Below are 125,409 nucleotides of genomic sequence, written 5' to 3' on the forward strand. Positions count from 1 at the left end.
AACCTCATTGTGATAGCCTTATGCAAAGGAAAAATGTTATTTATATCTCCAGGATGGCAATATATCCACCCTAATATTAGCCCCTGAGCATCTGGCTAAACATGTGAAATAGGTGTAGGGTAAGGGACGGCTTCACCCATAATGTCTGATATAAAAGGTTCTTGTTGCAAATGGTCCCCGGAACCACAACGTGGTTTTGTTCCAGAGGGAATTTGCTCCAGCGGAGGACCTGCAAGGGAATTTACACACGGGCAATGTGGACATCAGGGAGCCAAGAACTGGAAGTGCAGATGGGAGGATAACTTCTTTGACAGTGTAAGTATAGCTTAAGGTTATAGCTATACAATTGAATGAAAACTGTCTTGGACCTGGGGAAAAAACCCCGGAGCAGAGGTTAACTAGCAGGGACTAGGCTGCATCCACTGGCCTCCTCTACAACAGCTCTGGAGTGGTCCGGATCAGAGGCAGTGCCCTGGTGAGGTGGCAACTGGGCCTCAGAGCTCAAGCTCAGTCCTAGCCCTCCTTATTTAGCAGAGCAGACATGCCCTACAAAGCCAGACAGCTAAGTTTCAGATGGCTAACGTCAGAAGAGATGAATGACACTCCCCAGTGAGTAGCTTGGTGTCTGTGAAAATACACAAACACTGAAAACCTTCAAATCAGAAACACTGGATTGAGCACAAACTGGACACTAAAGGGAAAGGAAAAAAAGGCTCACAGGTAGCTAAAGCATTGATAACCTGCCTGGCTTTTGCAGTTCCTTTTTTATCTTTTCTAAACCTTATTCAAACAAATACAAAGTTCTAGTAAATGACACAAGCCATTCCCAGTAAGGGAAGTGGGCAGTGCTTTGATACAATGGTTGATTTTTAAACCAGAGGTTCATATGTTCTTCTTTCACGTAGGCAAAAATATCCTGCTAATAGATAATAAAATACAGGAAAAAAACTTGGTCATCCAGTTACACTTTCATTTGGAAATGTTTGATGCACAGATACAAATTTAAAGAAAAACTGGATCTAATGAATTAGGTATTGCAGAACAAATTGAAAAGCGTGTGGCGTGGGGTTGCTGCTAACAAAGGAAAGAAAAAGGTCGTCTACATCTAGATCTTCCCTACCTACCTAAGAAGAAATTTTTGGACGAATGGCAGGTGTGAGACGTTTTAATAATTTGATTGCTTTTCCTGTGGGTTCTTTGCCTCCTCTGCAAAGAGAAGGTTCACACCCTGTGTAAAAGGTGCTGTTTTCCTACTTGCTTTTTGGTTTCTGATACGCACTGGAAATATTTCACAAAAAAAGACCCAACGGATGTTTGAGGAAACTGAAGGCACTAAATGAAATGCTGAGAGAAGGACAAACCAGAGCCTGCGTAGAATGGCCTTGTGGTAGTTAAAGCATCACACAGGTTAAACCACAGTAAACCTAAGGGAAAACGTAGGATGAAAGACCAGAAAATAACCGGTGGAAGATGTGACTGACCAGGAGGTGGAGATACATCCCTGCTTGCTTGAAAGCATCACAGATCTCAGGGCTTGACACAGGACACAGAAGCCGGTTGCCTTTCAAGTGTGGCCTGAAGGTTGCTTATCTGGATGATCTCTCTTTCTGCCTTTTTCCCTCCTGCAGAATTTAAACAACAGAGATAGATAGGCAATACCCTTCTCCACGTATGCAGCCTGTCTCAGCAACAAGGTCAGGCACAGCATTCAAAAACAGGATCACTGATCGCTGTCCTTGGGTTATTACATGGCAGCTCCACATCTGCTACACCCCTTTTCTCCATCCTCCGCTATACCTCTCCAAATAGCAGCAGCCAAACTATTCAGATCTGGGTGCCTGAATTGAGGTTCCTGGGCAATAAGCATCTCTGCAGTGCGCTGATTTTTGAAAGTATGGAGGCTCCTTTCCCAAGGATATGTATGCCATGTGACATACATTTTACACATAAAGACAATTTCTGTGACAGTGCAGTCTCAGAGTGGATCAGATTTCCTTGCCTGATATGATCTATTTATGCTGTGTTGCTGAGGTTTGCTATAAGAGGCAACCAATTATACATTCGTTACTGCTAAAATCTTAGGTGTTGCTGAGAAGCACCATAGCTGTGCATAGACAGGACATAAGTAAAAAAAAAAAAAACCAAAAAACTACTGACATAATAGAGAGGGATGGGAGTATATTTAGACACCAAACTTAAGCATTAACTCCTCTGCTTTCCCCAAGCTGTTAGGGGTTATCATTTGTCCTGTGACTTATGTTGACATTCCCACCATCAGCTCATCTCATTCACTTAGGAAGAAAGATTCATTTCCTTTGATGTTAGCCGTTTCCAATGCAGACTGCTATACCTGAGTGAGTCATCCAGCTCTGCCTTTATTGTCGCTGGAGAGAAGAAATAGGCACTTTTAGGGAGCAATTTGTCTGACCTCCTGTAGACATCTCAATTAGAGGGAAATGAAATGCCTGGTCCTATTCACTCACGGGAACCAGAGCTGGAGTAACTCACTTGGAGGTAGAAGGCTGCACTTGTTCCAGTGAATCCCATCGATTTTGCCTATCTTCTATCTTCCTACTTCAGCCTGGACACTTTGAGATGCTCTTTAGGGTCAGAAGCTCTTTGCTGTGTTCTGGGCTACAAAAGTCATAAATTAAGATACGTTTGCACTAGCTGCAACTGTAAATTCTTTCAAAAAGAATTCAAAAATTTAATGGCCCTTCAAAAATTTCTGAGAACGTGGAAAGTTTTTCTAAGTTAAGCTAGGAATAAAAATGCAATTTTAAAAAATTCTGTGAGGGGCAACAATAAAAATTGGGTTAATCAAAATATTTGATTTTGATAATTTCGACTGTTGTTTGATTTTGATTTGATTTCAAACTTGTTTCATAATTTTATTGAAAAATGAATCACATTTCTAGGCAATTTCCCTTTTTTTAAGAAATGGAGAAAATAAGATGTTATTGTGTATTTGAGAAGTGTTACAAGGGGAGCTTTTAGCAGTTTAAAAGCTTCCTTTTTTGAACATATATATATATTTTTTCTCTAGTTGGGAAATTCATCAAAGCTAATCCTCTCCAGTGATCCTTTTTGTTTCTGATGAATCAGCATTCCGTGACAGAGAACTGTTTGGTCAAAGAATTCCTGCTCAGTTCAAAGGTTTTGCTGCACCTGGATTAATTATTATTTCTGCACTGAGTAGACCATGTGCTGTGCTGAACTGGTGCCTGCAAGTGTTACTCACATAACAAGTGTGGCCAGATCCTGTGCAGTAATAGGTGATAGCTTGATCTGCACTCATTTCTGTTAACTTGCAGAGTAGCTTTGGGGCCTGCACTGGCTTTTATTTCAAAGGGGATGCTCAGATCCTGTTTTTTAAGAAAATAATCTCTTGCTTTCTTTGCTGAGAACTACTGATGTGGGAACTATGGATTGGCAGTATATCTAAAGCTTCCTGATGCCTACTGTAGTAGTGCCTACTATATTGATCCTCAGCTCTGAGTTGTGTACTTCAGCACGTGCCAGGGCCCATGTAAAGTTTGTGCTGTCTGTTGATAATAATAAACCTGTTAACAAGCATCCAAGACAGGGCAGGAGGGGGGAAAGGTCAGCTCTTATTGCAGCCGCATCCCTCAGATCCTTCTCCCTGTTGGGGATTAGCACATTCTCCTCTTGTTTTGATCCTCCTATTGTTTCCAGTCAATCAGCCATGAGTCCCTCCGGGGACTGTCAGTCACACCAATGGATCCATCTGATTGAAACAGCATACAGAGGCCAAATGAATCTGTGTTGTTGCTCTTGGCTCTTTAAATTCAGATTCAAATGCAAAATGAATCCCCTGAGTAATATTGACAGATTTTTGCCTTTTTTGGTGCATTTTTGCTACTGATGAGGACAAAAGTAACCTGCTAGCATCCTTCTTAAATGATGCAAAGGACTACCGAAATCCAGCTGAACTCTGATCTCCGTTGCTTGCTATGCAATGCAGCTCAGTGCCATCGCTCGTGAACCACACAAGGATGCAATTAGTTTAACAGCTCTTTATTATGAATGCAGCAGAACAGAATTAGAACTCAATTTAGAAGTCTCCCTTTCAAACCCATTCAGCTGTTACGGCTGCATCATCTTTCAGTTTTCCAAGGCATATAATTGATAAATGATTTCTCCTTCCACACCTCGGCTCCTCATCTTTATTCATGAACCAATTAATCTCTGTAGGACACTGTGATCATTTATATACGTGGCCAATGTCATCAACCTCTGTCATTTCATTGTGGAAGCAGTTTTGCAGCCTATGAAATCACTGCAATAGGAAATTCTAGACTATCTCTAAATTTCTTTGGTTCTGGCATTTCTCTCTTGCATCAGTCCCCAAGATGAACATCTAAAGGGTTAACATGGAGAAAATGAACCTCTCATCATGGGGTGAGTGCTGTGCAAGCAGTATGCTTAAATCTTGCCTGATGGGTATGAGCCGTGGCAGAATACACATGATCACTTTGTGTTCTTGAGTACTCAGTTACCCAAAATCTAATTTATTTGTTTTTTAATCTGTTTTCTTTACTATTTGGCTTTTTCAATAGTGAACTGCCTCAACAGAGAGAAGATGCTATAATGTTTCAAGACCAAATTATATTTGTTTGATCTGGGAGGTGAGGAGGTGTCTATACTGGCTGAACGCTTTCCCCTTAGCTCTGTTTCCTGTAGGCCTGTTATCAACTTTCACTGAACAGTATGTTCTCCAAGTGACTCATGTTTTCTCATTGTCTGGGGATATTGATTTATTTGCCAATATCTGAACAACCAGCACTTGTATGGCAAAACAAAGTTTATTAAACAAAGAGGTATATTAAAAGGGAGCCACGGGAGCGCTCCAGGCAGAGCTTCTGAACTCTTCAGAGAGGTGCTCCCTGTACCACATACAAGGAGCACACTTCAGCTAATGTGCAAGAGAGGGGATGCACGCACCTCTCCCTCTCTCTGTATGCATATACATATAGATATACATCAATACAAGGAGTCCTGGGGTAGTCGCACTTGCTGCCTGTGACAGCACATCAGCAGGGTTTGCTGCTCTTTTCTGCACTGTCTATACACACCCACCTTTCTCGGACCGGCATCCAGCAGAGGTTGGAAGAGCGGGCCCTTCTCTTCGGGCTTTTGGAAGATCCTGGGACCTGTTTGGAGCTGTAGTGAGGAGATGTTCCACGGAGCAAAGCTCCTGCCCCCTTTCATTCACTCCTCTGGGCTGGAGACGCACATCTCCTGTTTGGCACATGCCAAGCAACTGTCAGCAGAAGCAGATTCACACTGCAGAGAGACTCCCAGTGGAGCAGCTCTTGTACAAATGCATCCACATGGGCACTCACCTTTTTCCCTACTCATCCAAAGATGGGAAAGGGAAGAGGAGAGCTTCCCTGCAGTGCACTCTCGGTGTTGCAGTTGTGGCCCTACAGCAAGTGATGCCTTTGTATGGCTGCTCCACCCCAGTATGGTGGGCTTGGTCTCCTGGTAGGTGGGGAGAGCCATACCGAAAGCTTCTGCAATCTGCATCCAAGGACGATCCTCTGAAAACCCCGAGATTCCTGTTTGGGGTATTGTTTCCAAACATTTATGAGGTCATTATAGCCTAAACATGAATTTCTGTCACAGTGCTGGGTGCCTCCCTGCCCAGAGCTTGTCCAAGAAGTGCAGAGGGACATGACCTTACAATAATTTGTTTATCGACTGCCATCTGAAACTCACAGTCTCTGGGTGTTCCTGGGCAGATGCCACGAGGTCAGCAAGGACAGGTGAAAGCTGGAGCAACAGAGGCCTAACCTATGTTTAGTAGGTTGTTCCCACAGGTTGTTAAGGCCTGGCAAGCCACAGGAGGTTTCTGACAGCACAAGGTCCTGTTAGCAGTGTTAACAGCTTCTAAAATTAGCAGAACCTGTATTTCCAATATGTGGCCCCAGCAGCAAATTTGGGGAATTCTTCGGTAGGAAGAGGCATTTTCTGTGTTCTGCAAGGTCTTCTCACCACGTCAGCAGCACTGCCTCATGTTGGCCTGGGAAGGGTCAATTTCTCTAACGCGAAATGTGATTTTACAGTGCAACAAGCTGTGGAGCCATGGCTGCTGGGGAGGGCCCACATCTCTCCACAGAAATGTGGGTTACATTTTACTAATGTGGGTAGTCAAGCCTTTCACTGGACATGTACTTAAACACAGGACTGTTTCACTAGCACCCAAGCAGACACAGGTCTTGAGGACAAGGCACGGAAAGCTTGATGCTGGTAACGTTTATCCACCACCTCCCACATGTTTGGGGTGTGCTGCTCCACAGCTGCAAAAGCAAGGGAAAGCATCCTACTTAGGGGCAAAAACACTCACAGGACTGGTCAGAAGATGTTTACCTCCATCAGTGACAAACTGGCACACGGGCTAGGATGTCTGGTTTGCTTAACCGGGGTGAAGAGTTGGGAAGAGTGATGATGGCAATGGGCTATTGCTTTTCTGCCTGTGCATATCACAGCAGAATTGTGCATGTCAATCGTCTGCTTCGAGATTTCTTGGGTGGATCGACGTGGGGTTTCTCTCCATGTTTTCAGTGTCTACAGATTATTCATTGCTGTACTCCTTTGGATCGTTAACAGATGCACTAAATGAATGCCTGGACCTGAGGAAGTCCATATATGCATGATCAGTTATGCAGCTTTATGCCCTTTTCACAAATTTCAGACATATCTCTACTGATGAGCATGTGACCTATGGGAATTCTGGACCTTTGGACAATTTACTGTGGATCTGCAGTACGCTTTCCAAAACAACAGTAGCTTAGACTTTGGGAGCAAATAAACTTTTGTTTAAGACTTTGCTATCTTTAAAAAGTGATCAGCACATGGATAGTGAATAAAGTGCAATTAAAAACACTTTAAAAATTGTTATTTTACTTAATGAGAACTTAAAGCTATGCATTACTTACTGAGCAGGAAAGAAACAATCAATAGAATGACAATGATTGTCCCAATGATAGACCAGAACTGCCACTGAGCACTGATCTATGTAAAAAATAGGGAAAAAAAAGAGAACATTGTCTAATAATTGATAAAAATAATACCAAATGAACAAATAATTGGTCCTAATTCAGATTTAAATTCACCTGCACTAAATTATATAAATGCAGTCAGCAAACATCACCTTGCCAATACACAGAGCTCACCTCTTTACTGGCTCGTTTAATGAACAGCTACTTACAACTGTGGATAAATTTTAACTCTGACTTTGCAGCTGCAGGCAATAAGGCTCATGCATTCAGGGATCCTACTCTGCCTGCTAGCCTTGTCTGCTTGGCTGAAAAGTACTTGACTTAAAGAGACTGAGCAGCTTGGAGGAAGAGCCTCCCAAATTCTTGAAGAGTCCATTTTCCAGATGGCTGAGGAGGCTACCAGAAGCAGCAGAAGACAGGGAGCCTAGAAAGCCACAGTAATGACCTAGCACATGGGTTTGAGAGATCGAAGGCACCAGGATGCCGGATGGACCTGTTTGCTTCACCAAGCCGGAAGCAGCTGTAGCTGTTGCTCTGGTGGGTTTTGCAGTGATCTGCCAGAGCTAAGATCCCATTTTTTAAGCAGGGCCCAGACCTGAGATACTACTCAGCTAGGCAGCATTAGAAACCAGGACCTGAACCTTTGATCTGGCTCACAGCAGAAATAAGCTGCAGCTGGGAGGAGGAGTGATATAGGGCTGGGGCTCTCATTCAACTCCATCTCTAGAGGAAGTCATAACACGGCTGTATCTGCACCACAGCACAGCAGTCAGCTGTACCATTTGCTGTCCTTTCTCTAAAAGTAGCCAGGATAGATGATTTACAGCAAGGTGTAAAATCCTCATCATGCACCTAATTATACTTTACTACACCATGGGGGATACTTCCTTCTGACTCCATCTGGCAATCAGATTGTAACCTGAAGCATGTGGATTGATTGCCCTCGTGGCTTTTCTCCTAGCTAGTCTAACCAATGATGCTTTATTCTTGCTCGTACAAATATCTAAGCCTTTTTGAAGCTTTGAAAATTATGAGTAATTGTGCAATGAAAATCAGTAATGAAAGTGTTTACAAAGCTGGTGTGTTTTGGGAGTGATCCAAAAGACAGCTGCCCCCTCTAAGGGTGATGGGAAAAGTTGGAGAAAAGTGACAACAAAAAGTTCCAGATCCCTGTTTTTTGTGATCAATTTGCCATGCATCCTGCAGCAGCCTCTAGGATCTTTATTATAGACCACTCTTACCAGTCCATGAAAGCATAACCTCAAGCCCATAGAAAAAATGTCTATATTCCTCTACCAGAATGCAGCTATTCCTACATCTTCAGGGCCACGACAGCTTACTATTTCAGAGGAGAGACAGAGGTGAAGATCTGGTAAAATGTTTACTATATTATCCCTGCCAACAAAGTTTATTCCCTTTCGCATACTGACAGGTGCTAGCATTTTGCTCAGGGTTAAATATCCCATTTTTTCACTGTTTCCCAGAGGAAAGCGTTTTCAGAGCTGTGAGGCTATGTTCACCCATGCCAGCCTCTAAAACTCAAGATAGACTCACTGCCATCTTGTGGTTAGCTCTCCCTGTTGCATTGGTGCTAGGGTTGGTGAGAGGATAGTCACAGCTGGTACAGATCTTCAGGCTGGCATTCAGGGATAGTGCCCCAGAACACAGCCTAGGGACACAGCAGAAGCAACCAGGGGGGCTGTGTGGCAGGGTGCCTGGCTCCAGGGCTGTAATAGTGAGGAGGAGGAGAAAGCAGTCCCTTCCACAAAACACATTTTGAATACATCATATAACCCCTCCCCAAAGCCAGATTTTGCTTTTCAGGACCCCTAAAGTCCTACATCTTGCCTACGTGAAATGCATGGTGTGTGAAAGCCTGCTTTCCCAACGTCCTCTAAAATCCCCCCTGCAAAACGCAATAGGGAGAGAAGAGTTGCTAAAGGCCTGTGAATGGAAAATGCTGTGCCTGAAGCCACCGCTTCCCTCTGGGGATAGCAAGCATCAATATTCAGTTGGGATCAAGGGAACCCCCTCCCCCCTTGTACTGATACCATCTCCTGTTTGTTGCCTACTTCATCCCTCACGTCTACTCAAGAGGTCTCGATCAAGGTCTTCTCCCTGTGACGGGGTACCTGGAAAAGGGCTATCTTCCGGCAGAACTTTTCACATACATCTCTGCCTAAACATAGTGCTTTTCCAAGAGGGTGTGCAAATCTCTAACTACTGGATTTCACTGGAAGAGAGCGAGTCTTACAAGTGATTTTCAGTGGAGTCCAATGAACAGCCAAGACTAAGATGATTACTTCACCAGTACTCACAAGCACACATCAAAGTGAAAAGAGCAGGAAAGAATAGCCAGATCCAATCCCACTGCTGATTACTTTGCCCACTTTGGATCCATATTATCTGTTCAGCCTACAATGTCGCCTTGCTGTGTGCAAACATGCACACACACACACACACACACACACACACACACACACACACACACACACACACACACACACACACACACAAAATACATGGGCAATTCCAAGGGAGATGCTGAGGTCACAGCTTTTGCCTGCAGATTCCTGTTTACCACCAGCGGGACTCCCAAGTCAGACAACATAAGGAAACATGTATACCTCATTTTCAGTGCCAGCCTTTTTGTATGGCAATAGAGGGTCCTACACGCAGAAAGAGGAGGAACAGCGTAGGGGCTAGCCCTCTGATATTTTCCCCTTAATGAGTAAAAGATTGGAGTTATGTCTGCTTCTTGTAACACCCTTTACAAACGTTCTCCTCCTCTGCCAGCTATGGAAGTATTGTGACCACATGGGGTGGATCTTAGGTCCCTATTCCTTTCCCAGTTTGTATTAAATATATAGGTCCATAAGAGAAACAGTGTAGCCTGCTCTGATCAGGAATAGGATCTGACCATTATTACAGAAACCTGGTGGCACATTTTCATTACACAGTACATAAAGAGGAAAAGTTTGCAGGTAGAGGAGCAGCAGAAGAGGATGATGGGTAATGTGCCAGATGAGGAAAATGGTACCGGGTCAGCCCAGGCTGGTGACCTGTCTTCGGCAGCGACTCAGAGTGGCACGTACAGAAAAGACCTCAGAAATATTCTTCCCACTTCCTGTAGTCTATGGTTTCAGTAACAACACGTAAGACAGGTCCTCAGCAAGCCCAGTGTGTTTGTTCTGAAATCCATCCCTGTCGCAGCTATACGATACGTACCTTCCCCATTAGAATGTCCATTTCTGAAAGCAAAGTCTGCACGTTTGGCTTCATAGAACATTTTATTTGGATAAGCTTTTCACATCATTGGACATTGGTTCTTCATTAAGGCAATTCCGAAGGGGCTGGAGGGGAGGGAGGGAGCAGGGACATGGACACAGTGGCAACGGGATTGCATTAAGGCAAAATGTCCTCCTTCTGCACTTCACCACAGCAGATTCCACATAAACAGTAAATGACTCATGCCAAAGAAAGAGATTCAGTGCAAATATGTCCCACTGACTATCCACAAATGGGGCTAGATTCCCCACTGAGGTAAACTGACAGAGCCTTATTACTTGTAAAGCTATGTTGGTTCATCTCAATTCAGCATCCCAGCCCAAGTTCAGTGAAACATTCAAGTATGTGTCTCATTACGCGAAGCACATGTTTAAATGCTTTGCTGAATCACGGCCATGGCCCTTTGAATGCAAGTCTGCAAAGTTAAGAGTTCAATTTTTATTCAGCACGTAAGTATGTAACTTTGTGTCCCTTTGGTTCACTTCTTACCTCTGTTTTATTATTGCTGCTGAGCATATCCCCTTAGTTTCTTTAACACGGTTTTCACTTCAAACGTGCTTTGCAGTCTGCATAAGTGTATCATAACATAAAAATGCATTATCCTTTGGAGACAACTTCTTACAAAGGTTCTAGAGTTAGGGTGTTCTTTGGAGGACCAGGTTACAATATGTTTTTTCAGTGAGCAGTACTGTACTCTGTGAGTAATGCCAGTGACAGCAGAGGCACAACTTGCAGGGAAAGGTACTGCCCAGGTCACATATCAGCAACGCAAAGCAGGCCCCAAACACTTTTCTATTTCCACAAGAGTTTCCTAAGAGGATTCTACCATTCCAAAAATATAGTCACTAATACTTGCATTGGCATGGGGAAACCCCTTTTGTAATCCCAGGTGCAAACTGAAGGAAAGTACGGCAGAAATACTACCAGAAGCATGAACACACTTTCAGGCAGAAGCAGTATATAACATTTCATAATCCTAAAAGCTGCCTGTACCTTCCAAGATGAAGATCTCCAGGTAACCTTTGACAGATAACCTTGGTGTCCATTAATAACAGGATATGTATAGGTCTCGTTGAAAACTTATTCAGGTATACGAAATGGTTAGCAAAGGGGAAAATATGGCAAAGAAATCAAGCATATATTACTGTTCAAAACAAAACATTTCCTGGACACACATGTCAACTTTTGTATGGCCTAGAACCTTGTATAACATGCTAAAAAGCATGAGTAACCTGCATATTTCCTTGATACAGAGAAGAGCATCCAGTTTGAGGGAATCAGAAGGGTGAATTCCAGCCGCTGGTACAAGTCTTTTGTGCTTTAGACTTTCTTCATGCCTTTTCCCATAAGGCAAGCAAACACAGTCATGACCATTTTGGGTTTTACTTCAACCAGGTCTTCTGGAAGGGCATAGACTCTTGCTCCAATTTTTCTCGCCATAGAGATGGCATATCTGCATTGCAGGGTAGGGGAAACAAAGAAATAAATTAGTGGAATAGCACTCTGTTAAGTAGTTTTCACCTCTGTAAAGAAGTTGTCATGATCACTATGAGATCAGGTTGAGAACTCTTCTACCAATTCATCAGAATTAAGCTTGTCTATGGGAATATATGAACCCGGCTCATCAAGAGCTACGCTTCTAGTAAACGATACAGCATGTTGCCTGATGGTTACAGCACTGATTTCCTGGGGCATGGGAGACTGCAAGTCAAAGTCTGGTATGAAACACATTCAGTCTTCCATGCCCTGAAAGATTATCCTAACAACCAGGCATTCTGGTCTAGCTCCCTCCCAATCTCTGCTGCTCAAGCTTTGTAAACAAACAAATTCGCAAGGATGAAAAGAAGACAGATCTAATTGCATTACTGCCATCCTTCTCCCTTTTGTAGTTGCCACACAGCAAAGGCAACGTTAAACTAGTGATTAGACAGGGAGGTGATCTGTATAACTGTGAAAGGAAAGGGAGATGCCCCCAGGATTGGCTCCCTGATATGGAATGGTTTGCACTCAGAAAAAATTAATACCTTCATCCATCAAAACAGTTTTTCAGGCCTCAGTCCTGCCCTCCCCCTTCGTCCTTAAATACTTGTTTCACCTGTATGTGACCAAAGAGGTGCGCCCATGACCTCTAATCACTGGTTTCTGCGGCTTTATATTGTTGGCATTGTTCTCTGGTCTCTAAATCCTCTAAAAAAGGATTTTAAATTAAATAAGCAAAAATAGGAGCTTGTGAAGCCAGGTGGTTTTGAGCCCATCAAAGAATTATGAAGCAGGAAATATAACATTATAAACTTCATTTCCACTGATAGCCTTTTATACTGCCTAACTCCTAGCCTGTATGCGCATGTCTGACTCCAGAGATACTTCTCAGTTGAGGTTGTGCCAGATAAGAACGATAACAGAGCAGTTTTCAAAGACAGAGTTAGGCAAGCCTGAGCAAGTAGCCCGTGTTAATTGCCACTTGATGTGAACATACTTAGCATTATTAAGTTTCTCCTCATCATTCAGGTCCTCTGTTTTCAAGAGGTCATATTTGATTGATCCTGGTTGAATGGCATCAATGAGATCCAGGACAGGCATGCTGGTGCTGATTTTGCCATCCTATAAAGGTGAAAAATACAATTAGATGCAAGAACAGGAAAACAGGTCTCCCAGAAAGCCAAAGGCTAGGCTCAAGAGCAGCAGGCAGCTCAGATGAATACCATTTAGATCTTTACGGAGATCTTTTCACAATAAACACCTTTCAACAAAATCTGTATATCTGATGTGCTTTTAAAAGGGAAGGAAACATAATCTAGCTATGTTGTTAATTATATAATAATACAGTGTGTGAGTATGAATATATATACACATATACACACTGTATATAACATACATATGAAAATATGGAATAAGAGATTCCTAAGCAGAGACTCCTAATAAAAAAAAAAAAAAAATGTACCTTGAAGCTGGAGATGGTTGAATTCTTCCCAGCTGCAGTCAGTGTCTCATTTACCCAGCTGACAATGATTTCATCATTGACCTTCTCTCCACCACCGATGTCTTCAAGGATATTCAGTGTGTACCTTAACAGGGAAGCCCGAACAAACGTTTCTCTGCTCAAATTTGTCTGCTCAAATTCTATCACAACATCAGAACCACTGTGTACATGCGCAGCTTAACTTGGACAAACCCAACAGTCCTCTGCTACCTGATATCCCCCCCATACATACGCACTATATATAAATTATAATGTAACATGCTATTTCACCTAATAGGCCTAATTCATTCCCAATTCTCTAATCATTGTTTTCGTAGTGTCAAAAGGTTTTGACACTCAAAATCCCTAAAAGGTCCCAGCTAGTGGATCTTAGTGTAAATGACTCATTCTCACAGTGTTTAAAAAAATAATCACTAACTTGAAGGGCAGAAGGGAATTGTTATGTTCATCTAAGATGGACTTTCTGCATAAACACAAGCCTAGAATACTTTGTTTATATGACAGCAAACATATTGGAAAGACATCTCCTATACTGATGGCAACTAATCACCATGTCCCAAGGTTATTTATCTCCCTGATAAACCTATATCTTGCTTTTAGATTGAATGCAGTCTGTACTCACCTCCTAATCACTGGGTCTCTTTGCACTTCATTATGAAGCTCTTAAAAACACGTGCGCACACATATACACGCACAGAAAATTATATTAAAGTGGGAAGAGCTACTCAGTTGCATCCACTCCAGGGAGCACATTACAGAACCTCTCACTTCTGCATCAGTTCCTTTTTTTCCAGTACATTCTCCCCATTTCCTGATGCAGAGACCTTTCATCTTATTTTTATCTGTTCCACACGATGAACATTTATTCATGCTATACTGATAGCAACAATAATAATCTTCTGCATGAGCTGAATATAATGGCCTTGCCCTCAAGATAATGTACTTCATGATCACTTCTCTAACTAGGAGTGAGCAGAAGGTTATGCTGTCTTTGCATACGTATGCAAATAGATGAATGTAAGAGCCGTAGCCTGTAGAACCTTCTCTGTACTAGCATCAGAAAACTATTACTATGCAAACTGAGTATACCAAAACAATCATAGGCTTGTGATTGATTGCCATACCTTCTCATCAGCTGCCAGATCAAGGCCAGTGTGAGTGTACGGTTTCCCTCGTTCAAATCTTGCCCAGCAATTCCAACAAGGGAGAATTTGGCTTCATTCTTTCCCAGTTCCACTGCATAGTTGCAGTTTTCCAGCTGTTAATGACAGGGTCAGTTAGTACAGTTCAAAACTATAGGGAAAAAAGTGCCTTTCAAGACATCTACTGTGACTTTAAATTCTTTGGGGCACTTAGCACACATCCCCTAAACAGACTTGGGTAAACAGAGCTATCCTTTTGGGCTCTATGATAATACAGCTGTTTGACTGCCAGCAGCCAGATACAGGTTCCATCCCAAAGATACCATGATAAGAGTCAACTAACAAAGAAATGTAATAATTATCATCTGATAAACAGAATACCCTGGAAAACATGAATCTACAGCTCATAGGTACCTCCAGCAACATGGCATTGCACTGAGACAAAGGACATTAGTATCTCAGTCAATATTTTAGGTCAGTCACTCACCCTACCCTAACTGGACAGTATTATTCATCCAGATAACTGTGAGAAATCGTGCATTTAGCAGCCAATCTGTGACCAGTTAATGAGGCACCTAGACACGAATGTTTAATATCACCATCTTCATTCAATGTGGAGACGGTGATCCAGACAGCTGCAATTAATCTGAGGCCAAGGACTGATGATGAAGATGCATTATAATTGGTGAATAAAACAGTAGCAAAAGTGGTCTGCAAATAATTTTTTTGAAATATTGATATGAAAGGTGTCAAGTCTTTTTACATTACAAATATTGTTCACCTGTCAACAGAGCTAGTCAGTCAGATGTATTTTTCTTTTTCCGGGTGAAAAATTATTCACTGAATAGACAAAAAAAATCATTTGACCTGCTCTACTGGGGACTCGAGAGTAACACATGAATGCCCAAATTGCTATTTGAAATGATATAGACATCTTTTTAGGTAAGATGTTATTGGAGCTATTCCAGCTTATTGTACCTTCTTCATGTTGCCACCAAGTTTAGGATATGGTGGTTTGTTCACTCTGTTCCAGTCTACTGGCACTTTGATCTTTTCGTAGAGCTGGAAGATAACCAAGGCATCTGACAGGTCACTGAAAACAATAAAAGATGTATCATTGTCCAAAGAACTGAAGAAAGGAATCTAAGCCATTTGTAGAAGTAAACTTAGTTTCCTAAAAAAAAAAAAAAAAAGAAAATATAGTATCTATTCTGATAGGGAACAGAAATTCTTCTGTGTTTTCTGTGAACAACGTGCTGGCTGTATTTATCATTTTAAGGAAGTGTAATACCTCCTCTTACCTATATAAGTGATTTACACGTGGATTAACACCCAGGGAGTTCATCCAGTTTCTAAACGTTCTTTCTTCTCTTGTTTCACCTAAAACAACAGACATATCAATCAACAGGCCTGCAAAACACAACAGTACAGTAAAATAAGTGTCTTGTGATGAAACTATAACTCACAATTTACAGTGCACTGAACCATAAGCAGAATGAGACAGTGGATGACAGGTGAAATAAGAGAGCACAGTGCAGCACATAGTATTTCTTCATGCCCTATATATTACAGTAGTTAGGTAGATTGGCCTTGAAACGTCTCCAAGAACTCGAAACTAGTCTTTGCCCTAGCGTGAACAGTTTCATTCTGAGGCTTCTGAGAAACTTAAAAATAATTGAAAAGCTAGATTTATTCCAAGTCTCTCTTCGTAAGCACAGACTATGCTGAATAAATACTAGACAGAGCAGGGCGCTTTCATTCAGGTCAGCATTTAAGTACTTGCTCAACTTTACTCTCATAAGCAGTCCCACTCATCTCATGGACACCACGCATTTTCTTATTTTTAAATACATAATTAAATACTCTGCCGATTCAAACTATAAGAGCTCAGCCCCTTAGAAGATTAGCAGTCTTCAAATGCCACTTTTACTGTTTCAAATAGTTCTTCGTTTGCAGTAGTCAATAGCATAACCACTTTATTAGAAATACCACATGCAAAAACTAAGAATGGGCTGACTGTAATGAAGATATCTCCTAAAATCATGCCACAGCTATTGCTCAGTGAGAGCCAGACTCAGAAACGAGTTAAATGTTTTCAGTTCAGATGTCTGTGGGTTAGCTCTGCACCAAAAAAAAAAAAAAATGTAAATGTTAGCAAAAAAAAGAAAAGTACGTTTCTCTTCATGTTCCCCTTTTTAACAGCATCAACTCTACAGAACTGTGTCTCTGAAAATTACTAGTATAGAATGTTTTCATCCAAGAGGACATTTAAGAAAGTTTAGAACCAGAGAAAGAAGAGAAGCATTTTCCAGTGGTCATTGTACAAGTGAGAATGAATGCCAGTTATCTGGAATTAGCACCTGCATAAGAACTGAAGTACTGCCTGAGTCTAGGCTGCAGTGACTCCAAATCCAGTGCTCAAGTCAGAACAAAGGACCTGACGCTCAGCAAATGATTCATACAGCAGTGGTCCTGACCCCAACCCAGAGCCAGCAGACAGAAGTTTATGTAAAATCAGATTTTTTAATTATATTTTAAATTAGTGGAATGTCCAAAAAAACTGTAATTATTACTAATAAGCACGGTCAATAGTGAATACGAGTTCAGAAACCCCACAGAAGTGTGACCAAGGTCCCAAAACATTTGGATCTTTGAACATGTGCTATCTACAGAATAGATAACCCAAAACACCTGAAGCCGCATGCAAGTAAAGAGCAACCTCTCTTTCTCAAAAATGTCTGTGCTAACAGTACAGTTGATATATATCTAAAGGAAGTAAGGTTAAGTTCTGAACTTAGAGCAAGGGATAGCTGTGAGACAGACGGCCAGAAATATCCTTTACTTGTATTTTCCTTACCTTCAATAGAGCTCCAGTCAATGTCCTGGTTCTCTGGTTTGTGCAGGGCAGGGTATTTGTTAAATAAGTTGGCGACGAAGGCCAAGTTCAGCTTCGGGTTCCCGCGGACTACATCTGTGGCTGTGACAAACTGCCGGCAGCCCAGCCTCTCCGCCTGCTGCAGCATGCACTCCGCTCTCTGGACGTCGTCCTTCTCCTGGGTGGGCAGAAGAGAGGGCAAAAGCTGCCTCAGCCCAAGCACGGACATGTGCTGGCCTCACCCCACAGTGGCACAGCACTGACCGCACCAGGTCTCTGCGCGCTAGAGGTGGGGCTGCTAACGCAGACCCTGCTAAATTTATAACATTGGCCTGTTGTTTGTAAAAGTGGGACAATGTTTTCAAAGGAGTTTGCCTACAACCAAGCCATTTCACCACAACTATTTTTAAGTTAAATCTCGTGTATTAGGGGACAAGTTGAAGAAACTCACAATGAATGTATTTAGGTGTACTTGCTACACGGCAGTAGTTTATCTGTGAGGTTCACTGGCTGCTGAAGTTTCAGCGATAATAACTAATCTAACTTAAGGAAAAATGCATCACTTTTAATTCTTTTAAACTTTCTGAAATACAAGATCAAGTTGCAATGCTAAACAGGGTTTGTTTGTACTGGTATCACAGTGCATCCCAGTGTTGGCCAGCAATGCAAATAACAGACACAAAATATCGACGTTTACTCTAAACTTATCTCATCTTACCCTTAATCCTGACATGTCAATAGTAATAGCCGGAATGCCTTCTTCATCTCCCTTGGGGGCAACTTGGTTCAGCAAATGGTAATAAGCTCTTGAGTCCTGTGACAGACAGACAGATTAAAGGGAGAAATATTACATTTAAAGCTCAGGTTTTGCATCCCAGTGCTCCCCCTGAACAATGTGCATGCATGCTTCGTTTTTATTAAATCAACCGTTCGACAGTATAATTAAATTAATAAAACTGGAGCACTTAGCAATTTCCACTTTATGCTGCATTTGCCAGATCCATTTCTTCCCTAAGCCAATAGATTTATGCTACAGGATGCTCGAAGCACAAGACACAATACTGTGTTGCATTTACACGAATGACAATAACAACAAAGAGAGAGTAGAACTGATTTAATACAAATATTAAATTAGAGATAAGAAAACTTATACCTTTATAATGCTGTAGAAGTCAGGCTGCCGAGTGTTTAATAAAAGAAAATGCAGAAGGAGAAAGCAGAAGGAGAAAGCAGATTTAAAAGAAGTTCTGGAATAGTTATGGAAGAGAAAGTAAAGCTTTCAAGGACAAAAGTTAAAACTGACAACAGTATCAGCATTTTTCAGGGAAAAGGGCAGGAACAAGACAAGTATTTAACATGTTGTGTCTTTAAACTTTCGTGAAAGTAAGGTTGCTTCCATGTGTGAAAAGTACTAATCTCACTTTAGAAATAGCTCAAAGAAGAACTGGAAACTAAGCTCCAGGTTGGTCTCCAGGAACCTGACCAAGTAACTGGGGTAATACTCTGCAAAACAGTAACAGCCTGAAGACCTATATTTCTTAATTTTATCCTTTCTTCTAAAGGAATACTGTCTATTCACTGTATTTCTACACAGATGATTCGTTATGTATCTGCATGCGTTCTAGAAGATGGGTATTTCTAACAGGAGTGAGGTGGAGAGACACACCTAATTAGATAATGACTGTAAAAGCTGAAGTCTTGGTCTCTGTGAAAGAAATATGTACCTTATTTTCCAGCTTTAAAAACAGTAAGTGCCATTTATGTCTTGGCTGCAGTTAGCGTTTGATCAGTTGCATTATAGCCCTCTCAGCCAGCCCGGATACGGATACCAAAGGTGAGGAAGACTCCACTGCCTTCCCTTTCCATGTATAGTCTGTAGTCATCTCCATACAGCGAACTGCATAGATTTTATTTAGTTCTATAAAAATTGTATTGCTGAATGTAACTCTCAGACTATCCTGCTGTCTTCCCCTGGCAGTTTTTTCCTCCGTGTCAGTTAAGTCATGGTAAATGACACTCTGTGCATCAGTCCTTTATGAAGCCTGCATCCAGGCATCTCAGCAGCAAGATCTTTTTCCCATCCCGTGCTAGACAGCTGCCAAGTTGGGCCCTGACCATTGAGGTCAGCATGCCAGCCAGCCCAGGGCCTGCCTCGCAGCCCACGCGGGGACGCTCTCCGCAGATGCACCCTTTACAGCCCTGAGATGCTGTTTGACCCTCACTTTTGCCTCATCCCCCCTGGTAAAACAGCCAGGACAGGCTGTCGCCTACACATCTTTGCTAGGAGGCATGAAAGGACTCTGCGGTGGCCAGTGCCTCTTATGGAGCCTCTCACATCCCAGATCACATCTAACTTACATTAACAGAGTCTAATACAAAGCTCACTGAATTCAGGAGGAAGATAACCTGTCAAGTTCAAAGTCTCAGACTGCAGCTTTAGTGTCTGAAACTCATTCGTGTGTACCACTGAGGTTCAGATATTTCTATATGAGAAGGATGAAGGTCTTAAAGAGAAACCTGCGCTGAAATCTTCATACGCAAGCCCACGAATTCCAAGTACATGAAGTGAAATGCATGGACCATACAGCCCTGCAAGCACCTGCCCTTCTAGGCATATTGTGATGAATAGTCCCACTGATTTAAAGCTTCTAGTTAAGTGCAAGCAGGGTTATAGCAAAGGTGGGGCCAGAGGAACACATACCCCTGGTGCTGCCCTGAAGTAAACACCAAACAGAGGAATTAGAAGAACCCCATCTTCTTGCCCTGCCCCTAGGTTACATGTTTGACTAGAGCCCAACCTTTTCCAAATCAAACCTGGGTCTAGAGGCAATAGGAAGAAACTGGATAAGTCCACAGAGGTGGGACATTTAGGAGAAGAGACAGCAACAGGGGTAGGGCATGCTGGGGCTGGCAGTGAAGTCGAGGAGGTCTGGAGGAGGAGGAAGAGTACTGAGTGGAAATGTAAAGCCCACCAAAATGCCTTTGAGTACCCAGCTGCTGTTTTCAGGATGATTGCTCAGATTGTTTCAGTGCACATTCCTTTTTGGATGACAGGGATTTGGGTGTGGAGCTACTGTTTTGCTGCTGCTAGACAGTGGATCTCATACCTTGATGTCTGAGCTGAAGTTGTTGACCTTGTTGCATCCTGCATTCTCCAGATGATAGTTTGCCCACCTCAGCAGCAGTTCCTCTGGGGACAACTTCATCAGATCCTCCAGGCTCTCTCCTTCTCTCAGAAGAGCAATCAAAGCTATGAAAGGACAAAAGAAATAAATTAATAAATTAATTAATAAATAAATGTCATGCACTGCAGTACTTCCTTTTTCACTGTATTCTTCCTCAAGAAATGACAGGACAAGAAGCAACAGGCACAAGTTGCAACGTGGGAAATTCTGATTATATATTAGGAAAAAGAGTTTACTCTGAGGTTGGCCAACACTGGAAAAAGTGCCACAGCCATGAGCAACATTATCTGGGCTAGCCCTACTTTGAGCAGGGCTTGGGCTAAACGACCACCAGAGGCCCCTTCCAACCTAAATTATTCTACAGTTCTAACTCAAGAGCTTGACCTTGCAGAAGCCAAGGGGTCATAGCAATGCTCTCATGTGCCAGAGAGGCTGAGGCAGAATTAAAGCTATCATCTGATCCGATGCTTATGTTACTGATGTTATGGAGATTTGTAGAAGAGGCTTTACAACTATTTTCTCTCTTATACATTTTGTTACGCTAATTTCTAAAAGTGAATAGCAAAAGTATTGTTAAAATTCAAGGGGAGTTAGCCTGGTAGAAAACAAACATCAAAAGGTTCTCATCAATAAAAGAGGACAACGATTTTAGTGGTGGATCTAATAGTGGATCACATACATAGAAATGAAAGAGACCGTCAGTGTGGTCTAAACACTAGCTGATTTCCTTGCCTCAGATTTTAATGAAAAAATGATGATGTTGAACACAGGAGCAAAGACGGGAAAGATGGAACGAACAAGGAGTTTCTGCAACTCAGGGGAAAGAAATCTCCATGGCCTTCACACTGAAACTGGATCCATACTGGAATTCTGAAGAACTTGCACAATTTTGTGTTGATCAAGATGCCAAAACACTAATATACCTGGGTGTCGACCATCATTCCTGACCTACTGAGCATGAAATTGGCCCTGCACATATAACCCTACAGATAGCCTTCGATTTGGAGTGCTAGAACTTGTGGAGAGTAAGTGAAGTGAGAGCAGTAAAGAAGATAGGCAAGGGAGACTTGAATAAAAAATTGAATTAAGAATAATTAAAAAAAAAAAAACTTTATAAAGACAGTGCAGTGATAACAGCACAGTCCTGAAAAAAAGCGTCATACGTACCTTCATTCCTGCTAATTTCTATGTCAGCAAAGAGTCCAATTTTGATGACTTGCCATAAAAGACCCAAAACCAGGTAAGGTTTCCCTTCTTTCAAGTCTTCAGCACCAATGTTAACAACATGGCACCCAATGGCTGAAGCAGAGTTCAGGGCCAGGTTCAGATTTTCCTAGGAAAAAAGAGAACTTCCTAATGACGCAAGAACTAGAGAGCTAAGAGGATGCAGGAAGGGAACGCAGGCAAAGCTAGTGAAACACCTAACACCTAGCATCTTCACTGTGAACGTCATGGCAAACAGGCCTTCCCGGTGCTGAGCGTTCGCAGCAGGGGAGCCCAGAATCTTCTGGGACTACAGGTAACTTCTGGGTCCCAGTGCAAAGAGGGAAGCAACCTCCCTAGGTGAGCTGAAAGGCTTGGGTGCCTGGCCTCACCGTCTCACAGGCACTGATGCTCAGAGCGTACATCTACATCCACAGCGATGCTCTAGCGCAATTACGCTCTCAAAGCCAGGCTTTCCCCATAACCGCATTGCCAACATAGAAGCACACACTGAAATGCAGCCTCAGTTTCAGCATGGAGCAAGTTCTCCTCCGCTCAGGCTTGCACACAAGCAGGGATGAAGACGCTACAACCCAGCAGCTATCCCAAGCTCAGCTCTCCCTAAGCACTATGCAAAAAAGCCCTAACACCTAATGTACAGATAGGTTACTAGCTGACAATGTATACGAAAAGCTCACAGTCATAGGACTCGGTATGAATTAACCCACTGAATTTTTAACCTTGCAGTTTAGCCAAGGTGAGAACTGGACAAGCCTGGATATTTTCTGTTTTGAACTTTGGAGCTTGGAGTCGGGTTGGTAGTGTTGGGTGGAAGTAAAGGGATTCTGTAATTCATAGTAAGGGACACAAAGAAAGTGATGCTTCAGGAATGCTATCTTCCTTCACCACTTCCTTCCCTTTTAAAACAAAGGGTATAAAGAAATCTAGCCCAAACGTTTGGAATATTCAAGAAGGCGTCTTAGTAAGCAGAGGACAAGAGCCTGGTAAATGCCATTTATCACACACATCTGCAATTTTTCACATGAATTTCACCACCACTGGCATGACAGAAAGAGTTGATTAGATACAAATTGCAAAGAGAGACAAGTGTAAATTCTCATAAGCTGGAAAAACGGGAGCGTTTCAAATTAATTACCTTTTCTCCACTAGACAGCTGTAAAAGGGTTAAGTTAAAGTGGAAGCTATATTGATCAAATCATGTCTATATCTGACAGGGATTGATCTGGGCTGCATCACTAAGCTATGCTGCTGACCAAAAGGATTAGAACTGAAAAATGTGGTATACAGCATAAAAATCCAATTTAATGGCTTCTGAGCTTACTTGAGCCTGGCTAATGTTCCATCTAATCAGAGTAGCTGAGGGCTAAACTGGGTTAGGTTTATATCCATGCTATATATCTATTTATGTTTTATACCCAGATACACAGACGCTTCTCATATGAAAATACCCCTCTACATACTACTGTGTGAGAAACAGAATAAACTTTGAATAAGTGAAAACTTGCTTTTTGGTCCCATTTTTAAATCATATACATGAGCACATAAAAGAAATGAAGAAGGCATTCAGTATTCAAAGTGAAAAAGCACAAACTGTAAGAGATAGGCAAAAGCTGTAGTTCTGTTCAGACAAGTTGCACATCACAGCATTTACTGGCCCACAGCTAATACTTCAGTGAGGGCATCGGACTGCAGCACAGAAGGTGTGAATTCAAGTCTGTGGCCATGCTACTGATTACCTGCATGATCCTGGGGTATTTTTCAGTCTTCTCAGAGCTATTCCAACTAGAATTTGTCACCGTATCCTCTAGCTGCTCTTGCATTCATATGGCATCTATCACAAACGTATCTGAAGCTTTGAACTGGCAAACTTTTATACGTTGCTTTAAGCACACACACACAAACACACTTTGTTCCGGCAGATTACTCTTATGTTTAAAAAGAAACACAAATATAAATCTTTGCAACAGACAGTTTTGCCTTGTTGCGGAGGGGAGGACCATGATACCTCTTGCCCTTGCTCTAGTTATTTCAAAGCATGCTAAGGTGAAAAGCAAACAATCTCGTTACATTTTGGTACCTGTATTGTGAATGGGGTGAGTTTCTTTTTGTTGATTGTTCTCTCATCAATGGTATCTGGCACTGAAAAGTTGATCATCTTACTGGAAATAAAAGAAAACGCAACAGGAAATGCACTCTTTGCTATACTTGCACAAATACACTTACAGCTTTTGTCACCATGCTGTAGGACAACTTAATTAAAGAGCTGGAGAGTTTCTGCAGCGGATAGAAAGTCAAGGAATAACTACATATAGTCAGTCTCTTCTGTTTTACACAAACACACACATACATGCAACACTAGCAATTATTTTGGGTTATATACTGAACGTACTATAAGCACGAGGCCAAGAATACAGTAAGGTGAAGTTACACGAGAAGTTTATTTTGCAGAAATCTCATGCTGCTTTGTGTGAGCCCCAAGAAGGCCTTGAGCAAAAATAAAAACAAGTTTCAGAGCAAATCTCATTGGCTCCATCTCACTGCAAGAGCCCGCAAGCAAAGAAAAACACTCATTTGAAATAAAAGAAGATTTATATTTTTCAAGAGAAAAGGAGCAACAAACTGTAAAGCAGCAGTTTCGCTTTAGGCAGAGGTGTGAGTTTCTGCAGACTCATGGTCTCCACTTATAAGAACTATGGGCATTATTTACCAAAGTACGATGCCATCACCAACTGCCTGGAAGAGATCATCTGTTTCTGGATTCATTGGGACCACATGTTTACAGTCAGGGTCCTTCTCAAGGGCTTTATTAATCCAGTTGACAAAGGCATACTTTTCTTCCTCTGTGGACACAACATCAAATCCATCAGTTTGCTGAGTAACACCCCTATCGTTATTTAAGTTATAAAGGCAGAACTCATGGGGGAGAAAACTCTCCTAAATAGGAATGTGACCAACCAATGAACTCCTACAGTGGAAGAAGGCTCTGAGGAGACAGGCAAAGGCCATGTGCTCAGGAAGCCCTAGGAAGACTGTATGGAGTGATTGACCTCAGCTGTTGCAAAGGCAGCCAAACTTCATCTCAACACAAGAGGAACCAGAGGGTAGCCTTTGTTCTAGATAAACGGCTACATCAGCTGAGTGAAATCAACCAGCTGTGAAACTGTTTGTCCTCAAGTTAATCAAAAGAATGCAAATATGTCTTCTTGACTAAGCTAGACCAGCATGGGGGGGTGTATATGTGGCTTAGCCCAACGTACACCATAAAAACTGAACAACAAACAAAAAGAACGTTAAAGAGAATAACAGACTGGAGCTGGTTTCAGCCCACATATTCCTTCCCAGTGACTGAGGACACCTGGCATCGTGGCCGTGAACATATTATAAAGACAAGTAATGAAATTCATGTTTCTATTGTGATTCAACTGTACCTTGCAATTGCTACATACTGCTAAGTGTAATTCGTACTTGCAGTGTTATTTAAATGCATCACTATCATTTTGCTAAATCAAAATCCTGCGTAAATTCAAATAAGAACCCTCCACATGCGGAATATCTAAAAGAACCTGGCCAGAGTGTCCTGGACTCTGACAAGGAGCATTCAGAGGGCAAAAGGCAGATGTTCCCTTTAGTCCAACATGGCTGTGATGTAGCTATCCTGTGCCAGCAGCAGCCAGCACCACCCCCAGTAACTCAGAGAAGATGTCCTTTAAGCTTCTAGTAGGTGAGGATGCTGGCAGTGCCCTCCGCTCTGTCCTTTCCAGGAGAGAGGCAATTCTCTACCTCCACTGCTGGAGAAGACAGTAGAGGGTGGGAGCTCCTCGCTGCAGAGCTGCTTTGGTGAGGCTAAAGAACCAAGAGAACCGTGGTTGCTCCAAACCTTTGGCTCAGAGACACAACCTGGGAGAAAAGTTCTGGGGTGTCGTGTACTCTTTAGCGAAAAGGTCAGGAACCATTTGGTTACAGGTGAGTTTACAGGAAAACTGTCAAAGAACTGGTGAAATGTACTAGGAAATGGGTCAGCAGCAGGGGGGGGATCCTTGCCTTGCCACTCAGCAGGGAGAGTTGAGGGCCAGAGGTTGCCTCTGCGCTGATGAGCCTTTGCTCTGCGGCCATGCCAGGAGGATTTTTCTCCAGCAGGGTTACAGTGCTCCTCTGGTGAGGGCAGCTAAGCCGGCTAAAGGTTTCTTCCGCAGACACGGCTCTATCTACCCCAATAAACCGGCGCATGCTATTTTTGGCAAAGATCTTGCTCTGAAGTTTTGTCATCTTCACAGCTCTTTGACTTCAATCAGCCTCACCTGGGTAATTTCTACTGCTACTGAAGCTCATAAAGGCCAGCTTTGCACCAAAATAAGGTATAAGTGATATGTAAGAGAATACGCGTTCCTAGTTATGCCGGTATTAGACAGCTGTACCCACCTGAATAAGAGTGTTGTGTGCCAGCACTGGACTGCTCTGAAGTCCCACCAATAGCACAGATCCCCTCCTTTTTATTGATTTGTTTTCGGAATGATTTAGCAACATCATCGCTCTTCAAGCTCTGGAAAATCTTTCAAACACACGAGACATTTAAAATTTTAGAGAAATAAACCAAACTAAAACTGTGAGCTCTTGGGCCATTAGATATGCCCTCCTCTCTGCTTTATATATAGATTTTTCTGCATAAAATCAAGGACCAACACATCTATCTGCCTTAGTAGAACAGGATCATACACAGTTTTTATATTTTCAAAGCATTGAAAAATGATCAGCTAAGTAACAGAAACATATATGGTGTGAAACCACAAAGCCATTGCATGAGGGAGGAGGGGCTTTGAAAGTTTCGGTTTGTAAAAAAGGCTTGTAAAAATCTGTTTCTCCATCTTAAGGGAAATTCCACTATTTTATCAGTTGCTTCTGTCCCACTTCTGAGCAAAAAAAGATGCTTTTTAGTACAAGAAATGCCCCATAAGTTTTCAGTTTCAATCTGCTGAAATATTTATGTCACCGTCTATCCAAAGCATTATATTTTGTCAATTTATAATTGAAAAATTTCATCCCTTTGTGTTAACCAAACCGAAACATATTATGTCTGTTCGCCATACAGCTGCATTCCTGTAACTTCTTCCATTTAACTGTGGGATTTCTAGTTTGGTTAACTCATGCTCTCATTTTTTCCACTGAGTGGAGCTGCTTGGCTGAGCTACGTGCCCGTAAGACATTGTAATTATGCCACTCCTAAGACGCGGCGACCACACTGAATATCCCACGATGTGCCACGTGGCCAGCGAGCCTGGCCTAAAGGAAGGAATGGTCACATGAAGTGCTTGAACTCCTGCAAAACTGTACTCAGAAGTACTTTTAGAACGATGCTGCTTAATGCTGAACTGACTCAAAATAAGATAATGACTCAGTTCATCAAACTACGGTCTTTTGATTTAGCCAAAAATAGAATTAAAATGAAATCTCTGATTTCAATTTTCTGAATGGATAATGAAAAGCAGTTTGGGAAAACTAAATGTTTACCCACAAGAAAAGTCAGTTTTATGGAAATGATATTCTCAGTCAAAGCAATGTTTTGAACTGGAAATTCCCAACTCACTCTATTTTTACAAGTTAGGCTTTTTTTCCTTCTGTACTTCTTTTTAGAAGTTATTCTCTGAGATAACATTTTACTTACTGAAATAAATTCATCAAAACTGATCCTGCCATCTCCTGTGGTTGTCAAATTCTGAATAAGTTCTCTGGCTTTATATCCTGGCAGAGGGAGATTGGCTGCTTTCAACACATCTGTTAAATCATTAGTGTGGATGAAGCCATTCCCACCAATATCTGTAAAGATTAAAACAAACATTTAGATTCTACATCTGCCTCATGAAATTTTCTGCACACAAAAGCTGCTGTCTTTATTTTACCTTAGGAATTGTACATTCTGCACAAAAATTTGCTATCCTGTGATAAGCTATGATAAAAGGTCCAGTATTTTCAACCATTGCAGTGACATTTACATCAAGAATTATAATCACTATTAAACAAACAAAAAATTCACAGTGATGAATTTACATATTTTTAGATATAAAGTATTACTTTAACAAAGCCATGTTTAGATGCATACAATTGAAATTTCAGGGTTTACATATACACAAACATTTAAGTGATTTATAGAGAGATTATATCGTCTATAGAAGAGCTAAAGAATATTGAGTTGATATGATATTGAGTTACACCTTACACCTGCATATATTCATAGATATAACTTGTGATTTTGGCCTGTTACCTGCATCTAATATCATCAGAAAGCACGTGCTTGGGTTTTGGATATGCATATGGTTGTCCTTTAAGTCAAAAGCTGTATGTTTCTCTCGGATGGTGCTAATATGGCTAGTCCTGCTAAGCTTACTGCAGGATCCATTAGTGCCAGGATAGGATTTTAATTTGAAGTGAAGATCACCACTGCGGTTTAAATAGTTCCTTCTTCTGTATTAGTTTGTGAAAATCCCCACAAATAAAAAAAAGGAAATTGACTGTCTATAAGAAAATCCCTGGAACCTTGCATACACTAAACGCTAACAAATGTTCAAAGTATGCAAATACTTTGCAAAATGAAAAACTGACAGTGGTTAGAGTAGAATACTCATATTTTCTCTGATTTCTTACAATGGTAGCAATCCTTCACGGCATTTGAACAAATGGTAGCAAATATACCCTGGGGCATGATTTTTCCAAAAGGTGATTTTTCCAAAAGGTGCCTCGTATTTTATTGTCTTTCATTTCTCCATGACTCTGGGGAGAGAGACTATGCCTGCAGGTCTTTAGCATCGGTATTTTTGTTCCAGCAAACTGTAGAACTCTACTGACATTTTAAAAATAAATGTTCAGTGTATCTAGGTTTGTTTTGAATTTCTTAAAGAATACCTTTATGTTTTAACAGTAGAGTATTTGAATTGTGTGGATAGTTTCTATTGATCTTTACGAATATATAAATATTTTATATTAATGTGTTTCTTGTCCTGCCTCTAGTTCTGCAGTTTCTTTTTCCGCAGCTCAGAGGCAGAAGGTTGCTCAAAGACCAAAGACCTGTGTGCTGACTTCCTGTGTGGTAAGTTGCAGATTGAGTCACTCATTTGCTGAATGGTGCAAAAAGGCCTAAATACTAATTTGTCAACATCAGTAGCACAGATGAATACGTTGCAAATAGCATCCTAACCATTGCTGAAATCACATAGCAGTAGGATCTGGACTTGGAGAAACAAAGGTCTGGGAGATAAATGAGGGCTTCCTTCCAAAATTTGACCTGTCAGTACATTGGGTATAGTGGGCATGCACAATGACCAGATGTTTCAGATTGCCAGCTGGGACTGTTGTGCGCTGAAAAATCAAAAGATCATCACCTGAAGCCGTACAGACAGCTGAATGACACATAAGCCAGCGTGGCTGGCACATTGGTTAATAAAAGTAAGTGAGCTATGAGAAACAAGAGGATTTTTTCTTAGAATTGGGAAGACAGTGATGGATCAGCATGACTCTAAGGGAAACAAATTAGATGAGACCTTTATAGGCCCTGAAAGAAAACATACATACATTTTAAAAATATATGGGGATTAAAGGGTCATAGTAAAGAGATTACAAATTTTGTAGTCATTTGCACCTTTGTCCACTCCTGACTCTTCTTCTGCAGAAGGAGTAGGCAATGTTTGCATTAAAATAAAAACTTTTTGCCTTCTAAATCACTTGCCAGGAATAAACCGTACTAGGAAAATACTTTGATCTATTTCTGACATGGTTTTCTGTGTAGGTTTCCAAATTATTTCATAAAATCTGCTACTCATCGCTCCACCATCTCTATGCAGCAGCAACAGGCCATTGCTCTACAGCATGCTAATGTGGTTTCATTTAGAAGGTCTGCAGCTGTAGGAAAATGCCCTTCAGTGGCTTCCACAACACAGCAGGTTGGTGATGAAGTAATCTTCATTTCATCCCAGCTGGTCAGTATAGAAGAAAATGGTCTAGTACAACTTCACATTTTGCTTTATTGTACTCACCAACTTTGCTGAAAGCCTCTCTTAGCTCTGCCATCTCTTCCTCTGTGAAGTGTGCTGCTGATGCCATTTTTACTTCTCCAAGTGACAGCTCTGCAAGAAGAAAGCACACATTTTCATTTAATGCCTTTTGCTTTTTGCAGTCATAATGAAAAAGAGACGACGCCACTGCCTCATTCATTTCAAGAGTCATTTGGAATTAACAGCAAGACTCAAAATCTTGGGATGGTTCTTCAGAGCTGACAACCCAGATCTTGCCTGCATCCAGAGATCTAGTGAAGGGGTCAAGGAGTACACGAGATATAAAATCTATGTCAGTCCTCCTATTTTGCCAGGCCTTACTCAAAATGCTGGCAGGCTTTTATACTAACTTAATTTGAATTAAATCCTGCACCTGCTAAGTTTTGTTCTGCATGGAGAAAGCAGACAAAATTGTGCTACTCATTGTAATTCCCACCTTGCAAACACAGTCTAACATAGCTAAAAGTGTTCTTCAGGGAACACGGTGAAGGTACAACTTGCTGCCATGGCGAGAGGCTTACATGCCCCGTTAGCAACATGCAGCATACACTCTCAGAACCAATTTCTACTTTGCTGTCACAAAACACGTTTCTTTAATTTTGGATAAACTGGCAGAAAAGTGGCAGAGCTTTCTTCTGTCTGCTTCCTGAGTTCTGGTTTGGAATTAAACCTCTGAGGGGTGTTTGCCTTTCTTTAGGTACCTCCGTAGGAGCTGATCACCTAAGTCCCTTCGATAGTTGATGGACAGAGAGAGGTTCCTTCCAAAAGCATTCCAGAGCACCAAGTTAGTGTCTCCAGGGGCCAACTTCTCTTTCCCGAACAGAGGAAAAAGAGTCTAGGGAGGAGCCCGCAAGGTACCAAAGTTAGGGCCTAAAGTTAGGTAGCTCTTTAGCAATGGATTGGAAAGAATTTTCCAGCCTTTTCTCTCTTCAAAGCCATAAGACAGGAGGAAGGATTCAATTGCACTTACGCACATTTTGATTATTAAGAAAATTGCCTAGAAAGGGAAGGTTTACTTCCATCACGTCATACAGTACCAGAAGATGCATATTATATCACTCTGCTTTTTACTTCACCTTGTGTCCCTCACATCTATTTATGCAGAAAACTCTTTAAGATTATCTATTACTGTGTATCTGTGAGAACAACTCTGGTGTCTTGTGTCTCTTCATGTATTAATTTACCATGAAACTATCTAAATGGAATAGAACAGAAACCTGAATTAGTCCTGGAAAGTGGTTGCTGTAGTTGCAACATTTAAATTTAACAAAAAAGAAGCAATCCAGAAATGCCCTAGTCCCAGATTAAAAACACCATTGCATCATGGAGGCTTAGATTCCAAACTTTCTATGAAGATACACTGTAAGGATTTTAAAAATGATAGATTTATTATAGCCCTTTACAAATACACAGAGTTGTGCACAGCTTATCTGGGCTTCAGGTTTAATGCTCTCCTGAACTTACGCATTGATTCCTTCTATCAGTGGGCTGTGGTATAGAAAGAGAACCATTACCAAAATGGATATGAAATAGCCCAAAGGCAATCTCATGTGGTTGGTGCTTTCATCTGCTGTTTCCCTGCACTATCATGCCTTATCTCCTCATCACTGCAATTTTGGGGTAAGGACTAAAAACAGCTTCCAGAGAAAAATCTCTTCACTCACTTCCACTTTCATAAGTAGAGAAAAACAGCATAGTACATAATGCATTTGCCCGAGAGCCCCTGTGCAGTCTTCAGCATGAGGGAGCTTGTGACTGCTTCTGAAATCCTAATCAAATATTGAAAGTGGTTCTAACCACTATACTTTAAAGGCTTATCTGTAAAAATCGCTGTGATCCACTAGCAATGTGGGCTATATATATTTGGGTAAAATGAGAGGGAGTTTACCCCATAGTTAGTTTTCTTCAGTAACTGCTGATATCCATAGTCTTCCTCCTTCAACCTGATATGTTTCCTGCCTCTGATTCCTCAATGCTTATCTTTTAATGTTGCATGGGTGCATGTTTTTGGAGCATGTGGATTACGTAAAAAGCACCTGGATGATACATGAACACATTGTAGTGCTATCATCAAGAAGATCCATATTCCATTGCAAGATCATTTCTTCCAATTGAGCCATTTTATCAAGCAATGTAATTTGCAACCCAGCCTTTAATACTATTAAGACTGTTCTAGAGCATAACAGATAAGAAACACATAAGATAAGAGCACAACAGATAAGAAACAGATAAGATATTGTTGCTATAACACATACTACTTTTGTGAAGAGTTTTATAATTTCTAGAAAAATTTATCATCAACATAAGTTGGACATTTTTAATTGCGTAAGAGGTTGTGGCCTTCTATTCCAGTAATTTACTGATCTCTTAAATACAGAGAATCTTATTCATATTATATATTTAAATATGTGTATAGGTGTTTGTGTGTATGTGGGTATATATGTAAAGCATATATGGCTAGGCCTAAGGTTTTGCTGTAACACACTCTTCTGACATCTCCTGGGGGGTCAATATTAATTACTCTTTTGTAAAGACAGACACACTCAACAGGGAGATTAAATGATACCTTGAAACTATGACCTCAGTGCAAGAACTGGACCTAGATCACCCAAGGAGTAGTTGTACTCAGACCATGAAGCCATTGTTACTGTCTGCTCCACCGCCTAAGTGAGTTAGAATTTTTTCTGTATTTTCAGTTTCTTGGTATCTTTTGATTTCAGCCAGTCAGTGCCAGCACCTAATATCATGTGGTATTGCGGACAAACAAACTTGCTCTTTACTTAGGCAGTGAAGAGATTCAGACGGGCATGCTCTACCAGTAAGCCCCAAACTGCCATCTGCACAACTCAATCGCAGCTCTTTCAGCAGCCCAAGTGGCCCCTCATCTCCCTGAGGGTTTGACACTGCTGCCCATTAAAGTACATCCGCCACGTAAAATTTGTATCAGCTGCAAAATCCCCTTACAGTCATGACCCCTGCATGATTTCAGGAATATGTCTAATCCCAGTTTTGGCAATGGACTGAGGAAAGAATCAAAGGAAAGAACCAAAGGTCTTCCCTGCAGGTCTTCTGGGCTCGCCTGCAACCAGAATCCCTTCTGCTAAGTATACATGAGAGCCCTCAAATTTACGCTGGGCTTATCAAAACCAGAATTTTAAGAGTTAAGATTTCAGAGTAATTCACAATTAAAAATCACTATCATTTCTGAAATTGTTTAAGCAATAAAACAAAGACAGGGAAATCAAGAGAGAGAAGGAGCTGTAAAAGTCTGAGGCTTTAGCAACACACAGCAAAAAGGAGCACTTTTTAAAAAGCTGCTTTTCTGTATATAAACTGCCTATTTTGCTCAGACCATTAAAAGTAAGCGATATCTAGGCAAACAGTAACATCAAATGCTAGTGTAGGACATCAGGCACAATACTTTCCTTCTGATTTTATCAGCCAAGCATGGAGTCATCTGCTTCTAGGGATCAAACACTTCCAGCACCTCATTGTCCTCAATGCAAACTGCAAATACCTTGGACGTCCCATCAAGCATCTAACAACCCTAGCTGCATAATCCAGCTACCGATAATCCACAAGCCATTGTAAACACACACTACCAATTTCTTCTCGAAAGTATTTGCAAAATCAGATAGACAACACAAATACAGAGAAGAAAATGCAGAGAACAGTATAACAGCGGAGGACAACATGTGGAAATCACAGGGGCTATCAGCAGAAGGAAAAATAGCTGATGAAGGTCAGGCAATGGCTTTCAGCATAGATATGCAGGACAAGAAGCAGCTTTACTGCTGTCATACCCAAAATAATACATTACATGTATTAAGCATTAAGTAATATTACAGCAAACCCTCTAAGGTGTCAGAGAGTAATCAGATAAAGGACTGCGTGCGTGTTTCCTGTCACATAAATGTCCCTGCTTCTGCCATCTTCTCTTCCAACTTGTTTATTCCTTCTGAAAGTGATGAAACACCAGCACTTTGCTCTTGCAAAACAGAGCAGTTAGAATCGCATAGGGAAACGCAAGACTTTGTGTCCGCCTCTACATACAAAACTCTGCCTTTTACCTTATCAGAGTTCATGGCTCCAGTTCATTTTCGTTTCTCTTTCTCGTCTCACCCCCAAATCCAGTTTCCAAATGCCTGGCTTTCCATTAAGGTTATGGAATACTTCCCCAACTCTTTTCTGAATTAGTATTTCTTTTCCAGCTAATTTCCAAAAGAAACCACCAGAAATCCTGCCCTGGCACACAGCCCACCCTACCAGTGAGCAGAAATAAGAGAAGTGCCACCACAACTGAGCAGAAACCCTCGTGATAGAGCTGAAGAGTCTTGTAGATCAGAAAATATATGGGAGTAGGCAGCATCTTCAGCATACTCTTTCTTCTGTTTTCATTTGATAAATTCTCCTTGCACCCTTGGGACCCTGCTCATTCCTGCTCACTCATCAGAATGTCCCTGACAGGACAGTCCCCTCCAGAAATATTTTCCTCTATCTCTCTCTTGTAAGTGTCCCCACAGAAAAGTCCATATATCCCCTGAAGCTGCCACCACCCTTTCCGCATACATTTTCAGTTCCAATTGTGCATCTCTAATAGCGTATTTTGTACCTTATGGAAGTGTTAATGAGGAGATAAGAACGGAGAGAATTTATGGGTTCGACCCTTATAAATATTTTCCTTGTGGAGACAAGCGTTGGTTTTGTTCTCACTAACGACAGCGAAAAAGAGAAACTATTCAGTGGATCTCGTATTGAAAGAAGAAAATGTTATAACCACAACAGTGCAGGCTAAAAGTTCCTCAATTTTAAAGTTTCATCTTGTGCTCATTGGCAAAAACAACTTTAACTTCTTTAAACTTCATATTCTAAAAAGAGGTAAATGACAGAGGCAAAGGCATCTTTCAGACAATCAGCAAAATGTATTTTTTCACAAAATCCAAAATAGATTGCCTCCTAACTACACTTCGTGTTCTTAGTATACTTGCTATTGCTATGTTTCTCTCTCATATATTTATGTGAAAGGTTTCTTTCTCTCATATTTAGATGTACCTCTCTCATATATATATATATCCGTTGTTATTGTTAAATTCTAATCAAAGTAATATGCTTGTGTCCCTGCACTACTAGCAGAATAATCCATACTGGGCTCACAGTGAAGCAGGAGAGTAGCGTTAACGCTGTAAAATTCCCCAGAATTTCTGCTGATTTGGGAGTAGTGACAATTTGTAGCGATGGCTTCAGGGAATTCAGCTATCTTAGACAAACATTTTCCCTCAATGTCCTTTATTTAAATTTAGTGTCAGAGCTTCCAGTCAGATTGCATGGACATTTAGTTGTGTGGCGTTGTAGGGCTTTTTCCACTAATGATGGAAGATTAAAACCTGAATCTGTATGTCTCAAGGTAACTCCACCTCCTTCCTTACTGGTTAGTTACACGACTAGCCAGCTGCTCACCCTGACTGATGGCATTAGCAAGCACCATTAAGTTTTGAACCACATGTCCATTTAGATGCATTTCTTACGCAACAACTTTGAAAATCTCTGAATAAGCACAAATAATTACCTTGAACAGGTGAGATGATACATGATACATAAAAAAATGTTAATTTTTCAAGTTGTGCACTGAGTGGCATTAATATTTGCCTATTTAAACAGCTAGACACATACATTGATAATATTTTTTTCTGATTTCCTCAAAGATGGTGAACTAAATTTTACATCCTAAGGTAGACAAAAACATACTTGGCTTTACTAGCAATGTATAACTTGGATATTACAATGGCTTCAGTATGATTAGGATTTTGTTGTTTAAATCAGCACACCAAGAAAAAAGAGAGGAATCTTTCTGAAGTTATGGCAAATACTTCCTCCCGGGTATGTATTAGGAATTCACAATTTAGCCCACAATAAATGACAATCTTGTCACAAAGACATTTTAAAAGACTATTGCCTGCAACAGCAAAATCCACCTTTGTCTATAGGCACTGGAATTGTTAAGCTGCTGCGCTTCACATGCTATATTTCATATGGAATTGTAAGAAACACAGAAGAAGGACATATTTCACTGTTCAGAACGCAACGTGGTGATGCTCCATGAGTTATTTTCTTAATGCTCCCTTTTATGAAGGACCTTATTCTTCAAGAGCGTTCCCGAGTTCTAAATCAAATATGAGTCAATAGGGCCTTAAGAAGGGAAAATGCAAAGAATTTGTAGAGGAATGGAGATCTCTTTCCAACACACTCAGCAGTAGGGAGTGCCAATCCTTCCAGAAAACTAAGCCACTGAGGATGCAGAGCTGTGAACCCTTAAATACTGTTCTTACGTGTCTTTGATCTGTCAGATATATCATACCAGGAAGACAGCTTACAAAATGCTTCCTGTAGTAATATGTGCATATTGTTTTTCACGTCAGTCTGCTGATTTTTTTTTTTTTAAGAAAAAGCATTTTTGTTGATCTAGTATATTTTAAATTTTTTTTTGTTGGGTCACTCACCTTTTGTCTCCCTTTTCAAACACCAGGTAGCTTTTAAATGAAAATGCTTTGGAATGAAAACTGAAATTGAACATTTGGATTCTCCAGTGCTTTCCAGTGATATTTTTTCTTCCTTTTTTTTTGGCCAAAGCTGGTTTTCAAATGGAGCCAATTTTCCAAATAGTTTCAGTCCTTCAGCAAATTTCCTATTCGGTATGAAAAGGCCACCCCCACCCAATCCCACCTCCATTAGCTAAGGCGGGCGAGGAGGAGGACGCTCGGCAGAGGCACGCTGGATACCAGTATAAGGAGCAACTCCACAGCTGCCACATGATCACCAGGGACAGAAAACTGAGCAGAAACTTAATTAAATTGAGCACAGCGTTCTTATGCCTGTTTTGGCTTTGTGACGGGGCATTTGGTCATCCCAGAGATACCTTCCACAGCAGCGTTCCACAGCAGTATTCCAGAGCACAGCGTTATTTCAAAGGCTTCAACCTGTGCTCCTTGGCCTAGACCATGCCATTACAGCCCAGATCTTGCTGAGAAAACAGCAGAAAATGCAGCAGCCCCTCCCATCTGCGCCCACGTGGGGATGCAAGTGGGAGAGGTGGTGGTCTTGCTTCCCCTGGGCATTGTCCCCCCGTGGGGCCCACCACGCGTGCCCACTTGTGCCCAAAGCCCTTGTCTTGGGGCGCACGGTACACCCTCTTCCTTTTCTCACTGTTTAGGCTCCTGCGTGGCCATTTGTCATTGTCTCCACGCCGGCGGCCCACGGCCCTGAGCAGGGCTGCTAGCGCATGCCACAGGAAATGGCGTTCCCCCACTTCAGAGGCGGTCGGCTCTGCCAACCACTGTAAGAAATATGTCGCTGCCAGGAATACGTTGCAGCTAGCAACTTAAAAATGGTCTCAATTTAACACAGAGCAAACCCCTGGCAGCCTCTCTTCTCTTTGAACAATTTATTTCCCAGTCTACAGCCCTCCTCTTCGATAAATAAAAAAAAAAGTCTGTTTAGTACAACATGGCCAATGTAGAGCCGCATAGTCCGTCTTAGAGCACAACTGGATTTAGCATGCTAAATGTAGTTTGCTTTTTTTGATGAATATGTTTCATTTGGATAGAAATTCTACATTTGGTATCAGCATTTCCCTGGATTCTACTGTTTTGCTTGAAAGAGATGACAGTATGAAAATCAGCTAAATTTCTGAATGCACTGTACTTTCTTAATTCATCTCCCCTTCCTTCCCCTGTCCTTGGCTTCTTTCTAAAGTTCTTTCATACTTTAAAGACTATATAGTGATAACTTTTACTGTAGGATTTCCATCAAAATGTCTCCTAACTATGCTTCATGCTACACAGCTGAATTTTAGGCTGCTCGTGACTGAAATCAGTAGGAAACAGTATTTAAAAAAAAAAAAAAGATCGCATAATGTAACACTGTGGAGTGCATGGTAGATTTCGTGAGCAGGGAGAGAGAAGAAACACCACTGGACTTGCTGAAATACAATGGTTTTTATACAATATCTCAAACTTGTTATAACCATAACAGTATTCAGTCAAAATGTTTAACCGATTTCAAGTGAGGAAGCATATTCCAAAACATTAACAGTACTAGCCCTGCTGCTTTTTTGACCTATTGTGGAAGCACTTTCTTCAGTGTCTAAGCTAAGTCAGTCTGGACATCATGGGCAGAACTGATGCAGAAATCCCCACTCCTGCTATTAGCATGCAAACAGGTACTTCCCAGTCCCCCTTAGCTCTAGCAACCCTGTTCAGCTGAGTTTCCCAGCAAGGAGGGGAGTTTCCGCCTGTCCTGTGGGCTCAGATCCATCCCTGATCCCCTCTCCAGGCCCTCTGGTCCTAGCTCTGAGGGCAAACCACTCTTGCATGAGAAGCAAGAGACAGGGAACATGTTTACATGCTGGAATCTCCACGTCAGATGTAAGGGTGTGCGCTGCTTTTATTAAGGTATTCAAACGGCCATCTCATGAGCACCCATCCACCTCTCTAATGACACAATCTCATTTCAATTTGTTTGAGATTGTCTTCACTTGATATTTGCAACAGCGGAAAGCTAATGCTTTCTGTGGCTTTGGCTAGACTAACAAAGATCTGAGGTCCCATTTGTTTGAAAAGCAAAGTTGCTCACAGACTTAAGTGTTTAACTTGAATGTGCTTACTGAAGAAACCATTATCTGAAAAAACAGCAAAGTCTATTGGTCTCAGAGAGCGAAGAGATAAGCCCTAAGGTCCATGCTCATATGCTACCTCCTAGATCTCTGTAGAACATAATGTCTCCTGGAGTATCATGACATTTGCAAGTCACAGTTCATCTACAGCCTAAATTAAAATCCCAAGGAAATCAAGGGACATCTCTGACCAGCTTCAACAGTCAAGATCTTAAAAATCAAATATAGTGTTAGGACCACCTCATATCACCGTTTTTTAAGCAGAACTCCCTACTGCAATCAGTGTAGCCTAAAATTAAAATCAGTAATGTTTGGCTCCAAATCCATGGATCAATTTGATTGTCTAGAGAGTGATATTACATTTATAAAAGCCTAATATGAATATCCTAACAAGCAGCACAGTATATCGTAAATAATATAGGCAGAAATACGTCAGCTTTAAAAATTAGTCTTTTTCATCACTGGAATTAGAATTATCCTTTTACAAGGAGCCACTCTGCAATCCAAATACCTGCTCAATACTTTTTTACACCCTGCCAAGCTAACTAAATGCCAGCAAATGGAAATTTAAAGGCTACCACTCCACTCAGTCAAATACCACTTTAACCAGTTAAATCTGTCAAATACTTTCCTGAAGGTCTGTAGAAATACTGTGCACAGAACAATTGCAAAATATTTCATGCTAATACAGAACCTGCACTTCTTTGTCATGGTGACCACAATTTCCTTTGCAGTTAAACTACTGGTAGGCTCAGTAAGGGTGGTTTGCTGAAAAACAGCAGGTGCTCTCATCTTACCTCCTGGTCTCACACTGTGGGCCCAAACGGCTGAAGCAACTGTGTATCAGCTGCAACTCCAAGGGAAAGGAGGGAGCTTTAAAAAATAAAACAAAACTTACTGTAGGTTGGGAAACTGCAAAAGCAGTGTGTTGAAACAGGTTGCTGCGTGCGTAGGAGAATGTTCCTTTTCTGAAGAGCAGCTAGTCAAGCCTAGGACTGCCAGCCCAAGACTGAGCCCAGTGAGGGAAGTGACTGGTGACAAAACGTCATAGTAAAATAGATTTTGTCTTTATAAGGAAATCTAGCATTCTCTGGTCTCCTTCCCTCATCACTTTGTTACTCATAGAACAGGTCCACTGACATATACCACTTCCTCTTTCTTTCTTTTACTTCTCTGGTTCCTTTCTCACTAAATATGTATGCACACACTCACAAACTTTTATGCTGTATCTCTTTCAAGATAGAACCAATTACACTTTAAAATCACAGAATAATCAAGGTTTTAGTCAAGCCCCCTGTTTAAAGCAGGGCCAGCTGCAAAGTTAGGTCAGGTTGCTCACAGTGGTGTTCTCCAGGGATGGAGATTGCTCAAGACCTCTGGGCAACCTGTGCCAGTGTTTGACTGTTCTCGCTGTGAAAACCTTTTTCCTTTATCTAATTCGAATTACTCTTGCTGCAACTTGTGACCACTCATTCTCATCCTTCCAATGTGCACCTCTGCAGAAAGTCTGGCTCCATCTTTTCTACAAGTTCCCATTAGGCAGTTTTAGAGAACAAGATCCCCATCAGCCCTCTTTTCTCCAAGCTGAACAAGCTCAGGTCTCTGCACCTCTCCTCGCAGATCGTGCGCTCCAGCCCTCTGACCGTCCCGCTGCCTCTCTACCATATGCCAATGTCTTCCTTCTACTGGGCAGCCTCCAACAGGACACAACTCCTCTTGCAGCTTCACATGTGCCAAAAATGTCAAGCACATGCTTCCCAGGTATATTGAGGCTCAAGTGTAAAGTGATTAAAACGGCTGCATATTAGCTGTCTTTCAACGCTCAGGAAGCAGCGTTTCAGAAGACTTAACAGAACTGAAAACACAACAGCAATTTATGAAAGTGATTTATCATCTCTGTGGGGTTTTTAAGTAATGTCCTGCCTTAAGAGCAAAATTTTCAGCAATTTCCACGGGGAGAGGAATCATCCTTTAGCTTTTTAAATAACTTCCCTTATGACTCTTACCTCTGAAAATATACAGTTGAAAAAAAAAAAAAAAAACAGGCTGGGTAGCCTTCATGAAAAACCTGTCATAGAGCATTCACCAAATCAGCTGTATACATGCTGATGTAGAGAACTTCAAGGATAATCCTTCCATAAGTAAGACCCTACAGTCAAGATCCTATGAATGTAACCACTCTGAGCCCCATGTTCCCGGGAAAATGGGGCAAAGATTTTGCGATTAACTGAAAAGCATAAAATGCTAACGGGGCTGGAACACCCTTCCTGATACCCATACCCAAGCACAAGATGTACAAAAACACAGGAAGTGAAGGAACCTCTTGGATCAGAATAACTCCCCTAGTATCCTGTGTACCCAAAAAGTAGCTGAGTGTCTTGCTCCTGGCATTCCTTATTGAAGACTCCTCCTAAACTTTGCTGGTCTAACAGTTAAAAAAATCTTGATTTCCAGCCTGCACTTACCTAAGGTAAGGATTGAGCTTAGCAATAGCTACAGCATCCCCACACTAAATGGGAAATGTATATGCCATATGAGTTATTGAATGAACAATACCCAAGTAAGTTTTTATTCTAGTTTTTCTTATCTAGGGATTGGTTGGAGCCCTCAGGCATAATACTGAAATCTTTTAAACATTTTTGTTATAATCAATCAGAATTACAATTTGTATGACAAAGTACAATTTGTATGCCATGAACCCTGTTTTTTTTATCCAGCCGATTTCTTAACACTATGGGAAGAACTTCAAAGATCTAATTATGTAGAGCAGATAAGTGTTTTAAACTGGTCTTGAATTTAATATAAAGTCTCCTTGTTTTTTGTTATTAGACAAAGAGACTACACGGTCCTACTCTGCCTTTTCTATGGTATTTCATTATTTTATCAACTACGCCCAAGCTCTTCTCTTTTGCTTCCTAGGAGGTAAGGAAGCATTCTTGCTCATATTAAAGTCAATAGCACTTCCTGCAGCCACTAATGATTTAGGCACTGAAATGCCTGCCTCACTTCTGGAAACGCAACCTAAGAACTTAAGTGTTGCTGAAAGGTAAAAGAGACTTTGTGAAGCAGGAGTCATTACTCTGATGGCATGCACTCAGGTGGGAGGTAATCTGACCCGCAACATTTGTCTGAGCAGGCTACTCTGCCACCGGGGCTGTGTACGTTAGCAACACGTCCTAAAGTGCCATGTGTGATGTCTGCAAGAGGGATTATACTAGAGACTGTGGGCTTTGCAGAATGCCTGTGAAAAACAACACCTTTTAATGTTGTATTCACCCTGCCATTGGATATGCTAAAAAAAGTGGGGAGGGGGATATCATGATACCACCAAATATCTGTAGGTGCAACAAGAGAGTCTCACTCTTCGTCTCAATCCATTCATGCAGCAAGGGACGGGGGCTGATCTACCACTGAAGGACTTCACCTCAAGCTGGGGTCTGCCACCACACTCTCTCCCTTCCTCACTCTGTGGGATGGCTATCCTCATGCAACCAGCTCCATCCATGCCAGAATCCACCAATCACCGTGGACCTCTTCTACTGGCAGCAGTGTCCCAAGGGTCTGCAAGGGAGGAGAAGTACTGCAGTGGGGAAAGAGAGGTCAAGAGGGTGCAGAGAGACACAGTGACGCCGTATCACACGGAGCAAGGCTGCTGTGCACACGCAGAGCTAGGGGAGGAGGGAGAGATCAGCCTAGAGGGCAATGGCTCCCAGCTACACCAGTGCAAGAAGAAGAAGAGAAACACCTGGCACAGAGCTGAGTTGGCAACTCCAACTGTGAAGCAGCAAAGAGATATTTTCACTTTGGCAGAGAGGAAAATCTAGGCTTTTATATTGGCCCACGTGGAAACAGAGGTATGTAAAAGAAAGTTATCTCGTAGTGAAAACAGTATTTTTGGTGGGGTCATTCCACGAAGCAGCAGTTTGCCAAATCTCACCCTTTGCTCTGGAGCTGGGCCCAGGAAGAGGGTAATGTGCTGTTATATCAAGACTGGAAGACTGTTTTATGGTTCTATATGCTTGTGGAACTTTTGGTTTCTAAACTTGAGTCTTCTAGGGAAATCTTTATCTCTGAAGGCTGCCTGAAGGTTGGCACTGAAAAGCTGACTTATTTGGGAACCCAGATGAACCATGAAGATCAAATAATCAAAGCTCCACAAGGCAAAAAGCCACTCCTAAATGGGGGCTGGGAGGTAGGGGGGTAGATAAATGTCTTTATGGAACAAAAATCAGATAGCTCCGAGGCCATGGATGAACTTTCGGCTGTCACACTTGGTACCAAAGTGCCAAAGTCATTTGCTTCAAAGAGATCTTCTATACTGATGTTGCTGGGTGTTTCTGAAATTTTTTAGTGGCAAAGTCCCAGGGAATCGTGGTAAGAGCTTACTTAAATAGCACAAGGAAGAAGATTAATTTCCTGCAAACAGTCTGAACTTTGAGGAAGCATTTACGCAACTGAAAAATGAAATAGCAAAAAAAACCCCTGTAAAATGAAAGCAATGATAAATAAATAATATGAAAGTGTACACCCCAATACAAATTTAATAGTCTATGCCCAGCCATGAATTATTAAGCAGAACTCTCCATTTGTTGCAATGGGGAATACTAGTGAAATATTAATAACAGTGCATAAGCTAATCTTAGGCCTTGGGGTGGGGGAGAGGAAAAGAACAGGTTAGAAAAGTCTCTGGCCATTATTAACTGAAACAGCAGCCATGACATGCAGCTTGCCAACAGATCTGAATTAAGTGGAAGAAAGAAATGTTCCTCTGGCTCTCATGAAAAAACACTGGATTCTCACATCTCAAATAGAGACTTAGAGTGACTCTACAAGCCAATAAACCCATTTCCAGAAAGGTGTGAGCAAGAGGAATGGTTCTCAAACACTTAGAATAATACTGACTCTCATGATCTTATTTTCATTTTTAATGAAAAATGAAGTTTCAGTTAGACCCTGACTCAACTGACTATCTTGTTTTCTAGCTTTTCTTTCTTCCTTTCAGTAAGCATTTCGTTCTGTGATTGGAGGAAAAGTGTAAACATGGCTTCGGTGACTCAGCTGATTAGAGGCTTACAGGAGTAAAAAGAGTGGAGTAGTAGAGGGAAAAATGCTTATTTTTAATTAAAATTCATATGATGGTTGCTTCGGGCAAAGCTGAGAGGGAGTAAAGTCATGATTTTTCAGAATGTGGATCTGGCAAAAGCTGTCTCATAGTTAACTGAATTTGTCATTAATTTGTTACATTTATAGTCTCTCCATCTCACTCTTCGGTGACTGAACTGTAGGTGGCTTTGGCACTGTATCAAAATAGGCTTCCCTGCACACCTTCCTCTTTCTATTACGTGGGCGATACGACTCTGCAGTGTGCTCAGGGAAGCTGTCACAATAAAGATAAAGCACTTGTGCTGGGAATTGAGGCTCCGCAATTTCACGACCAGAATTTCAAGTATCTGTCTTCTGCTGAAAACTGGTGCAAAGGCAGGAAAAAGCAATTATAAATTAAGCTACTCTTCAGAATAAGTTCTCCCAAGATGGCTTTTTGCCAAGCATCTTAGAAAAGAACAATTTAATTTGCTTTGGTGTAAGAAGGAGACCTGTAAGCAAACACCTGTATAACTGAACAAAATGCTGTGTGCACACAGGCACGCTCTCATACATACCTTCTTGTATATGCTATCGTTATATTTTGATTTTAAATTTTTTAAATGTTGGAAATTTTAACTTCAGAAGCTCTTCTTTTTCATTTTCTTCACTCAGCTTCTTTAAAACATACATTTCTGTATCTCTTCCTCTTTTTTTGCATGTGTTCCTGTATTTTCTTGTTTTCCCTTCATATATCTTCCATATTTTTTTCCATTCTCTCTCTCTACCTCCTTCTCTTTCCTCACTCTTGCTGACTTATATTCCAATGGTTTCTGTTTACTTGTTGTCACTCACTCAGTGTTCTTCTGTCAGTGTTCCTTGTAGTGTTTATAGAGGTATTCAGAGGTATTCAGAGGTATTCTCTTGCCCCATTGCTGTTTGCTGCCACCTCGCCTGTATTTTCCAAGCCTGGGGCCCCTGGCCCAAAATTCTAAGCAGAAACTGCAACATATTGCAGCTCAGAAGCCTGTAAAAGCAGTTATTAGTTCCCTGTCAGGAGAGGAAGCTTGCCTCCCCTAGGAGGAACTTGCTGTGTTTCTACAGCGCATAAAAGAAATCTCAGTACAGAATCTGGATAGCAAATACCCAGACTAGAGGGTTTCATTTTCAAGCTTGCCACAGTTGTTTTCAGAGCACATTCTGCTTCTAGTTCTGTGTCAGGGGGACTCATCATCCTTCTGCAGATGAAGGATGAAAATCAAGACTAGGCTGATGGTGTGCTGTGCTGTTTGACAGCCCTGCACTCAGAAGGAGTGTGTTCTGCATCCACTGAAGCTGCGGGAAGACAAAAAAGATTGTTTTTTGATGGAGGCATTAATAAAGAAATGAAATACAGGGGATATCTGAGGTGAGGCTTTCTGCAAAGGCCACAGTAGGAAGATCTTGAAACTCTTACCGGGTGCATTTCTATTCTTAAAATAGGAATGTAAAAAATGCCACCTTCTTTCCTGGCAAATGTGATCCCAGTAATGTTTTTAGATGGTGATTAAGAACAACTCTCAGTCAGAGATTATATTTGAGGTGTATCCCTTCCATAACAATAGGCAAACTAACTAACATGAGGGGAAAAAACTTGGGAGGGGGGAAACATCTCTGCAGCTCTCTGCCTGATAGTAATCAAGCTGGTCTTAGCTGTAATTCTACTTCGGCGCAAGCCTCTCAAAAATCCAGTTATGATTCCTTTATGTTTTCCATATCAACTTTGCTTATCTCAAAAAAAGCAAAAATAAGCTTTTGCTTCTATTATTTTTATCTTGTTGGTCAAATACCTTCCCGTTCAGTGGTTGGGACTGATACCCATTGGAAGCTCAGCTGAGATAAGGTTAAAGAGATGTGGATACGCTCTGGAAGGTAATCAAAGGGTATTAGTCCAAAGACAGTTAGGAAGGTTCCTATTCTGAAAGTCTACATATAGCAGTAACTGGGCTTCGCTAGCAACAGTTGCCAAGATTGTGAGGCTTTCTAATTTGATTTTTAACTTTTCTTCCACTTCTGAGAAAAAGTGTGAGGCAGCCCGGACAAGTCTTAGCAAAAAACATATTTAGTACGTGCTTTAAATATGGTCAGGAAGATTCTCTGTATTCGGATCGCAATTAAGTTAGCAATCATACAAAGGGTACGCTTTATAGAAAAGAAAAATAGACCTTAATTTTGCTGACTGCTTAAAGTGTAACACCTTGAGGGTAACTTGTAGAAAGACGGAAGATCAGCTACTCAAAAGCAAGGACTCAGAGTGAAGCGCCGTATGCGTATCAAGTAGTATGAGTTTGCCCACATAGATGAAGCTTGTATTGCTACTAATAAGTATTATAACTAATAAGTATAGCACGGGATCTGCCCATACTAATAGAAAGTGTCAGATAAAGCAAGCAGAACAGATTATCTTCACATTCTCAGCTAGCTGCTCCATTTTCTGTGCTGCTCTGGCCAATGCACATTGAAAAGTAATGAAAGTCATCGCATGTTTTCAAATGTCTCAAACACAGCCACTAAACGACTGTTCTTGAAGAGCAGCACTAAACATTAGCTCTTAGAAGTTATCTGAAAGATAGATAAACCTGAAGCATTAATTGGTCTTTTGACATAGCATTCAAGGGGCACAGGGGCAACTGATATGTTAAACAAATTCAGTAATACATGAACACACCACAGCCATATTGAGCTTGTGTGTGTGCGTGTGTGTGTGCACAGTTGGTGATAGGAATTTAGAACCAAGGCTCTTCAGCAGGGCAGAGTCAGGAGAGAAGGCCGATGCTATCAAGTGACACATACAAGCGCCCTGTTTGCTCTTCTCACTCACACAAATCGTGGAAAATGAACAAACTCTTCCAGGCAGCTCGTTAAGAAACCCCTTGAAGAAACAGCCCAGGGAGTGATAGCATCTGATATTAAAAAGCATGGTATCCCACTAAAGAAGTGCTTGGACCATAGCATCCTTGCAGGTTACCCAAGGGAAAGCAGGCCCATGGTCCCAGACACTCAACTGACCTGTTAGAAAGCAAGGAAACACAACCCATCCCCTAGATAGAAAACCCAAAAGAAAGAAGAAAGATGAGGGAAACAGGTTATATCCCTCGCTGGATTACACCAGTGCCTGGAGGTAGGCAACTGGGCAATATGGACAAGGGACGCATGGCTGGCAGCCCTGCAGTCACTGCCTCCCCAGCAGGGCAGCTGCAGCAGCACCACAGGCAAGAAAGGGGATCCCAGAGGGCTGGAGGATGGAGTTTGGATTAGCACCGCAAGCCTGTTTGAAAGCAGCAGGAGGGAAGTGGGAGCATGTGTGGTCTGGAGGCCAGGGAAGCATGGAGCCAGATCAGCATCCCAAAAGGCTAAGAGCCATTTGTGGAGCCTTATTCTCTGCCTCAGTTTCCTCTGCGTGCCCCAACACTGCTTAATTCAGAGAGTGCAGAGGAGGAACTGGGAACACCACGTGGGCAGTAGGAATTGGTGAGGCACCGTCAGAATGAGACAATTTCTTCCTGCGGCTCCGAATTCCAGCAATGCCGGCAGCGTTTTACATGCTCCGCAAATATGAGGGCTGAGCCAAAGAGACTGCAACCTAAGTACTTTGCAGATGTCCACAGGCAGAAGTATCTAAACATCCAACCTGGGGTGAGTAGTCCCATTCTGCCAGGCATGTTCCCTGCAGACACTAGCAGCAAGTGCTGCCATGAGCAATACATACTAATCAGACAGGGACACTGTCTCAGTGCTCAGGACAGCTCTGCTCTGTCAACAGCCAGTGCCCTGGAAGATTTCCACTCGTCTCTGAGAAATTTCTCTCACAACTGAGTTTTGCCAGCCCTCCCCTGGCAGCATGCTATGTAGGGGCTGAGATCCCCCATGGAGACTGTCGATGTCCTATCCCAATCTGCCTCGAACTATGCCATGCTGGAATGAAACGGATTGCTTTGAATTGTGTTTCAGAGGTGGTCTCAAAAACCAGGAGTAGCCATTCACAGGCCAAGACGTCACATGCGTGGGGATACATTCAGCCTCGCCACCCTGCAGCACACAAATGAAATGGGGATCCAGGCAAGCTAGGGCTTTGTTACAGAACTTGTGTATCTTTTCATATTCATGTGTTGATCTCATGTTGCTTGCATGCTTGTGCCCAGGAAGCAGGGATGCTTGTTCAAAACTATACTGCCTGGTGAACCAGCAGGGAGGAGAAAGGATGGGGACGTTTTCCTGAGCAGGCACCAGCTATAATAAGCTACATTACCTGCCAAGGGGTAAGAATGGCCTCAGTCACTCTGAGCTGCGAGGTGCTGGCCAGAAAATCCCACTGTCAGTAGGAGATACTGCCCTGACTGCCTGGCACCCCAGCCCCAGCACGTTTGGAAATGTCTGTGCAGCGTCATGAGGATTAGTGGTGGCACCGTGCTCTTTGCAAACACAAAGTCTGTGTCAGCCCAGCTCTGGGGCAAACCTCCCTCTGCTCGTTGTGATGGCCAGAAGGGCAGCCTGCAGCCATTGTCACATCACTAAGCGCACTCCTTCAAGAGGACAGTCGGAGATATGATTACCCTGCAGGGTCTGGGGCTCACTGTTTTCTCAGCAAATAAGAGGGGCCCTGCAACTTTCCTGTGCTGTGGAAAGCCTGAAGACCAGCATGTACACGAGGGCCTAGCAGTGCTATGATGTGACACTGTCCTGTGGGACACGTGGTGGTGGATAGAGCTGTGCAGGCTGACTGCTGGCATAACCCAGAAGGCACTTTAAGGAGTTGAGGTTTTCCCCAGAGTACCACACAAACCATCCTCCTAGCGCCTCAAGTTTGCATAGAGGAACGGGTAATGTGGCCAGGAATTTTTCTTCCATAACGCTCCTGAACACTTCGTTTTTTCCCCGAGTCTTTGTGTCTTCTTTGTTCCCAGGGCTGGCTTTTATGAGAGCTCCTGGAGCCACCAGGCACTATTGTTCCAAGAACTGAAGTAAAATAGAGTATAAGACAGAGGGCTTCCCTAAAGAGCTTGTACTCCCTCAGACAAGACAGACGGGGATGTAAAAGAAACGAGATGTAACAGGTCGACAGACAGAACAGAAGGATGGTTTCCTGCTACCACCATGCAGAAAGCTGCAAAGGTGGCAAGGGGGCAGAGGGAGCGGGAGCATCTTCAGCTTTCCTTATTTCAGTCCCCTTTTCTAGCCAAGACTGAGGGATGAGCACACAGGAGAGAGGGAGTGAGGCTGACATAAAGTTTCGCACAAACCACTAGACTGCTCAAGTGAAAGAGGGTTCAGTGGCAAGAGTGGCAGAAACAGTCTGGTGACGCTCAATTAAACCTGATTTGGCTGGTTTAACACCCCTTCAGGCATTTCTTTCCCTTCTCCCACTTGGTGAGTTATGAGCTTAACACTAGCAGCAGTGAGCTTCGCACACGACAGTGGAGAGTGTCTAAGTTTAGCTATAACAAAGTCTGTTCTTCAGCTCTTCACGGCTGAGTAATATGTAATGAAATATCGTTTTAGCTTTCAGAAACACTGGATAGCCAAACTATAGCATAGCCAGGCAAAGATCTCACACTTTGAAGAAAATACAAACAGCTTGCCTGGTGTTTTTCTCTTCTCTGCATGTGAGCTATTCCTGTAACTGGAACAGGAAAAGGAAAAGGAAGAAAAACTGTGCGATGATTCTGATAGCCTGCAACAATCCCGTAAGAACAAATCTCCCCTTGACTCACTTCACAGTGAACTAAGACTTGGCATGCTCCTATGCAGCACAGATACTGGAAATGCATCCTTGATTGCCTGCTGGAGGCTCTGACTTACAAAATATGTTTAAAGGTGTCTTTCCAAAGACAAGATTTGGCAGTTCAGCCTGTCTAAACTCCCTTGGTAGTTTCAGCTGTGTGTTGTTATCTCTGTTTCCTCCACAGTTGAAGAGCTGCTACCTTTCATTTAAAAAATAAGCACAATTCCACACCCCCATGACATTTGAGTACCATGGAGTTTCTCTGCTTAAGCAGAGAATTAAGGTTGGGGATACCTTTGTCAGGCACATGTCTGGCCATGGCTCCGCAAATGAGGCACTGTGAAGAAAACTGGCATACGAACTACCATGCTACAGCTACTCCATCCTCAAGGGCATGCTCCAGCAATGAAATCAAGAGATGTTGATCCACAAAGGACAGCTAAACTACTCTGCATTTAGTCAGATTCTGTATACCAGCTGTTCTGTAGCTGGCATGCAACGCTTTGTGCTTATTTCCTTCCATCCGACTATCTGCATCCACAAAACCCATCTTTTATGAAGGACCATGTGTTTGACAGCTCTTCCTATCTGCACTTGCAAAATAAGTGAGCGTTTAAGGAAAAGTAGCATGCTTTTGTCCAGAATTTCTGGGGAAAACCTCACAACAGGGGTTCTGTGCCCCTGGACAAAGTCAGAAGAGTCCTCAAATCCCACCCAAAGAAAGGCTCTGAGCAGAAGGACAGGAAGATATATGCAGATGCATGGTAGCCACAGTCTAAAGCAATGCCTGTCCTGCAGCTATTAGGATTTCTGATGATGTAACCATCAGTTGCATGAAACCGGTTAACTAAGGTCATTTCAACACTGAAGACAGAGTAGTACAGAAATACCCAAAATTCTTAAATAAGCTAGCTCAAATGTTGGTAGCAATATAGCTGCAGCTGTCTAAAGTATTCTACTTCTCGTATTTGAAAAAGGCATACACACATACACACACACACACACACACACACACATATATATATATATATATGCACATATGTCTCTGCAAGAAAGTTCTCCCATGGTTTGAAGTAGTGGTTTAAGCATTGGACAGTTCTTCCTCTCCTGAGATTTTGTTTGCTTGCACAGAACTTTCTGTTTGCCTATGTGGTGCATGTAATTATGAAAGTAGATGTTGCTGAAGACTGGATATTGGGATGCAAATGAGAACTGTACACAAAAAGACAAAGGCTTGTGCACTCACAGCTTTGCAACAAGCACACTCAATGGGATTATCTGAAACTCGATCTAAAACATTAATCCTTATCTGTCAGCATTTTTTTATTGGCCTAAAAAATTGTTTTCTCATCTACATATGTGGCGTCCGCACAAAAAGACTGGGGCACACTGGTGTTTCACAGCATTAAGACTGCATTGCCTTTTTAACTGAAGGAATACCTCAAAATGAAAAAAGGCAGGGGAAGGACGGTATTTCTTAAAAAAATGTGGTTAATAATTAAAAGAATTCTCATTCCTTCTGATACTAGAAATCAGATGTTTAACGTTGCAGTTATACGCTCACTTAAAGAGGTTGAGGATGGGTCTAAAGGATCTTTAGTAAGGACACTTCCCTTCTCAGATTGACAATAAATCCCTTTCTCATTTCCTGGAAAGTATCTCTTCTTTGATATCTCTTTTTTGACATTGCAATCTGTCTGAGGTAAACAGAGGACATCAGAACTGTATTTGCAATATGAAATAACAAAACTGATTATTGTTTCCACGCTGTAAAGCATTTATCACCGTACAGAAGCAAAAAGTGCAAACCCATTATTGTCCCTTTGCAGGACATTTTGTTAATCATTTGTCCCAAATGCCTTATGCATACTTACACCTCCAGCACTACATAAAACCCTGGGAACCCAACAACTTTTGCAAATATTTGACTTTCTAATGACATGCATATTTGAAGACAGGTTCCTTTTAAAGAGTTTGTGTTCTGAGAAATATGATCTTGTGAGCATGGGAGACACTTTGTGGCTGAAAACCTCCCCGATCAGAAAGGGACTAGTAGAGTATTAATTCCTCTGCCCCCATGTCCTTTCCTATTATCTATCCCATGCGATGGCTATGTATTTTTTTTACTGCACCACTTCACAGGCAGCAGTTGCCCCCCAGCTTTGGCTCCCTTGATGGCACTGCCGGTCTCTCCCATCTGATACAAGGGAGCCTCCTCCCACACGCAGAGTGTGCAGTGCACCTCACTGCACTACTGGGAGATGATAACCCTACCAATCCTTGGCAAAGGATTTGGTTGTGGTTAACCTGTGAGGAGGATGTTTTCAGTTGATTCTTGGAGCTGGAGCTGGTTCAGTGTCTTTGCAGAGAGCCCCAGATTCCACTTGCATTGGTAGTGCGTGGTCTAGAAAGCAACATCTTGGTCCTAGGAGTTATTCCACCTAGTCTTGAAATGGAGCGGCCGGTGACACTGAACTCTTCCCGATGAGCAAAGTCCAAGCCAGTGGGAAGGCAGGCTCACTGAGAAACAGCAAAGTGGATATTTTAAAATAGAGGTGCTGGGAGAAATTTCAGGTTTTTTAAGCAATATTTCAACTAGTTCATTTTAATTCACAGGCAAGAACATGTTTTATTATATTGTTGCTCATTGTTAACACTTCTCACTGCACACACTTCTTGTGCTAATTACAGTTCTGATTAGCTTGGCTCTTTAAGTCAAGCTGATCAAGTCATAAAAATGTCAATGACCTCACTGCACCTAATGTAATTCAAACTATTTACACCTATCTTGTATGGCCTTTGCTGTTTTCCCTAGGTTGGTTTTTGCCATTTCCTCTAATCCTGAGTAGAAGTGCATGAGTTCTAAAACCTAGAACCCAAGGATTTCCAAGGACTTCTAGTCTGCAAGTATTTCAAAAAGCTAGGATGCTTTTTTTTTCTCCTCCCCCAAGACCTTAAAGAGCACAGCTTTCTGACAATCGCTGTTCCTCACTTTTCAGGCACTTCCCTATTTTTTCTCTGTCTTAAGCTGGCTACTCTGAAAGCTAAATTTAATTTTGAAAATTCTGGCCTGGCTACATAGATGAAAAACCTACAGAGCAAAGCCACGAGACCTGCCTGGATGTAAAACAGCAAATATTAGGAGAAGTTCTTGGGGGAGAAGGGGTGAAGAGAAAGTAGTCTACTAAAGCCAATTTGTAAGAGCCAAGTACATTTTCAAGAGTTTATTACCAATATTTCATGGTTAAAATCTCACAAACTGTTTTTCACATTTTTCTTTACAGAGCATCAGCAAGCAAAGACTGCAGTACAAAACAACAGCATAAAAGCTAGAAAATTTTGCCAACACTTAGGGGTATGAATGCTTGCAAATTTAAAAGTAGGGTCAAGGTTGTACAGTTTGAAAAGACTTTTCAATATATGGCTTAAATGATTTATTTTCTTGTAAATACAAAGAAGCATTTGTCTGTAAGGTGCTAGCAAGATCTCATTTTTCAAGTTCTTCCCATAAGCAATAGAGGGTAAACTATATTGATGGCTTCTTAGAGTCAATCATTCAGAAGCTTCTATTTATATAAAAATTAGAGAATGCTCTCATGCATGTTTTCATAATTGTAAAACAAATAATTTTTTTGTAAAGATTCTATTTTTAGGCAGATGTCTTCAGTGATTCAACTTGGGACTTCTGCTTAAGAATAGATACTTAGTCGGTTTTGCATTTTCCCTCCGTTATTTAACACGACAACTATATAAAACTATTATGGAATATTAAAAAAATAAAAAGCAGGAACTCTGCCTTCCTTTTTTTTCAGATTATATCCTTTCCTAAATCCAAAATAATGTCATTCAATTTCAATTTTACTCAGCACTCTGGTCCTCTTTTACCAGTACACATAAGAAAATGAAACTTTTCCTGTGTTTGTTTTTTTTTTGTGCCAACGATGGGGATAGGCAATTCATCCCCAACATGGCAATAGGCACTTGTAAGATGTTAACAAAACTGCTTTCATTTCAAGGTTAGACAACATAACAGCAAGGTGACAGGAACTGTAATAATGGAAGAAACTCCACTTTGATAAGAAATACAGCTATTTGTGCTTACAGGAGGAAAAAAGATTTTACAAAATATTCAAATGTCTGAAAAAAAAAAAATTTACTTGAGTTTTCCACTGCTTTATCTTTGGGGAAATCAACTGTGGAAAATGATACTGACCTCCTTTTACAAAAACTCTTGGACTCATTGATTTAAGGTTTATATGAAAGCGTTTATACCACAATGGCAGCAGTTAATCTGTTCCAAACACTTTGACACTAGTTTTAGCCGTGATTTGCCATCCTATGTTACCCAGTTTAAACAGGCTCAAAATAAAGAATCATGGGTATGTTGGTTGGAAGGGATCTCTGGAGTTCAAGGGACTTCCAGAGTTCATTTTCTCCAGTTGCGCACTCAACGAGTTACATTAAAATTCAATGCTACGAGAAAGAAAACGTCTCTGACACAGAAGCATACCTGCTTACTTAGCCTCATATATATGAGTGTTCCCAGCCAAAGCAGTTGACTTTCTGTAGAATAAGGGCTTGCAAGGACAAGATGAAACATGTTGACCTTCTTCTAAGATTTTGTTTGCAGAACGGAAACTACAAAACTACTTCAGTGACTTTCTGAAACAGTAACTGTCAAGGGTGCACATTCAAAATCTAATAACTAAGTGATAAAATATCACAATAGAAAAGGAAGACTAAATATTGAAGGTTCAATGATGAAAAGGAACAATGCTAAATCAATTTTAAGCTAGGAAAATATTAACTAAGGAATAATGTTAAATATTGCATTCAGAATAAAGGCATGAAAAAGAAGTGTAAGGATGATCACAGTAAGAGAACATTACATATGGACAAAGCAGATTAAAGCATAACATGGCTTTTTTCAAAATGCTAATTAAATGGACTAGCTGTCTCCCCATACGGCCGAAGAAACTGAATGCACTGGGGTCAGCCGATTACTAGATAGGTCAGGACAGGAAAGAGGAAGCCTACAGATTGCAGAAGTTTACACTGAGAGTATTGTCCTCCCTAATATTTTGCACTTCACTCAAGCTCCTAAGCCTGCATCCGCCAGGACCAACTTCAGGCCTCCCACTGAGCCACCTGAGAGCTGGTGGGGTTGGTGCTCTGCTTCCGACACCTCCAAAGGGTCTCTCCCACTGACGACAGAGGGAGAGCCCAAGAAAAGCCAAATACTAGAGAAGAAGGAGATGTCTCCTTTGAAATGTACATCAACAATTTAGAAATTCATCCTTCAGGTCCACCTTGCGATGCTGCTACTGATTTGTGGACTTTTCAGTTGTGCTCCCTACCTCTCCAATTCTGAAGGTCAGTACGATGACTAACAACAGGCTTCTAGCTTCTTCTCAAATAAAGTTAGATCGTTTTAGTAACTCGCACCATTCTGATTGCTACCTATTTTATCCAGCCCTTAAAAGTGAACTGTGGATTCTCTAATAGAAAGGAAAAGAATATACTTTCTGCTAAATTACTGTATCGTCATGAGAAAAATCTGCAGGTTATCTGAAAAAAAAAAACCCTGTTATTCAGCAACAGTACAGGTCACATGTATGCATGCAGAGGGGTAGAAGTTCATGTGAGACCCTCCTCTTGATCTCCCAGAGCATGCTCCCAGCAGAGCCCAGCCTATGATTCCTGCTTTTCTCTGATTTTGCATGGATGACCAGAGTATGTGTTATATGAGGCCTTACTTTTTAGTAACGGTACTTTTAGTAGAGCAAGGGCTATCTTAAGTGTGCGTTGCACAGAGGAAAATTCAGGAATTGCAGATGTGTCAAAAAGACAGCGGTGGAGTGGGAGAGAGAAAGTATTAATAGCGAGGAACCACTGTGAGACACAGTGGGGTGAGAAAGGGATTTCCATTTTGTTTTCTAACTCAGGAATAACATTTACAGCACAATCCATCACTGGGCTATTGCTACTGCTGACCTTTTCACTCACAATTATGCTTCTCATCGATCATTAAAAGAATACGGGGATAATTTTGGAAGCATCTCTTCGGATCAGCTAATGGAAGCACTGTCCAGCCAGTCACCCGAGACAGATTGCCCAAGGTGCTCGTTGCCAATTCCTTCTGTGAATCCAGACCACAGAGCCTCCCACGTGCCTTGCTACGCTAAACACTCAACCAGACTGCTGGGACCAGAGTGCTGCTGCCGCAGCCTCTGTCACTGCCACTGTCACGGAAAAGATCTGGAACACGAAATGGAAATAAGCTCCCTCCACACCAGGGAAAATTCACACAAAGCCTTCTAGTGAGGTGAGGTTTTAAACAAAACTTCATCCGTGTCTTTTATGCTGAAACAAAGAAGATGGACCTTGATCTGTCTTTTCAAGCAACAGCCCAACAGAGAGCCAGGAGAAGGCATTGCCAGGAAGGATTTGCCTCTACTGCCCCAGCCAAGAGTGGTACCTGGCAGATGTAAGCTTGTCAACCCCAAAGGTAGTACAATAATCTGCTTTACCCAAACCTGTCTCACCTGCCGAACACTTGGCCTCCTACACGCTGTTGAAACTACTAATCTTGCTGAGTTCAGTGCTAAGGTGAAGAAAAATTACAAATCTTGGTAAGAGCTTGTTGGATTAGACCTACTGGCAGTCCCAACATTCCACATTTACCTCAGAGGAAAGACTGCCACCCAGTAGTTAGCTGTCAACAATACGAACATATTCAAAAAGTTTAAGAGGACACTGGTGAAGGCCCTCATCAGGATATCATCTCCACGCATATGCCTGCACCTAAGCCAGGGGACTCGGAGCACCTCCACGCTCCCAGCTCTGGATGCTCATGCCCGCAACATCCTAACTCCCTACTAGGACCACAGATGTAGGGATGAACCACCCCCTTTGCCCTTTTCCCACCAGAAGGAGCCTGGCCAGCGATAGGGCAGGTGGCAGGGTGCCCTCTAACCACTCTCCCCAGCTGGCCCACTCCGCATGTCAGCCGAGATGCCACCGGCAGTACTGCAAGAATATAGTGATACCGAAGGGACCTGCCCACAGGGGTGCACAGTCGAACGCGGGAGCATTCGTGCTTTCGCATGGCGTGCGTGTAAGAAGCGTTCCTTAGGCACGACGCTTTGCTTCGAAACTGATACCACCAAGCACAAAAGCAAATGATAAAATCAGCAGCACCCAAGCAAAGTACTGAATCCTGAACAATGATTGTATAAAAAATTTGAATGCGTTGACGGGTCACATAAATAATTCCCCTCTGGCATCCGTTACACACTTTGCGGCCATACCTTTGACTCCATACACATAGTTTCTTTCGTACAGAGATATCAGGTTTTTTCCCTCATCCTATTCCAACCATTAACCTTTAGGCAGCTGAACGGGTACAAGGGGAGAGCAGAAGCAGAGGCAAGGCAGGGGAATTGATTTGATGCCAATCTAGTCGGAAAACGTTAACCTTGCAGACAAGGGGCAAACAGCAGAGTCATCTGCAACATGCAAAACGGCGTCTTCATTTCCATAATGAGTCAAAGGAAATGACCTTCAGCAATTCTTAAAACTATTTCTGATATAAAGAAGCTGTCCGTAGCGGGACCCTGTGGGCAAGAAGGAGTTTAAAAAATAAATACTAAGACTCATCTACCGAGCGAGCAGTTTCTCACACCGAAAATGATGGTGGGTGGGTGGTCGGTCACCGTTTGCACAGGCACAGACACGGACTGCTCAGCCGTCACCACAGGCAGCCCGGGCAGACAGACGTAGGATGCGTCTCCTGGCCGGACCCCCCTTCCCAGTCCCTCTACGGCCCGGCGCGGCTCCTGCTGCCCGGCCTCAGCCGCCGCCGCCCGCCCGCCCCAACGCGGACTGCGCCACCGGCTCCGTCCCCGCACCAACCGGCGCGGCTCGGCTCTCCCCCCCCCCCGCCCCGCCAACCGCCGCCCCCGCGCGTGAAGAGCCGCCGCGCCGACCCCCGGCACCCCCATCCCGTCCCGTCCGCACGCTCCCCGGCGGCGGGTGAGTGGGCGGAGGGGGGAAATAATTATAAAATAAAATTAAGAAAGCGGCGATGCTGGAGTAAATTACCGGCGAGGACTCACGTTGCAAAGGCGATGCCGGCTCCCCCCCGCCGCTGCCGCAGCGCCCCCCCTCCCCTCCCCTCCGCCCGCTGCCAGCGGGGCCGGGCCGGGCCGAGCCGGGCGGCTCCGCCACCGCCCCGCCCCGCCCCGCGCGCCCAACCGCCGCGCGCCGCCTCCAACGGTCGCCCGGGGGCTGGCGACCCCCGCGGGGGCTCGGCAAGGGGGGAGCGGGGCACCCCGGCCTGCCCTGCCCTCCTCGGGGCTGCCCGGCCTCGGCAGGGACCCCGCGGGGCGAGGCGGGGGACTCCTGGCCCTCCTCCGTCGAGTCCGGTGCCTGAGGGGGGTCGGCGCGACCGTGGCGGAGGGAGAGAAGTGAATTGTCGCGGCAGGCGGCGGCGCCTCAGAGCCCGCGCGTCGGGCGGCGGCGTGTGGTTATCGCAGTTCAAAGTAGATCTAAGTGGAGACGCAGAACAGATGCTTTTTTTTTTTTTTCCTGATCAGTGTTAACCTATTTTTGATAGCAGAACGTTTCTCATATTTGGCTATAGTTAGAGCAGAATGACGCCTCAGGTCTCCCTGTCGGGCTCTCCCTCTCCTCTCTTCGTTTGTCCTGAATCGTTTCCTCCCCCCCGCCTCCACCTCTCTTCTGCCTTTGACTTTGCTCTTCCGCCACTGCAGGGTCTCTGCCTGGCGGGGTTTAGCCCCGCACATCTCCTCCCATTGCTCCTGCATCCTTTGCTTCTCTTCCTGCATAGTCACCAGGCTGAATTCCTCCACTGCTGTTTTGCTTCCTTCCTTCTTCGGTGCTGTCGTCTTGTTGGCTGAACTGTCCTCTTTCTCGAACCGAATTAAACCTACAGCAGTTGTGACCATAGCTGTTTTTTAATGGCCACAGTCTTTACTATTCCTGCTTCTGCTTTCACTTTTTTTTCTCTAGAATCTCACCAACTATAATCATGTCAGTTTTATCTCATGAGAAAACCATCTTCTCTCTCCGTTTGGCTTGCTTTTTTCCTTCGGGTCTCCAACAGCTTAAACAACTCTTTCCCTGTTAAAAACACTGGGTTTTTTTGGCCTGCCTGTCATTTGCCCCAGGGCCCCCACCCAGTCTCCTTCTTCCCCACCTGGCTCATCTCCATAAATTCAGGGTTTCTTCTGGTGCTTTCCCCTCCTGCGCATTTCACCTCACAACACAGGTTATGTTTTGATCTTTCCCATTAAAAACAGGTGGACAGAAAGACAATACCATTTGCGACTCCTTGCTTCTGCCATTATTGCCCCATTTGCTCTCTCTCTAAGCTGATTGAATGTGTTGTTTACACTCAGTCTCAATAGCTCTTTCACTCCGGTTTCATCCTAGGCCTCCATTTCTTTCCAGTCTGTTCTGCCCCTGGTAATTTGTAGGCAGTGCTCTTCAAAGCACTGAAAATTTCCTCTTATACAGTCTTAGGACATTTCTCACACTTTGTGATCTCTCAGCCGGTTTCAACACAGGCTACTTATAAATGAGAGACCAAGAACATATCCTGTGTTTAAATATGTGCCCCTAACCTGATGTGCACCCTAACTATGTCCTGATTTTACATCAGTGTTAGAAGAGGCTCACAGTGCTGCCTCTGCATGGGGAGAGGTCACCCACAGGGGCTGTGGAGTCTCCATCCTTGGAGATTTTCAATATCAGACTGCGTAAAGCTCTGAGCAATCTGCTCAGAACTCATAGTTGATTTCCTGTGAGCAGGAGGTTGGATTACAGACCTCCTGAGATCACTTCCAACCTGAGTTATCATAAATTACTATCCTATGATCCATGTGCCAGGTGCCATCCAACACAGCCTTTCTCCTGAAGAGTGAACGACTAGGATGCAAAGATGCACTGCGCCACCAGGAAGCCCAGATATAGCTATAGTGTTGTGCACCTGTCATTGAAATTCATTTTCTTTGGTTTTATGATGAGTCCTGCAGCTTTTTTTTTTTTTAATTAGATTCCTTCTCCTGTGCCTCCATGTTATTGCAAGGCTTCTGTCCTGAGCCTCTGGTTAATGTTACGCATCATGCCAAATGCCAGTCACTTATGTAGTGGTAGCTCATCTTGTTATGATGACCATGTGCAAACTCAACATGGCTAAAATTGAACTCCAGTCTCCCTTTTCAAACTCCCCCTATTTCTTCCTCTCTCCATCTCCATGTTTAACTGTTATTCAAGTCTATAAGCTAAGTGTCAAATCTGAAATCAGTCCCACTTACACATTTAAGAATTATGTTCACTCTCTTCATCACAGTATCACACAGGGAGCTCATATTTGATTCCACACAGTGCAGACGTATTTTTAAAATTCCATATTCCGCTTGAAAACTGGCTCATCCACAGAGATTGTGCCAATTTGGACAAACTTGTGTAATGTTACACTTCATTTAAATCAGTGCAACGCTGTGCGTGGACAAGATTAAAGTCTCAAGTTGCTCCACTTTCCAATTAAATTACTGAAAGCATTGTTTGAGTAGAGAAATCCTCTTGCTTCTAGTTATATATAACAATTTTCTTAATCTTAGTAAGTCTTCCTGTGACCTGTTGTATGGACTTCTAGCTTCTGTCCAAAGTCACCTTCATCATTGGTTAGTCTTCTAACTTTTCTTCTGATTTTAAGTTCTTCAGGACAGAGTCTTTATTTTATGTAATTTCTTAAGTGTTATTACGCGAATGAAACCCCAAACCCTGCAATTTGGAATATACTTAATCTGGAAAATTACTGAGAATCAGACATGCTAACCTTGAATACTAATAAGAGGATTTCCAAACCAAAGGCTGGGCGGGTGGGCTCTTTAACAGAAATCGGGATCGTTGTATCCATCCAAAAGCTAATAGGAAGCCAGAAAGAAATATAAATATGCTATATGCAGACTCAGCTTTTTTTTTGTTTGTTTAACCAGGGTAAAAGTATTGACTGTTGCCCTTACTAAATCTGTTTATTCAACAGAATACTGTTTCCAGGAGTTCTCAAACTGCTAGACATAGGATATTTCTCTGTTTTACTGTTCCTCATTTGCCTCAGAGATGAGAAACCACAGTTGTCTCACCTCTTATGACAGAAATACTAACAATCATTTTTTAATGCAAGCATAACAAAGTTAACAGAATAGCTCTTTTACTTTTTTTTTTAATAACATCAGTGATTTATTTCCAGAAACACTAATGATAATTAGAAAAACTATTAAATCAGTCACTGAGAGAACAAATGTCCTTTTGGCCACTTGGCTGTTTTATGTTTTTTATCACCCAGTTTATCTGGGCAGACATTTATAGTGCAGCACATTAAACCAGCGATGGCGATTTCTTCTGTTTTGCTTTGTTGTCAGATTTTCCAGGATTTTTGACGTCTATTCAGTTATCCAGCAGAAGCAAAGCCAAAGCAGAAAATGGTTGAGCACCCAAAATTACTTCGTAGACCACTGCCTCCTAAGCAGCCATCTAAGCTGTCTGCACCAGGGGAGAAGGTTGGCAAAGGTAAATTGCACAAAGACAGCCCTTGTAGTGCATAGTTTAAAATTCTATGCGCTCTCTAAAATTAACATAGAACAAGATGGATTGGGAGCGCTTGATTAATCTGTAAATAATCAGTGAGTGCAGAGAGGATACTCACAACTAGTTGGCTCCAGTCAACTAATTCTACGCTGGAGCTCCTGGGTAGCGCAGTATGAGGGATACAGAACTGGCTTCACATACTAATGTGCAGTGCAGTAATACTAATCTGAGTTGACACAAGCCTGTCAGCCTAGCACAAAATGTGCTGTAAAAGCGTCCGTTTGTAATTGCTATTCAGCAAACGATTAATCTAAATAATCTTTGCCAGCCAGTGTTGTAAGCTGCTACTGCAAAGCAGTGCGAATAGAGCTGGAATATGAACCCTACCTGTATTCCTCTGGGAGGCAGTTCCACTTCAATGTAAAATAATGGAATAGTAATTAGGACAGGTGCTGGAACTTGGGTCTTCTACCTGTGAGAGTTGAACACTACCCACTGGACAGCAGAATCATTCCCTGTAGCTCACCCAAAGGTATAAGAGATAACATGAAAAACTGAAAGTGTAAGCAAAATTAGATCAGATGAAGTCAAATCAAAAGGGACGTGATATACGATTTTGATTCAGAGAAAATGAAAAAAATGAGGTTCTTGGGGATGGTTCTTCTCTTCACAAAGTACACATCCATATAAATAGATATTTATTTTAAAGGCATCAGGGAATTCTAATTAAAAACAAAGAACTTGCAGTGTAATATGGTTCAAAAATAAATAGACATTTTGTGTGCATATGAATGAAAAGCTCTTTCCAGTTTATATAAAGTAGCAATTGATTAAACATTTAAGCATGAATCTTTAAAAATAAGACTAAAAACCAGTAGCACAATCTATAACCAGAAAATTTTAAACTTAAGTGATCAAGAATTAAACTGGAAAATAGGCACCAATCCTGAAACCCAGTCTTTACAGGACTCTGATGTCTGAACAGGTTCACTGACTTCAGTCAAGACTGTGAGGCTGCAGGATCCACTGTAGGAGCATAACATACAGAAATTTTTCAATATTTATTCACTGGTCAGCATATCAGAATAAAGTGGTAACGTGAAAGAGCAATACTGTCCCTACAAAATGTGCAAAAAAAGAGACCGAAGCAACCTTGTTCTTTTCCTTCTAGCTTCCGTAATTCTGTAAGAGTAGGCAAACAGCTAAAACTGCTAATTCTTTACATAATTGTTAAGGCAAACCAACAGAAAAAAAAATCTATGATGTTTGGACTAAATTATGACTAATTTGACATTTTTCAATATTAATTATTTTGATTCTGTGATAGAGTACTGTCACACTGTATTTATTACAAATATGTAATTAACTTTAAAAGAAACAATGATAATGATAATGTATTAACAGTAATACCTTTGTAATGATATCAAAAAAAAATAGGAAAATTCAGCTAGGGAAGTAAGGTTGAAAAGATATAATTATTGACCCCTCGATATTATTATCTCCTTCTGGAGATTATTTTAAAAGGCTGGTAAAACTTTCCATCTATTTCTGTGCAATGCGTTTCCAGTCTGGCACTGTCCGAACAGATCTAAATATTTCTGGCTTACTAGCAGAGCTGTGCTTCAGTGATTTAACCCATTTTTAAACCTTTTATCCTGAAAGAAAGTTCTGTTGTGATGGCTCTCCTTGTAGTGGAACATATGATTAGTGATGGATGCTATTTATAGCTTGCAGATTTATATAGTACCTCTGACAAGAATCCAAGAGCTGTGCAATAACCTTTGTTCAAGGATCATTTCTCCCATCACCAAATGTAATCCCTACACCTGATTGATAGATATTTATACAGCAGCATGACCATTGATCAGAAACCAGCTCTTCAGTAATGGTAATTTGATCATCTTGGTGGATGGAATTGTTTTGTGCTTCAGGAAGTGTGAGACTGAGATTTGAGGCCAAGGAATCCTGAGCTAAGAAAAAAAGATAATGAGTCTTTCAGTGGAGTGGCCTAACAAGTGTCTTTTCTCCTGCAGGGGACTGTAAAAAGTGAGGACGTAACAGGGTTAAGCCGTTGACTGAAAAGGCTGCAGACATTTCAGGGAGATGTTGTGGTAGACTGTGTCCAGCAGGGGGCTTTCACTCACCTGTAGCGAAGGGCAAGAAAATAAGGGAGATAAGGGAACGGTTCCTGCTTAGAGAGCTGAGCTGTAGCAGAGAGCTATGGAGGGTGACTTCTTCCCTCAGCATTGTTCCTGAAATGAGTCTCCCACTAGCAAAAGGAACCAAGCCTGTGGAACTGCGCAGGCTGAATGAAGGATATTTGGTGAATATTTCTTTGTTAATAAAAATGTTCAGCACTAGATGACTGCTGGGTGCAGTACTGTTTGGAAATCAGGGACAAGCCAAGAAACCAGTGGACCCCCAGAATGAGGTCCATGGGGATGGCCCCTGTATCACAGTCCATGTCTTATGTGGAGAGTAAGAAATGAACCTCTGCCTCAGTGGTGTGAGACACAAGGGCTCAGCACCATTCCACCACCAGAATTGAGGTAAGTTAAGCAAATAGGGTTTCTCAGCCTCTCAGGAATCAGTGAAGAGCGTTGAGCAATTCCAGTGAGCCGTTTAGCTTGCTGAAGATCTGGTTCATGCTCTGGGAGGTCCTTCCCTGCTTCCTAAGTGAGGAATTGTGTATGCTGTTGTATTAAGGACCCAGGAGCCAACAGGCTTTTGACCCTGGTGCTTCATCTGGGTGCCTAACAGTGTAAGGATGATTCCAGACCTTGTGCTGGTAGAAGTGCATCTGCACAGCCCTAATAAATTGTGTAAAGCTGCCTACAGGTTGGAAAAGATCCTGCAGTCCCTGTTGAGATTTCCAGAGGTTGATTCCCATTTTCCTTTCACAGTCTTACCACAACTGACCTGACTTGTATCATCCTACTTAAAACAAGTCCACTCTGTGGTGGTTTTTTGATATGGAAGTTTTTTGAATAGTTGTTCCTTTCCCTTTTAATAGGGCTAGCCTGGGGTTTAGGTGGTATAGGGAGCTCTGTGGAGCATACAGAGCAATGTTTTCATGAAAAGAGCCCCATTTACTTCTCAGGTCAGAGATTTTATTGCATTGTCATGTAGCACTTAGCAGAACAGACCCAGGCTCCCTAAACAGGACCTCAAAACATACATCCGAAAACCTGCTCTTTCCATCCCGCCTGGTATGTAACTCTGCTGTTGCATACTACACATCATTTGATACAGTGTTTAGGTGAATTCCATTCATGTTAGAAAAAAAAAAAAAAACGTATTTTGTGATAAGGTAGTGCCGGGGTGCTTAATCTTAATTGTTTGTGCATTTCCTCTGAACAAGGAGGCAGAGGGGCATGGAGCGTGGGGCATGGAGAATTTGTCACATAAACTTTTCCTCAGAAAGGATGCCTGAGTGTGCCTCTTTGTAAAAGTTGCTTTTTTTCACTTGTCTTCACCAGGCAGGATTGTTGGACAGTACCAAACTACAGTGATAAAGAGTACGAATGATGAAAATGGAAAAACAGTTTCTAGCAGTTATTTCAGTTCTCAAGGTCAAGACAAGCAGACAGATGCTTACCTCAGCAATGATCAGATTTCCCACAGTCCGGTGCAAATTTTCCCAATACAAAAAGTGGAGCAGAAAGGTTATAGATATTTGCCATGTCTAGGCCATAAGAACAGTGATTCTGCATGTTGGTCTTTACCAGGCATTACTGCAAGCGAAGTTGACCAATATGAAATTATTCCAGTCTGCTCAAGCAGCCAAATGCCAGTCCAAAGCAATGTGCAAAACATCTTTTCTGTGCCTACTCCTAGGAGAGATTTTATTATTACTAAAAATCCTAGTGGGCCCGATAGCTTCCCATTTCGCAAAAATTATAGATTCTTTCGTATGAAGCACCCAGAATTACAGAGGACTGCCCCTGCCCATTTCACTCCTCCTCTATTTACATTGGAAAGTTTTGCTGCTGTTTCATCTTCTCGCCCTCTGCCTTTGAAGACAACACTCAAAAAGCCAGTTATTTCCCACTGTAACTGCGAAGTACTCAGCAGACAATTAATGACAGAAAGGAGGAGCTCACAGACCGAAGTTAATGGAGTGGTATTGTCCAGTACTGATTTACCACTAGTTTCAACAAGAAAGTCTGAGCAACAGAAGATCCTAGGTAATTAATATTAAGCATATACTTTTCTTGTTGGTTTTTTTTTTTTGGTACATTCTTTTACTGAAAGCCTTTCCTGAGCATGCCTTGCAGGGAGAAAACACTCCTGTTGTTATGTTTGTCTGGGTATTAGAATTTGTCCTCATTACTTGAGGAATACACAGTTCAAAATTATAGCTAGTAATAGCAAACTTTATTTTGTGTATTAAGATAACAACAAATGATAGTTTAAATGTGGATAACTTTACTATAGTCAATGGTATACAAGGGGAATGCTAAAAGTCCCACGCCATGAGACTGAAAATTGTGGCCCAATCTATCACCAGGATTTAGGAAGGTAATCCTAACACTTTTAGAGGTCTTTGGTCTAGTCTCCCTGTATTGTGCATAGCCCACTAATTGAGTCCAAAATGAGGAAAAAATGTGATTATATTGATTTTTTTCAGATCTGTTACTACCTTACATCCTACAAAATCCTAGATCTTACATCACTGATAATTATTCAGATAGATAGGTGATTCTACACGCTGCTCCCATTAAGCTAACGCTTTATAGGTCCAGGCCCAAAATTTCTTTCTTCTTTCAAGGCTGAAGTACTGAGCAGATGTCTTGTGGGGATAAGCTAGGCAAATGCCCTGCAGTCAAATTCCAAAGCTCTCAGGCAAACAGACAATACAGAATCATATTTTCCCCTTTTTTCACTTAGGTATGTCAGGATGTGTTGGTAGAAATGTGATCCAGCAGCTAGGTAATAGGGACTGTGTTCTCTCTTTCAGTTTTAATAGGAACTTCTGTTTAGTAAAAATCTAAATGAAATGGCAAAAGCTTGACCAGAGAATATAAGCTTGAGATATTATTTGATTTTTTGTGATGTTTGATGAAAAATGTGTCAATACAGAAGTAATAAGAGGGTTCTTTAAAAAAGAAACAAAAAAAAAATTTCATTGTTCTTTTACCCCTTCATTGGATGTTTTCATATCTTTTGTTCCTTTTTTGTAAGGAATCAGAGCAGGCTGAGCCCAGTCTTTTGACCACATTGGGATCCTAACCTGATTCCTAGGCTGCAGACCAGTAGTATTTGCTCTATAGAGTAACATAGCTCTTCAGTAGCAGAAGGCTTCTGGTGCCGAAGCAAACCTGCTTGCACTTTGGTGACAAAAATATGTTCAGAGAGAATTAGCTTATATCAAGTCTCTGTAAGCCCAGGCTTCAAACACGGAGCACATCAAGTGTGTCTCGTGCCTTATGTTGCTTTTCATGTCGTACAGGTTTAAAGATAATACTGGCATCTTACTCTTTCCCCTGCACAACCATACACCATCTACGTCTTCAGTCATTCTGAAACCAGTGTTTACGTAGCCATGCTGCAAACAAGATCAAGACATTTATCTAGCTTTAAAAAAAAAAGGCTATATTTATTTTTACAGGATTTTCTTCAGGACAGACCAGTGTCCTAGTCTAGAGATATCAATAATACCCCCAAAACAGTTAGGCTAACACAACCTGGGAGGGAGGAGGAATGCAGTGGGAGGAGCAAGCAGTCCGGTGTTCTGTAAGCTGATATTGCTCCTGATCATTTTGTAGCATGAAATTACAACCTTAGAGGCTGTACCTGAGCTGGAGGAAGAGCGGTGAACTCCACAGAGACCCTCCACAGTCCTGCCTTCCCAGGGGACTACCTGTAGCACACCACAGCTTTCTCAACCAGTGCAACCTGCAGCCAGGTTTCCTTCCAGTAGAAACAGCGCAACAATAGTAGAGGAAGGACTTCCATGGGTCCTGCCCCGAAATGCATTAACAGTGAAGCTGAGTTGCACACCTGGATTTAGGGGCATGGAGGTGCTCCCAAAATCTCACATTTTCTGATTACCTAGCATGAAGTCAATCCCTTCCCTTTCTGAGAGCCAGGTCTTAAATGTAGAATTCTTAGGTATCAGTTCTCCACTACTGGCTAGCAGGTAACTCTGTAACTCATGGAGAAAAGTGTTTGCCTCATCCCTCTGTGGTGTTGGTCTGGAAGCAGGCACCCAGTTATTTCTGCACCTCCACTAGAAATCATTCACATGGTGGAAGTGGGACTGTGCTGTGTGGTAATGATGTGAAAAGTGAAAATGCACGATCTCAACTATTTGTCACATTTTAGTTTTGTGTGTGCTTTCTCCATCACTTTGGCACAGAGGATGTGATTCTGTGGCGGTTCTCATTGGTAAAGTGTGGTTCTGTAGTGCAGCCACTCCACTGGGAAGAACTCCATTGTGCTGCGTTCAGAGTGTGAGGTATGTGCTGCCTATCAGAAGAGAAAGTAAACGTTCAGATTTTCTGATGAAATGCAGAGGTGGACACCTTGCTGTAGGGTTCATGTTCCTACTTGTATCCAGTTTACCCAAACCTGTGAAAGGCTAAAAGCAGCACTGTAAGGTTGCCACAGGCTTTTCTGCAGACTCTGTGTAATTTGACCACACCACTCATCCAAACCCTTTGCATGGGTAGGAAAACAGCTGCTCTGTCATTAAGGGCTAGAAAGGTGGTTTGTGGGAAGTGGATGAGAACATGTGGAAGTTTCATCCCCCCTGAAAAGGTATTTTCTTAGAGGGATATTTTGATGTGTTTCTTTTCAGTAACATTGAAAGAGGAAAACTGTAATAGACCAAAGCATTTCCTGAGGCCCTGTCTCAGCCTCTCCTGTCCCCTTCAGGGAGTTCATCAGAGTTGGGAGTAGCAGATGCTGTAGTGTCCCCTTCTCCCTGTGTTTCTCTGGCAGGTGCATCCTTTCTTTTTCCAGTCTCTGGATGTGGCCCAAAATTGTTTTTAAAAAATTCTGTGACGTTAGCAAACCACTGTTGCGTTCAATGACAGCGAGGCAGACTCCATCAGATCTAACTGAAACCTCAGAACAGGGAAATCATCTCACCTAACTTCAACTCCCTGAAGTTAATCACTTATTCACAACTAGTAATGCATGTTTCTTCCCTAACCTGTGAAGAGAGGGACAGAAACTTCCAGAGGGCATTTTTTCCTATCTCAAGGTAGACATCCAAGATGGGTGGAATGAATCAAGCACAAAATAGATAGCTACTTTTGGGCCTTTTACAGTAAAATATAATTTTGCATTGTCATTTGCTGGCTAACACTTTATGTTACGTACCCATGATCAACTGCAGAACTGTGTAAAAAGCAGCAAACCATTGCAGTTCTGTTCTCAGCACAGAAACTCATAGCTGTTCACTGTGGCCAGTGCTGAGGCTGTATACGGGTTGCTCACACTAGAGATGGAGATGTGGTGATTATGGCTGAGAGAAAAGAGATACCTGAGGCTGACTAAGGGAACCAGTAAGTTCAGTGTACACAGCTGTTAAGTAATATATTTGTTCATCTCCTGGTACTGGACAAGCATATTATTATTTAAGCTCAAATGTTAAAGCCAAGAATGCTTTTTATGTGAAACTATTTCATATCTGGATTGTGGACAGCATGAACATCTTCATGATAAACTACAAAATCTTAGGCCCAGATGTCCTGGATGTCCTGGGAGAGAATAACCTCATGCACCAATACAACTGTGGGCCAACCCTCTGGAAAGCGACTTTGCAGAAAAGGGGTGCTGAGGGGATGACAATTTGAACATGAGCCAGCATTGTGCCCTTGCAGCAAAGACTAACCACATACCAGGCTATATAAGCAAGAGTATGGCCAGCAGGTGAAGGGAAGTGATTATTATCCAGTATTTGGCTCTTGCAAGACCACACGTGGACTACTGTGTTCAGTTTGGGGGTCTCCAGTATAAGACAGATATTGACAGATTGTCGGGGGGACTAGAGATCACAACATACAAGGAAAGACCGAGAGAGCTGAGCCTTAAGAAAAGATGGATAACAGGAGATCCTACTGCCATCCACATCCATCTACAGCCAAACTCTTCTCAGAGGTGCACAGTGATAAGACCAGCAGCAACAAACACAAGTTGGAACATGGGAAATTCTGACTAGGTATAAAGGAAAACCTTCTCACCATGAGGCTGGTCCAACATTGGCACAGGTTGCCCAGAGAGGTTATGGGGTTTTCCATCCTTGGAGTTATTCAGAACTCAACAGGACAAGGTCCTGAGCAACCTGACTTGAGCAGGGGGTTGGAACAGGTGACCTCCCATAGATCCTTTCCGATCTGAATTACTCAATGATTCTATGTCTTTTTTGAAGCTGTAGAAGCAGAGGTTTAAAATTAAGCTGTTATGTTACGATATCTTTCTTGCTGTGGTTGAATAATATACAGGACTTTTGTGCAATAAGATTCTGAGCCATATGAGCGTTATGTATAAAGGTATCTGTTTCTTGTGTGTGCAGAATGTCTTCCACTATTATCTTGTACTTCTCTTTAGAAATAGCCTTGGAAGAGAAAATGAGAAAATGTGATTCACCAGAAGAAAACAAAGAAAAAGCAGATACTATGCACTATTTGACATCAGCTGAATCTAAAAGAGAGGAAGGACCCTTTACAGGTAGGAACAAGAGGTATATATCACTTTTGTGAGATAAACTAGGTGTACAGCATTGGGCAACAGTCATGAAATGGCACTGTGGGAAATCAGGTTCTCAGAAATGCGGCATGCTGCCTGTAGACATAGGGGACTATAACCACTACATGCTGTTGAGTTAGCAAAATAGTGGAAATATATAATTGTAAAATAAAAAAATAATCTCCGGTCTTGCCTTAACATTTATTTGAAGTGAGGTAAGGTTGAAGGTCCAAGACCTGAAAGCCATTGCTGAACTCTTTTGGGTTGAGAACGTTGCAACACAATGAAAACCTTGCAATCTGTACCATTGCAAAATGTAATTATGGAGGAAGGCAAACTACTGCCATTACTGTAGGCCATAGTCCAACTTGGCTCCTAGGCCCCTTTTTTTCTGTACATGGAGTCTTATTCTTCTTCTATCAAAAAAAAAAAAAAGGAATTATTTATAAAGAATCTGCAATTTTTATTCAGATATTCATAAGTTAATTGATTAGTATGTGAGAGTTTTGTCTGAGTATAGTAACAGGATCTGAAGGATTAGATTTAGGACATTTGCAGAACACCTTTCATTCGGTTTTTATTTTCTAATATTTACTTTTCCCTAAGAAATTCTGTAATGTCTGACATCCTTTTTTTAGTAATAGAGGCTAATGATGTCCCTGATGGCAATAATGTGGAGGACGTTCGGAAAACTAGTCTCCAGGTTACAGTAAGCAAGCAAGATGAAGAGGAGGAATTGATGGCCAGGTCCCAGCTAGAAGTATTGCGTTGCCTATTGTATCAGAAGTTTGCTCTTAACCTTCAGGTATATCCTTTAAAGATGCATTGCTCATATTGCTGTGTTTAATAGTCAATAGTAGCTTTCATTCAAAATATCTTTTGGCTTCATAACCTCATCCACATAAAGATGGTCTTAAAATACTTACTATACAGTTGCATTAGAAAAGAAGTGCTTAGAATGATTTTAAACTTTTTTTTAACATTAGAGTAGCTGTAGCAATGGCTATTTTACATGCTTTTCTTCTGCAGTTTTGCTGCCTTAAATTCTCCATTGTTTGTTTCTTATTTCCTTTCTTCTCGCCTCCTTTCCCTATTTCCTCTGTACTTTTACTGTGAGTGTCTCATTTTCTGATACGCCTTGCATAATTTGCATGGCACTTACTCAGCATTATTCTTCCTGCCTATGTGTTTGTAATTCAACCTAAATTACAGTAGTACCATGCATAGGTGTGGTGAGATTTGGAAAGTAGGAAAAGGTGCTTCTTTCTTTTGTTAAGAAGCCAGAGATTTAAAAGTTTGGGTTTCAGGGAATCTACCCGGCTAGTCTAAACGTTGTCCCTTGATGGGTCTGGACCAGCAGTTGTAGTCTCCTAACTGAAAGAGCCTCAGAAGGCTTCGACCAAAGGGAAGCTCCCATGTGGGACTCTGCCTGAATTTACATGTCTGCCCTCCTGGAGGACACAAGTCCTGACCAGCTATTATAAGGAAATGGTTTTCTAAGCCACTTTTGTATAAATGGTTTGTAGCCTTCACCCCACTGTCTGCTTTCATTGCAGTAGGAGTTGCTATCTGGAGAAGCAAAATCCTCCTTGAATATAGGGACTGGATATGGTGAATGGACATTAGGATCTCAAAATAAATATATCCAGTCAGAGGGTGGATCGGGAATAATTGATCAGGGATTTTGGGAATAATTCCATGTCGTTTGTTTCTGAGATCAAGACTAGCTAGTTCATAAAATATAAACTCTATTCTTTATCTATTTGCATATACATACATACATACATACATACATACATACATATGTTTGATACAAATTGTACAGCCGGATACGTTGTACTTTAAACGCACCTCAGTCTTAAGCAAATCCTCTGTGTAAATTAACCTTAAGTATTTAATCCCTTTTAATGTGATCTTGAAAGAATTGCTGTTATTGATTTTCTTTCTTTTTCTATCATCTAGAAAACCTTTGAAATGTCAGTATTCACAATGAGCTTCTCTCTATCTGAAAATGTTGTGCTGTATCTGAAAATGTTGTGCTGTCACATGACTGTGTTTGTAAGATGTGCTAAGAAGTAGCCCACATTGTTTACCGGTAGCAATATGGTACAAACTTTGTCCATCTGATTCCTATTTATTGTGAGATTCTTTGGTACCATATGTTTAAGAAGTTTCGTTATCAAATCACACAGATTATGTCACTTTATTATCCATTTCTGCAAAAGCATCACCAAAATGGAAACTGGCAATGACAGAGATGGAAATTCCAGAACCACCATCGTGAGCAAACAGTGCTGGGAGTTCTGAGTACTATAAAAAACGATTATTGACTTTTCACTTTCTTGCCAACAATACCCTTATGTTGGTATAGAGAAAAGTATTTATAGAGCTTTTTTCTCTTTGCTGAAAAGTGTACAGTATATAAGCTCCTCAACTGTGTAAATCATCTCTGAAGCATCCAAGTCAATGGAGCTACTCTGCACTTCAGCGTCTGCGAGCTAAGATCCTCAAATGACCCCTCCTTCTATTTTATTCAACCTATCTATGCTTCACCTAGAGTTTATTAAGAGAATTATTTGCTGACACTACTGTCATTTTTCTATCTTTTTGAGAGGTCTCACTGGATAAAGACTAGTCTTGTAGACAGTCAGGTCTTTCCACCTACCAAAGAGTTCTTGATTCATGGTCATCACTGATGACCAATCTTCCTTGCTGTGCTTCATCCTTTTTTTTTTTTTTTTGGGGGGGGGGGGGCGGGAGAGGAGGAAGCAGGGCTAGCTACTTAAATTATTTGAAGTTACTTAAAAGTACTTACATACCACAGCATGGTTGCTACCTTATGAGGGCCTATTCACCTGAGGCAGGTTGCAGAGAGCTCCAGGCTAACCTTGGGTGTGCTGATGCATCCAAATAGCAAGAAGGAGCAACACGCAGAGAGACACAGACTGGCGTTGCAGGATAGCCAACTCAGTACACACAAGCTAATAAGCTATGCCCTCAGCCCATGCACAGCACTGTACTGGTGTGGTTACACTACTTCCTTTCCTGGAGCAAGCTGACTTTGGTTATTTTTAGAGTTTCCTCACCGCTATCTGAGACACTTCAGTACACAGTATTGACATGTCTTATATCTTTGTGGATCATCTAATGGAATGATCTCTGAAGCTTTGCTGAAGCCTCCAATAATGGCGAAGAAGATTTGTCATATTGCATTCTTTTTATCTATAGAAGAACTGAGAGTCCTTAGGCTTTGCTGAGGCTGGGATTCTGTTCCTGGAAACGTACTGTGTCCAAAAATTCCAGAAGGCTGGGTCAGCTATGTGCTGCTTTGCTGTATGGTGGTGAAGATGTGTGTGTGAAGGAATTGCAGGATCCATACCCAGAGCTGTGCAGAACTGTAATAGCAAAATGAAAATAGGCAAGAGGCCTCATTTCGGAGTATGCACTCTGGTGTTCCACCTACTTCTTGGTCACCATTAAAAAACAGTCAAAAATTTTCCAGTGAAATTGAATTATAAAATTCATTAACACCTTCAATTGTCTTTTTAAATGTCTTTATTTATATTTTGCAAAACACATCTTTTATTTGTTTAAGGCACCCCTCCTTTGAAATGTTGGATTATTTAGTAAAATAGAAATGTAGAGTCATAAAAAGTTTAAATCATAATACACAATATTCCTAAGTCGTCCAGTTATTTCAGTTTGCCCAGTCTAAAACAATCCTAAATCTTATTGGCTTTACTGTCTTTTGGGAACGGGAATTATTTTTCAGTGTCTCAGAAATGTGTTAGACATGAAAACAGGTTTTCATGCAGCACTGCAGTAAGTCACGCTTCTGTGCTTGAAGATGTAATTACAAGCTCTAGCCAAAGCAATCCTTTAACTAAGTGATTTATGACTACGTCTGCTGTTGTTGTTAGAGAAACCCCACCTCAAATTTGCTCTGTTTTTAAGCTTTTGTGATCCCCATTGTCAGACTAGAAACCAAAACATCCAGCCCACCATCTTTTCCTTGGATGAGTCAAAGAATATCTGACTGGGGAATGTGGCTGAAGAGTCACACATTCCCCTTGTACCCTGAGCCCAGGAGCTGCTGCCTCCAGAGCACTCTCTGGAGAAGGGAAGAAAGCCAGAGATGCTCTGCTTCTCCAGGCTTACTGACTGCTGGCCCTCCTGCCTTGGCCCAGGCCCAGGCCCAGGCCTTGCAGATTTTTACAAAAAAAATCTTTTTTTTTTTTTCCAGAAAAACTTTAATTTTTTGTATTTTTTTATTGAAACACTGAAAATTCTGTTTTAATCTGAATTCAGTCATCTACTATTGCCCTGGGAAATCTTCAGATGAAGCATTATTTTTCTTGCAAAACCAAGACTGCAGGATTCTATGCAAATTCTAAATTCCCGTGCAGTATTTAAGTCTAATTTCATTATAATAATCTTCTTTACTGATGTCTGTGTAACAATTTATTATAACTTTAATATTGTATTGTATTGTAACTCTTAGATTTAGATTTGACATGACTACAGGCAATTTAATATTTAGTAGATGTTATGTAGATATGCTTTACTGTATATCTATCATGAAAATGACTAATGAAGTTTAGCTTACAAGGAAATAGATATTAGATTTATATATATTATAGTGTCTTTGAGACTATATTTGGCACTGTAATTAAATAGTATCTCGCAATCTATGTAGTTTAAGGCTGTGTGTGTAATAATAAAATTGTATTTTTCTGAAAGGAGTCATCATAATGCAGAAGTAGTGTTCCCCTAGCAGAGTTCTTTGTATAGAATTTCCTAGGTTAGAAATGAAAGAAAGAAAGAATTTAGTAAAGGAACAATAAAATAAAAAAGAGTTTCACTGCCTGGACTCTGGAGCTGTTTTAAATTGCAGCTGTCTGCAAGATGCGTACATTCCAGAGCTAGGAATGACTTGAGAGGCTGCTGCACCTTAGGAAGGTCAGAGGGGGAAATCTAGTACAGTTTGAACAAAGTTGGAGGGTGGGATAAGAAGAAAATGGGAGCCCAAAATCTCAGGGCTCAGGGGCAGCCACAGAACTGCAGCACTTAACTTCATCACACAGTTAGGAAAGTAGCCTGAACCAAGGGCACTACTGAGAGAGAAAACCTTGGTGCTCTTGGTGATTGCAGGCATAGATTTTCTGTGTCAATGTGTTCGTGCTCCTATTATGTGTTGGTTCCCTGATCATCCGCATTGCATAAATATCCATTCATTCCCAGTTTTTCTTGGTGTGAGAAAATGGTTCCCTCTGCAAGAAAATGTGAGGGTAATGCTGGGGCTGGTTCACCGCAAGGGCTCAACCTAGTAAGCAGCGTAGACAAGACTGCACCTGATTCTGCTCCCCTTTCCATACTCATTGACTGCTTCAGGACTTGCCATACTCTGTCCTCCTATAGGCCATTGTGTCACACCATACAGACACCAATCTGACTGGTTTTAGGAAGTGTCCTCACATTATTTCAGTCTCCGATCTGAAAACAAACATTTGCAAAATAATAATTTTGCATTACAGCAGAGGGGAGAACCATGGCCAAGGGCTATGCAGTATGTAGGCAAACAGTCTGCTCTCAAGCAGGTAAGTCCAGGCAGTGTGCACATTTTGCCAGTCTGTACCATGATACCTGTGGCCAGGGATTGCTCCCTGAGTGGATACATTTACCAGCTGTAAACAGAAAGTCCACCCTTGAAAAAGCGAACCAGTTATTTGGATTTGATGGAAAGGCATGATGATTTGGATTTGATGAACAGTCAAGGTAAGGGCAAGGTGGGCTGGGCTTTGAGTTGCTAATACGGCCTTCAGGCATGTCTTTGCCTAATCTGACTCTATCCTTGGCAATCAGGCTATGGTATTTCTGGCTTTGTTTAATGATAGATTTGTGAGTCCCGAGGGGCTGTTCTTAAGGATGTTACTTTTTGCGCATTTAAATGAAGACAGAGAGGTTTTTTGTGCAGCTGACCTGTTTTTTATGTATCTTTTAGGCCTACTTTCTGTTTCACCTTCCAGACCTGACCCCTTTAATGGACACTTTGATCAACCTTAACTTGTCATTCAATAATTTATTCCTCTTTCCTATGGAGGTGAGTACGTGCTGCTTATTTTCCATGACTTCACTAAAAATGATGTGAAGCTGAAATTGTCCAGTTCAGTTATAAAAAGTAGCTTTCAAAAAGTCACGATTTAAGCAGTGATGCAACACACTGCACACTATATCTGTGTCACAGCACAGATATTTAAAACAAAAGGAAAAAAAATAATTTACAGTATTCAACTTCTTTACCTTTTTGGTTTTTTGGTTTTCTGGGATTTAGAAAGAATCATAGAAGTCGTCTTTGCTACCCTCCCAGGCTGCTGTCTCTAAGCTCGGAGAAGGCCCTGCTCCCAAGGGCATTCCCTTATCCACCTTCTCCCTCTAGGACAGCGGTCTCAGTCTTCCCAAATCACTTAAGGTGTTCAGACCTGAAGGTGTCGTCAGCAACAGCAGCTTAAGACCTGCAGTTGCTGGGAACATCCAAATTAGAGCAGGCTTAGGCTTAGTGTGTGGGCAGAATCACTGGAATGAGTAGCTATCAAAATCTAGAAAAGCTTTAATGACAAACTATATTGTTTTCCAACACTTACAGCTTGGGCAAATTCAGGCTGATTTTCCCGAGGATGCCAGCAGGTATGTCGATATTAGCAGACAGTGGACATTTCCCCGCTCCTTGTTTTAATGAATATTGCCAAGTGGTTACATACGTGCCCCTGTGCCTGCTGATACACTGGTAGCTACGTGGTTACATGGTCTCTCCTGTTCAGGCCCATGGTTGTGTCTGCCTTGCCAAAGGCCATCCTCTGACAACTTACAGTTGTAGAGTGATGCAGGCTGGAAGGGGATTCTGGAGGTTGTTAGTACAACTCCCCTCTCAGATCAGCACCAGCTTAGACCTTCAGATGGCTTCTCAAGAGCGTGGAGCTCTTGAGATGAAGAGTTAAAATAGTGCTTCTCAAACTTCATAAGTGTGATTTTCCCTCCCCCTACTTCTGACTTGCCATCGTTATGCAGCCAACCACATAAGAGAGGAGTAACTTAAATGTACTTAAGCTTTTTCTAGCAGTTAACAGTCTCTCTCTCAAAATCTTTCTCTACTCCTTTTGTGATTTTGATCCACGGTTTGAAAAGCTTTGCACTAGCCCTCTCAAAAACAGGAAGATTTATCATACTGGTTTTGGAATCTTTTTTTAAGGCAGACCAAACAAAATATTTTTCTATGATTTACTTTTATGTGGTTAAAAATTTTGAAGCAGACATTATAGGAATGGAGAATTTCAACTCAAAAAGTTAAAGTTAAGATACAACATCAGAAGCAAAACCAAGACTTATTAAGGAGCATGCTGGAAGGTCTTAGCACCCAGCAGCACTACCAGACCTGCTTGCAATTCTCACTCACAATGTTGTAAGTGATACAAAAAGTGATTGTTAACTATATCTCATATATAACGGCAACACTGTTTACATAATAATTAGCGATAATCTACATATCCAGTACTTATACTAGATAATCTTACAAAATTTATTTTCCAGTTCTTCCAGCATAGCTTACTGATGCCAGAAATGGAGAATACCTACAACACAACTTTTAAGTGCTTTATGATGAAAAGCTGTTGGTTTTTCTATTACCTGTTCCCTTCCCTCCTCAGGTGCTTAATATTAGAACCTTACAAGTCCTGGTGCTCCGAAACAACCCTATCAGAGAGATCCCTAATGACATTTACAGACTGAAGTCACTGAAGAAATTCATCATTTCCTTCAATTTGCTATCAGAACTTCCAGCTGGGTAAGACACGTTTTGCTAAGTGAGGAGACTGCAGCATTTCTAAGAATAAACAAGGGTTTTTATCCTGAACTACACTATAAACTTTACTTTGGGAGTACTTTGGGATGCTGAGACATAGCTTCATCCCCCTCACTTTAAGTACTGAATTGAGACACCCAGCTCAGCATCTACACTGAACGGGGAGAAACAGATACTTCCAGAGGTTATTTCAGCTCATGCAAGAGCTGAATCACGGTTTTGGATGCTAAAAAGATGCTAAGCCATGACACATTTTCATATTAGGTAAAAAAATAAAGACCTATGCACTGTATTGCAGTTAGTTAGAATGGTTTGAGCTACAGGGTTGGACCAGATGACCTCCAGAGGTCCTGTACAACCTAAATTATTCTATGATTCTCTGTCATCTGTGTTTCTAACTCATTGTTCTGTTTTATTTTGCTGTAGGTTGTTCTTATTAGACAGTCTCCATCATCTGGACATTGCTTATAATGATATTAGCTTTATCCCCAATGACATCAAGAACCTCAGGTATATAAGCAACATAAAGTGAAAACAGATCTCTGCATCATAATCCTGTAGACCACATTTTGATCCTAATTATATCAGTGAATACATGGGGAAGATTCACGGCACCCTCTTCCTCCCCCTTCTTAATCCTGTCCTGTGTGGGAGGCTCATGTTAACAGAAACAGTGAATGACAATTGCATACAAGAATTATCTGTGGGTAGAGCCAGCCAATATTCACAAGTATCCTGATAGCTGTAAGTCAAATATTTCCATGCAAAATGTGATCATTCTCTCATTTGGACTATCTATTGGCACATATACTTGATTTGTATGATGAGAAAAGAGAAAATGAACCTCTAAACCACGTTATGGCTCTTTTCAAGCAGTGTGAAATGGTGAGGTAAGAATTAAAACCTAGCTCTACAGAAAACACCCAGTAGAAACTACACAAAAGGAATTATTCATACATGAGACTGTTGTTCATTGCTGTCCTCAATGTTGATGTTCTTTACGTACATGTCTAATGCATTTAGAAACACCCAGCTCTGTCTTTAAAGATAACCCACATATTTAAATAATATTCAGAAAAATACTATATGTGTAGTTGCATTCAGTACTTAAAGTGTACTGTAAGAAACACATAGCTCTTTATACATATATGGTGTCTTGGTTTAGTGGTTCATCAAAGGGGAATTACAAAATTATATAGCCATAATCAAGGTAGGATATAGTGTGAACAGCTGGTAAATGTTTGGTGGTCCTTAACATTACAGACAGCTCGAATTCTTGAACATTGAAGGGAACCAGCTCTGTGCTTTGCCATCTGGGGTTTTAAATCTCCCACTAAAATGTCTCAGAATAGAAAATAACTTCATACATCCCTTGTTATGGAATGAAAAGAGTCAGAACCAACCTCAGAAGCTCACTCATCTGGCTGCCCTTTGCTTCTCCAGAAATAATCTAAGGGAAAGATACACAGACATCTCAGAAGATATTAAAAACATACTGGATGAGTAAGTAATGCAGAATATGTCTTGATCCCTTGCCTGCCACAAGAGTGCTGAGTGCGAGAAATATGCATAGTTTGCCCCAATCAGTAATTCTACAAGTATTAGTAGTGTGGTAGTTCATACTTCACTGTGTCACATTAAGTTAATGTTGATCAGTGGGGTGCTGTTACATATAAAATGTGCAGTGTATCCGTGCAGGCATATTCAGTTCAGATTTTGAGTATATCTGAGTGAATGTGAAAAGCTACATTTAAGTGAGATTTATCAGATGCTGTGTGCAAATACTATCTTCTGTTTAACGCTGCTAGAATTTTACACTGTCACCTGTCCTCCAGACAAAGCGTGCTGGAGCTTCATGTTCTGGCTGAGTGTCAAGCAAGTTTGTGCAGCAGTGAGACTGACCTGAAGCTTATGGCTGAGACAAAAATGATGTCAGCTCCATTTCTGGAAATTGCAGAATTCCTCTCTCCTTCCTTTTCCCCACCCTTAAAGTTCACTGCGTCTTTCTATTTTTGATGCATCTGGGCCATGCAGACTGTGCGTTCAGGCTAGAGTAATTACTTTTTTCAAATAGAGTAGGCCTGTGCTGAAGGAGAGCTGAGGAAGTTCAGGCTCCTTCTCCAGCCTAGAACCATAATCATTTTGAGGCCAGATAATTTTTTAATTTGCATTCGTCAGTAAAGAAGTTGAACTGCCATGGGTGTGTATATAGTCTTAGGAGTATGATGCAAAGTTTCTGACTTGTTTTTCTTCCATTGTAGTTTTACGGTCTGTGACTGCTGCAGTGGACCTCGGTATGGCAAAGGACTTCAGCTCATTCAACTTTACAGCAACGTATTTAGATTTGGAAGGCTTCCCTTTTACTTCCATGCCTGCTCATCATCCTGCCTTAGAAACTTCATGTATCAGACTGAGGCTTGACTCCAGTACTTTGTGGAAAGTGATCTGGATTATAGCAGAGGAACTGGGGATGGGATAAAATAATAAGAAATATGATGTCTTTTACATTATGTTGTTCTGTTGGACAGCTTTTGGCTCTGCTGCAGTGATGGGATGACTTGGTATATACTTTACCCTATCTTTCTTAAAGTGCTTTCAGCTCCGAGTGGTCTGTTTCATATCAATTAATATATAATTGAATCAAAATGAAAGGCAGACTCAGTCCTATGTAAAACTGAAAAAGTTACAGGCTGACCCTGTGTTCCCTCCAGCGATACCTGAAGAAATTTTTATCAGACTCTTCTCCACCACTAGCAGTGAACCATTTTACATTGTACCTATGCCTATTCCAAGGCAAACAATTCGTATAATTAAGGATTTTTGCCATGGATCTGTAACAGATTTTGGACCCCAATTCACAGAATCACAGAATCACAGAATCAGTGAATTCACTGAAGTCAGTGCCTGCGTCTTACTTTGGAACACCCATAATTACAACCTGGACCAAATGGAGGAAAGAGACTGTTGCCCTGTCCCAGGTATGGCCTCACTAGACTTGGCCAAAATCTAGTATTTTCACAGCCTTCGGACTTCCGTGCCTTGGATTTGAGGTGTGTCTGAGGAGCAGTTTGATACTGTGTGACTTCAGCTTGGAAAGGCTGGGAATGGCTCTTCATGAAAGTTGTATATGCAACATAATAAAAGCAGTTCAGGCCCAAAGACAGTCCAAAATGAAGAAGAAGGAAAGGTAAGGGAGGGAGAAATGAGAAACTGATGATTCAGGCCTTCTTTGAACACAAACAGTCCCATGGGCAGATGGACATCTCTGTGCCAGTGATTAGATTACACAACAACGCATCAGAAACATCAAGGGCAGGGCCTAATATGGAGGCCTCCTGCTCCTATAAGAATATCTTCTATATTAGACCACAAAGACAAGCACCTTCTGCCAATTTCCTTCCCCGGCCCCATGAGTCTTGTGGTCCTGATGACAGTTATGTAGTATCAGTACATGGGAAGAATACCCGTCCGCTTTCCAGCACACATCTTATTACCTATTCACTTATAGTTGGTGAGCTCTGCTGAGATACAGTTACAGGGAGTTGAAACGGCCTCAGACTAAGAAGGAACGCCTTTCACTTCCTGGTAAGTGTTTCCAACCTCTGCACAATTGTGCAGATTCAGTCTATCTTCTCTCCTCCTCCTCCTGCTTAGTATTTTGAATGAACTCAAGGTTGCCTTTGCATTGTTCACACAGAATAGTAACCCATCTGCGCATGTGCAGCAGTGAGACTTAAAGTGCCTCAGAAAGCTGTGAGGAGAATATATAGATACCTATGGACACTGGACATTGAACCAGTGATGCAGAAAGGCTTCACTCTTGTTAGTTTAAAGCACCTGAAATCTGGTTTCTGTGGAACTGAAGGATGTAGGTAACTTTGGAACTCTTGCTCTACTTGCTCTACTAAATATAGTGAAAAGTACAAGCTGCTCTGTCTTTACTGACATATTAAATGAATTCAGTTAATTCAGCTGACCGTTCTCCTAGTGTGAATACTGAGCCACAGGCTACCAGAGGTGGTGCAGGATCACAATGCGGACTGGAAAAGAAGTTAGAGAAATTTAAATAGAGAAGCAGAAGTGGGCATAGCAGAAAGAGAAAGGGAACTGAAAGGGGGAATTCAGAAGTTTAATAGAACTCATGGGCATTACAATGAAGAGCTAAGATCTGAAAGAAATTATTTGAATTACAATAATATTAGTCAAACATGGAAAACAGGGCAATGTGTCATTTGTATGAAGATTGCCAGATGCTGAATTTAGACCTTTCATATACCTCATAAACCTTCCCTACTCTATGGTAGGGGACTGATTCTCTTCTTTGCAGCAGTGCCTGTTGCTTGGATGCTGAATGTTAGGATTGCCACAACTAAACACGAGCAATGAGCAGAGAGTCTCACAAATAAGGAGGGGGCATTTATTCTCTTCAACAAATCAGTTTCACACTGGGAGGAAATGTGCATGGCTCATGCCATTTATTGTATGGAGACCATACTTCAGCACCATCCTTCTCATTGCTACGAGCAACATCCTGAAAGAGCTAGCCCCATAGCTACTGAGCATAACGCATGTGTCTTGGGTAGAGAAGCACTGCATTTTACGACGCTGTTGCTGCACATTCTTGGGTCGTTACAACTCAAAAAACTGAAATGTATTGCAAAAACTTTCTTTTCAAATGATAGCCATTTAAATGAGAGGATTTGCATGACCATTCAGAGTTCAGCTAAGTCTTAAGGGTGGCTGAGAAATTATACTGACTTACAGGAAGATGCTGTTCTGTACTCAGATTGCCCACTGAAGGTGCCTAATTTAGATATCACAACTATTTTTCATTGTCCGTATAGGAAGCCAAAATTTAACACCCATGGACAGCAGGCGATCTGACTTCTGTTGCTCCTTCAAATTTAGACAGCACAGCAGTTGCAATGCCTGCCACAGAGTAGGTGATCTGAACAACAACCCTGTGATATTGGGAGGGGAACAGAAAAAAGCTGCATAGCAGAGGAGAAAAATAAATTGTAATCTTTCTTCAAAGTTGTCTGGGACTGATGTAGTTCAGAGGATTTGTGCACACTGAAGAAGCAATGCTGGTAAATTCAAAATAATTTCAAAGCATCACCATATCCTAGAACTAGCAAGATCCTCAGTAAACTTTCCAGGAGCCTTGTCTTTCTCTCACTTGTACCTGGTTGCTTACAGCCAAGAAGATGACCTCTGGCACTGAGGAATACCACAGATGCTTCTGCAAGGGCGAATGCAGGCACAAATAAACACAGATATACATGAGCTCCTGTGCTCTCGTTTTGGAGTTGTCTGACTATGAAGGAACTGCGTAGCTGCATTAACATGGTCTTCCACACAAACTGATACTCTCTTTTTTTATTATTAGCTCAGGTGTAGCACTACATTTTCTGGCTTCTAGGTTAGAGGTGGGCTGTGCCAACCTAGCTTCCAGGGACCGGTATGTGCCAGTACTTGCCTGAACAGATAGGCCTCTAGGGAGCTCTAGTCCTGTTTCTTCCAAAGAAAAAACGTTTGCTAACGTTGAGCTGTCTTGGGGGTATCTTTCAGCAATTTCTCCCGTTATTTTAGGAATGGCTGTAAAGCTTCTCAGGACTAATTAATAGAAAGTGACTCCAGACTGAAAGAGCTCCAGATGCATTCAGAGTTTCTGGACCAGACTCACAGAGCCTCTCTGCCGGGCTCCAGGGGCAGAAGGCTGTCTACTTTCTGCATTGCTAACTTGGCAGCAGCAGAGAGAGTTGGCAGTCGGTGTGTCTTTCACACAGAATGGATTGTAAAGGGAGTTAAATACATTAAGCACTAGAAATATACCACAGAGGTGGGCAAGCTTGGAGATGTCAGAGTGGGGAGCCAGAGCCTGAAGCAAACAGCACGGTTGTGTTCTGTAGAAACCAGAACTGCTGTTGCACACGGGCGTTTCTTCCCCAGGATGAATGTTTGCTCATCTCCATGCTCGGGGTGGCTTTGCAGCCACACCTTTGGACTAGAAAGCAGCTCACCTTAACACCCCTAACCAATTTTAAATGAGCCATACGATCACAGCAATGCAACATTGCCAAGGTTAGTGCTCCAGGTTTCACGCCTGGTGCTGGGAAGGCTTTGCAGCCTGTGTTGCTGCAGCTACACTTAGATATGTTTGCACAGGCTGGTGTTGTCCATTAGGGCTGCACTGGCCACATACCTGCAACGGAACTGAGGCACCAGAATAGGTATCACTGTACTTTATCCTTCAATATAAAACTAAATTGAGTTATGTACAACCAGCCCCCTCTAGTGATACTTTTTCCTGAAGTTTTAACACCTCGTGAGACTGGCTTTTATTTTTTTTTACTTTTACATAAAAGTATGGTATGAAGGGTTTGTGACACGACCAAGGTTTAAACTGTATCATTTGTTTACAGTCACTTTTACCCCGTGGAGCAAGGCACACGGAACACGTTTATCTTCTGAAGTTTTTGTGACTATGAGAAAAAAATTGTGATCGAACTATGCAAACCAGAACAGAGCTGTTGCTTGGCAGCTAAGTACATGGGTTTTCAGTTCAAATTCTTCTCATCTCCCCTGAGAAAGCCTTCAGGCCTGTTTTAGATGTGTTAGGGTTAGCTGGCGTTGGAGGAAATTCATCTCCTAAACCTGTCCTTGAGCATTTTACTAGAAGTGTTCATTGCAGTGTCTGACCTACAAGCTGGAACATAGATACCATAATTTACATGTGAATACATAGTTCATTCATATACAGCTCCTCAAAAAAAGGACTGGTAAAGGTTAAAATTACAGCCAGCTAGTGCTAGATCTCCCCACTAACGTGGGATTTTGAAATTGTTATCTGTACCCTGGAGGCAGAGGACAAAGCTTTTGTGAGGTCAGAAGAAAAATCATTAACTTGTTTTAGCTAAAGGTCATTAAAAATATAACTCTGACTTTCATATCATGTTTAGATAGCTCAGTAATGGCTTATTACTGAATGATCAATACATAGCATTCCTGCTTCTCAGACAAAGCTGTATTTGGGGATAAGAGGTTTAATTAAACAAAAGTTACATTTGGCATTCCATGACGTTTTTGCGCTGGGCCCTGCTCCTGTCGCATGCGTGTGTGTGTGTGTGTGTGTGTGTGTGTGTGTGTGTGTGCTTGTGCATGCATTCACAAGTAGATTTGTGTGGACTAATCTGTACAGGCAGGTAGGGCTAGAGGGAAAGTTTTTATTGCAATTCCATTCTGAATCTGCTGCTGCAGTCTGCTGGAAGGAGGCTCAACGACATGGGTACGAGGGATGGAAAGAAACTCCAAGAGCTCTTCCCTTTTCATGCAGGGCGTAAGGTTTGTACCTATGAGTGACATACTCCCTCACACTGATTTTGCACATCCAGTATGGAGGATTTGGGCCACAGATAATAAATGACAGGTATGTCCTCTCTCATTGCTTAAAGAAAAGAAAAGCGAATGTTTCAGGGTTGTATACTTCCTTTCTTGGTTGTGTGGCTGCACGCATGGCATTTTGTTCCATGTAAACTACGGATAAGTTTCTAAGCCAACACACACGGTTGTGTGTTGGACCAGCAGGAGCACAGCGATGCAGTCACCTCGTCCGTTCCAGAGTGTGTTCTCCTCCCAGGAAGCAAGCGTTTGCCACAGCACAGTTACAAGCACATACGTGTTAGGCAAGCAAAGGAAAGAAATGTGGCGTTGCGGAGAGTGACGTTCACAACAAATCTGCAATGATCTGTGCTTAATAGCACTGCACTGTTGCCACATGAGGCAACTCCCAGCAGACTTGCTCTTGCAATTCTGAGCTTGCTCTTTCCTTTCTCATCTGCTTCTCATTTTGTCCTTGCTCACTGATTGTAGCACACTTGGATGCTTTCTCAGCTATTCCTGTCACTTGCAACGGCCTAAATCCCCAGCACTTTCTACACTGAGCCTTCTCCTGGACCACAAGCAAGCTACCATGTTGTACCTCTCACAATGACGGGAAAGCTGAGGTTGGCACTTTGTCGATTAGGGCTGGGAGGGTGGAGAGGGATGTGCAGATGCAAATCACTGCTGTCCTCCTCACACTCGGTTCCCACCCATAACTGTGCCAAATCCCTTTTGAGCTCAAGGCAGATGTTTCTGATCAACACGTGAAAAAACACCCCTCTTCATTTCCTTCTTGTCCCTGATCTTGGCTTAGGCCAAAGTTCTTGGGCTGCACACACGGCAAAATTTAAGTGATGTCTTGTTTTCCAGTGCCTGATCTCTTGCGGCTTGGAAGGCCAGGGCTGGGTAATAATGTACCTACTTGCATAGTCACATAGCCAAACATTAAGTACAAGACTGGCCGCTTAGGGTTTCTATGAGCAGTTCGCAAACAACATACATAACTAGAAGCACAAGCTTATATACAGATTTCACAAATTCCTGTAGCCCTAGTGCATGAACCACCACATGCTGGGTCATATGCCATGTCAGAGCCTGTTGCTTGACTGGCATCCTGGCACCCTGAGCCTCAACACAGCTCTGAGGCCTCTCTCTCACTCAAGTGACTCCCAGGTGCCAAACTGTTTCTCAACAGGTCCCAGAGCAGCCTGGCTCACTGCAACTGCTATGTGGGGTTGCAGTGTGGAAGAGATACTGCAGTGTCACAGTGCAAACGTAGGAGATTAACCCCTACACACACACCCATACTTGTGCTGCTCGCAGAAGAGGAGAGAGGGGACAAAGCACTTGAACCTCTGCAAAAAGGAAATCCCTTGACCAGCTTTTATTTCACTTGGGTAAAAAAGAGAAATGTTTGTGTCAGCAGCTTTTCTGTTGTTCCTCTTCCCCTAATTCAAGCAGAACACATGAGAGAAATCCTGTGTAGCCACAAGTCATGTGCTTGTTAGACATCTTGTACAACATCCTTGGTCATTTAGGAAGAGTTAGTGGCAAACAGTAAACAACCAGGTGCCCTTCCTTGCCCTGCATGAGCACTACTTGAAACTGTCTCCAGCAGAGCAGCAGGAGAGGGAGATAGTGGTGCCATCTACTGTCAAATTTGGACAATGGTACATTTTGTTCAAGAAACCAACTATTGGCATTTGCTTTCACGGTAAGTCCCAGTGCACGTAAAAGGCTGGAAGCCTCTTCAGACTTGTTGACTTGACAAATAGCCTCCTAAGGACAGCCAGGTACTATAGCACATGGGGGTCACAGCCCACCTTTAAAACCAAAGGAGTATCGCTGTTTCATGACATCAGACAAATGGTGTTTCTAGATTTAGACCAGATGTGACTTCCCGGGGGGTTATAAAAATTGAGGATTTACACAATTAATTTCATTTTTTGAGAAAAATTGTGTGTTTGTGGTCTGCCCTCAGCAGCATGTGGAAAGCAAAGGTGTGAGCTATCTCAGTCTTGCACCTTCAAAAAGGTTGATTTCATGAAACCTTGATTAGAATGCTGAATTCTGTAGACTGGGAAAAGTTTCTGAATCTGAGATGCTCATGCAGGCAAAGTTGTTGGGAGCCAGGGCCATAGTTAGATTGTTGAAAAGTATTTCAGACTTCGCTGGCGGTCAGGTCAAGTGGGAAGAAGGGATGAACGGTGAAAGTGTACTTGGCAGGGAGCGGTAGGGATTTCTGTCATGGAGAAAGAGATGTCTTTAGTGACGGTCAAAGGCAAGGGGTTAATTCTTGTGATACACTCTGGAAAAGTAAAGACTCCTTTGGTTCACTCATCTGAAAAAAGTATAGGGACAGAGAGCAAGGGAGTACCTGGACATGAGATAAACATCTAGGAAAGAGAGAGGCTGGAAAGAGTACACTGCAGGCAGCAAGGCACCTTGGCAGATGAGGCAGAAGGAAGGCAGGCAGGCAGAAAGGCTGCAGGCTCTGGAAAACCACTGGAGGCAGACGCTAGAGGAAGAGGGAAGAAAACTGAAAAAGGAGAAAGGGGTGGTTCTGGAAGCTAGAAACTCTTGATAAGATCAGAGGGGATGACACACACGCAGCGTCTCAGAGAGGAGAAGAAAAGGATGAAGTGGGACAGTCCAAAGAATTTCCCCACAGAAAGGAGACCTGAGCAGACAAAAACGTGAGGGAAGACACAAGGGTGAGATCGTCACGCTTCTTTGGTGAGCACTCAGCAGAGAGCCAGGACAAGACCTTCATGGAGATGAGCCCCTAGACTCATCAGAGGCTTAGAGACCAGATTTGAAGCCAGCAGATGGGCTGTCTGAAGGATTTCCCCATTTCCTGGAAGGAGTGACTGGAAAGTGCCTTGGACTTGCAGCGGAGGTGGAGAGGTGTCATGGCCATCTCCAGCCAGCACCTGCCGGAGCAGCAGTTGTTTGCTCTGTAAAAGAGGAAGCACCAGCCAAAGTTCACCAGGCAGAAAACGGTTTTGAAATAGGAAGTGGGTCAGGATGTGTTGGTAGTTATTTCTGCTTTCCCATCAGTCCGACAAATACAGAAATCGCGGGGCCTGCGGGGAAGGGTCTGGCCTAACTCATGTACAGAGCTTGTGTGTAAACACTGGGCACCTACTGAAGCAGCCCTACTGCAGTAAACACAGTACTATAAAAAGTGCAGTGAGGGAGGTGTCTTTCAAGGCTTTTAGAGGTGGGTCTGGGAACCCTAGTGTTAAGTGGACTCTGTGAGAGATGATCGCTGAGTACAGCTGTTAACAAACTGAATAATAAACTGGTGAAATTAAGAGGATCACATTTCTCTTCTTCAGACAGGGCCTTCTTCAGCCTTCTCTGTGCGTTTCACCCTTCCTCAGAGCATCTGTCTCCGTCACTGCTACCTCTTCTCCTCAGATGCTGGACTAGATCTGGGGTATACGTCCAGCTGTATCACAAACTTCTTCCGGGGCGTTTGAGCCTCAGCTCCTCTGTGTTCATTCTAGTATCCACAAAACAATGCAAACGCTTTTCTACTGCTCGCCTTACCTCTTCAGACTGCTCTTACTTCAGTGACTTCTCAATCTTTCATTATGCTTCTGAGTAGCCGTGGAGCTCTGCCTTGGTCGCAGACCCACCAACTTTCTTCCAGGCTCATGTAGAACGACGCTGAGCTTGTTCCTCACTGGGAAGCAGCTGGACCATGTTAGCACTGTGCTGACTAGCTTATCCTGCTGATGGTTTTTCCTGTAAGACACTCATCGCTATTACAGCGAAATGTTACTAGGGTCTGAGTTAGCTGGGAAAGTTCTGTGTTACAGCAGCAGCATGTGTATATCCTCCGTGCTGTGTTAGCACATAAACTACTACTCGCATTCTTCTGTCTCTTCCATTTGCACGTAGGAGGCATAACACATCCTGTTCTAGTAAAACCATTACTGCTTTGATTCAGTTTCACCTTTTGAGAGTGTAAGGAGGGGAACTTGATTTATGGCAATCGATGGACTGAGATGTGAACACAGTAAAATGGCTGCCAGTTCCAGATGAGGCAAATACATTCTCGTTCTGCGTTCCTTGAAGTGCAAATAGCAGCATTTCAGCTCAGTCACTGATTTGCTTTGAAGTGACCACAACACTGCATTCGTTCTCCTTTTTGTGAGGCACTGAGACTTCTTCCTGGGAATGCTCCTTTGTAGACATCTAAGGTAGACAACAGGCACTGGAATAAAGTTAAGGTTCCAGGAAACAACTGATGTACAAAGATGCTCCACAGGTATTTGGTCCTGTTTCCTGAGCTCTCTTAGCAGGAGCTGCTATCCATCACTCAGGCAGAAGAACTCCTCATTTCCAAATCCCTGTCAGACACGGAACTGGTATCGGGCTACTCACACTACTACAGTTCCAGGCCTGAGGAGAAGACCTGGGCAATGAGAACATTTTATTGGGAAAATGCATGGGAATTTAGGCCTCTAAAGGATCAGACTGAAATTTTGGACTCAGCTCCTCCTTAACCCTGATCTCAACACCTAAGTCTTTTACTGGATACAGGCCCCTGGTGTCTGGCTTCCTTTGCATTGCATGGGGAGGTAGGTACCTGCCCCCAGGTCTGTGGAATGGGCGTTGTCACAACATAAATCCATGTTAGGATATAGCCCCTTATAACTGAACAGTTACTTTGGTGCCTAACTCTTCATGGTTTCCTGTGTCAGATGCTCCTGTTCATGCGGTGATCTGTTCATGCCATAAGAGCATCTGTGCCCACACATCCAGATTCCCTATGGTATTTTCATAGATACTCACCCTTAAGCCCATGAACATCTTAAGAGAATCAGACTCCTGCTCATCAGAAACAGTCGGGCAATTCCTTAACTGCTTAATGATTCCTCTGTACGAGCCCTCTCATTTTGCAGGCAACAGGTGCTTTGATTACACCCTTTCCCCTTACATGTCCAGTACACTCAGGGAACTTATTTAGCTACGAAAATCCCAAATTCCCTTGCTGTCCTGCCCCACCCTTGGAACAGTTATTACCAGGTTGGCAATACACAGTGGGTTGGTTTGATTGCAAATTAATGAACCTTACCTTAAATGATACACTGAGGGGCAACCTGCAGAGTAGAAAGAAAAAGGTTTGTTTTCTATTTTTTTGTTTGCCTGAAGGCATACTGTGTTGAAAGCCCCAAAATAACAAACCTCCAGCAATGTGGCAGAGAAAAAAAATACACTTATGGAGATTCTATTATTTTGTGGCTGATGAGAAATCGGCAGCTTGCAAGCTGTAAATTTTTCTGAGGGAATGCGTGCTTGCACCAACCGATGACATCCGTAGGTGTTTTTTCTAATGAAACCATTAATTTGTAAAAAGGTAACATGGCTAAAATAAGTGATTTCAACCAAGTTCCTGCTTCCTGATGTAAAACACCCGTACTGATCACAGCTTAGAGCAATTCTAGGTCCTAGACTCTGCTCTCCAGCAACAGTCAACCCCATGCTGACAGTACCCTCAGGGCCTAAAGTCACATACTGTCTGTGATCAGTTAACAATCACGGCATCTCATCCTCTGCATAATAACCAGCTGCTCAGAACAGATGCTGAGGAATAGGAAACCCATGTCCTTGAGCCCTCTAAGCATGAAGATGTTTGGATCTCGCTTTCCCAGATAAGGCTGCCCTCACAAGGATACAGGGCATTATGACCCATCAGGCAAATCTGGATCATTCTCCATCATGGAGCCACAAGAAGAGCAGGCAAGAAGGTGGCGACTCTCACACTGCAGCCTGAGCACTTAGTGGAAGGGAAGATCCCCAGTTTCTGGTCTATGCCTGTCAGACTCTGGTTTTATCTATAACCAGTAAATTGAGCACCGGTTCCAGGCACTGCAACACAGCTCTCTACACTGGCAGATCATTAGAATAAACCTCGCATATTTCTGGCCTACACCAACAAACGCAGCTCAGACGTTAGCATGGACCACATACCATTCCCAACAAGCTAGCTGTATGGGGCACCCCGTTTGGGTGAATAAAAGCGTGGAGTATTTTGAACTTGAGCCATTTTCTACCAGCTGCCCTCAGTACCAGAGAGCAGTCCTGGGTAAATTTAATTTACTTACAGAGATTTAACCTGTATTTTTAATCAGTCAAATGTGAAATACATTCATCCTCCCTAGTGAGGGTAAATTACTCTGTGCAGAGCTTCTTTCACTGCTACCAGTCTTGCTCAGCTCTTTCCACATTACACTGAAGTGTATGGTATAGACAGAGTCTTGCAAACCTATTCCCTCCCTCTTCTCCTCCCCCCCTCCTTTGGATTACCTTTAATGACCTCTTGTTTCCGCAATCTTCGGAAGCCTGTTATCTGTCTGTGGTCAGACAGATATGTGCTATGTGATCAGTCACATGTGGTTCTTACATGCATAAAATAAGGGTGTCTCCCAGCTTTGTTCAGAATCCTGAGGGAGGACAAATACTCCATACCACAAGACACCAGTGATTACATCAAATGCTAAATCAAACAAGTACAGCTGATGCCTTAGAGAGAAGACCCAAGCTGTTTTTCAGAGTATTCAGACTGCTGGCCTAAAAGATACTTGATATTAACAACACATGTAAATATTTTCCTCTCAAAAAGAATGGGTGTGACAGACATCCTTGGAATTAGAGACCTGTAAAGCTACTTAATTACTTGACGTATTTGCTGCCACAAAATTTGTGATGCACCACTACACCCAGCAATTAGTACCAGTCTATTATTTACAGTAATAGCTATATGATGCATTATGAAAGTCCAGGCTGCAAAGCACTGTACAAAGTCTTAGGAAAACACTTCCAGCTCCAAAGAACTAACTACTGAAGTTAAATGTGGGGAGGGGGAAAAAAAATCAACATAAACAGAGGGAAAGCAGGTAAAACTGTTAGTAGCAAGAATGAGGTATTTGTATCCTGTTCTTTTGAAAACTTCTTGGAAGTTAATAATAAAACTGTCTTGACTTGCATTCTGCCTGTGGAGCAAGGCAGGCAGTTATTGGGAACAGGTTTCTGTCACTCACATCCCTGAGAGCATACATCCTGTGTACTCTCCTGTAGTGCATGTACAGGAGCCACAGGCACTTCTGTGGCGTGCATGACAGGAAACCATGAAAAACCACTGTTAAGATTGGGTGTTGGTCCTCGCTGCACAGTCAAACAGAAAGCTGTGACAATTCCCTTTCTTCCCTTGCTGAAGAATCCTCTCTCCTGCGTCATCGTTCTTTGTGAAACGACGCATTTAGCTTTCCAGCCAGCAAAGAGCTTATTTTGAACTTGTTTGACTCCTGGCTGAGAGACAAGTTGCACCTTCTTTGTCTTCTCTCAAAGAATTCATTGAGATTTCCACATGTGGGATTTTAGTTCCCGCAAAGAAGTTTACTGCAGCCATATGGCTTTTGTTCCTTAAGAAGTACTTATCTTCGATCTGCATTATCATCTGGTTTAACTTTGTATAACATCAAACTTCGTACTTACCCATTCATTATAGATATGCTCAGTAAGAGCATATTGACCTTAGTTCAGCACTAAAACCTCACAACTTGATTCAAACAACACAGCCACACCCTAAGGAGACCTAGCAGGTTTATAACATGGAAGTCACCCTTTCCTGCCCAAGCTAAGTTATCACCAAAGACAAAGATAGAGCTTGCTTTCAGTTTTATTCCAGTTGCTTTATGCTGTCCCAGGAATATGTATCTGATAAGAGGAAACACTCACCTCAGCAACACCCTGTGAGCGCAAGTCTAGTCACTCACACCTCAGTTCTCACCAGAGGGAGGCTCAGGGCAAACGGTCTCAGCACACTCCTGTGGTATCTTGTGCTGATCCAGCACACAAAAATAAGCTTTTGACATGACCTTCCTCGAAGCCTAATGCTCTCCTTCCTGAAAGGCAGCAGATGGCAGCCCCTGTTATTCCTTCCAACCTCTTCCAACCTGTGACTAACGCATTTACACCCTAGAACTTATCCTTTCTCGCTTTAGCTTCAGCAGCAGGACATTTTAACTAGTTTTACTTGTATTACAGCAATGCTTTTGTATCTTCCGATTTCCTGAAGCTACTCAAATTCATCCAAGGTCTTCTCTTGTATTCGACTGACGAGGAAATGCTGAGTTCAGATTGTGATACTTGGCAATGATTAGTCAGGAGAAGCTGTGGAGGCTCTGTGGAGACCTGGACTGAACTGAGTGGATGCAAGTATCAATACCTGACACACAAAACTCTGACCTCCCCCTCCTGCATACCTCTGCATCACTAGTGTTTAATGAGACTTGAACATTTGTGAAAGGCACAGCCAGAAACCAGATCAGCTCTTTAACTTTGTGAATAATGAAAAAGATGTAGTAAGTTGCCCTGCAGGTTAACCCACAGAAGGATTACTCAAGCGAGCTCCTTCATGAGCAACAAATCTCTACAGCAAGGCCTTTCATGTGATTCAGCTAGCTGTACACCCAGGAGCAGGAATGAGAATTTACTCCTGCCTAATATTAAACACAGTCAGCCACCACATAAGCAGGCCTTTTCTCATCACGTCTCGCCTACGTCACTATCCGTTTGGTGATGCTGAGAAAGATTATAACCTTGCTTCTAAGCAATAAGTAGTTAAGCTGTTTTCATCCACGGAGGAAAAAAAAAGCTAAGTGAAACACTTAGTGAGCTCGCTAGTACTGTGAGAGTTAGCTTGGAGGTGAAATTCACAGATACCAGTTACAGACAGCTGGTTTTCCCTTCCTAACAGCTGGAGCTAGCAGGTATGAAGATGAAGAACAAAGGCCAAAACAAGAACAACAAATTCAAAATGTTAAGAACATCCTTTTGGGGAGCAAGCAACTTTAGTACGTGCTTCCAGGTTTTTAGGTTTCTCTGTTCATTAGTATTTCAGAGGTGGCACAGAAACAGAAAAATTGTTTCACAGATTCAAGCAGTTGCTCTAAATTTTCTGAAGGAATGAGGTGCTTCCCTGCCTACGAAAGGTTTGGAAAGACTCCCAGCATTTCCAATGAATAGCACTAAGATCCATCTTAGCAGCAACATAACACTGTTCCAGGTTCTCTCTCAAGTATAGAGGTAACCAGTGGTGTTGGGAAGGAAAGCAGCTTTCAGCTTCCCATACGTTACCTTTCTCTTCAAGCAAGGATTCAGAATACTCCAGATGAGAGGGTGGAGCTAGAAAGGAGTATTTCTCCTGCTTGCCCACTACCTTTCCTCATATTGCTGGAAAGAGGTCTGGAAAGATATTTCTATAGAGCTGTTACATACTTCTTTTTAAAAGACAAACCTACAAGTTACCATTTCACAGGAGTGTTTGCCAGAACAGAATCTCAGATCAGCATTTACAGCAAGCTTACAGACGAGCTTTTCCTATTCCAGAGTCTTAGGAGCGAATGATTTCATATTTTATCACTTTTTCTATTTCTGAAGTCTGACGCAGGTAAGAATCTCCAAAACTTATTTACTATCTATACATTATATGCAGAGTTACAGGTAGGAACCATTTTTACATTGAAAAATATATAAAAAATACTACATACAGGACAAAACATAGCAGCAAAATGCTGCTCGCAGAAATAACATCGAGTCTTTCTGTCACCAGGTAAGGTGAAACTGTTTTAGGGGATATTAACTGTTTCAAGGATAATATCAAAGTTTTTTTTCTTTTTTAAATAAGACGTTCATTAAAAATAATGTCTAAAACAACATTATCTAATTCATAGTCAGGCACCTAAAGATTTAGCTTTAAGTATCTTCTGAAATCCACAGTCATCGCAGAAGGAATCCGGTTTCACAGAGGCACAAATGAGGGAGTTTCTGAAAGCTTCCTCCGAGTTGCAATCCGCAGACATTTGGGGCAGCCTCCAGACTTGAAACATGCTTTGTGAAAGCATGTTTTGCACTCTGTTTACACAAACAAGCAGTTTTACATTCAGGAAAAACTGAATCAATAGGTGCATTCCTTGCAGGATGTTCTATCTAGTTTATCCAAGTATAAAAGTAAACAAAAGCAGCACAAGACCAGGAGAACAATAATCATTGTAATAACTATGGCTAAACATTTTGGAAAGACTCCCCGCATTCCACTGAATGCCAAGAAGATCTGACATAGCAGCAATATAGTGCTGTCCCAGGCTCTCTCTCAAGCGTAGACCCAAAAATATAGCCGCCCTCTGCAGCCATAATTATGTTCACACAAGTCCATATTTTGGCTTTCTGAATTCACTGATGCAAGATAGCCACCACAGACTTCAGATACGTGTGCTTTCAGTAAAGCATATTCTCAGTGCTTTCCAAAAATAGGCCCAAATGGTTTGGCATGCCAACATCCCCCAGCGAAGAGGAAAAAAGTTTGGTCTGGAACATACCTGCGCATCTTTTGCATTTGGCAATCTGAAACGGAAAGACTAGATCCGCACTCTGACAGAATTCACAGATAAACCCCTTTGCTTGACAGAGCTGCAAGAACAAAGAGAGATTTACTTGTAAGTTTTTGCATACATATATGTATGTATGTATGTATACGTATTTGGAAATGGCAGTAGGGATATTTTTCACACTGTTAGAGAGTCCTGGCACATCCTTACCTCACAACCATCCACATGAGAGGTGGAGCTCTTCAGAATATCTTTAAGAAGGGGCAGTAACTGCCCTCGTTTGATCTTCACCAGGTCATCCAGTGAGAAGAGGTGCAGCTCCTCTGTCAGATGGCTTGGGACCTGTTCAAAATCTTTCAGTACCCTGTGGAGAAAATGAGAAAGAAAATCCAGATCCAGTTACAAGAAAATATGTTTCTTGCAAACATATTTGAAGAATAAGCCTCTCACTTCTATAGTCACCCGTGAGTCATATAAAGAAGATCCTGCTAAATCCTGCCTCACCTTTACTAGCAATTTTAGCTGGCATTAACAAAAACTAAAGGGTTTAGGGTTTAGAATAAAAAGTCTACTTTAAGTGTGCATTACTTGGGCACTGGAGTTGCCACATGCATGTCTCAGCAGTTCTCAAATGAGATGTAAAGGGCTCTCTCCTACCCCAGAAAGAGTAGGTTAACTCCTGGGCAATAGTCTAATATAACAAGCTAGGGTTATTTATTTTTGGTAAAAGATCTTTCAGGGTTTTTATCCTCCAAAACAACTTTTAGGTGAAATGGTGTTCACACTGAGGGGGTGAACACTGAAAACACCGTCACAACTTTGCACATGCAATCAGTGTAGAAGGTACAGTGAGGATCTTAATGCTTTTATCTATAATGGAATCACAGGTGGGTGGGAGGAGGGGATCATTAAAATATATATGTATTCAATTTTGGTCAACGCTTAATTGGTTCTTTCCTTCAAGAGGTCCATGTTGGAGAGAGAACATACCCTGCTTTTAAAGCTTATTTAGCTTGTTTTCTTGATTTAAAAAACGTCACCAATTCTAGGGTGAAAGTTTTATCACTCACATGTCTAACCACTAGTTATGCCCACGGCTTGGGCAGGTGAATATCAAAGTCTTTAATTTGCAGCAATAAATGAGGCTGGCTTTACATTTTCTAAACTTCTACCTGATATTCCGCACTTTTGGTTATTACTTTCATTTTAATAGGCTTATGAAATAAACTCAGTTAAGCCAATGGCAGATTTATAGAGGAAATCTTTAAATTCACATGGAACACCTCTGTTATTTCTTCAGATAAATCATCTCAGAGATGGACATAAATATCTCTGGCCTTTTAAGAACTAGCAATCAACCTAAGAGGGACAAAGTGCGAGAAAATGTATCTTCAATTAAAAAAAAACCCAACATTTACAATCAAATGTCTGTGGATGTTAAAAGGAACATTAAGCTACCACATAGAAGCTATTCTTCACGCTTGGTATTTGCGGTGCAATAGAAGGAAGCTCTGTTATCAGAATTTTTTCTGATGACCAGATTAGCTTGTTAAAAACTGTATTCAAATGCCTCTAGAAAAGGTGGCTTTCTAAGCACCTCATATGCTTTATAACCAGTTCTTTGTGTATAATCATGGTCCATACCTTTCACCAAACCTGCAGGTTTTCAATAGTTTCTTTAAATGAAAGAGCTGTTCTTGTGTCTCCTAAAGGATGAAGGGAAGGAAAAAAAACAATTTTTAAATGAAAAACAGCTGTATTTATCCAGAAGGAACACCACTATTAGGAGTGCAGAACACCACCATTTGAGTCAGCAACCCTTTGTCAGGGCATCAGCCACAACCTAAAAATAGGAACTTCTCACTCAGCAGAGAGTTAAACAAATGGATTGTCACCAAAGGCCTAGGAACGCAAAGGCTACTTTTATTCACTGACAAAGGAAGCAAATCCCAATGCTACAAATTGCTCCATGTCAGCGCACCAAGCAAGATGCTAGATCCAAACCTTCGTAAGAACAAGTAACAATCTCGGTATGCGGAAGCCTCAGCCAAGAGAGGGGAGTGCACAGCAGCCTTGTAATCTGCTGCAAAGCCCCCTTCCTCAAGGCGCACGGAGGTGGGGGAGGTAAAGCCTTTAGATGAGCCACGGGTGTTTTTTCTAATGGCCCACAAAAATAAGAAGTCATTCAAATTTTCTGGAGCTTTCCAACAGCCAGTTGCTTAGCAGAGATAACTATTTACTATAGGAGTCCAGCTCCCCAACGAACTCAATCTAGAAATCAATAAAGAAACATCTTCCAAAGACAACAGCGGAATGAGACCTCTGGCATAGCCTGGAAACCTCTCCCTCCTCCCTCTTCCTCTGAGGGGAAAGGGCAGGCCCCAGAAACGGTGACGGAACAAGGCAAAACACAAAGAAGTCAACTGTGCCCCCTTCCCATAGGCACAGGGCAAAGCACAACCTGCCCTGAAGAGTTTTTCCCCAAAAGCCTCAGACCCACAATTTCCCAATAAGAGAGGCCCCACTTACCCTCACCCTGTCCATTTCTTTTGTTTTTGTATAGAGGGCTGCGTTGATACATGACACATTGAAAATTGGGTGGTGCCATATGCTGTCCAGTAGGTGTTTGGCGAAGTTGCACACGTAGTATTTTTTGAAGTCCCATTTCATCAGTATTCGGGCAGGAATGCAAGACTGGGCATAGCTGTGGCAACAGTCACAAAAGTATTTCCCCAGGTAATCACAATAGCGGAGTCTCCTGATATATTCTGCAAGTAGATAACAGTGAAAGTGTGAATGCCTATGGGATTGTACCTCTTTTCTGTATGTCTACTCACTCCAAATAATTCAAATCTACTGGGAGCAAGGGGCAATGATTTTTTTTTTAATTAAAGCAGGGATTTTGTATTATTGTGGTAAACACATGGACAGGATTTGTACTCAGAACAGGAAGCTTTCCTCATTGCCATATTTATCAAACAGAACAGATTATCCTCATCATCATGAGATTGCAGGCAACCATTGTTGCCTTACCTGCAAAAAAGACCCACGTCTAACAAATGGAAAAAGGAACTAATCTTGGTATTACATTTATATAATACTTTTTCGTATTTTGTATTGTTTTGCATAAAGTTTGTATATAGTTTTGGTTTGCTTTAGTTAATGTGCCACCACAGATTGCTGATATTTTACAGCCATCACAAATGCCGCTCTTTGCTGGCAGACAGAACAAGATTTGAAAGCCTTCATTTTGTAACGAAGACTGAAAGACAAAAAATTTTAAAAGACAACCTCAAAAGAACAGAGCCACTCATTCCATAAGCTTCCTGTTAAAGATTTTTTTAAAAAAGATTGTTGTGTAAGTTGACACATGCCAGGAATTACATACTAAAAAAAAAAAGACCAAAAAGAAAAAAAAACCATGGAAAATGTAAAAATAGGATTTTGCAGCCTGGAAGCTTTAGCTTTTTTTAAAAGCACTTCCTGTTTTGTTGTTGACAGTCACTAATTTTTACTCTGTGTAAGAAGGGTATCTATCACATATTCTGTCTGTAATGAGCAATTCCAGGCAGCGATAACATCCTCCTACTGCCCACTTTATTACAGGCACATCCAATAATGATATTTTCATCCTAGTTCAGATAGATTTTACAGTTGTCATACATCCATGCAGGCAAAGATTACAGTCTGGTTACTAGTTGTGGGGGTTTTGTTTTTACTTTTTGCTTTGCAATACTTACTGCTTTCTATCGGGGTTCCACAACCAACACATGTAAAGTTCTGGGCAGCTACCACAGCATCTCTCCTATGTACATAAGACAAACAGTTACTTCTCACTACCCAAAACACATTCTCCCAAACTACAAGTCACCTACTCCGGCACCAGTGGATATTTCCATCCTGAAAGTTGACTCCTCCTTCCCCATATAAGGAAGGGGGTTCTGGAAGAAGAGGTTATATAAGGCAAGCCCTGTGGGGGGCTTCTAAAAGATGATCTGAAAGTATTTCAGTGGGTGTCTAACAATTCCATGGAACATGTGTCATCCATTACTGCTTCTAAAGACAGCTCTTTACAAGAACTTAAATTATTTCCCGCTTCTTAAGAAATCACCAACATCAATGAAAAGGGAAAAACAAGCACACCTGCCTGAATATGCTGTAACTGAGAAAGCAACCGGGCTTGCAACACAGGGAATTATCCTATTTCCCTACTTTGTGCATTTAACAGAACTTCTAGCGGAGTGAGATCAAACACGACCCGTTTTCCTCCCTCTTACTGAAAACTTACTGTGCATAAAGTGTCAGCAGAGAAGTGGGGACACTGTTACAAATATTCTCAAAAGAAATCTTGCAAAATGGAATTCTTGGGAGTCCAGCTGAACACTGCGCTATCGTAACCACCAAAAAGTATGTGTACTATCTAAAAGGGCGCGTGCCATGTTAATTAGGACGTGCCAACAGAGGAAAAAAAGATGCCATCCACTTTCTAGTGGATGTGGTGACAGATGCAGTGCAACCTTCTGCAGTATTAGCTCAACCCCAGTTTGTGTCTGTTAAGTTACCCATGCTCCTTTGTAGGTTTTGGACAAGTCCCATGCTGTCCTCATGAGAGCGCTCAAATCCCTTAGACTTACTTGACTGAAGGGTGAATACTAAATATAATCTGAGATCTTGGTGGGGCCCAGCCAGAAGATCCTCTTAATTTGGATATAATCTTTATTTCTTCAGCCAGATTCAAACTGGACTCCAGCTCTCTTGGAATCTCTTCTTTCAGCACAGCCTTTCAAGAAAGAAACTTATGTAGATGAACAGCTCATCGGTTGGACATATGCTAAATGCTATGAAACACTTCCCTTTACACTCCAGCATTCCGTAGTTCAGTCCTCACCTGCACGTAGCCCGCCTTGGTTTAATTCCCTCATTATCAGGCCCAAGAGAAACTACTGAAGTACATCCCGGTTTGTGCACAACTGCCTAATATCTTAAATATACTGAAAATTGATAAACAGAGAATATATTTTCAAAAATGTCTTTAAAACAAGTTAATAATCTGTGAGTGCCCTGTTTGTACTTTTCTTACGCAGCTTCCCCCTTTCCATAATAGTGAAGCAGCTGGAAAGAGACAATGATTATTTGGGGAACCAAATAAAGACCCTGCTGTTTTCTGCTTGGACTCACAATCTGGTTAGATGAGCTCAGGCAACCAGATAGTTGAACTGCAGCTTCTTCTCTCTGCAACCAGCATTTTCTGAAAGCTCTGTACAGCTCCTGAGCTGTTGCTTCAGCAGAATTACAGCCTGGTTCAAAAGATGATCTGAAAGTTAAGCAGTAAAGATGGTGAAGAACAGCAGCATGTCATCAGCAGCTCCACTACCTCCTCTGCATCCCTGAAAAGCCTTTTCCCATTCTTTTATTCCTATTCCATTGCCTTGATACACCCCAGCCCTCACAGAGCCAGAGCCAGCACCTGGCAGCAAGGCTCAAGAACCACGGGAATGCCACGCTAAGCCAAGTACCACAAGGACATTTGCCATCAAGCAGCATTCCTTCCCCTTCCCTAGGAGCACCAAATTTACCCCTCCCACATCTTTCCCTGCCCCAGAAGGAAGGGGCATTAGAAAGCTGGTTCAGCAGAAAAGGCAGTGCCGCTGCGCTATTATATGAAGACATACAGCATTACCTTTCATCTGGAGAGACGGACAGATTTTCAAGGTCTTCGAGTTCTGTAGTAAAAGAGAAAGTTACCAAGAAGAAAGTTATCTAAGAAAAAAAGCTTCTGTTACTCAGCACTGTTTTATATCTATCTCCTGTGTTACTGTGGTGTCAAAATACATTCGTCTTCAGAACACTCTCGTTGGTTGTGGGAAATAACTTCAGCCCTGGCTGTAAAACAGGGATAAGAAGTCTGATCTCCTTTGCAGAGCTCCGACTTGTACAGGTGAAGAGTACTCCCCAACAGCTATGCATCAAATCATCACCATCAGCCTCCCTTTGAGAGGAGGAGAATCCACAAATAGAAACTAAGTACTTGCTACTCCAAGCCCACCCAAAAGGCCCATGATAGAAGGAACTGGACATGAACGTTAATGTATGGAATCGATGGAGCGCACATTAATTGTTTTTGGACACTGACAAGTATTTTGAGACAGCAATCACAAACATATCACTTAACGCTAGGAAAAAAGCTAGTAGCAGGTGAGATGAATGGAATCAAAGCACACACATCTCCATTATGTTTATATTTACAAAAATGCTTATGCAGACAAGGTGTTTACACCGATTTCATTGTGTTTGGTATACGCAAGGAGTATACCAAGTATATTGTTCTGAAGACAAACGCTTCCCCACTCACACATGTCAAAATAACTCTTGCTACTGCAATTGCTTTGTGAGTCAGTTCCCCATTCAGAGTTTAGGGAAAAAGGAGGTGAATCTCTACAAAACCAAAGGGAACAACAAAAAAAAAAATACCCTTAATAGGAAAAAATAGGATGGAAGTTAAATGCTGCCCAGGCCATCTCTAAGGATTTATATTTTTGTATATGCAAAACCCAGAAGGTAATTAGAGAAACTCAGGATCCCCTGAGAAGTAAAGCACTAGAGACTGCAAGGAGACAGAGACAGACAGTGCACCCCAGTCCTACAGTACAGGACAAAGCTTAAGAAATCGTTTAACTTGTTTAACTCAGAAGTAAAAATGTACTGTCCTAAATTATTTCAAACAATGCTGCTCTAACTGGCTGAGGCTGTAACTTAGGTGCAAGTTTCACACTTTGCTCACCCACATGAATTGCCTTCCTTAAATACAATTCTAGCCTGTAAGCTAGGATTTATTTGTGGAAAGGAAATCCTGTACAACTCTGGGGTTTCACATGCGTTCTAACAGTCATACATATGCAGCTCTTTCTATTCTGTCATGTCATTTCTGCTGTGAAAATGCCTGCTATGTCAGTAAATTTTCCAAGTGACACAACAGATTCAGCTGAACAATAAGGCTGTTCTGTAATTAAAATTTTAAAGTCTTACCAATAATTACATACTCATCATCTGAGTCACTGTGGCATGGAAATCTGGCAACCTCGTGATGTGATGGTAGATGTACTGAGGAGCTGACATTCAGCAGAGCACAGCCTGTCCAGAGTAAACAAGGCACCACTACAACTTCTCCAGTGTCTCCAGAGTAGTTGCAGTTATATTTGTCACTTTTCTTTAACTTACAGCTTCTACTTACAGAGCAACTTTTACACACACTGGAAGCCCATGCTGGGGAGTCTGTCATATAGCAAATGCCTCAAGCACTGGTTTGAGGGTGAAGCTTCCAGAGACTCATACAAAAGTATTCGGTATAAAAAGCAGTCTCTTTCTTACATGCAAGCACATTATTGATTTTCTCCAGGAGTTATGTCATTTAGATGTCATCACTAAGATTTGTCTTATACTTTACACTGAACTCCATTTAAAAATGCACGTGCCAAAACAAGCATTCTAGTGCCAGAAGCCTTTGTTATCCTGCCTCAAATTGCATGCGCTCAACTATTCTGGGCAATTTCATTCAGATCAACTGTACAGCCTGATCTGCACACTGCAGAGGAAGGAAAGAGCTGGACTTCAAATCCCACAAAAGAGGACGTAAACACCAGAGAAAACTAACCAATTGCAGGTGTGCTCTATGGAGAGTTGTGCTTGGCATGTCACTTTAATACGAAAAACAGAAGATAAGATTAAAAAAGTTACAGTAAATGAAACACAGCTGTGAATACTCAAAAGATAGCATCTGACCCACAGGTAACTTCATCTGTGGAATAATGATCCTTAGGGAACTCTGCTTTGATTGGGTGTTGTGAGACTCGAAGAAGGGAATCTGGTTCCAGGAAACACCCAAATTCTTTTGGTGTTTTCTTGCACAATGACAAAAGGTGAAGGCTGGCAGAAAAGGTTGCATTACAGACTAAGTAACTTGCCTTCATAACCACTGTCTGAAGAGGCAACAGAAGAATCTGACTTCTTTACTCCTGGATAGGAAGATAACTCCAAATCAGTGTGATAGCTGCCATCCGGTCCACTGGTTTCCTCCAGACCCCAGGACTCTGACTGTTGCCTTAGGATATTACATTTCATCTTTTCCAGGGATGCTATAATCATATCTGCAACAAAGAAGTGCGCGTTCTCCTGTGAAATTAAACACAAAATTAAAATGCGCATTAGTACACAGCTCAATTTTTTTTCCATCCTACTTCATCTCAAGAAATGAACACGTAAGACTATTCAGCTTTTCCTTTAAGCACCAAAAAAAAAAAAAAAGGTAATTCAGAGACAATAAGTAAAAGGCAACTGCCCAGACAATTATCTGTCTCACTCTTGACTAAAATACGCAATTTGCTTTTACCTTCTCCATTTATTAGATTAAAAAGAAACTTGATCACATGCCTAACTGACAAATAGGCATGCATTTTAGGGATGTAGCCTTCTAGTCACACTGTATTTTTAGTATGCATGTGTTAATCCATAACATATGTAATAGGATTTAGTTAAAAGTCAGTTGTGTACAAGCATTTTGCACGCACGCTAACTTGGATGAGGCCAGAAGTAGCAAGTTTTAATGGGACTGCAGATCTTAAGGGAGTGAGTAGTACAAAAGCTAGTAAAGTACTTTTGCACGTTAAGAGTCGAGCTGGTGAGCTGATACCACTATGTAGGAACACGCAGCAGGAGAGCTTACATGGTCAACTCAAGGCTAAGGTGTTTGCACTGCCTTAAATAAAAGGTAGTTGTTTCAAAGCTTCACTGTGGCATTTCCATGCCACAAACAACCCCCTCCATGGTGTCCCTTACAATCTTGCCTGCCTGGGTCCTCCAGGCAGGACAAAGGAACTTGTAAAGCCACTCCCAGGGCCGACATACTTGGACAACCTTTGGGCTCTCTGCCTCAACGTCACTGTCATTTCCCCTGAGTGCCCCACTGCTGCTGCCCTGGGCATGGGTTCCCACCCCAGGCTCAGCTCAAAAGTGGATGGGTCACTGGGGGTAGGTGCACTCAGGCGGAAGCGCACTCAGAGAGGCCGAGGATACCCTCCTCCCATGCCTCAACTGTGCAGATTTGCACTGTGCAAAGCTAAACCTCTGTCTGAAATAACCTGGAAGTACCTAAGGCTACAAATTCTGAGTGCAGAATAATTAATTTTAAAGTAGCCTTATGCTCAAAAGATTGTACCACTCCTGTCAGCATTTGCGACATCCCATACAATCCGCACAGGAAGCATTAAGAAAAAAACATCAGTGTTTAGAAAGAGCTACAACTTAAGCAGCGCAGTAGATATCTGTTCTGCTTTCTAGTTGTCTACTGCATTTAAAAGAGAGTTGTCTCAGTATTAGAAGGCCCACAAGTCCATGTGGGTGGCTGAAGAGACTTTTGTCTTATGCCTAACACTGATTAACATTGCTTGCTTGTTTAACAATTTCCCCAGTGATGACTTTCAGGAAACGTCAGGACACACCATTAACAAAGGAAAGAATTATACAGCCTTTTTCCTTTGGGGAGCTGGAAGAAGCAAACCCCTACTTTGAGGGTTCAAAGAGCCTGTGTGGCAGCAGTTAACCCCAAGTTAGTGCGAGAGCACAGCATGCCAGCACATCCCGCTGATAAAAGTAGTGACAAGCACACCTGAGGCAGCCATGTTGCAAGAAGATGGCACAAGATCCTATTTGAGTAACTTAAAACAGGGTACATCTCCCTCAGCTTTCACCTCTGCCTCCCACTGGGAATCTGCCATCCCAGGAAGGTCTCACCTCAGCTGTGACACCCACCTTCATCTCATTTCTCTTCCCCTCCTACTCACATCACAGCAAAAAGCCCCTCTAGATCATCCGGACCTTCTCCTTCCTGGCACAGGAGTGCAACCCTAACTCGCTAACACTGCGTGCAGAGTTTTGGTCTGCTAAGCTTTTCCCAGTTTCAACCAGAGATTATTCCACAGCTTAAGAATGTTATTTTCCAGCAGCCCTACTCAGGGTGACAGAGCTTTTTGTAGTTTTTCCACCTGTAATCACACCAGCCCCCACCCCATCTGCATAGAAGCGGCTGACATCATCTTGCCTTGCTCAGTGACTCTCAGACCACAGTTTCTAATCCAGGCATCTACTCAGCGGTCGCTTGGTGACAGAGCAAGTTACCTCACTTTTGGTTGCCATATTACAGATGGAGAAGTGTTACCTCCTTTCTGAAAGGCCTAACACACAAAGTAACATGAAAAGCGAGTTCTGAAGTTCCCTATTTTTTTTAAATGCAGCTGAAGGACACTGAGAGCTTTGAATCAAACACAGAACTTGCCTCTCCAATAAAAGTAGTGCTCTGCACAAAGAAGATCACCTCTTGGGCCCATGATGTGATGCTTCCACATTCACAGAGCTGCAAAAAAGTCCTTTAAAGTCCTTTTGCATTAAATCCTATTTATTGCAATGGTTAATTACAGCATTAACCCTTCTTTTGCCATCATGAAAAGAGACATCGAGGACTAATTTAGCACAGTTATATGCTATACCACTATTTTGCCATCTTCATCTCTATTTTTAGGCTCAAATGAGCTGCCTATCTGGCAACACACCTAAATACATTTGAAACCCATATGCAATTTAGAAGCCATTAGAGACTGCCTTAAATTACTGTAGATGTCATAATTTCTGTGCTTGCCATTTGCTTTGTAATTTTTTTAAAGCAATTTTACAAGCTCATCATAAGCACACATAAAGAAGTCAACTTCTGCCCCGTTTCCTCACAGTAAAAAGCATAAGGCAAACCCTGTCCATGCGCACGTAACTGCGGCATAGCTTGGTTTCAAGAAATATTTCTGAGAAAATGCTGGAATGAAAAGGGAAATATTTAAGCGTTCTAAAATCTTGCAATTATTTTAACATAATTCTAAGTATTTAATTACCATGCAAAGTAAAAACAAATGAAAAAAATTGGTGTTTTAGGTTGAAGGGATCTTCACTCAAAGAGAGAGGAACAGGGGAAAACACAACATTTTTAAAGATTAGTTTTTCCATCACCTATTTTCCTCCCCCTAAAGCCAACCAGACAAAAGAGCGTCTATGCAGATTTAGTAACAAATGACAGTAATTATTGAGAACATCTCCTCATGCTTTATTTTAAGTAAAATGAGGAAAAAAAACATGAAAACAATTTGTTTGATGGCCTTACCTTCTCCACATCTTCTGGAAGTACAAATATATCCGGCAAGGAACGATTCAAGGGAATAGCACTTATGTTCAAAGGTGAAGCAGACCCTGTGGGTATAACATGAGCTTTATTAGTTATTTCTTCATCTGCACTTCCCAAGATGTGTGCAGGGCGATCTGCAGAGAACTAAAGCAAACTTTCTTTCCCAGAACTGACCACAGCTGGGGTTGGACGGAGTAGTGAAAGTGAACTGGTGAAAGGAGAAGACGACAGAAATGCAAGAAACAAGTTGGCCTTTATACCTTGGCAACCTGAAGCACAGGTATCAATTGCTAGGATAGCCCAGTTTAAATGCTGCTCAGTGGCAGTGCCACCACACTTCCAAGGCCAGCCCTCTTCCCTCCTCCCAGGCTCGAGGCAAGAGGCTGCAGCTGGACACGCTCCTTCAGCTCCTTTTGCGCACAGCCCACCAACCTGCTCGCTGCTCTCCTTTCAGTCCTAACCCCTGGAAGAGGAAGGGGGCCTCACCCAGCGCAACCCATCTCAACACGTCCCGGCCCAGTGCAACCCATCTCAACACGTCCTGGTCCTACTAGAGTCACCAAATCACTGCTAGTATTGTGTGACCACAGCAAGTTCAGGAAAACTTTGCTGTTATGTTTCCATACCTCAAGAAATTCCCCCCTCCCCCCCCCCTTTTTTTTTTTTTTTAAAACGCAACACCTATTGCATCGTAATAAATCTAGGTGGAGCAGATGTACTGACTGCAGTACTCTGCTTCCCAAGCTTTTAGTTTCCTGGCAGTTGTTGATGAGCATGAGGAATATGTGAAATAAAAACTAATCTCTTTTCCTATTAAGCACTTTTTACTGTGAAGCAGAGAACATCTGGTTTTTTGCAGGTTTAAGCTGTACCACAGATTGTTTCCTATATATAAAATGAACAGTCACATTCTTCTTTCACAGAAAACTGACAGCATAGGCTCACACCCTACATTTTTATTCAAATCAGTCACATTCACTACTACAAGAGTTCTGCTGTAAGAATGAAGATAATATTTCGTCCGCGAGTGTACAATACTAAGGAGATACTGAGCAATGACTCCAGTTTTTCACATTAACTGATGTTTGTTTACTACATCCCTTTTCTTCTAGAGACGAATTTCTATTTTGCCAACAAGGTCGTTAGGAGGCGGTCTGTGTTGATGCTTACAGTATAAAAAACTATCCTATCCGAACGTTACTACCATACAAGCCTTTTAATGCCCTTTCAGATAACAGGCTTTTCAAAGACTCTTTCTGAAAAAATTACCGAAGCTGAATTTCTGTCTGAAAATCTTAGAAAAGAGGACCCACAAAACACAAGAATAATTTATGAAGAATAAAGGACATAGTACTCTCGCGACTACTTTGGATTCTTTATACTGCAGTAAACCTTGTTACGCTGCCCTAAGCATTAGTGAAGTCAGGCTGCTAAGTCAGTACCGTGACTAGAGTGCAGCAAATTAGACTTAATAAGTAGTTACAATTCTTTACAAAAGTGTTAATAAACTGTGTTTACTGAGGAGGGAAAAAGGGAAGATCCAAATACCAGGCTGATGGTCCGAGTTTTGAAAACAGTACAAAGTCACTATCCAATTAGGTTATTTTAATATCTATTTGATGAGCCATCTTACTGGATAAACAGTGCGTGGGGAGTTGTAAGTACTGCTATAGACTAGCAGCTTGATAAATGCTTGCATTCTTATCAGTTAAGATAAGAGACAACTGGGGCTCTGTATACAGAAGAGTAGAAATAAGGAAATGAGTCAAATAATTCCTTTTTATCTTTAAAACATCAGTCCAGCAAACTGGTAAGGCTGATGTTAACTATCGTTTTGAAATCAGACAGCAGCTTTCTCTCTTGCTTACCTTTTGCACCCCACTTCCACATTTTACTAAAACAAGTGTAAAGAGGAACAATAACAATTCTGGTTTCGCACTTCTAAACAAAATTTAGTTTTGTTTTACATGAAAGCAAAGTTTTGCACTGTGGGACATCTGGGTACCATACAGAATTTAGGAGAGAGGGGGAAAAAAAAGAAGGAAGCTAAAGATACTGGATAATGTCGCTAAAGATACTGAATAATGTAAATGAGGGTAAGATGCAGAGTTGGAAGAATATTTCTTCAAAAACATGAAAAGGAAAAAAGGTAGAGGACATGAATTTAGACAAGACAAGAGCAGAAGAAAAGCTAGAGAGAGAGACAAAAATCTAAAAGAATGAGGACTCTGAAGGGGAGCCTTAATGAGACATCTTATTTATTGCTCAGGGAATCTCACAAAAGGCAGCTATTACTCTGCTTTCCTCATTTTTCTATTAAAAAATGTGTGTTTCCATACTGAAGCAATCTCATTAGGACAACTAGGAGAAAAAAAAGCAGGAAAAAAAAAAGATGAGATACAGATCCATACAAGAAACAAAACAGCATTTATCACTGCAGATAGGTTTTAGTGGAGTCAAAGTTTTACTATGAAACTTAACTGAACAATTACTACTCTAAAATGTTTACTCCCTTTCGAGAAGTTTCGTGATAAATGGAGGATATTGAAGAGATTTGCAGAGGACAGCAGTCCATGGGAAGGAGCTCAGCACGTCCAGTAACAGGATGCAGCTCTGCACGTGACAAAATAACCCATTTGCCCTTCTTTTCCTGGGCACCATGGCCCAGAGGCTGCTGAGGTTTACAAAAGAGTCCTCCTAGGAGCCACAGGAGGAAACAGCCTTGACGCACACAAAGGTTGAAAGGAAGAAAGGAAGAACTAGTGCTGCGAAGTGCCAGTGACACACCAGCCAAAAGGCCCCCAGAAAAAAAACAAATTTGGCCACAGACTCCTTGTTAGGAAAGACGGAGACTTTTTCAGAAAGCTGCATGGGCTGCAGCTGCATGGGGTATGAAAAAGGGACAAGTCCCAAAAGGACTCTCATAGGATCAGCAGAAGTAACTCCCTTACTAAATCCCACGGAAAAAGTGATTTATTTTGATTTAAGTCATCATTACCCTCACTTTGTGCATCCCTCGCATATCTCCAGCCCTTTGCAATCAATGTATGAGAAAGTGAGGATTCACCATCTCCTTTGAAACAGCAATGGAAGGGAAGGGCAATCAGAAGGTATGCCCGTGCAATTCCTACCCTCAAATTACGCATTTTAATTCTTCTTTTTCAGTTTCCCATTTGCTTTCCCTGCCCTCTTTCTCTTGCACCTGGGATTTAAATGGCTGAAAGTAACAGTGAATGGCTGAATGCAGAATTTTCTAAGTTGCACAGAAAAGAAATCCAAGTTTGATGCAGACAGAGCACAATGTATAACAGGACCTCAGCTCCTGTAAGGATTACTTTCCAGGTAGTGAAAACAAGGACACTACTTTCAGTCACCAGGCTACCTCTAGCCTTATTGCTGTGATCACCTTTCAGAGAAGCAAAAACATCACCTCACAGAAACTTGAGACACATCCCACTTACGTCAGAAAATTGCGTCACGACTTCTCTATTCTTAAACACGTGCCTCACGGTCCCTGCTGACATTTACAGACTTGGCTGGGTGTTCCCGACTGAGCTACCTAAACCCGCTTAACTGGCTGAACCCAGCTCCAACCACAGGGTGTGGTTTGCTTCTCCCCGCACCTCTGCTGGGCACCTTTCAAATCTATCATGCCCGGAACAGCACAAAAAGTATCCAGCAGAAGCAAACATCCACAGTCTTTGCCATACCTGTTGGCAACAGCCTACCCTAGAAGACCAAGTTACTAAAAAGTCCCTGCTCTATTATTTAGAAAGTTATTAAAAGATAATAAAGCTAAATTAAAGTACTTCAAAATTTTAATTACCAAAAATTAAAATTTAATTGAGAATTAAAACTGAAATGTTATTTTGTTATTTTAATATTTATTAAAGCTTTATTCATTAAAAACCTAAAGTTATTTAAAAGCCCCTACTACAAGCCTCTCATCCTGCAATGGCATGTGCCTATTTGAGATTTCACTGTAGACTGAGACATTAGATGTGCTTTGAGTGAATAGCCAGGTGGTACCAGACCTTGGAAATGGAGCTTAACAGTGTCACCGTTAGGTCCCTGATTACTATTAATCAAAGAGAGATAAAATACCCTTTAGGCTTTTTATTTATAATACAAAGGCAGGCTGACTGCTGCCTCCCACCTGTCTTCCATCCAGCAGAGAATCAGGTCTCAGCTGCACCATCTTCCTGGGGCTCGCTATCTAGCAAGATTAGATCAGATACACATACAATTATTTATAAAAATAAAATAGAAATGCTTCATCTCACTGTAGCACAGGATGCTAATAATAATGCTGGGTACTAAACACAAGAGGAGTCTTCTGCTGCTCCAGCTAAGCAGCTGCAGCCCTCATCTGAAGCCCGGGAAGGCTGACACATCTCACCATTACACAGGCACTGCCCCGAGGCCAGGTTTGCTCCTCTGCTTTCCAGCTTTGGAGCTGGGGGGCTGAGTTCTAGTGTAACCCTGATCAAACAGCCTGAGCCCATTCCTGTGAGGCCCCATGCCACAGAGGCCTCCATGCCACCGTGGGAACAAGAGGAACCCAAGACAGCACAGCAGAGACACACACTGCTAGCAGCTTTTATCTGTGCCTCTTCACGGACAACCCCCACTGGATGCAGTATCAGCACGCTCCAAAGCGGGCAGAGGAGGAATAAAAAGGATTCTGATCTGCATCCAAAGAGGTCACATATCTCTGAGAGTAATAGCTGGTGCATGTGAAAAGGGGATGTGAAGCAGGAGGAAAGATAGTTCAGCTCTACAAGCTGGTTTAGCCATAACAAGAACGGATGTTAACCCAAAATCGGAATCAAGGGAGTCTCCTACCTCCAGCTCACGTTAAACAGCAGATGGGTGGAGAAGCCAGTACACATCACTGAATCACTACCAAACTAAGATCTTTGCTATCTATTTTCAAAATGAGAGTAACTGCGAGAACAAGATAAAGTGCCTTATCTGCTGGATGATCCGCACTGATCACAGCTCAGTAATTTTCACATTTTACCATAGGGCCACTTCTAAAGAAGCACTCCTGTGATAAGAGACCGAAAAAAAATTCCAAGCTAGAAAGCCTCCTCTTTCACTAACACCTGCCTCCATTTTGAGAGTTCTTTCTTTCCTCTCATCCGTGTTTGCAATCCCCATAAACAAGGCCAATCTCAATTACAGCAGTCCTTCCATTCCTAGGACAGAAATTTAAAAAAAACAATGGGCCTGCAAATGCAAAGTTACCTGGTTGATCTGATGGCTCCAACTGCGAAAACCCACATGGAGAACTGCAGTCACCATTGCTGACAGGTGCAGGCTCCAAAGCACCTGGGTATTTTAATGGATCTACTGGCTTGCTAACAGTTGAATCTGGGAGAAAACTTGTAAAAGCCAAGTCTCGTTCAGGGGGACTGTAAGATTTTTGATGTTCTTTTCCACCATGCACAACAGCTGATGTGACCGTGCCTCCTGTTAAGGTCACTTGGGTAAAGCAGTCCCGCTTCAGAGGGGATACTTCTGAAAAAGAGAAACCATTCAAGGAGGAGGTAGCGGGATCCCTGTCAGAATAACGTGGGCAAAAGAAAGAATCCAGCAAAGATTTAGAGGAATCGCACTGTCTATTGTCCCAACAGACTCGATGCCTTGTAAACCTTATGTCTGTTTGTGTATAAGCAGCACTGTGATGAGCGGAATCGCTATCGCTGTCATCATTGTTATCCCCATCACTACTCTCTTCCCACCGCTCCAGGTCACTGTCTGGACGTTCAGTTCTCTGCATCGTGGTCTGCTCTGACAGCAAAGAGGGCTTCACACCAGATCCATTTAGAACAGACACAAGAATGTCTTTGATAGCTTCAGCGCTATCTGGGTACGATCCAAAACTTCCCGCATGTCCGATCACTGCTGGCCTTGAGTAGTCATCTGTTAAGAAGAAAGAAATCAGCAAGTTAAGAAATAATTTTTAAAAAGGCATTAATTTACAACATGAATAAAACGCAATTTTCATTTTTGACATAGCTGAGAAGAAAAGGAAGAACTCAATCACCACTCTCCCACTTCTCCCAACTAGATCGTGCTTTCTACAATCAGGAAGCAATTCTGTCATTGATAGGGTCATAGGTAATAAATCAACAGTAGAGTAGGCTGCTTCTAGCCAAATACATACAATCAGTTAAGACTTTAACGGTGGCTGGTTGTTAACGTGCTCGAAAACATTATTGTTCTACAAAACCAGAGAAGGAACAATGTAAATAACTATTACAGCCCTGCTATTTACCATCTTCATGTTTCGGTTCTACTGCCAACAAGAGAAAAGGTCACTTGAAAAAACAAACCCACTTCTAATTCCTACTCGTCAACTCCATATCCTTTCTGGTGAATCACAGGCTGTTGAAAAAGGATTGAACTCATAGCAGTAAGCATTAAGGTTTAGGAAGTTCTCCAGAAAAAGCTTGCTGGAATTACATTGGTATTTCATTTATCCCCCGGAACTACTAAAATTCTGCAACATCTACAGCCCACAACAGTTATTTCTGGAAGATAACCGTACATGCTTCACAACAGACCAACGCAACAAAAAAGCTGGAAACCTGTATGCCAAAGGCACTGTCAGTGACTGATGAAGTTTGTGAACTACAAAATTCTATAACCAAAGTAGTTAACTAAGGAAGTCTCCTGGCATTATTTAGTAAGTTATGCAGGCTTAAAGCTTGTGCAGCTTTTAAGAAAAGCAACAGGCATTCCAGTTCTTACACTGAAGCGGAGATAGAAAAGAAATTATTGCAAGACACGCAGAGGATCAGAACAGCAGGAAGAAAAAAGCGTACCCTTAGTAAGAAAAGGTAAAAAAAAAGAGGTCACATGCTTACAGGTTTCAGTGAAACACTTGCTCCTCATGTGCAAAAGGCCAAAGTAACCTTTGGTTCATTAGTCAGAGCAGCGGCAACATTTACATGAACCCACAAAGAAAATCAGCCAGAGTGAGTTCATTAAAAAGCCTCTGAAGGAATCAAAGTACTACTGCCACAGCCCTAAGTAATCTCCTGCAAAACTGGAGTTCAAGAGAAAATGGAAAAACTGCCTGCTATGACAAACATGACAATGGAAGTGTGATGTGAAAGTGTACACTGCCATCGGTAGCTATTCAAGAATAAATCAAAGTCCTATGCCTTCAACAAAAAGCCTCATAGAAAGTGCCATTATCCACACAATGAAGAGGTTAGACATGAGGTTGGTAATTTCAACAAGAAACTATCAACCATATCATGACAAAAAAAGAGAAGATAAGTCGATTGTAAAATTCTAAGAATAGATACAAACAAGAAGATTCATTTCCAGGGCAAAGATCAACTACTTGGGACCACGAGGAATGTTAAATACCGCTGCGGAAAAAGCAGCAAGTCCTGCAGACAGCAGACTTTGCCCGGAGGTTGTTCTCCTTGGACTATCTCAATGCAAAACAACTAACCTCTTCACAAGCCACTCACCTGCCAGCATGCACTCAAACTCCATGGTAGATAAAGTTTACTAATGAAGGCTTCCAAACCAAAACCCATAGACTTTGGAAGAGCAAGCCTATAAAGAACACTTCTCATGAAGAGAAAGCAGGAAAAACAAAAAAAAAAGAAACACCGCACATCCAAGCACTGAGAACATCACATAGAAGCTATGGTGCGAGAGTTACTAGTGATAAACTCCACAGCAAAGTCAGGTCAAAACGAGCTGAACAGTTCATCTATGACAGTGAATAGGACCAGCCACCTGCCTTTGATCAGGACAAGACTCTAGCAGGGATGCAGAAGTAGCAGCAAAACCGCACTTTTGCTTGGCTGGTGTTTGCAAGACAGGCTCTGCACTAGGAATACCTTGCCAGTATAGCCAATCACTATAGCATAAGAGCAGAAATGAGAAGTTAAAGCTATCTGACTTTAAAAAAAAAAAAAAAATCTTTCCAGGAAAAGAAAGCAATCTGATAATTATCAGAGGTTTCAATCACACAAACACAACTTAGCCTGGGCCAAAAACATTATCTTTTCTGTGTAGTCACGTTTAGTCTTGCTGCCTTTAACTCCTCTTCCGTTCTGCTCTCCTATTGCAAAACCCGACCCGAGAGCCTTACTGTCTCTCCTCATCCTTCATCTCCACCACTCCAACATCACGGGCCTCTCTAGCACAAACCACATAACCATAGTGATTTACTCTGACAAATATTTGTTCTTCTCTCTTAAATCAGCTACAATCAAGTTTTAAAAGTTTATCTCAGGTTTCTGCACTGACAAGCCTGGAAAAAAAAGTTAAGTCATTACCAGAAATACGTTAGTTCAATTTAAAAATCTCAAGTTCAGTTTTGCAACTGACACTCAGATAAGTAACTCCAGTACTTTGTTAAAAATCTAACAACAGAGTTCTTGAATGAGTAAGGACTTAAAACAACCTCCCAAGAATCATCAGAGCAGTTCAAGTGTTCTACCTGAGCGCTAAAAACGCTGGCATAACTAAAACAGCCGGATTACCCTTTAAAAAGCAAAGAACTGTACTTTCAAACGCTACAATATACTTTGATGTTGTCCCATCTTAAAAGCCAACAAATAAGGTTTCCTCTCCAATCAGAATTCATTTGTTTAAAACACAACTATCAAAAGCCTTTACCACTGCTACTAGCACCAGTAAAGGTCCCTAGAGGGAGACATTTTAGAATAAAACAGCATACCTGACAGAACTGAGATCTGAGGTGTCGGAGCAAGACAGCTAATCCTCGCTGGAGTATACACCGAGGGATTTGAAGAATACACCGTCTCTGTAAGAGTCTCCTTATAGCTTTCCTGATTTAACTAAAATAAGAACACGCAGGCGGACAATTTGGTTATATGACAACAATGCTGTGATGATGGTACCCCCATCTCATACCCACCCCATTGCTGTCTGCAGAAAAACACTTAACAGGCTGCTGATAGTCACCAACCCCTGTCAGAGCTTGGATTTCCTAAACGCCTCCCTGACTGTTTGGAAAGCTCCCTAGGGGCACGTATTATACAATGAACTTTGGCACCTTAACTCTGCATTTTACTCAAAGGCAGATGATGAAAGGCAGCATTTCAGAGCCCAAGCCCACTACTGGTTCTCATCCTGAATATTTAGTTACAAAACTAGCTACAATCTGATAAGACAGATTGTTTCCTCTCAAGACTTAACTATCAAGGCAACCATTCAATTTTACTTATTTTTCAGAAGTATGGTTTCTTTGAACAGAGATTGCAAATACCTGCTCAGGTATATGCTCGACTCACCTGTCACAAGCACTGGCTGATTTAAATGAAATTGTGCATTTGTCTTATGCACGTTAAAGTGCTGAACTCAGATGGTTACGTATTTGTCCAAACAGCAATAACAAGTTTGAAAATAATTCAAGGAGTTGCCAATTTGTAGTGGGAAGGAAGGGCCTGTTTACACACGTACAAGCTATGAAGTAAATATATAAATAAGGCCCTGACTCCCCAAGCATCACCTACCTGATCCATGTGCCGCCCCATCTCCCAGCAGCATATGGGCTGGGATCAAACACGGCCACATAACCATACCTGCCTATTTTGATATAACATAGTATGTACAGTTTATTTCAGTAATATGCTTGATTCAGTATAAAGTGAGACGTGACACAAGAAGATAATACTCCATCTGGCATACAGCCTGTCAGGCTAAGCTGACAAAAATTTTGGACGCATTCGAACTGGCTGGCTGAGTGCGTTTATACTAGATCAGCACTTTACTTTGTGTGGTTATGACACTTCTGATTCAGTATTTACAGCCCAAAGCTGGATTTATTGCCTTGTCAAATCAGCATAAGCTGAAATAGGGTAAGCAGTTTAATGTCTATACCGAGGGGCTAATTCCAACAAGGAAGCAAGATGTACTCACACCAGCACAGCAACAGGTCTCCCAAAGGTCACAAGTCCCATGCACAGGTCAAGTTTTTGTCTCCTGCTCCCTTTCCACAGCCCCATGGATGTGCAGAGCATATTGCAGATACCAGGGGAAGCCCTCCCCAGCCCTCTAGCTTCCTCTTCACCTCCAATTCCCCCTGTGGTCCAGTAGGAGGGTTAAGTGACTCAGAGATCAGACTCAGCCCAAATTCCCTTCAGGCTCACGGAAAGCAGAAGTTCCCAAAGCAAAACCCCAAGAATTTCCCTTTTAATTCAACAATAATGTTTCACAACAGAAAGAACAGGCTGTATTGCAAATACTTAGTGTTTAATTACATGAAAGCATAGAAAAATATTCCATCCAGTACCTGATTTGGTACCATCTTTTTTTTCCTCCTCTAATGCAGAAAAAACATTGTGTAGGCAGACTTTACTACACATGAGTACCATATTGTTAAGATTATTAGGTAAAACCACTCTTACAGGAACTCAGTTATTTATCAACTAATTCGCTAAGAACTTACTTTACACATTTTTTTAATTAGCAGTTAATTGACTCTGTTCTCAGTATCATAGCTGCCCCACACCACACTGAACACAAACCCTTCATTAGTAAGTATAAATATTTTTTTAGATAGTATTTTTTTAAACAACCCCTTCATCTCTTAGATCTTACCATAAGCAACTGATATTCCGAGAACTTTGATAAAAGATTTCCATTTATTTTAATAATACTACCATTTAAATAATATTGCAGATTGATAATTAAATATTGAAGAAGCTTTTCCCCAAGTAAAAAGGTAATTAGAGTGCTTATCAGAAAATAAGAAAATAGAGAGGCCTGAAGTGTACTGCAACACACCGCCGTAACTAGTAAGAAGGGCTGACAAACAGTTTCACATTTTTCACAGCAAAAATGAGCCATTCTTTTTCTAATATTGGGACTGTATCTGCAAAGCTCAACTCCACAACAAAACTGCTATTTCTTAAAATATAGTATTTACCACAATCACTGCTATTTAAGCACCATATAAATCTGGGGAGGGGGGAAGTGTCCCCAGCTAATGAAAACACTGAGAGAGTTTTTAAATTATTGCTTTGCTTTACCTTTTTAAAACTGGAGTGTTTGAAGACTTCCGTTCGGGCGTAGCTAGCTACAGTTACAGCTTGGAGAGACATGATGGGAAAACATTCATCTTTTTTGTGAACTACCTGGAAGAAACTGAGAAAGAATTACAGTGATTACCGAATTAACCGCGATTTTCCACGTGTTTTGCAGACACTAAACTAAAGCTTACGCCAAAACGTTTTTGATGTTGACTTTGTGCAGAGGGCAGCAAAAACGAAAAGCTGTATTAGACAGATAGTAGTTCAGAGAGTTCACGAAACTCGACAAAACACAAGCTCCTACCGCAGACATCCAAAAACATTGCTTAGTCCGTCGCAGCCAGCAGTTTTATTATAAAAGAGGGGAAAGATAGAGAAGACTTAGTCATAATAGCATTCTTGTACTTTTGTTGTTGTTTTATAAAAAAAAAGGCTGCCCGTACGCCGCTTTGCCCTCTCCGCTTCACGCCATACAAAGCCGGCGAGCTGCACCGACAACGAACAGAAAAGAGGAATTTTCTCTTTGCCCTCGAAAGGGTCCGCAGCCCTTTCCTACAAAGCAAGTCAGCTCTTCATGTGGAAGCGTTTAACTTCCAAACGCGGCGTTTCCTGGAAAGCGTTTCCCCCAGAGCTCGCGCGGGCTGAGAGGCGCGGAGGCACCCAACGGCTCACGCTTCCCTCGCGCCCTCCAACGCGCGCTCCGACGCGCCCGCGAGGCGGGTTTTTTTCCTTTTTTCCTCCTCTTCTCGTTTATTTGGGATTTCTCCTCCCCCGCCGCCCCTCTTCCTCGTCTCACCTGAGCCAGCCCCCGAGCTGCCCGCGCTCCCTCCCCTCCGCGGCGGCGCCGCGCCCGCTGCGCCACGCGCTCCGCTCCCGTCTCAACGCCAACGGCCAAGTACTCGCCTCGCCTCCCCCCCGCCCCCGGCCCGGGTCCGCCAGGACCCCTCCGACCCTCCCTACCGGACAGCCAGCGCCGCTCCCGCCACCGCCCCAGCGCCGAGTGGCGGCGGCGGAGGCTCCTGCGCGCCCGCTGTGTGGGAGGGGAGCGCCGAGGCCGGGCAGCGCCGCCCCACCCGCTGCCTCCTCACGGGCCGCGCCCGCCGCCCCGCCCCGCCCCGGCCGCAGGTGGCGGCGGCCCACCCGCAGGGAGGGGCCGGGGAGGCCCCGCCCGCCTGCCCCCCTCCCTCCCCCCCCCCCCGGCCGCTGTGGTAGCGAGTTGCCTCAGTGAGGCCGGTTGCCGCAGCTCCATTTCACCTTTCAAAAATAAATAAACAAAATTCTCTCCCCCGAGCCCGGCCTGGCAGCGAGGAACTTATCAAATCCCCACGCGAGGCTAGGGAATCCGTAGCGATAATTTTCCCCTCGGCTTTCTCTTCTCTCTCTCTGGCAAAGCAGCTGCGCCAACCCAGCCCTCTCGGCAGCGGAAGGACGGGGCTGACGGCTCGGGAAAATTTTGGAAAATAGGGGGGCGCGCCTAACACCGGCGGCTCCGCTCAAGGATCGGCAGAAATGACAGAAAGATCCGTTTTCACTTAGCTTCGGGAAGGGATTGAGAAACCACGTTTGCGAGAGTGGCGTCTCGGGTCCGTTTTCTTAACGTCGGCTCAGGGCTTGGCGAGCTGGAGTTGCCGAGGAGCTCGCTGGGGCTAAAAATAACGCGGAGGAAAGCTGAGCGGTAGTCAGGGAGCTGAAAAGCTGCTGATTGTCTGTAAAATGCAGAAAATATGTGCAAGAACTAAAGAAATTGCAAGCCGTGAGGAAACGGAAAGCGCGTGCGAGTTTGTGTTGCGCGGTGCAGGAATAATTGGAAGCAGTAAACTGAACGCAAAACACAGCTGCAGCTGAAAGTCGGGGCTTGCAGACTCTTCGCAGTAATTCCCTGCCCCCCCCCTTTTTTTTTTTTAATATATCTTATGTAGAGTAATTCGAGCACAGATGTTGACGTGGCCCATAAACACAGCAATGGATTTGGGCTGCGGAAACGCCGGTTTAGCCAGTGGCCAGGCTGCGCGCAGTTCTTCCCTGATCTGGCTCTGGTTGTTATCCCGTGATGGGTTTTTTGGTTTGTTTTTTTTCCCCCCCTCCAAATTCCCAGCTGTAAAATGGTGGTTTCATAAGGTTATTTGTAAAAAAAAAAAATTTATTTTTGAGACACTTCAGGTGGGGAAGAACAGATAGGTCAAAGAGAAGAGGCTATCGGCTTATGCCTGGTTCTGCTAGATTTCATGCTTAAGCTTGGCAAGATTAGCTGTTAAGTTTGTTGTCATTCCCGTGAACTTTTCCAAAACCCTTATCACGAAAAGCGTTACATAAACGCAAAATACTAAATGCATTTGTCTCGGAGCAACACGACACAAGAAGAGAACGGTGGCATTTCAAAGACTTTCGGATCCCTTCGGTGCTTCTTTTTCTCCACACGGCTCATTTTATGAAGTCTGTTTGTCAGGAATTTATCTCATAACTTGTCTGAAAAAAACTGACAAATCTGAAAAGCAGAATAAGTTCAGTTTTTTTAGCTATTTGTGTTTTCTCTTGGTCCTTTAAAAAAGTAGTTTCTTTGACTTTTCTGATTTCCTATATCTTTAACAGGATCCTCTCAAGGCCTTTGCTTGGGATGCAATTAAAAGCCTCTCTATTTTTTGCAGGTGGCACAAACAGAAGTATTAGAAAACAGATACAGAATCACAAGGAAAAAGAGGAGGAAATACCAACCTGTTTTTAAAGTTCAGAAAGGAGCAACTCAACCAAGGCCAGCGTGCACCTAACTGGCCTCTTGCCCCGGGTAGCAGAATAACTTTCCCTGGCTCGGGCAAGAGCGGAAAAAACAGCTACTTTATCTGGTGTACACGCCAAAATAAAGCATGCCAGCAAAAACTTGCCACAGCAACTCTTTCAGCAGAACGTCAAAAAGCTGAGGGATGAGGTAGAGAAAAGAGGTGGGTGGATTAAGAGCCGCTATAAATGCACTTGTATAGAGGAATCTTCCTCCATTTCACAGCTGGTAACTGAGGCAAGGAAGTAGGTGGACTGGAAATTTCAGGAGTAGCCAAGATGTATACCACAGTGAGATGTCTGAGCTACGAAAGGATACACTGGGAAAGAAATGAAAGCAGGTATCCCTGGTGTCTCTAACTAGCCTAATTTCTTTAAATACATTTAAGGCATTGTTCCTGAGAAGGGCCTAAGACAGTGCTGAGTTCGCAGTGATTATACCAAACTGCATGAAAGAAACAGGCCTGCTTCTTAAAAGTAGTAAGTAGGGTATTTTTATTCACAAAACCAAAATATTTCCACCTTGGCAAGTACCGTTTTGAAGACTTCCACAGAGAAGCTCCAAAGACTTATTAGTTTAAGTTTGAAGGCTAATGTTGCAGAATGGCTGAATTCTACTTTATGAAAATAACCGTAATTGCTAATTCCCAGAGAAAAACTACCTGGAATGGGCTCAAAGTTAAAAATAGCAGCAATACATTAACAGAAAGGAAGTATGAAAATAATTACATGTAAAAACCAAAATAATTACAAGGATAGGATAACTAACCCAGGCCAAACGTAAATCCAGGAAATTGGTGGTCCACTGACCCTCTAAGGAATTCCAACCAGGCTGATGTACAGGCATCCGGTTAAAATACAAGTCACGTCTAAGGATCTTGGGGCACGGGCAGGAGAGGGCGGCTTGCAGCAGAGCCCTCAGCTTTGCACCTCGCTGCTGGCTGGCTGGCCAACCTGCTCCTGAACCAGCTACCATAGCCTCGTGCTTTGCTGATGGACGTTACTGCGCTGTGGCACGTATCCGCGCAGAACAATGCACATCCTGCTTTGTTCAGTGGCTATTTCTTTACAAATGTGTAGTAAATATGAATACAGCTAAAGACTAGAGTTTCTGTGACAACATGATTTAATCGTAGTAGTTGGACAGCTATTGCACAAGTGGCTCTGCCACCCGAGCTGCGAGGGCAAGGCAACCTGAAAGCGTTTTATCCAGTAAGTAGGTCGTGCTCACATTAATGTTACCATGCAACTGCCACAAAGTAGTGATGAACACAGTCATGTTTTACGTGGGATTAAACCCTTTTTAAAGACTCTGTAGTGGGTGAAGTGACTGTCGTTACGAGGCCGAGTCAAGTCTCTGCACGTCTGTCTAACCAGAAAAAAGGACAGAGTGGAGTTAATCTCAGCAGGTCAAAGAAAGAATAATGAAAAGGCCTTGCAGGTTTCCATTAAATACAGGTTGTAAAAGCTTTCCAATATTGTCCTTTTCAAGCAGATGGGAAAACCTGGCATCCTGGAAAAAGACTAATGCTTGCATCTATGAGCTGAATATCAGAAACAGTTGAAAAAACATCTCTTTTGGATGTTTTTGGATGGTAAACCTGCACCAATACAACTGCTGAGGCAGGGATTATACTGTATCTTTAAAGTCAGTAAAGTACCATATGTACACGCAAAGGTAAATAACTTCTGTTTTTAATCTGTTGCATGGCTCAGGACATTAACATTTGTTCTGTGTACTATTAACCCCTCCCTTCCTCTCCCAGTAATTTAGAAATATGATTTGCATAGCAATTTCTGAAGTAAATCGTTTAGGGGAGGGTGGATTCAGTAGAAAAAGAAAGGAAGGTGACTCACACGAGGTTAAAGATGCAGGAGATGGAGACATTTAAGAACTACCTCTCTACTGTATTAAGCCCCCTCTTTGTAGGGTAAAGAGTCAAGCTTGCCCAGCGCTTGCTCATGGTGGTGGAGTTTCTTGGCGTGAATGGGGGATTTCACTGGGAGAACAGGCACGGTTGATACGGACTTCTCCACATCCCATCAGGGTAGATACGTCGTGTGTTTTCTCAGACAGCAAAACGAGCTTAAGAAGTTTCTGTCCTTGCTGCCACCTGTCTTATAGACGTGTTCTCATATCCACTCTGCAGTTAGCTGCCCTTCCGTATCTGCCAAAACCGCTAATTGAGGCCATGCATTAAATAATAATAATAATAAATAAAGAGGTATTATAGACCTATTATTAATTTTCATTATTTGGACGATCCAATGTACAGCACAACCCCACGAGCAGTCAGACTGATACAGCTAAGGAAATGTGTGTGTGTGTGTGTGTGTGTATGTGTGTGTGAAGAAAAAGCAGCTGGGAGCAAAGCGTGGAGCTGGAGGTTTCTTAAACCAACTTTGCCATCAACAAAAATGGATCAGGGAGCTATAGCTGTATCACCATGCTAGTCACCTGTAGAAAGATGTTTTCACTTTTTCATTATGCCCATCCACGGACGCTGAGCAGCTCACAGCTAGGAAAGAAATTGTTCTTTTGACAAAATTCGTCTGTAGCAGTTCGAATGATTTCACCTGGATTAGACAATGCAGAAAAGCATCCAAAGTAAATGTGCTTAGTACTGTGTTTTGCAAGTGGAGAAAGTTAGAAAAATCTGACAGGATTACTCTAAGTTTAAAAAAAAAAAACAAGCCTGATAGACACAGTTTGTTTTCCTCCAGTCTCTGCAGGGACATTCAGGAAAATTAAGTGAATCAAGTAATAGTGTGAAGTTGGTGCACCAAATTTACCTTAAAGCCGCTCCTTCGTTTAAGAACAAGAAGAAGCAAAGGAAGGGAATGGTTCATTTGTATTGGAGTGGTTAGCACCCAATGGATAAGTGATAAATGTTTCATTCTCAGAATCACAAGTGTGACTTCTGACATCTGAACCTTGTAACTGGTGAATTAGAGAGCTGCATTATGAGGAAAAGACACTTCACCTGTTCTGGAGAGAAGCAGTTGCTGGGAAGAACTGAATATTGTCACAGGGTGCCTTATCCTGCTGAGAGGAGTCTGCTTGTCAGAAGCAGACCCCACAGAGCTTCCCTGTCATAAAGCCTGAGAGCATTTGGTAAAGTCTTCTCCTGCCATTTCCCAAGCCTTCAGGGCTGCTACTTAAAAGGTCAGTTTCTAAAATAAGTCCTGGTGACATCTGCTGTTTGTTATACAAAAAAAAGCTTTTATAAAAGGATCGTGAAAAAATCCTTACTGAATTAAGAACAGCAGAAGCAAGAAAAATGACGTCAGATTATAAAACATTTTCATTCGCTTCATGGCTATTGTTCCTACCATCAAGCTTATTGTTCGTTATCTACATGGAACAGCACACAAAGCTTGCAAAAGTTTAATAAAAAGGGTTTTTTTCCCCCACAAGCATTTTGTCTTCACTGTAGATGGGAAAGCAGTTGCAGTAGGAACACTTCGTTGCAGTTCACGATGTTGGTGGAAATGCAGATGTTCACAGTTCAGCATCTTTGAAACAGATGACTGGTCATTTGCTTACTTCTGTGTTCCATTTTAAAACAGTTCTGCTATTTAGATATCCACTGTCTTTTCAGCTGTAACTGGAACCATTCAGCGTGCTGAGGTTATTTTATTAACTTCTGCTTTTCGATATTTGCAGCAGTAAATTGTTTAACTAAGTAAATTTAGCAAAACCAGTTGAAGTTTTTCTTCAGTACAGTCATGCACTTGTTTAACTAGGCTAACTTACAAATTGGTGCAGTGTTTGTATTGCAGACAAAGCCTAAAGACTCGTTTTTTGGAGTAGCGTTCACTCACATAGGGTCCCTGAGGGACCGTGACGACTCCACTCGGGCACGGCCGTCCACGCAGGCAAACCGAACGGGAGCAACGCAGTTGCGTGCTCCTTCTCTGAAAAGTTCCCTCATTGTAATAGAACTGTTTCATTCATATAATAGATATATTCTGTTCACACATTAGTCTGTTGACAGAGAACACAGAAATACCAGGATACTCTTCAGAAAGGAAAACTTTTGAACAGCCAAGTGCTTAAATAAAGGCAATGCCTGCAGCGAGAGGTAATATCTTTTATTAGACCAAATGATACAGTGGTGAAAAACAGGCTTGCTTTCATGAATACAAGAAGCCCTTCATCTTACTGAATTCTACCAATTCATCTACCAATTCATGTAGTCTGAATTTCTTCCAAGGCGGCAGTTCCACAACATGGTGAACGGGGCCTTTCGAACCCCAAGTACTAGATCAAAAATACTGCAGTTATTTGACAAAAAGTGGTACAAATTAATTCTGCCAGCTGAAATATAATACATATTTTGCAGAAACAGTATTGTCCAGGCAGATTTTATGGTAGATCAGATGTCATCTGTCAGCCCCCAGGGACCCATATCACTGTAAATATGATTTTGTATGCTCTATAATGACAGAAATGATAATGTGTGCTGATGCTTCACATGGCTGAAATGTATACTGTTAGGAGATGTAGCAGCAGAGATTTGGTGCCAATGAATGAAGAAACAGTCTACAACAAAATTGTAGACTTTAATCTTACCTGGTGTCTGTGAAAGGTTTTCCTCTAAACATACATGAAATGCATGCACAGATGCAGACAATGACATTTTATGATACTCCTCATTTAAAATTTCTGGTTAAAACAACTCAGTCAGAAACACCGTGAAACAATTCAATATTTGCGGCAGTAAATTGTTTAAATAAATTTAGCAATAACCTGAAGTTATGTAGTCCTAACTAGAAATGGAAAAAACAGCTCATGAGCATCACTGAATTTACTAATAAGGGAGAAAACCAGCGCTTGGCATGAAACAAAAGGACCACATGTTTAGTGAAATTCACATCTTACATTGGTACTTTCCTAAAAGATAACAGTTTATCAGTACAACCCCGAGCTGGCCGTGGATAAAGCTGCACTTCAGTTTTTTCAGCCTTATCTCCACTCCAGTCTGTATTTTTGCTGGTGGGAGAAGGCTATAATCCTACTAGCTCCTGCCACAGTGAAAAAGTGCTCACGAAGGGGACGATAAACGTCACGATGCCGATGCCGGCAGGGGTGCTTCTAGCCGCAGCCAACCAGGTTCATTGCTCCCTTCCCTCCTCACGAATTTGCCTGCTTTGCTTAGG

The 125,409-nt window shown here is 42.1% G+C and overlaps 3 protein-coding genes and 1 long non-coding RNA gene across 14 annotated transcripts; 2 read left to right on the forward strand and 2 right to left on the reverse strand.

The window, feature by feature from the left end:
• Nucleotides 1–10,296: 10,296 nt before the first annotated feature.
• On the reverse strand, nucleotides 10,297–57,434 carry LCP1 (lymphocyte cytosolic protein 1). 5 transcript variants are annotated; one of them, XM_068929803.1, is made up of 18 exons: nucleotides 57,373–57,395; nucleotides 53,780–53,846; nucleotides 51,577–51,789; nucleotides 29,741–29,830; nucleotides 27,379–27,530; nucleotides 26,139–26,268; nucleotides 24,427–24,559; nucleotides 23,797–23,878; nucleotides 21,663–21,828; nucleotides 20,418–20,560; nucleotides 18,029–18,124; nucleotides 17,293–17,488; nucleotides 15,737–15,815; nucleotides 15,414–15,528; nucleotides 14,418–14,551; nucleotides 13,255–13,378; nucleotides 12,790–12,914; nucleotides 10,297–11,766 (listed from the first exon to the last, which is right to left on the reverse strand). In XM_068929803.1, the coding sequence occupies exons 4-18, from the start codon at nucleotides 29,805–29,807 to the stop codon at nucleotides 11,634–11,636; spliced, it is 1,875 nt and encodes a 624-aa protein (XP_068785904.1). In that variant the 5' UTR covers nucleotides 29,808–29,830; nucleotides 51,577–51,789; nucleotides 53,780–53,846; nucleotides 57,373–57,395; the 3' UTR covers nucleotides 10,297–11,633. The 5 variants fall into 5 exon arrangements, with proteins under 5 accessions (XP_068785904.1, XP_068785903.1, XP_068785902.1 ...); XM_068929802.1 differs by lacking the exon at nucleotides 53,780–53,846 and having other exon boundaries at nucleotides 57,387–57,434; XM_068929801.1 differs by lacking the exons at nucleotides 51,577–51,789; nucleotides 53,780–53,846 and having other exon boundaries at nucleotides 57,387–57,429.
• On the forward strand, nucleotides 53,845–56,929 carry LOC138065577 (uncharacterized). Its single transcript, XR_011138609.1, has 2 exons — nucleotides 53,845–54,642; nucleotides 55,230–56,929. It is a non-coding gene; the product is annotated as an uncharacterized lncRNA (long non-coding RNA).
• A 167-nt stretch (nucleotides 57,435–57,601) lies between the features above and the next one.
• Nucleotides 57,602–80,340, forward strand: LRRC63 (leucine rich repeat containing 63). Its single transcript, XM_068929804.1, has 9 exons — nucleotides 57,602–57,935; nucleotides 60,729–60,867; nucleotides 64,365–65,072; nucleotides 69,445–69,564; nucleotides 70,221–70,387; nucleotides 75,584–75,682; nucleotides 77,283–77,419; nucleotides 77,864–77,947; nucleotides 79,699–80,340. The coding sequence occupies exons 2-9, from the start codon at nucleotides 60,780–60,782 to the stop codon at nucleotides 79,856–79,858; spliced, it is 1,563 nt and encodes a 520-aa protein (XP_068785905.1). The 5' UTR covers nucleotides 57,602–57,935; nucleotides 60,729–60,779; the 3' UTR covers nucleotides 79,859–80,340.
• A 13,949-nt stretch (nucleotides 80,341–94,289) lies between these two features.
• Nucleotides 94,290–118,585, reverse strand: RUBCNL (rubicon like autophagy enhancer). 7 transcript variants are annotated; one of them, XM_068929793.1, is made up of 16 exons: nucleotides 118,435–118,566; nucleotides 117,475–117,579; nucleotides 115,158–115,278; nucleotides 111,692–112,369; nucleotides 106,421–106,506; nucleotides 103,185–103,392; nucleotides 102,250–102,354; nucleotides 100,904–100,946; nucleotides 100,402–100,537; nucleotides 99,858–100,003; nucleotides 98,964–99,028; nucleotides 97,753–97,991; nucleotides 96,868–96,929; nucleotides 95,434–95,587; nucleotides 95,215–95,305; nucleotides 94,290–94,750 (listed from the first exon to the last, which is right to left on the reverse strand). In XM_068929793.1, the coding sequence occupies exons 2-16, from the start codon at nucleotides 117,544–117,546 to the stop codon at nucleotides 94,638–94,640; spliced, it is 2,319 nt and encodes a 772-aa protein (XP_068785894.1). In that variant the 5' UTR covers nucleotides 117,547–117,579; nucleotides 118,435–118,566; the 3' UTR covers nucleotides 94,290–94,637. The 7 variants fall into 7 exon arrangements, with proteins under 7 accessions (XP_068785894.1, XP_068785899.1, XP_009680394.2 ...); XM_068929798.1 differs by having other exon boundaries at nucleotides 117,475–117,589; nucleotides 118,435–118,562; XM_009682099.2 differs by lacking the exon at nucleotides 118,435–118,566 and adding an exon at nucleotides 117,666–118,234 and having other exon boundaries at nucleotides 117,475–117,589.
• Between the last annotated feature and the right edge of the window lie 6,824 nt (nucleotides 118,586–125,409).

This window comes from Struthio camelus, chromosome 1 (genome assembly GCF_040807025.1).
Source record: "Struthio camelus isolate bStrCam1 chromosome 1, bStrCam1.hap1, whole genome shotgun sequence".
Taxonomy (NCBI): Eukaryota; Metazoa; Chordata; class Aves; order Struthioniformes; family Struthionidae; genus Struthio; species Struthio camelus.

Bases quoted from the DNA above. Each gene is read 5' to 3' on its own strand.
- LCP1 (XM_068929802.1), bottom strand. From the start codon at position 29,807: ATGGCATCAGCAGCACACTTCACAGAGGAAGAGATGGCAGAGCTAAGA. The intron at 26,269-27,378 runs GTAAGTAAAATG...TGTGTTTGAAAG, and splicing joins GTTTTGATGAATTTATTTCA to ATTTTCCAGAGCTTGAAGAG. The intron at 21,829-23,796 runs GTACCAAAATGT...CTTTTTTCCTAG, and splicing joins TCACCCCATTCACAATACAG to GAAAATCTGAACCTGGCCCT.
- LRRC63 (XM_068929804.1), top strand. From the start codon at position 60,780: ATGGTTGAGCACCCAAAATTACTTCGTAGACCACTGCCTCCTAAGCAG. The intron at 65,073-69,444 runs GTAATTAATATT...ACTTCTCTTTAG, and splicing joins TGAGCAACAGAAGATCCTAG to AAATAGCCTTGGAAGAGAAA. The intron at 69,565-70,220 runs GTAGGAACAAGA...TCCTTTTTTTAG, and splicing joins AGAGGAAGGACCCTTTACAG to TAATAGAGGCTAATGATGTC.
- RUBCNL (XM_009682099.2), bottom strand. From the start codon at position 117,787: ATGTCTGCGGTAGGAGCTTGTGTTTTGTCGAGTTTCGTGAACTCTCTG. The intron at 95,588-96,867 runs GTATGGACCATG...TTTTCTCCACAG, and splicing joins ACCTGCAGGTTTGGTGAAAG to GGTACTGAAAGATTTTGAAC. The intron at 95,306-95,433 runs GTAAGGATGTGC...TTGTTCTTGCAG, and splicing joins CTCATGTGGATGGTTGTGAG to CTCTGTCAAGCAAAGGGGTT.